The sequence below is a fragment of the Engraulis encrasicolus genome, chromosome 17 (genome assembly GCF_034702125.1).
Source record: "Engraulis encrasicolus isolate BLACKSEA-1 chromosome 17, IST_EnEncr_1.0, whole genome shotgun sequence".
NCBI lineage: Eukaryota > Metazoa > Chordata > Actinopteri > Clupeiformes > Engraulidae > Engraulis > Engraulis encrasicolus.
In genome coordinates this window covers 34,346,653-34,490,831 of record NC_085873.1, presented here as the reverse complement: position 1 = coordinate 34,490,831, position 144,179 = coordinate 34,346,653, and the positions used below count along the sequence as shown (strand labels likewise).

The 144,179-nt window shown below is 43.4% G+C and overlaps 7 protein-coding genes, 2 long non-coding RNA genes and 3 pseudogenes across 11 annotated transcripts in view; 6 read left to right on the top strand and 6 right to left on the bottom strand.

Moving 5' to 3' along the window:
* zgc:112285 (uncharacterized protein LOC561476 homolog) overlaps positions 1–2,572 on the top strand; it is an 8,601-nt gene extending 6,029 nt beyond the window's left edge. Inside the window, exons 5-6 of the mRNA XM_063220942.1 lie at positions 135–298; positions 2,393–2,572. Of these exons, the coding sequence (XP_063077012.1) occupies positions 135–298; positions 2,393–2,572 (344 nt within the window). The remainder of the gene's footprint in view (positions 1–134; positions 299–2,392) is intronic.
* A 3,545-nt stretch (positions 2,573–6,117) lies between these two features.
* On the bottom strand, positions 6,118–16,511 carry timm23a (translocase of inner mitochondrial membrane 23 homolog a (yeast)). Its single transcript, XM_063221329.1, has 7 exons — positions 16,153–16,511; positions 15,924–15,982; positions 15,708–15,801; positions 15,503–15,587; positions 14,828–14,886; positions 13,208–13,318; positions 6,118–6,755 (listed from the first exon to the last, which is right to left on the bottom strand). Exons 1-7 carry the CDS (start codon positions 16,256–16,258, stop codon positions 6,643–6,645), a joined length of 627 nt encoding a protein of 208 aa, XP_063077399.1. The 5' UTR covers positions 16,259–16,511; the 3' UTR covers positions 6,118–6,642.
* A 10,586-nt stretch (positions 16,512–27,097) lies between these two features.
* Positions 27,098–36,642, bottom strand: slbp2 (stem-loop binding protein 2). Its single transcript, XM_063220671.1, has 8 exons — positions 36,528–36,642; positions 35,873–35,953; positions 35,169–35,252; positions 34,367–34,444; positions 33,559–33,705; positions 29,938–30,016; positions 28,108–28,199; positions 27,098–27,812 (listed from the first exon to the last, which is right to left on the bottom strand). The coding sequence occupies exons 1-8, from the start codon at positions 36,557–36,559 to the stop codon at positions 27,806–27,808; spliced, it is 600 nt and encodes a 199-aa protein (XP_063076741.1). The 5' UTR covers positions 36,560–36,642; the 3' UTR covers positions 27,098–27,805.
* Positions 36,643–54,095: 17,453 nt separating this feature from the next.
* Positions 54,096–71,383, top strand: LOC134466793 (interferon-induced protein with tetratricopeptide repeats 5-like). The gene is made up of 5 exons (XM_063220670.1): positions 54,096–54,141; positions 54,874–55,234; positions 69,668–70,035; positions 70,260–70,437; positions 70,654–71,383. Exons 1-5 carry the CDS (start codon positions 54,137–54,139, stop codon positions 71,137–71,139), a joined length of 1,398 nt encoding a protein of 465 aa, XP_063076740.1. The 5' UTR covers positions 54,096–54,136; the 3' UTR covers positions 71,140–71,383.
* On the bottom strand, positions 59,926–61,023 carry LOC134466795 (uncharacterized). Of its 2 annotated transcripts, none has more exons than XR_010038414.1 (3): positions 60,924–61,023; positions 60,572–60,843; positions 59,926–60,486 (listed from the first exon to the last, which is right to left on the bottom strand). It is a non-coding gene; the product is annotated as an uncharacterized LOC134466795 (long non-coding RNA). The 2 variants fall into 2 exon arrangements; XR_010038413.1 differs by lacking the exon at positions 60,924–61,023 and having other exon boundaries at positions 60,572–60,645; positions 60,729–60,897.
* LOC134466794 (uncharacterized) lies at positions 67,636–68,320 on the bottom strand. 2 transcript variants are annotated; one of them, XR_010038412.1, is made up of 3 exons: positions 68,221–68,320; positions 67,870–68,141; positions 67,636–67,784 (listed from the first exon to the last, which is right to left on the bottom strand). It is a non-coding gene; the product is annotated as an uncharacterized LOC134466794 (long non-coding RNA). The 2 variants fall into 2 exon arrangements; XR_010038411.1 differs by lacking the exon at positions 68,221–68,320 and having other exon boundaries at positions 67,870–67,943; positions 68,027–68,195.
* Positions 71,384–71,772: 389 nt separating the features above from the next.
* LOC134467018 (interferon-induced protein with tetratricopeptide repeats 5-like) lies at positions 71,773–76,916 on the top strand (annotated as a pseudogene).
* Positions 76,917–89,234: 12,318 nt separating this feature from the next.
* LOC134467448 (interferon-induced protein with tetratricopeptide repeats 5-like) lies at positions 89,235–92,818 on the top strand. Its single transcript, XM_063221328.1, has 2 exons — positions 89,235–89,299; positions 91,001–92,818. Exons 1-2 carry the CDS (start codon positions 89,295–89,297, stop codon positions 92,436–92,438), a joined length of 1,443 nt encoding a protein of 480 aa, XP_063077398.1. The 5' UTR covers positions 89,235–89,294; the 3' UTR covers positions 92,439–92,818.
* A 3,456-nt stretch (positions 92,819–96,274) lies between these two features.
* On the top strand, positions 96,275–97,823 carry LOC134467017 (interferon-induced protein with tetratricopeptide repeats 5-like). Its single transcript, XM_063220941.1, has 2 exons — positions 96,275–96,288; positions 96,386–97,823. The coding sequence occupies exons 1-2, from the start codon at positions 96,275–96,277 to the stop codon at positions 97,821–97,823; spliced, it is 1,452 nt and encodes a 483-aa protein (XP_063077011.1).
* An 8,479-nt stretch (positions 97,824–106,302) lies between these two features.
* Positions 106,303–112,548, top strand: LOC134467015 (interferon-induced protein with tetratricopeptide repeats 5-like; annotated as a pseudogene).
* A 3,921-nt stretch (positions 112,549–116,469) lies between these two features.
* Positions 116,470–117,623, bottom strand: LOC134467014 (interferon-inducible GTPase 5-like; annotated as a pseudogene).
* An 18,068-nt stretch (positions 117,624–135,691) lies between these two features.
* LOC134466792 (rho GTPase-activating protein 44-like) overlaps positions 135,692–144,179 on the bottom strand; it is a 136,593-nt gene continuing 128,105 nt past the window's right edge. The window contains exons 18-20 of the mRNA XM_063220668.1: positions 143,538–143,677; positions 142,488–142,782; positions 135,692–136,352 (exon numbers count right to left, since the gene is read on the bottom strand). Coding sequence (XP_063076738.1) covers positions 136,180–136,352; positions 142,488–142,782; positions 143,538–143,677 — 608 coding nt within the window. The 3' untranslated portion in view covers positions 135,692–136,179. The remainder of the gene's footprint in view (positions 136,353–142,487; positions 142,783–143,537; positions 143,678–144,179) is intronic.

The following is a 144,179-nucleotide window of genomic DNA, read 5'->3' as shown; positions in this document are numbered from 1 at the left end:
CCCTGTTGTTCCACTGATGTTGATCCGTATTCTTTGTTCATTGTATGCCATTCAAGAAGAAGGATACATTGTTCCGCCATTGTTTCATAAATTAATGCTATTGTTTGGCCCTCTTCTGTTCCATTCACATTCAGGTGGGAAGGAGAACGTGTCACTGGCTGAGTCGCTGAACCAGGCGCGACTGCCCATCATAGACTACAAGACGTGTCGTCAGAAGAAGTTCTGGGGTGACCGCGTGAGGGACTCCATGATCTGCGCTGGGTTCAGGGACACAGAGGGGCCCCCTGCTGCCTGCCAGGTGAACTGCAGGCTGGGTGGATGGATAGACAGACAGATAGGCAGACAGACACATACTGTACACTGTACACGCTGGGGGTTGATAAGGTGGTCAGACAGGCAGACAGACAGACACACACAGACAAACACACACAGACAGACAGGCAGGCGTGTAAAAACAGACAGGCAAACAGCAGGCTGGGTGGATCACAGACAGGCAGACAGACACACACACAGACAGACAGACAAGCAGGCATGTAAATCAGACAGGCAAAAAGCGAGCTGGGTTGACAGACAGGCAGACAGACACACATAGACAGACAGGCAGGCATGTAAAAACAGACTGCCAGACAGCAGGCTGGGATGATGATAAGGTAGTCAGACAGAGACAGACAGGCAGACAGACAGTCAGACAAACAGAAAGACAGAGACACGTAGGCAGACAGATATACAGGTATACTGTACTGTACAAACAGATAGACACATAGACACGCTGGGTGGATGTAAGACAGACAGAAAGGCCGGCAGGCAGGCAGACTGACAAGTAGACGGACAGGCAGACAGGAGGACAGACTCAAACAGACAGACTAACCTACACATAGACAGAGAGGCAGGCTTGGTGGATAGTTAGATAGGCAGACATAGCCAGGCAGACAGTAAAACAGAAACAAACAGACAGGAGGACACTCTGACGGACAGACAAACACAATCAGACAGGCAGACAAACATAAACAGACAAGCAGACAGACAGACACACATAAACAGACAAGCAGGCAGACAGCCAAACATAAACAGACAAGCAGGCAGGCTGGTTGGATGGATGGGCACAGACAGAGATACAGACAGACAGACAGACAGACAGACAGACAGACAGACAGACAGACAGACAGACAGACAGACAGATAGATAGATAGATAGATAGATAGATAGATAGATAGATAGATAGATAGATAGATAGATATGTAACGGAGGCTAACTAGCACAGAGTTGGCGTGGAACGTTGGTAAACCTCCCTCCGATAGCTTCATACAGTCTCGTGCCGTTGGGCCGAGAGACTAGTCTCTTGGCCCAGCGGTATCGTACTGTGTCTCCCATTGCCGAACCGATGTAGTTGACGAGGTCGCACGTTCGATCCCCGAGGGGGGTGAACAGGTGCAAGCAGAAATATTCTAGTAAGGGGAGATAGGACAGGTACATAGAAATTAACGGTGAAGATTCGTAACGCAAATATGGCGTCTACCCGCACATCTCCCGCCTTTCTGGTAACAAGAGCCAATGTGCCTGCTGAGCTGCGTTGCCAGTGATCCAATCATCTGGCTGCATCGGCGCACGCGAAATTATGCACATGCTCAGTTGTGAAAAGCCGTTGCTCTCGTGCCGTTATGGAACTACTGCGCCTGCGCTCTGTCAAAAAAAACGTGAGAAAAGTGGCTTAAAAAGCTTTATTTTGACTCGTATGACACAACCAAGTAGTCTAGATTGGTCAGTTTTTCACGGCCGTTTCAACAATATGGGTTTCACAACCGCTGGGTTCCCCTCCGTCCTATACTCAGTTTCCCCATTCATTTTTCCCATTGACTCTCAGATCTGGTCTACTTAATCGCGAAATAGCACTCCGAAGGCGTCACCAAGATGGCAGCCATATGTCCCCTCTCAATCTAAACTCTCTCTGGTGCAAGAAGACCTCCGTCACAGTGGTGCCGATGACCCGGAATGGGAGTGAGGCTTAAGGGGGAGAGTGTAACGGAGGCTAACTAGCACAGAGTTGGCGTGGAACGTTGGTAAACCTCCCTCCGATAGCTTCATACAGTCTCGTGCCGTTGGGCCGAGAGACTAGTCTCTTGGCCCAGCGGTATCGTACTGTGTCTCCCATTGCCGAACCGATGTAGTTGACGAGGTCGCACGTTCGATCCCCGAGGGGGGTGAACAGGTGCAAGATGACCTCCGTCGATAGATAGATAGATAGATAGATAGATAGATAGATAGATAGATAGATAGATAGATAGATAGATAGATAGATAGGGCAACTCTGGTGATCCGCTGCTGTAGACAGACAGGTTATTCCTGACTTGTAAATTAATCTGATCATGTATGCGTCTCTCTTGTTTTTTGGCAGGGTGACTCTGGGGGTCCTCTGCTGTGCCAGCAGGACCGCGACCGCTGGGAGGTGCACGGCGTGGTCAGCTTCGGCCCCATCGGCTGCACCGTGGAGAACAAGCCCAGCGTCTTCACCCGCACCGCCGCCTACATCCCCTGGATCGAGGCCACGCGCATCAGGGACTTCTTCCTGCATTGATGAAATCTACTTAGCGCTATTTATTGGATAGGCCTACTGCATTTGTGTACCCATTTCCCCATCCTCTATCTATAGTATAGTATAATATTGTATAAAATATACTTGCTATCACCAGCGTCTTCACCTGCACCAATGCCTGCCCCACCATCCCCTGGATCGAGGCCACGCGCATCAGGGACTTCTTCCTGCATTGATGAAATCTCCTTACCGCTATTTATTGGATAGGCCTACTGCATTTGTGTACCCATTTCCCCACCCTTTAGTATACTCAGTAGAGAGTGTTCAAAGATCTGAAGCTCCTATGCACAGCCAGGTTTCATGTGCTGGTGATGTGCAGTCATCAGTAATCCACAGTAAACAAGAAGGATCACAGCACACTGGAGGACTTGATTTTGCTGCTTTTTTTAAATTACTGTAGGTACACTAAATAAAAAAACAGCAAAATTCAGTCCACCAATGTGCAGAGATCCTTCCTGTTTACTCAGTATATAGTGCTTAGTGTACTATCGTATTGTATAAAAAATAATCACGTTCACCAATGTCTTCACCTACACCACTGACTCCACTGGATCGAGGCCACCTGCATCAAGGACTTTTTCCTGCATTGATGAAACTTCTATACCGCTATCTACTGGACACATCTGTAACCATCCTCTAGTGTACTCTGTAAAGAATGCTTAGTATACTGTAATATTGTATAAAATATACTTGCTTTCACAATGGAGAACAACAGAACTACTTGCTATGTAGCTAGTGTATTGTATATAATACAATAGTAAATTACTATAGCATTTTACACAATATACTAGTTACATAACAACTGCTGTTCTGGGCTCTCTCAACACTTTGCCGCCAACTACGTCCTCTGGATTATTCCTGGATTGACATGTCATTGTCCTTACATCCAACCAATCGTGTCATACATCATAGTATGTTACTCATCTGTTAGATACAATCAGTCAGCCTTGTTTAACTACCTTGTCATATCATTTTTCACTCATTAAATATCTACTTTGCAGAATGAAAGTCATCTTTTCTGTTAGAGGTGTTTTCTTTCCTGAATGATGTGCCACACCTGCAGTTGTTTACAGAAATCTACGCGTAAATTACATGCTATACACTGACACGGCAACCTGTTATTCCAAGAGCCTGACCTAGTAGTAAACCAGGGGTGCATTTCTCCAAACCAAAGTTGCTTTCTACATGAGCTACTTCGTTGTTTTCAATGCATTTTCCTCATTGGCAACTACCGAAGTTGCTAACAGGCTAATAACTTCTCTTTTGAGAAATGCACCCCAGGCAGTGTTGCTAGATTGGGCGGTTACCCGCCCAATTGGACTGCTTCGGATGGCCGTCTGCGGGTAAAAACGGGAAAAATCGGCCATTTGGCAGGTTTTTTACTGCAATTTTATGCCCATAGAAAATCAATGCAATTTGTTGAAATTGGGGATTTTTTTTGAGCTTCCTGATGGTTTTTGAGCACCTTTTGGGTGGGATTTGATCAAACACATCTGACAACACTGAAACCAGGTTAAGTTAAAGGGACAGTTTGGTCAATTTCAACATGCAGTTGTAATGCTCACACTACCCTGGACTTGTCAGTGCCTGAGATTTTTTTTCCTTCTTCTTCAGCCGTTTCCGAGATCCTGGTCATTGTAATGGGGGCAGCTCTTTGTTTACATTTCAAAAAAACATTTTTATTTATTCCCAAAAACATCCAAAAGGTTATAAAACATCAGCAGACAACTAGCAACAGCAGTACCTTTTGGGAAAATATTTGGAGTTGGCCTATGTTTCATTTTTTAAAAATTTAAACAAACGCTGCCCCCATTAGAATTGCTTATATCTCGGAAAGGGCTGAGCCGAAAAATGTGGCATCACCAGGTACTGACAAGTCAAGGGTAGCGTGAGCAATACAACTGCATGTTGGAATTGACCAAACTGTCCCTTTAACCTTGAGGTGGTGGTAAATCATCAATGACGTCCTCAACTAAAATGACCTTGACTTGTGGCCCATCAATTAACTGGTTTTCTACTTCATGTACAGCAGGTCACCATAGCCAAGTTTATCACTTCACTATGGTCTTGGAATAGCCGCCTGGATTCAAAAAGGCATTGGAGTATTCTGCAACATGTCACTGACAATAGGTGCGATTGACTTGTCGTCAACGCATGCATGCGCATTTAAACAGCAATGCACCCTGGGTGAAAATGCTGCATGACGGTTAGATTTCCTGTCAACTTCGGTGATGTTGCGTTGACGAGGTGACATGTCACATGGTGTCAAACTATCGCGGGATGAACGCGACTGCAGTCAGATCTTGCAACCTCTGCAGTTGCGTATCCCCTTCAACGCTCGTCTGCGGACTGCCTCCGAGGTCACGCGCCCATGAACTGGTTGGCCAACAACTCACTCACGTGTGTATATGGGTCTTGTCTCACACCTCTACACAAGTTTGCGCAGGTCCCCACTTCAGCTCCTCCTCACTGCCTGTCCCCCCACTCCTCACACGTGGTGTGTTAGTAGAGCAAACCGGTACGAGCTCATCGTCTCGTTCATATTTGTGGCCGACTTTAAATGCGCTGTATTTAATAACACCCACATCGTGACAAATTCTCGCTCACGTGCTTCGTCAATGTTGATCGACAGAAACAGAAGTCGTATGGGGCTAATAACAGAATGGCTGCATGAGTGTGACCAATAAACCTTCACATGACCAACACGTTAAGCATTTAAATTGCTATTATTGTGAGTGTAAAAACAAGCTATTATGACTTTGGATTTATCCTTGGCAGCTCCGTGTCATTACATTACATTTTATTACATTTCACTTAGCTGACGCTTTCATTTTATTCAAAGCGACTTAGTTATTATTTGTCAGGATATTGGTTACAGTCCCTGGAGCAATGTGGGGTTAGGTGCCTTGCTCAAGGGCACTTCAGCCATGGATGTGGGAGAGGTCAGGGGGGATTTGAACCTGCAACCCCCAGATTGAAAGACAAACTCTCTAACCACTAGGCCACGGCTGCCCCTGTCATCAACAGTGTATGTAATTCTCTTCCTTTTCCCATATTCAGCATTTAAACAGAGCTGCCCAATTTGTGTTTTCTTGGTCCTCTCTTGTGTCAGCTGTGTCCCACGTTTAACTACCTTTACACTTTGGAATACAGTGACAATATTAACCAGCTGAGAATATGTCACAATAACTGAAATATATATCTTTAAATATTTTTATTTAAGGATTGAGCCTTTGATGCCCAATGACAGCATATTGTAACTTCCCATGGCGGCTTTTTTTTCTTCTTCGTGTTTTGTTTACATTTAGAGATTCACATATTTGCATTTCAAGTCACAGACATCGAACTGTACAACGACAGTAGTCCCCATCAATCAGTAAGGCCCTCCGAGACTCCAGACTGAGCAGTGTTCCAAAATTCATTCGTGAACGCAGTCACACAGTCCTGGCTGAAACACTGGCACAACTCCTGACAAAACGCGACGCGACGCGACATGGGAGATGTGAAAAAAAATATGAAACACGAGGTGTGACAACCAGATTTATTTGCGCACATATGTGCACATCTGTCGATGGAAAAGATGGTTGTACTCGGTTGTCTTCGAGGCGTTTTACACGTGTGTAAACGTTCTATTTTGGCCACAGAAATGGGGAGTATTGAACATGAATAAAACAAAAAAACAAAACAAAAAACACCAGTCGCACATACCATGTTTCACATTAGGCATGATTTGCCTGATTACTATTATTATTATTCATAAATATAAGTTGAGTAAAACCTAAACGGAGAGATCTTCTGGTCCCAAATGGACGAACTTATCCACTCCACCACCTGACTGGGGTGACATGGTTAAAAAGTAGAAGAGGGAAGGAAGGTGGAGAATGGGTATACGGATCTGGTTGAGAAGCTTTGGAGGAGATTGTGTGGTGTTGTGATGTGATGGAGGTCTGGGTTTTATATAAAAAGTCAGTGGCTTTGAGCCAGTTATTCCTCCAATATCCCAGTGTCCTCTGCTGCTGTGAGGAGGTGGGGTAAGGGTAGAGGTGGGGGGGTCAGTAGCGGGTTGGCGCCGAGCCTTTCAGGTGATCCCAGTTGTTATAGAGAGCGTAGGCACCAGTCAAAGCCAGGCCTGCCAGGCCGCCTCGTGCAATTCCTCGAAGACCACCTGCAAACAAGCGCACAAAAGGGAGACACATGTATTCATTAGTAGGCTGTAACGATATTGTATCGAACAGAGAAATTGCGATACACAGTCACAATACTGTATTGTGATACAAAGAGGCAATATCGTGATCTTTTTTATTTAATTTTTTTATTTCCCCTTTATTTTACTAGGGTAAAAACACATTGAGGCAGTTCCCTCTTTTTCAAGCAGGCCCTAGCCAAATGAGCAGCAAAAACGCAAAACACACTCCATAGGACTCACAGCACAGACAGAAACAAACAATTCACAAAGACAACATATCCACAGACAGCAAACCATAAAATATTGAGACATAACCATATAGAAATACGCAGGACATAACAAAAACATGCAAGCAAGACAAACAGAGCTCATCAATAAAATTCACAACAAGGACATAACAAGAAGCATAGACCAATGCAGACAGTAATACACCCTTTAAAAGTTTTGTTACCCATCAGGCCAGAAAACAACCATATGATGTATGACATGATCGTGCTTCCAAGCTTCAAATCATTATATTTAAACTTTTCAAAATTATTAGTAGCCTCTTGTAACATATTCTACTTATAAAGTACCATAGTTTTTATTGATAATTTTATTTCATAACGTTGGCAATTGTGAAATCGTGGGGTGTATCGAACTGTAGGTCAAAAAACCTCATACAAACCGAATCCTGAGTTGAGTGTATCGTTACAGCCCTATTCATTAGTGTCATAATTAAACATTCTGAAGTATATTTTGTGAGTAGAGGTGCTCCGATTGCTCGGCTGCCGATCATGACCGGCCGATAATGGCCAAAAATAGCCTGATCGGTGATCGGAAAAACATGCCGATCAAAAAACCGATCGAGAGATATTAAATTCCTCACGCAACCATTTGCCTTTACACCTGGCGCTGCATGTAGGCGCTGGCTCTGCACAGCTGCAACTGCACCAAAAGAAGGCATCTTTGCTTGTCTATAACTTTTCGCCATTCCCCCCTTCATTTCCACCATTCATAACCATATCTGCATCAACAATGATCTGATTTTCCGATCCATGCGCCGTTTACCTGAGTGACAATGTAATTTGCGATTGAGTACTCGCCAGTGAGCCATGTTACGTTATAACCTGTGTAGTTGCCTTGGTCAGCACGCGACAACTTCACGTTGTCAGCACAAACATGTCAATTATTGTTTTCAAAGTTGTAATTGGCAGTCAGTCGATTAGTTTGATAGTCGCTGAAACACCAAACGGCGACAGATGTGGTTAAAACTTGAGAGAGAGATTCAGAACGGTAGTGGAGCACTGCAACTGTGGACGGTGACAGAGAGGGGAGGGGCTCTCCTCACGAGGCTGCTCATTTAAAGCGACAGGTTGTTTTTTTCTCGTATGTGGAAGACTATTTGATGTAATGTTTCAGTTTCAATTCAATCTTAAATAGTTTAGTTATTCTATGCAATAACTTATACATTGATTAATACTGTAGACTGTATTACCAACACTAGTCTGAAAGATAATAATAATAATAATAATAATAATAATAATAATAGCCTAATAATAGACATGTGCAAATTAAGATTGATTGGTTTATGGGCAGAAATAGTATTCAATAAGGATAATTAATAGGCTATTAAAAAAATAGGAAATCATTTTTGTGATCGGCAATGATCGGTAATCGGCAGATAAAGATTTTTGGTGATCGGTATCGGTGATCGGACCCAAAAAATGGTGATCGGAGCACCTCTATTTGTGAGCTTTTACAGGATGGCTTCCTACGCTTCAAGTGGAAATATTAGTTTGAGTTTAAATGTAGCGTTTAAAGTTGAGACTCAGTAGTTCAATATAGACCAGACAACTTAATGACTCGTCCTTGCATCCTATCACATCAGCTTTGGGAAAACATTACCGTAGTTTAAGATTGAACACTGCTGCAGTTGAGTACACTGTAACAGTGAAAACACCTTCAGCTGTGGCTTTAGCCATTTTGGAGCCTTTAGCTTCATTCACGCACGTCGCTGCTAGTTGCTCAATTAACCAATTGGAAGGCAGAGTTCGGTACTTCTCGCTTTTGCATTGGCAGTTAAAGCCACGGGAACGGTTGGCAACAGTTCCATAATAGTAGGGGCTCTAAGCCGAGGAATCGTTACGCGCTGGATAGAAGCATATAATTCAGTACACATGTCCCTTGCGTGATTTGAAGACATCCTAGAAGGGGTGCCCCTTGAAAAAAAAATGTCTACCATGTCATATACAATATGTCATGTTGGTAACGCATTACATTGTTATTACATGACATTATACTTAGCTGACAATGTTAATATAGTCCTCAGAAGAGATGAAGCAAGGGTAGCCTGCTAGACTAGATGGATAAAACTATAAAATGTACATAGTGTGAAAGTATGGGTGAGTCTGTGCTTACGTGCTTGACAGCATGTAACACATTGTGAACTATTTGAGAAGATTCTTGGTCTGAATTAAATGAGCATTGCCAACACTAATCTATGGTGAGAATAGACTGCTGCTAATGCTCGATTTGAATGGGATAGTGTCAGTGCAAGATGCCCTAGGTAGCAGGTTCTCCATCCTCTAATTTCCATAACAGATATACGTATTTTATTTGTATGAGAGAGGGTAAAGGACAGGACCGTTCCATATGCATGAAGAAACCCCCATAAGATCACCTAATTCTATATTTTTTACAAGTGCATAATTGTGAGAGCATTTCAGTCATCTTTAGAATGGCATTACAGATTACTCAATATAGGCCTACATTTAGGCCACAATATGGCTTCAGTTCAAATTAAATGGGAATGATTTCTTAGTGTATGTTGAGTAAGAAGACAGAGATAAAAAAAATGTTTATTTTAAGTCCTCACCTAGTACTTGTTCAAAAGTTGTATTAGTTGGCCTCAGTAGTCATTGAGTACTTAAACTGCTATCAAACTGACAGCTGATGGACAACATGTACTGTAGGTCTTTTGCCACCCTTACCCATAGGAGAAATATCTATAGGCTATAGAACAACACTTCTCATATGGTATATACTATGAAAGTAAATCATTACCTGGACTCATTTTCTTGATATGCAAGGCACATAAATAGTCTGGGCGGAAGAATAGTCGATCATACCCCGCCCCCCCCAAACAAAATGCCACAAGACTTTTTTTAACCTTCAAGATTTTGAGTGGTAACAGTAACATAACTCATTCCCACTACACCTTTTTGCATAATATTGTACATGTCCTCAGAATGCTCTACATCAGTGGTTCTCAAACCTTTTGTGTGAAGTACCCCTTGAGAAATATTGAAGCTCTCCGAGTACCACCTTGACAACCAACATTAGAATATCGCAGTAAAGGCCTTCCATTTTCACTTTTGCCAGTCAGTACAGGAGAGGTTCATAATGGCATTCCAAGTACCACCAGAGATGTCTCAAGTACCACCAGTGGTACGCGTACCACAGTTTGAGCACCACCGCTCTACATGTTTCAGTTCTATAGTTGTACTGTACAGTACAGTGCAGTGCAGTGCAGTGGAGTGCAGTACAGTACAGTAGCATACAGAATGGTGCAGTATAATAAAGTACAGTAGAGTATAGTACAGTACAGTACAGTAGCATACAGTATGGTGCAGTACAGTACAGTAGCATACAGTACGGTGCAGTATAGTACAGTACAGTACAGTACAGTACAGTAGCATACAGTACGGTGCAGTACAGTACAGTAGCATACAGTACGGTGCAGTACAGTAAAGTACAGTACAGTCGCATAAAGTACGGTGGAGTCTAGTTAAGTACAGTACAGTAGCTTACAGTACGGTGCAGTCTAGTACAGTACAGTACAGTACAGTAGCATAGCCTACTGCACGGTGCAGTAGAGTACAGTACGGTATATCACACTACAGAACAGTACGGTACAGTACAGTAGAGTACAGTACAGTGCAATACAGTAGAGTACAGTATAGTCTTATAGACGTTAGCCCTCCAAAGCCAATAGGATTTCCACATGCTGTTGTTTTAAGTTTTTGAAAGACTATTTTAGTAGCCTATGTGAGAGAGGGAAGGCAGGCAGACATGTTTTAAACAAAGGACCACACCCACAAATAAAAAATAACGAGCAAACAATAAATAAGTGGTTAGGTAGCTAACATGTCATCTAGATTAAAGCCAAAAGTAGATGGAAAAACAGACATGTTACCATTTTGCTCTTTTAAAACAAAGTATCTGTCAATATACTGTATGGATGGTGTATTGCATATTGATTATTCATAATTTCCTAAGCATAAATGCCCTTATCACTCCATTGTACACTTAGGACTGCGATATACATATCTGAACATTAATCAGCATATTTGTCATTTGACAGCTGTCACTGACACTTGATATGTACATGTATTATTGACTTGATTGATATGAATATATTTCAGTTGGACTCCTAGGGTTAAATCATTGAGGGGGTCCTAAGGAAGTAGTAGTAGTTTGTGTGTGTGCGCGCATGTGTAAGTGGGATTAAAATTATTGTTTGCTATCTTTATCTGAACAGCAGACTGAGTGTCTGAATCTGCTAATGCTAGCATGCTAACATTGGGACAGTTATGCCCAGTTCAAGGGTTTATCTCTTCTCCCCTAAATTTTCTAACCACAATTTTCTTTTTGGATGTTATAGATATGACCCACTGCAAATTTTTAAAACTCTTAACGAATGTTGTTCAATAGCTAAATGCTCAGAAATGAGCTCTCAATTGTAGTGATCTCATTCTGACCATGGTTTTTATGATTCTCCTGTTTTTAAATCTAAATAAGACATATATAACATTGTTTTTATGGTAATTTTTGCACATATTTTCAAAATTTAGCTTGTATACATCACACACAAATAGGTGGATTGGCCCATAACACCATTATGTCCAAGCAGTACAGCATTTTACTACTATTGGCTGGTTTTGGGCAGCCATCTTGGATTTACCCCATAAAAATGACCTTAATGACATTGAAATTTGGGGCACCCCTTCTGAAATGATGGAGAACACCCTAAGGAAGGTCTACACCGATTTTGGTGCTTCTATCCAGCGCGTAACGATTAGGCCCTTTTTGGACGCTAAGAGACCCAGCTATAAGCAAGTGGCGAGTAGGCGAGTGGGCGAGATGGGAGTTTTGTATGTGAACGTAGCTTTAGGCAAAATATATGGACACGGAGTCCCATTCGAATGAATTTTACTGACATTTGCCACGGCAGGGCCGACTATTGCTGGCCTTACAGAGAGCAGATTTTGGTGGGGACCCTCAGCAACTAGCCTGGCGACGCCTTCCATGTACTCCACCCAAAGATTTTGGCTCCGCTCATCGTCTGGCAAAAGCCTCGAGCTCGGGGCTCTCAGTTTTAGCCAATCAGCAAACAGTTGAGAGTGGTGACGTAGAACTCACCCGCGAGCTCCGTTACTGATTGGTTAAGGTAACTATATTCACACTTTCGTTTTGTTATTTGTATGCTTTTGCGACGCTATAACGTAACAGGCATGCTAATAAAGCACAATATGGGTTCTAATTTGAGTTTGGAACCTCAATTAATTTAAATGATAGAGTAAGATCAGACCATCTCCCATCGTCCACGGAGAAGGATTCCTCATGGCTTTTGCCAGACTGATTGACGGAGTCAACAGTCGGCTATTCACCCAGGCTACTCGGCAACTGCCTAGTCTGCCCTTTTCAGGGAGAGATTATTGTAGCCAAATAAAAAGTACAACAAATTGTAACCTTGAGTGCCTTGGATTTTCTGTACGTGACAAAGATTCAGAGCACCTGCCTACACTGTGGGGCAATCGTGGGTGAGCGGTTAGGGCATCAGACTTGTAGCCCAAAGGTTGCCGGTTCGACTGGAGAGTAATTAACAAGTGCTCTCCCCCAATCCTCCCTCCTCTATGACTGAGGTACCCTGAGCATAGTACCGTCCCGCCGCAGTGCTCCCTTGCACGGGCGAGGCATCATTGCAATTTCATTGGGTGCAGTGTGCACTTGTCTGCTGTGGAGTGCTGTGTCACAATGACAATGGGAGTTGGAGTTTCCCAGGTGGGCTTTCACTTTACTTTCACTACACTGACGAGCACTAGGGGTGTAAATCACAGCCTCCATGACGATACGATTCAATATCAATATCTTATTATTCGATGCGATATGATTTGATTATTTTCGATTATTAAGAATGCCCCACGATATGATTCAATTCGATTTTTTTCCCCAATTACTTTCCCACTTCTATTAAGTTATTGGGCAGGGGCCAGCGATTCAATTATTTTCGATACTTAAGAATGCCCCACGATACGATGCGATGCGATTCGATTCAATCATTAGAATACATCGCGAAATATCGATACATTTCGATATTATTTACACCCCTAACGAGCACCAAGGAAAAACTGTGCAAGCCGGCACTGAACACATCAACAGCAACTCACTTGTGGATTTGTACAGCATTCCAGCGACTGTGCCGGCTGTTATGGTGTTGATGTCGTCCTCAGCTCCACGCGCCTTCTCGATAGCTACGCCCACAACACTGTACAGCAGGGCTGTGGAGAGGGGGAGGGGGGAGGCGGACAGGGAAGCAAACAGACAGACAGCTTCATTATTATGGCATCACTACACACACACACAGGGAAATATATAATTCATATTTAACTCATTTTAGCCTGATGAGGACTTGTGTTGTTTGACCTTTGGTGCCTGGAGCGATGATGCATTCAGGCTCTTGACATTTTAGCTTTTTAAATAAAAATGTGGGTATGTTACAGCTGAATGAACACTAATGCAAGATAAGGGTCTTAGGGTTTGCATGTAATCATGTTCCATGTTTTTATGTGCATCAGAGGCTGAGATATGCAGGTTTTTATAGGCTGAGGGCAACTCTCCCATTGGGCTTAGGCAATCACCAGGCATTTTTTGCAGGTGCTTTAGGCATCAATGGGTTAACCCGCTAAAGGGCCGTACACACACGTCGCTGCAAGTTACTCGCTCAGCGAATGAACTCAATAGAATGTCAATGTGTCCCAGCGAGACTCGCAGGTGAGTAGGCGAGTACTGTACAAGCGATGCGATGTGGGCGGATCCCGAGTTGAAAATATTTTATCTCCGAGCGAGGCGAGTAAGCGAGTAACCAATTGGAGTGCAGAGTTCGGTACTTCTCGGCTGTCCATTGGCAGTTAAAGCCACGGGAACTATCAGCGAACGTTCCATGAAAGAGTGGCGAGTAGACGAGCAAGCGAAATGCTAGCTTTGTGTGTGTACGCCGCTAAGACATAGCTGCGGTTATAAACTGGCTGTTACATGACATGGACCAAGTCGTACTGCATTACTAAAGACACTGTCCATTTCCCATTGTCAAGTGCTCTAGCCTTGGTAGTGCGTCAAACACCTAGTGATTGGATACTCTGTGGAGTTCACCAAAGAGTATCCAATCACTTGGCGTTTCACGCACAAGCAAGGCTAGAACACTTGACATTGGGAAATGGTGATTGTGTAATGTCATAGTAGTGTAGTAGTAAAAAATACTCAACGCCTGTTATAGCATTACACTATGGGACGACATGCACTATGGGGCTACTGTTGTTTGTCTCTTCATCTAGAAGCTTTTTTTCATAGTTTTCACAATTTATGGGTTTAGGGTGAAATTCAACCACTTTCAACCAATTAGGGTGAAATTCAACCAATCAGGCTATCGCTGTAATCCATCTGCAAATTATGTACAGTGCACAAGGAATCAATTCAGTGTTAACATGCGTTACTGAAGTACACAGCCATTTCACACCACATCCAGGTCTTCAGCCTGGTGCAGTTTGATTAGACACAATCCTCTGATCCCAGGACCATAAACGCTTAGGAAACCCTTCAGACTTATGGTACATGCTGCATGGTTGAAGTGTATGCCATATTTTTGAGTCACCTCCTTGAGGAGTAAGGATTTTCCCCCAGTTCTTCTAGAATTTTACTACCACCTTCTATTGTCACCTCAAGCAATGGTATTCTACAAGTTGTCTCAACCGCAAGAAAATCATAGGCGAGGATTCAAAGGTTGTTCTTACCCACAGAGCCTAGTGTGTTCGCCCAAGAAGCACCTTGCCTTGAGATCATGTTTAGGATCCTGTGGAAGTGGGGGAGATGTTGGTCAAGATATATGGCTTAATGAAAACCCAACAGGGAAACTCCAACTCCCATTGACACAGCACTCCAAAAGCACACAAGTGAACACTGCTCACAATTAAATTGCATTTACGCCTCACATGTGAAAGGGGGCAGCCACCAATGGCGCCAAAAAGGGAGCAGTGCGGTGGGACGGTACCATGCTCAGGGTACCTCAGTCATGGAGGAGGATGGGGGAGAGCACTGATTAATTACTCCCCCCACCAACCTGGCGGGTCAGGAGTCGAACCGGCAACCTTTGGGCTACAAGTCTGACGCCCTAACCACTTACCCATGACTGCCCTTGCCCTTAATGGTCAAGACATTCTATCATTTGCCAATCTTAGATAGTAATGTTGCTGTGAAATGACACTATTGGTTACTAGGATCACCAAGTGTTGCCTGGTGTCTGATAAACTACCTTTGCATACTTGTCCGCTAAGTGTCCAATGGCATATTTGAGTACCATAGACCAGCAGCAACATTCAAAACACTGCCTGAAACTTGAAAACAGAAATCTGCAAGGTACACCACTTCGAAATCAACAAAATATTAACGGGGAACAGCACAATACTTACTGCACATTCCGTGGTTTGGAAAAGCCCATGTCTTTCGTCTCCTTCAGACCCATACGCAGTCCATTTAGAGATCCGAATGCAGCGCCTGTCAAAAAATAAAATACAGAGCCCGGCGAGTGAGGTTAGATGGGAACCTTGACAACTAGGCAGCATGTCGTCAACAAAACCAACACTACTAAAGGCAGATGGCAGTGCGACAACTTACCGGTCATGCAGCATCCGCCGATGGTAAAGAAAGCCAGCTCGAAACGACCACGGGTTTTACTTGCCCCCATAGGAAGAATGAATTCGTCATTGTCCTGAAAATATTGAGTAAAAAAATTGGGTTTAGCGTATGATCTTCTAAACAGGACTACACGTAACAGCTCGTAGAACATTATCTGTGTGTTACATAGGCTACAACGAGTTTGAGTGGGCTTACCTGCACAAGGTACCGGGGGTCGACGTTGAGGTAAGGCGAGAGAGGGCTCATTCCGGTCACTATGACAAAGAGATATAAACACATCACCGTGAAGCAGCTATATGCCAATCGTTATCAAAATGTGGGCTAATGGCATTCGTCTCAGGACACTGTACCACTTAGCGCCAGTTGTCCAAGGGAAACGTCATCTAACCTACAAAGATGTTTACTCGGCGACATTTGTACTTACATGGCACGCCAGCCAACTCTGTGTTTGAATATTCCGGAGCTCCTCCACCAAAAATGCCACCCAATCCACCTTTAAATCCACCCGAACCAGACGTGTTGTTATCCATGTTTGGTGGTGGGGCAGCTAGCTAACCTTGCAATCTGGTTCTTACGGCGTGGTAACAGGTTGTTGTACTTATCTGGCCTTCCCCCTTGAGTCAGAACAAGTGTGGTCAAGAGCCAGAATGTAGTAAAGTCATACGATACAATGAAATATTAAAGCAAACGTTAAAAGTTTAACTGTTTTCTAATGTCAAGCGCAACATACATCCATCCCTGACCTCCACCACGTTCTGCCGTAAATGCGGAAGACGTCTATTGCGCAATACTATCGTAAACCAATAGCATTACATTATGTTTCACGACAGTGATGTCATAATCGCCAAAATGTTAGAAACGCTGTAGTATTGGGAGGGAAAGTGGAAAACAGCGATCCTAGCGGTTACGTTCCAAACACCAGGGTGATCCTATTGAAACTCCCATAGACAAATTTAAAAAAAAATCCCACAAAGATATGACTTGGAACTATAACACCAGACACATTTTTCAGCGTACACAATAGCATGAACTACTACCTGTGAAAATCTCAAGTCATTTTTTGCCCTTTTAAGAAAAATAGAAATTGTGCCAATCTGGTCGGAAACGGACTACAGCTCCCAGCATGCTGTGCTTCGCGCCTCGTTGACAACACAGAGAAACAAATGAACGCGAACGAACGCAAGTTCTTCGCATATCTTCACATTCTTGTAATCCTATGAGTTCCACATTGTCTTCTTATTACACATATATACACGCGATCATTTTGGTATGGTTTTAAATTCTCTAGTAGATATGATGGCTTCTGTGGTGACGAGTAACCACCTCTCTGGCTCATGTTTGGCTATGCTAATTTGGCTATGCTAATTACATGGAGTAAACAAGCCACACATGCCAGTCAGTGTAGTTCTGTATTAGCTTTTTAAAGAATATTAAAATCAGCTCAGATCAGTGAAAAACCGAACATTTTACCACCTGGTTCGATAAAACGGGCCAACATGCCCATAATATGACTGCCACTACTTCTACTTCGTCGTCAGGGCCGAGATGTAATTTTTCAAAGAAAAAAAACATTCATTTGTTGCAGGGGGTTGGAACGTTGCCAGCAGGGGGCGATGAGATTACTTTCCCTCCCTATGGCTACCAATGGGGCTACGTTAAAATGTCATGACTACAGTAGGCCCGCCCAATACATAAAATATGGATACAAGATTTTTAAAAATGAATAATAGATTAAACACAACACATATCAAGAAAATTAAAGTTAAGAAGTCATCTCTGTAGGACAAGGGTGGGGAAGGCCTAGGCCTAGGCCCTTCTCAAAACCTAGTGCAGTCAGAGAGGATTTATAGAGGAGAGGCCAAACTGGCAGCTTCTTCCGGGTGGTACTGTCCACGGGGCGGCGATGTTCAAGCAGAGGAGAGCCGTCAGAATGAATGGGGGTCCTATGAAGCTCCACAATAGACGCAACTGATGTGTCGGATATGGAAGGTCACCGGTTTTCATTTTATTTTTCCTAAAGGAAGTGTAAATTGCCCTTCCAAATGGCATTTGGTTTGATTTTTTAAACTCATTGCATTTTTTAAAAAACACGCATTTTGTGCATGAATAACGTGAAACTCAATTACCCAGAATGCTGCACGTGAGCTCTCTACCCGGGTGATTCTGAAAAACAAACATGGCGGCAACTCGCTTTACTACCTTAAAAATGTGTTAATCCGACGCTAGATTTCTTAACTGATGAAAATCGAAGGCAGAAATCAACATTGTAGTGTCTAAATATGAGGTCGATTGGTCTATTTGTGGCGTACATCACGATCGGCTGAGTTGTTGGCCTCACGTTTGTCAGTTAGCTTGTGGCTAGGCTACGTCTCGCCGACGTTGGCATCCGGTTTAGTTCCCCATTCACCAATTGGATGTCGTCATTTCCTTAGCTAGAAGCTAGTGAAGACTGACTCACAAATGTCGAAGCTGTAAGAAACTAGACGGATATAACTCCTAGGTTACTGTGTTTTTAATTTTAATTTTTAATTTGCAGTCATAGACGACCGTAATATGTTCAGGTTTCAGCTGCTAGGGAGGACTTATTGTGGGCGATTAGCCCCAGCCCAATAGGGGAACCCCAATCTGCTCTGTCTGAACAGCGCCCCTAATGCAAATCCATTGAACTGCGGCCAAATTTTGTATAATGGGGCGAATAGCATGTGGGACGGCTATAGGTAGAAAGGCTATGGTGCAGTGCACTTCCAAGTGTATCAGCTTAGTCACGCCCAGTGATTGGATACTCTTTGGTGAACTCAGAGAGTGTTTATGGGTAGTACGAGAGAGGAATCTCGCGACTTTTTCCGGGTGGTACTGTCCACTAAGTGGCGCCATCCAGACAGCGCAGAGGAGCGCAGAGGAGCGCCAAGGAGCGCAGAGGCTGTTAGAATGAATGGGGTCCCATGGAGCTCAACCACGATGCTGCCATTGCTTTCGGAGAGAATTGGTATCATCGTTTCATTTTATTTTTCCAAAGGGCAGGATAGTTTAACCTTTCAAACAGCACTTAGTTTGAATGTTTAAACTCGCTGGATCTTTGTAAAATACGTCTTTATTGTCAATATGACGTCACGAGTGGCTTCACACACTGCGTTTGGATTGGTCGGCCGGCTGCATTGCTGTGATCACGACGGCCGTAAAGCAATTTTGTTAGCAAGATGCTAGCGGAGCCTGACTCATAAATGCCAAAGCTGTAGGAAATCAGAAGGACATAACTCCCAGGTTATTGTACATTTCATTGAAATCCACATTGGTTTCTCAGAACTTACAGTAATATTGTCAAGTTTCAGCCGACAGCGAGCACAATTGTCAGTTATTAGCGACATCCTTATGAGCTCTGCTGTCTCGACAGCGCTCCCTAGGTGAACTGCAGGCACGGGTTGGAGGGCGAGATTCAACACTGTATGTAAACCCACTGTGGTGAACTCTACAGAATATCCAATCACTGGGTGTGACCATTGAGAGTAAATAGAACTGTCAATGGGTGTGACTAATAAAGAGTATCCAATCACTGGGCGTGACTAATTATGCCGTGTCCAGACCAAGAGCGAACTATGCTGCCTGGTAGCGTGGGTAGCAGAAGAAGTTTCGCCTTGAATTTGGTGTATTCGCTGGAGACGCAGCATTGACATGTTTGATTCAGCTAATCACATAACGGCTCTGGCTTGACAGCCTGGGACATTCGGAGATGTGAACGTTCCGATTGGTTTTCGCCGAATAGCGTCAGAGCGAATTCGCCTGCGATTAGATTTAGTTTAATCGTCAAAATTTGCGCAGGTCGCGTGCCCTCCATAGAGAAATAATGACTTCCGTCGCTTCATTCGCTCCGTTCACTCTTGGTCTGTACACGGCATTAGGCTGATAGGCTACACTTGGAAGTGCACTGCACTGGGTTTTGAGAAGGGCCCTATGTCTCCGATAGCCTATCATATAATGTAGGCCTAGGCCTAATGCAGCTTCATGTAAAGACACATTTTGTGAAGGAATCTTAGAAATTACATTTGCCATACAATACGTTCTATTCAGGGGACGAAGAGAAGGTTGGTCGATCTCTTTTAAAGGCTGCTTTCAATAGCCTATCGGCTCCAAGTGTAGGCCTATCACACACTATATCGGCTCTCAATATAGGCCTAATCGAAGGCACATCGAAGCCAGATTTGCTGACACCACAAATACCAGGCAGGTGTGGGAAGGCATCAGGGCCATAACAGGCAACAAAAGCAATACTCATCCCCCCTCTGCTAATTCTCCTATGGCTGAGGAATTAAATGTTTTTTTTATGTCCGTTTTGACAGGGAGAACACAGACCCTGTCCTGCCCCCCCTACCTAGTACAGATCCAGCTCCTGTCCTGACCACACATGAGGTGAGATGTGCACTTAGCAGCATTAACACCAGGAAGGCACCTGGACCAGATGGAGTGCTGGGCCGGGTTCTCAAAGAGTGTGCTGCAGAACTCACAGACATTTTTACCTCCATTTTTAACACCTCACTGTCCACTGGTTGGGTCCCAGCCTGTTTCAAAGCCGCCACAGTAGTTCCCCTTCCCAAACAGTCCCACATCACAGGTCTCAATGACTACAGGCCTGTTGCTCTCACCCCTATTCCTGCTAAATGCATGGAGTGACTGGTCATGAAACATATTAAAGCGGCCACTACACCATCACAAGACCCCTTTCAGTTCGCATACAGGGAAAACCGCTCCACAGAGGACGCCATCGCCATTGTGCTTCACACACTCCTGGAACATCTGGAGCAAAAGAACACCTATGCACGTCTCCTCTTTGTGGACTACAGCTCGGCCTTCAATACCATCCGGCCTTACAGTCTTCGTTCCAAAATACACCAGCTAGGACTAAACACCACCTTGTACAACTGGATTGTGGATTTTCTGACTGATCGCACACAGAGGGTCAGAGTAGGTGATCACATGTCATCCACTATTACCATCAACACCGGCGCGCCCCAAGGATGTGTTCTAAGCCCTCTGCTCTACACCCTGTTCACCCATGACTGCTCTGCCTCTTTCCCCTCCAACCTCATAGTCAAGTTCGCTGACGACACCACCGTTCTTGGACTGATAACAAACAACGATGAGACGGACTACAGGAAGGAGGTACAACATCTGGCATCATGGTGTGACAACAATAACCTGGCCCTAAACACCAAAAAGACCAAGGAAATTATTGTAGACTTTCGGAGGAACAAGACCCCTCACAGACCCCTCTCCATCGGCTCAGAGGTGGTGGAGAGGGTCAACAGCTTTAAATTCCTGGGGGTGACTGTGGCTGATGATCTGTCCTGGGGTACACAGATAGCCTCAGCCGTGGGTAAGGCCCAGCAAAGACTTTACTTCTTGAGGAAGTTAAGAGGCTATCACATCCCCAGACCTGCTGCTGGTGAACTTTTATAACTGTGCGATCAGCAGCGTTCTGATGTATGGGTCTTTGGTGTGGTACTCTGGCTCCACAAAAGCAGACAAGCAGGCACTCCAGCGTGTGGTAAAAACAGCACAGAGAATCACTGGGACACCTCTCCCAGAGATAGGTACAATCTACACCACACGCTGTCTACGAAGAGTGCAAAACATCTTGCAAGACTGTCACCACCCTGCTTACCACCTGTTCCAACTGCTTCCCTCAGGCAGAAGATACAGGTCATTACAGGCACGAACTACAAGACTTTCTAATAGCCTGTACCCTGAAGCCATTAGACTGCTTAACCCTCTGAGGTCTAAGGCTTTTCAGAGGCTTTTTGGCTGCTTGCACCACCCTGACATTTTCAAGTATTTTCATTTCATATATATATATTTGGAACCTGGAAGGTCTGAGGTTTCTAATGGTGTGACTTATATGTTTCAATGACAAAAACTCACAGAGTTAAAGACTTGTTTTTGGAGACCAATTGCCCTCTGAAGGGCACTCGGACCTCAGAGGGTTAATTCTAGTGCTCTTACATAGGTCTCTGGACTGGTGTTCTGTGTTTTTTTTTTCCTTTTAAGGGATGGCACTTAGGCCTACTGTAACATCCTATTGATTTTGTGTATTCATACATGTGTGCATACGTGTGTGTGTGTGTGTGTGTGTGTGTGTGTGTGTGTGTGTGTGTGTGTGTGTGTGTGTGTGTGTGTGTGTGTGTGTGTGTGTGTTGTGTGCACCTTAAAAATATCAACAGCACTGGGTTATTAACTTTGAATTGAAGGGAGAGGATCACATTTTTTTTTTTTTTTTTTTACTGTTTTTGATCTACTTGATTAATTTGTTAATACTCATATTATTACTATTATTTACTTTAATTTATTATACTTCATGATATACTTCATGAATTTAGACTTTATTTGACTACTTCTTTTTGGTTACTTCTATAGGCCTACTTCAAACTACGCAGTGTTGTTGCTCCACAATTTTGTTGACTTCATTGACAATGGCAATAGACTCCTTGAATCTTGAATCTTGAATCTAATGTGCAGTGGGAAATCCTTGCTTGTGTTCATAGTAGCATATGACCCTTGGAGGACTTTTACGGCCCTTGGAGGAATTTGAAGTGGCCCCTCGAATGAAAAAGGTTCCCCACCCCGCTGTAAAACAACTCAACCGACTCCAAGGGGAGGGCATGAGGGCCCAACATTTATATTTCCAACACTGGAGTAGGCTATTGCATGTGGCAGAAAACATCAAAATTGGCATATTCACCATTTGTGCGCTACGTTCTTCAAAAATTATGTTGCAGGCACAGGCAGCACAACTTTCTCTATCTATGGCATCGCCACATCACATCTGCCCTCATCTGTGACAGTGGATGGCCATTTCACAATCGCCCATAAGGGAAGTTGCAGGGAAGCACTATCTAACTCAGTGGTTCTTAACCTGGGGTGCGGGCACCCCCTGGGGGTGCGCCAGAGATTCCAGGGGGTGCGCAGAATTTTGTTTGTGTTGAGGTTGTGACTAAAATTATGCTTGCAAACATTATACTTAAGTCAAATTATGAACAAATTATAACATGTTATGGCCCCCATTTTAAGTCATTAAGGTATTGATTAATGTCTCAAGCAAGAATCATTGCGATTAATCCCTGAAAACATTTTTAGTGCATATACACGTGCAGAACTTTGTGCTGGGGGTGCGCGGCTGGTCTTCGGCACAGGAAAGGGGGTGCGTTAAGTAAAAAAGGTTAAGAACCACTGATTCTAACTCCTCCAAATGTAGGCAATTACTTTTCTTTCAAGAACAGAATAAAACTATAGTAACACATTCAAGAAAGCCGCTTCAGAGGAACTGCAGATATCCATTTTGCCTGGCTTGATATGCCACCAGTCACATTCACTAAGGCATTCCCAAACTGTACCATCCACCCCAACCACCCACCCACACACACACACCCCCCTACACACACACACTTTTTTTCTGTACATGCCATTGACAACACAGTCAAGGGCTGTGAGTCAGTGATTCACTGGGATTTATAAAATAGCAATGCTCAGACGCGTTAGATTAGTAGAATACAATCATATCTTAGCTTTTTTATTTCGTTATTTTTGGTGTATATATTAATTCAATCATTTTGTTCTTCCTGCCAATCGGCTGCAGGCTCCCTAGCACCCTCTCGCGGCCCCCCAGGGGGGCCTGGTCCCCACTTTGAAAACCGCTGCACTAGGCCATTTATGAGAAAGTTGGTAATATTTATGGCAATCACTGCATGGGGTTTTATCACAGTTATGCACAGAAAGGATTAACCAAAGAGGGTAACATTTTAATAGGCTAAAGAGGATTCAAACCCTGCCCACCCAATGCAAAAGAGTGCTCAACCTCGAGGACTCCGAATAGCTGGGTCTCTTAGCGTCCAAAAAGGGCCTAATCGTTACGCGCTGGATAGAAGCACCAAAATCGGTGTAGACCTTCCTTAGGGTGTTCTCCATCATTTCAGAAGGGGTGCCCCAAATTTCAATGTCATTAAGGTCATTTTTATGGGGTAAATCCAAGATGGCTGCCCAAAACCAGCCAATAGTAGTAAAATGCTGTACTGCCTGGACATAATGGTGTTATGGGCCAATCCACCTATTTGTGTGTGATGTATACAAACTGAACTTTGAAAATATGTGCAAAACTTACCATAAAAACAGTACTATATATGTCTTATTTAGATTCAAAAACAGGAAAATCATAAAAACCATGGTCAGAATGAGATCACTCTACAATTGAGAGCTCATTTCTGGGCATTTAGCTATTGAACCAACATTCATTAAGAGTTTTAAAAATTTGCAGTGGGTCATATCTATAACATCCAAAAAGAAAATTGTGGTTAGAAAATTTAGGGGAGAAGAGATAAACCCTTGAACTGGGCCACACATAACTGTCCCAATGTTAGCATGCTAGCATTAGCAGGTTCAGACACTCAGTCTGCTCTTCAGATAAAGATGGCAAACAATAATTGTAATCCCACTTACACATGCGCGCACACACACAAACTACTACTACTTCCTTAGGACCCCCTCAATGATTTAACCCTAGGAGTCCAACTGAAATATATTCATATCAATCAAGTCAATAATACATGTAGCCTACATATCAAGTGTCAGTGACAGCTGTCAAATGACAAATGTATGCTGATTAATGTTCAGATATGTATATCGCAGTCCTAAGTGTACAATGGAGTGATAAGGGCATTTATGCTTAGGAAATTATGAATAATCAACATGCAATACACCATACAAACAGTATATTGACAGATACTTTGTTTTAAAAGAGCAAAATGGTAACATGTCTGTTTTTCCATCTACTTTTGGCTTTAATCTAGATGACATGTTGGCTACCTAACCACTTAATTTATTGTTTGCTCGTTATTTTTTATTTGTGGGTGTGGTCCTTTGTTTAAAACATGTCTGCCTGCCTTCCCTCTCTCACATAGGCTACTAAAATAGTCTTTCAAAAACTTAAAACAACAGCATGTGGAAATCCTATTGGCTTTGGAGGGCTAACGTCTATAAGACTATACTGTACTCTACTGTATTGCACTGTACTGTACTCTACTATACTGTACTGTACTGTACTGTACTGTAATGTGATATACCGTACTGTACTCTACTGCACCGTGCAGTATGCTACTGTACTGTACTGTACTGTACTAGACTGCACCGTACTGTATGCTACTGTACTGTACTTAACTAGACTCCACCGTACTTTATGCTACTGTACTGTACTGTACTGTACTTTACTGTACTGCACCGTACTGTATGCTACTGTACTGTACTGCACCGTACTGTATGCTACTGTACTGTACTGTACTGTACTATACCGCACCGTACTGTATGATACTGTACTGTACTGCACCGTACTGTATGCTACTGTACTGTACTGTACTATACTCTACTGTACTTTATTATACTGCACCATTCTGTATGCTACTGTACTGTACTGCACTCCACTGCACTGCACTGTACTGTACAGTACAACTATAGAACTGAAACATGTAGAGCGGTGGTGCTCAAACTGTGGTACGCGTACCACTGGTGGTACTTGATCCATCTCTGGTGGTACTTGGAATGCCATTATGAACCTCTCCTGTACTGACTGGCAAAAGTGAATATGGAAGGCCTTTACTGCGATATTCTAATGTTGGTTGTCAAGGTGGTACTGTACTCGGAGAGCTCAATATTTTCTCAGGGGGTACTTCACACAAAAGGTTTGAGAACCACTGATGTAGAGCATTCTGAGGACATGTACAATATTATGCAAAAAGGTGTAGTGGGAATGAGTTATGTTACTGTTACCACTCAAAATCTTGAAGGTTAAAAAAAAGTCTTGTGGCATTTTGTTTGGGGGGGGCGGGGTATGATCGACTATTCTTCCGCCCAGACTATTTATGTGCCTTGCATATCAAGAAAATGAGTCCAGGTAATGATTTACTTTCATATGAGAAGTGTTGTTCTATATAGATATTTCTCCTATGGGTAAGGGTGGCAAAAGACCTACAGTACATGTTGTCCATCAGCTGTCAGTTTTGATAGCAGTTTAAGTACTCAATGATTACTGAGCTAACTAATACAACTTTTGACACAAGTACTAGGTGAGGACTTGTCTGCAAATAAACATTTTTTTAATCTCTGTCTTCTTACTCAACATACACTAAGAAATCATTCCCATTTAATTTGAACTGAATCCATACTGTGGCCTTCATGTAGGCCTATATTGAGTAATCTGTAATGCCATTCTAAAGATGACTGAAATGCTCTCACAATATGCACTTGTGAAAATATAGAATTAGGTGATCTTATGGGGTTCTTCATACATATGGAAAGGTCCTGTCCTTTACCCTCTCTCATACAAATAAAATATGTATATCTGTTATGGAAATTAGGGGATGGAGAACCTGCTACCTAGGGCATCTTGCACTGACACTATCCCATTCAAATCGAGCATTAGCAGCAGTCTATTCTCACCATAGTTTTAGTGTTGGCAATGCTCATTTTAATTCAAACCAAGAATCTTCTCAAATCGTTCACAATGTTACATGCTGTCAAGCACGTAAGCACAGACTCACCCATACTTTCACACTATGTACATTTTGTAGTTTTATCAATCTGGTCTAGCAGGCTACCCTTGCTTCATCTCTTCTGAGGACTATATTAACATTGTCAGCTAAGTATAATGTCATGTAATAACAATGTAATGCGTTACCAACATGACATATTGTATATGACATGGTAGACATTTTTTTTTCAAGGGGCACCCCTTCTAGGATGTCTTCAAATCAGTCAAGGAACACGTGTACCGAATGATATGCTTCTATCCAGCGCGTAACGATTTCTCGGCTTAGAGCCCCTACTAGAAGGTCTCCTAATCGAAGGTCTCCTAAAGGGGGCGTTCACCCGACAAAGTGGATACCGGAAAAGAACTGGAATGACACATCTGTCTATAAGATCCGTCTTAACCCTGCCAGTGTTTTTAAATGCAATCAAAACTCATTAGCTTGCCATCGCTGGACCGTTCCACACTGCACCACAAAGGGACTGAAGACAGTTTATGTCCACGTTGTCTCTTAACTCAGTGGTGTAGTCTACGTAGAACGCAGGTATATGCAGTTTACCCACTTCAAAAATGTCCGGGATTTCAGTATGCCCACTTAAAATTGATTGATCCATTATTTAGAATAGCATCAATATATACAGTATACCCACCTCAAAATGTTCAAATATACAGTAAGGCATACCCACCATAAAGTTAACTACACCACTGTTTTAACTTAAAATGACATTTCACAGCTAACACAAACAAAAACAAACCCTGACAATTTGTGGCATGAATAGCAATGACTGCAAACAGATAAAATTAACAGTTTTTGAAGTTTCATGATGTGTTTTTATTAGCATTAGACTACAGTAATGATCATAAAGAACTGTGAGGTGGTGATTTCACCTTGCGGCAACACTGATCAATAACATTGTGTTTTTAAATATTAACCATTTCTAAAGGAAATAACCTAACAAGTAATTGACAAAACAGTGACAATAATAGCAATAAACACTGAAAACAACTGCACGTCACAGTTCATAAACAACGTAAACTGCAGAGAACGACTCTTTCCACAGCTTACACATACAAAGAGGTGAAAATAAAACAGAAACGACAGAAGCTTAGAATGTCAGTTACACATGAAAGGGTGAGGCAGGCCACAATCCCAGATAGTCCACAAACACCAAAAGGCAAAACTGCCCGCACATCCAAACAGCACAATAACAGTCCCCATTAAAAATGACTACACAGGAACTGCCTCAACATGAAGGTGATGGGTCCCTCTAGTGGGGAGACATGGTAATGGCACAGTCAGAAGCAGGCAAGGGTTGTGCTAACTGTCTACAAAGATATGGATCTACTAAACTGTTGTTGGAATTGAATGGATAGCTCAGTTGAGAGCCGGTTTAAAAAAAAAAAAGCGGAAGAGAGATAGAAAGAAATCGGATTGAGTGAGGACTGAAGTGCTAGGCAGCAGGGATTTCCCTCTTCGCCCAGTTCCTGAAATGGAGGCATGGACTGCGAAGTAGGATCAGCACCTGCATCAGACCACAAAAACCACAAGTGATTTACAGAGGCTTAATTACTTAATTGCACAAGTAGCTACATTACGAATCCTTCAAAGGATGGTAGTGTCAGATATGGGGTGGAGGCAGAGAGACAGGTGAACAGAGAAGTAAGACGAGATGCGAGGCGATACAGGAGATAAGCTCATACAGAAAAAGAAAAGATATAAGTCAGATAAATGGAAAATTGAATATAGAAAAAAAAGGGGGGGGGAGATGATGGCTCTGTAGAGGATTGAGGTGAAGCAAACAAGTTTGTTTGTCTTACATCTGCTGAGGGTCTTGCAGGACATCCTCATCCTCGTCCTGAGGTCCTTCGTTGAGGTCCCAGGCATGCAGAGCCTTCCTCCACAGCCGCACCTGCAGACAGGGATGAGGGGATGGGTGGAGGGATGGATGAATGGAGGAAGGGAGAGGTGGACATATGAAAGACATGCACACAATGCTGAAATATGGCAAGCATGCGTGGTGGAATGTATTGACAGAAACTCATCAGATATGCACACTTCCCTGATACAGTGAGTAGCAAATGTCACATTGGGATGACTGGAGATATGGACATATTGACTGTTTACATAAGTGTTTAATTGGTGGGATGGGACGGGGAAAGTGGGTCGCGGAAAGGTTCAGGATTGGTCGCGCAGCTGTGGTGTAAAACTATATTAATTCTCATTACATAGCTCTTGACTGTACCCAAACAGTAGGCTCCTTGTTGAAGGTGGTAAGCTAGATTTATGCTTAGGACGCATAGAATCTGCGTCCGTCCGTTTTCTGTCTATGCGAGTCCACGCCCCCCTCTCAGAGGCTCTGCGCCCGTCGTCGAGCGCCTCGAAAAAATTCTAACTATCCGTCGGACGGACGCGGAGTACGCAGACAAAAAGGCACTATGATTGGTCGTCTCTCGCTACTTCCTTGTTCTGTTCTTGTGGCAGCGCAATGCCAGTAGTTTGGACAGAAGAGCTGTATTCTGCTAAAAAACGTTATTAATGCATTGTGTGTAAATACACAAAGCTAGCTAAGTAACAAACAATGCATCAGTTGAACACTCGTGGCACAATGCCTGCGGTTTTACTACCGTTCCTCCACGGAATGTAAACACACATCGGCAGAATCAACTGTCTTTACATGCTTGCATTTTCTGCTCGTGAAAACAGACTGGGCATGTCAAATAATGATACCAGTGCATTGCCTTTGCAATTTGTGTGAAAATACCTAGCTAACCGCGATAGAAAGCAACATTGCTTAATAATGACCGCAGTGCTTACAATGTAGTGAAAGTAGCCTAATCGCGCAATTTCAAATGTGGCTCGCGACGAGACCTCGGACCTCGCAGAACTCGCAGATGCATGAATACAATGTTGGTTCGTGGCCACTCCCACGCGAGTTTTGACGAGCGCAGTTGCAGAAGTCTAATCTGAGTCGTAAGGATTTGAGGCATGCCGATTTTGGTGATTTTTTTTTTTTTGCGTTATCCTTTATTTTAAAGGATAAAGCATACATGTTGCGATTGCAAACCAATCTTCAACAGGGCACACACCTAGTTTATCAATATGTTGAAAGTCTGCATGAAATGCAAATCCTGATAGAAAGCATACAGTACACTACTTAATGTATGGCTATATTTTTGATAATTAAATTAATTTTGGAATACAATTCCTGGCAGCGAAACAAAAAATTGGGTCACAACGTAATGTCCGTGGAAAATTGTGGGCCCCAAGACTTTTCCAGTTCTGAATCACTGCAACCACTACAATAAGTAGCCTACATAGCATGCATGGATAAATGGATAGGGAGAGATAGAAAAAAGACATTAAAGATGGACAGAAGTCATACTCACAATACTGTCCACTGATTGTACTCTTTGCTGTTAGGTGCGTGTGCATTTTTATTGTCTATCAGTATGTTAAGTCTTCTTACTGTGTATGTAATTATTGTACATGTCTATCAGCATGTTACTGGTTTTTACTGCACGTGTGTGTAGTGAGAGAATGCGTCAGAAAAACAATGTAAATTCATGCATCAGAATGTTAGTTTAACTACAGTGTGTGTGTGTGTGTGTGTGTGTGTGTGTGTAGGCTAGAAGAATAAGAAATGTAACCTGAGCATCCCAGGAGCGGCGGCTGTACTTGTGGTATTTGTTTGGAGTTGAGGGGTGCAGGCCAGGAACCCGATGAGGTCTACAGTCACACATACAGTACATGGGTCAAAGAGTTCCAAAAAGGAATAGTCATTCAGTGTAACTGATACCTTCTGCTGACTGTAACTGTAAGAAACATGACTATTTTATTTTTTCCAGTGAATTCATGAAAGCCTCGGCTGTCATCCATTCACTTGAAACAATTTAAAAATCATGTTTTTTTTACAGTTACAGTCAGCAGAAGGTATCCGTTACACTGTTAACAGGAACCTAATGAGGTCTACAGTCACATACAGTATGTACACACTGTTAACTAGGGCTGCACGATTACGGAAAAAAAATCATAATCACGATTATTTTGGGCAAAATTAATCACGATTATTAATCACAATTATTGTTTTTTTCCAGATTTTTTTGAAAATCATCAGATGAAATATAACCAAGAATGAATTATATAAAATAAAATGAATTGTAATAATTATGTAAAGGGAATAGTATGAAACTTGGGTGGACAGATTTCTGACCAGAAACACCAGCCTGTCAGTATGTTCTGGCTTCAAAGACGCTCTCAAAGGTAGGTCACTATTGCCACGATTAAAATTTTGACTTCGATTTCAATAATTTATCACGATTTTCGATTATTTTCGAGTAATTGTGCAGCCCTACTGTTAACCCATTGATGCCTAAAGCACCTGCAAAAAAGGCTGATAAGGGCCCAAGCCTTTTTAAGGAAAAACTGCCTTCAGCCTATAAAAACCTAAATATCTCCGCCTCTGAAGCACATGAAAACATACCGTACAGCAAGTTGCAATTAAATGCCAAGACCCTCATCTTGCATTAGAATGTGTTCATTCAGCTCTAATTACCAAGAGTCTTTATCAAATTGTCACAAATCTCATGAGCCTGAATGTTGTGTCATGCAGCTCCAGGCGCCAGGGCCAATGTTGCGCAACGCAACATCCAGCATCAATAGGTTAACAGCTGAGAAACAAAGATTATATTTCATTGCATTAGACTTGGCTGACAGTTTTATTCAAAATTACAGTACTTTACTTGAATTCATTTGTTACGGTGGCAGTCCCTGGAGGAATGTGAGGTTACGTGCCTTGCTCAAGAGCTCTAGAGCAGTGTTTCTCAACAGGGGTGCCGGGATGGAAACATGGCTGATAAATAAATTATGTAATATAATACATATTCGTCTAAATTGATAAGTTAATGCTAGTCAGTGGAATCTTTCATCTGCCATCTATGCACAATAAAGTAAATATAGGACGCCCCAGTCAGCTGCAACTTCGAACATAGGTCACGTTACGTCTCCAAATGAGTACTTTTATTACTTTTCTAAGTTTTTGTGGTATCGGATGCAATGCCATGTTACGGCTTGTTGGTTTGGGGTGCCTTGAAATTTTTCATGAATTGAAAGGGTGCCTTGCCTAAAAAAAAGGTTGAGAAACACTGTTCTAGAGCCATGGATGAGGTGGGAGTGGAAGCTCCAACCGTTTGATTCCAATTATGATACCAACTCCATAAGGATAACTTCTGCCAATTTCGACATGCAGTTGCAATGCTCACACTACCCTGGACTTGTCAGTACCTGATTTTTTTTTTTTTTCAATCTCTTTTCCGAGATCCTGGTCATTGTAATGGGGCAGAGTTTGTTTACATTTAAAAAATACATCTTGATTCATTCCCAATAACATCCAAAAGGTTATGCAACATCAGCAGACAAGTTGCAAACAGCGATACAACAGTGATATAGTATTAGGAGTAGGAGATAAGAGATAAGTCTGCCCCCACTAGAAAAGCTCAGATCTCAGAAAGGGCAGAGCCAAAAAATGCATCACCACCAGGTACTGACAAGTCAAGGGTAGCTTGAGCAATACAAAAACATATTGGCAGAAGTTCCCCTTTAACCATCAGGCCAGGGGTGGGGAACCTTTTTCATTCGAGCCACTTCAAATTCCTCCAAGGGTCGTACTATGAACACAAACTAGGACTTCTCCCTGCACTTTACAGATGGTGTAACTTCAATCTGCTCACAACATTACCGTGCCGTGGCAGCGTACCGTGATTGTAGGCCTATATTGAGGGCAGCCACCTTTAAAAAAAGACCCCAACTTCTCTAGGTGCCCTGAACATAACTTCATGTATTGCAAATGTAATTTCTAAGTTTCCTTTACAAATACAGTATGTAATTTTCAGTGAAACTGCACAACAGTAAAGTTATATCGGGGGCTGGATAAAACGGCCTCAAAGTACGGCTCTCAAGACATAGGTTCCCCACCACTACATTAGGCAATGCCTGGCCTGCCCCAGGTTCACTGTTCACCAATAAGATCACAATGCTGATCTGCTGATGCTAACCAACACTTGACATCACCACTGCTGTAAAAAATGGCGTTTTCAATCCCCTCACTGTGTGCAACTGTCCACTGTCCATGTGTTTTCAACGCAACTGATTTATCGTCCAATACAAAAGCACTGACATCCATTGGAGCATTTAAAGGGACACTGTGCAGGAAATGGTCAAAAATGGTATTGCAACTATGCTGCTCATTGAAACTCGGCTCCCTATTGCCAACTTTGATCTTCACATGAAAGTTTACTAAGTAATGAACAAATGTTGTCTAGTATGGTCCAATTAGTCATTTTTGCAGCTAAAAATGGCTATTTATGGAAATTCAAAATGGCGGACCATGGAGAAGATCCCCCTTTTCATGTATGAAAAGTGCAATTTTTCCAGTCATAATGAATACTTAGAATTTGATGGTGGTGGTAAGAATTCATGAAAAAGGTAACATTAGTGAGTGGGCAGCATGAATTCTGGAAATAAGCAACTAAAAATCTCACAGTTGGTGTGTTCCATTATTTGCACTCTGTGCTGTGTACCTTGTTTGAGTGCAGTGAAGTACCCTTTCCACCCTCCGCGATTCACGAGGCGAGTACATTCCGTTTCCCGTTCTGTCTGATACACTTAACGGAAAGGACGGTTGGTCGCGTGTCATCCGAGTTTACCAACCGCCAATATGCAATTCATCACGGAAGGCACTGTTCGTTATGCTGACACTTTTTGAAGTTACCCCTGCCTCTAATACACATGGCGATTGTCTTTGGAATCAAAACTATGCTGTTATCACGGAGATTCAGCCGTTTGACAGATCTGACACTCAACTACGTCACAAACATGGCGGCCGTTGAGTGCGAAAAGTGTACAGTAACTCCACACTTCAAAAAATGGCCGTTTTGGGGGCGTTATCCGGGTAATTTACAGTACACTTTACCGTCGCGATTAGAAATGGAACACCCTGCGTACCCAAACACAGTGCGGAAAGGGCGGACAGTACGAGTATTGGAACACACCAAGTGTCTCCATAGTCCGCCATTTTGAATTTCCAAAAATAGCCATTTTCAGCAGCAAAAATGACTTGGACCATACCAGAAAATATTTGTTTATTACTTAGTAAACTTTCATGTAAAAATCTAATTTGGCAATAGGCAGCCCAGTTTCAATGAGCAGCATAGTTGCAGTACCTTTTTTGACCACTTCCTGCACAGTGTCCCTTTAAGTGAGTGGGGACATACTTGGGCACTTGCTGCTGGTAGTTCTGGTAGCCCTCCGTGTTCTTCCCGTACTGAATCTGCTTCTGCCGTCTCTTCAGAACGTTTTCGTTCGTCTCGTAACGAGACATGTCCAGGTGACGGGAGCTCCAGGAGGACTTGGCGGGAGACCTGAACAAGACGCAATAAAAACGTCTGTTTTAGGAGCAATAATTTGTTTTAAGATACTCTTCCAATGGGAAAATGTATAGGGTATGGAGCTACTACCTGACATGTATATGATGTCTATGCTAGGAGGGGCGGTTGGGGGGTGTATGCAATGATATGCATTCTGTTTTTATACAGTGAGACGAAAGCCATTTTTCATACTGGTATGACAATTAAGTATATTCATTCTATTCTGCTCCATTCTATTCCATACCTAGATGAAAGAAAAAGTGGCCAGTGCAAGGCACTCTCCATTATCGACATTAAGGCTTCATTGAAGGAGCTTGCTCATATCAATACTTTACTTCTCTCTATATATATTCTATATGGTTGTATATTCCATATATCTAGCAGGGCTCTTCAAAGTTGAGCAGACCTTAAAATAAAAGTGATGGATACATCTAGCCATTTTTAAATGTTGTAGTGAAGGCTTGGTGACAAAATGATGAAAGCGTATTGCCAAAATGTCAGCACACCAGAAAATAAAGTGTTGTCTGTACAGCAGTGTCAAGCTCTTCCTTTACAAGCTTGGGAACATAAAATGGTCTGCACCTCCAAAAAAGGATGAATACCAAGGAGTGCAGGCCCTCACTAAACGTTGAGCAACATTATTCTTTGACATAACCTGGGAACTTCATCCCTCTCGTCCGTCTGAACACCAGCAGAAGATATCCGCAAGATGCAGCGCTCAAGGATTGATGATCTGAAAGTGGAAAAGATAGTAACTTACTGTTATGCAAGTTCTTCATACACACAGGGGCAAAAGACCAAACTACAGACACCATGTACATGAACACTTGATATTCCCCCTAAATTGAACCCAAAGTGTGGCATACAAAAAAGAATGCAAAATATAGTAACAATGCATCACATTTTTGGGGATTGCTTAGGCTAGCCTATATGCCTGAAAAGGTGCCAGACAAACACTTAAAAGTGCACTGTGCGATGTTTTAGTGCTTTCCTTACACAACTCATGCTGTCCATTCCCAAATGTTACCTTTTCAGGAATACTTACCACCACCATCAAATTCTAAACATTCATTATGAGTGGGACAATTGAAGAGTTCAAAACCCCCTAACTCCATTTCTGAAGACCTGCAGCTCTATATTTTTAGAGAACCCCATTGTTGGTTTGGTATAGATTCATGTACTTGATAATACATATAAATAGTTATATTACATAAATAAAATTTTAAAATATGCAATTTTGATAGCTTTGTATTAAATAAAAATGAAAAGATCATTTTCTGAAATGGCACTTAGGGGGTTTTGCATCGGAACTCTTCAAATTAACTTTTCATTCATGGCCACCATCCTACACAGTGTACCTTTAAATATACAGTCAGTAGCTGCTCATTTATTTGAACATAATGTCTTGGGATATCAGGTGCCAAAATGCAGGTGTTGTTATAGCCTACAAATCTGACCTCCGAGGCTTCTGTGAGAAGAGGGCAGCGGTGGATCCATTGTAATCACCCGAGTGGAAGGACAGAGGAGTCGCCCCAACATCCCTGCGTAACACATGCGCCCCAATGAACACCAGAGCATAAAGATAGCAGTTACAGACACAGATGACAGTGTACCAGCATCACTCCTTTTAATTTGCCCCACACAGATCCCATACCAAAGTTCTATTTTTCTTTAGTGAGCATGCGGGTGCGCGCGCACTGCTGTAGCACATGTTTTAGAGCGTGCGCAAAAGTGGGAAACAAAATGATGACTTACTCACAAAATACAGACAGTTAATTGAGAACAATGGAATACATTTCCCTTGTGCGCACCATTATGTGGACCTTCTTTTCTTACATAGAGGCAGAGGTGCATCTTGCACCAGGCAAGGCAGGCAGCCAGCCGCTTGGGGCAGCCAGTCGCTTGGGGCCCCCAAGCCCCTAGATAGTGAATAACAGCACAGACTGTAATACAGTAGTGGTGATTTTGGTGCAAATGTTCATTCTTTTGCATTTTCGCTTGGGGCCCCACCTGAACTTAGAATCACCTCTACATAGAGGTTTGTAGGCCCTATGCCATAGCCAATAGGTTTGACCTGTCTTGTAATGCGTACGGCTATAGGCACAATCATCATACCCTTCTCTGACAGTAACTTTACTTAGGCCAATGTTACTTAGCCTACCTGACCAGGCAGTCGTAGACAGAGCTGCATCCTGGCAGGAGCCAGGGCTCCATCGTCAGGTCCAGCGGGGTGTAGCATCCTCTGGGTGGACAAAACAATTAGGCCTACTTAGATAGTAAATCGGCCTACTTTCACTGTTTCCCAATTATTAATGGCATTGAATCAGGCCTGTAGGCTACATGCATATTGCTATGAATCCGATAGGCCTAAGCTATTAGGCCTAGTCCTCAATCAAACAGTTTAACACTAGGGGAATTTTTTTTGAAGCATCATACCAAAACCATGTCGCTCCTGACACAGGCTCAGCAGCTAATTAATGTTTCACTGCCTCATTAGCGCGATCATGCTGCGGTAGACACTCTTGATTCCCAACCTGACCCGTTGCATTAGACAACATGTGGCAGAGGAGTTTCATGTTTCATGCTTTGCGGATAAAGTCGACGACGAATAACTGCTCAGTGTTTGATTTGGAAAGAAATTAATGCAAATCAATCCATCAGTTTCAAAATAAATAGAGCCTAGGCCTATTATAGGCAAATGTGGCTACGCACGCACACAGCTAGTTCAGGCATTATAGGCCATTGTGGCTTTCCCACAACCACACCACATTTGAAACACTTTACGCACTGAGTTGGTTTGATTTTAAATTACTCACCTGAACTCCGGAAAGTCGAGAAAAGTAGACATAGCGGCTGGGACCGCAGCTAAAATTCGCCATTTTGTAAAGTTCCAATCACCTACTTCGCAATCATCTGCAATTGCATCATCATCTGCAATCATCAGCAGGTGTGTTCGGAGGAGGGGCGGTGGCCGAGCACGGATGATTCCAAATGCCCAAATCAGACAATCGTAATTATACAAGTTCAACACACGTATAAAAACGCCAATTTTGTTGACCCCCAAGCCCTACGTTTCAAAACGGTGTCAAAAGTTTTAATAGCCTGACACAGGCAGAAGTAGGCCCATATTGTGCCCAATATAGGTAGCCTATGATGAATTATGAATGACCTAACGCGGATGCAGGAACAGTCAGCCATAGCTATCCTTAAAACTTAAATCCATCAGACAAAGCACTGGAATGAGGTCTAGGCCTACACCAGTCTCGCAAGACCACTTTGACTTTAGGGACAATTGATCATATTCATATTCACATTGATCTAGAATTCTCTGAATAGGTCTGCTCATATTTCTGCCGTTATAAACTCTCACATTGTCCTTGGGCTCGCCTTGATTTATTCGGTGCAATGGAGGAAAGGGTGAAGATTTATGAGTAAAGAGGCCTACTACATTAATACTGAAGAATACATCAAACAATGGGACATTCCGTGGGACATTTGAGATACTGGTATTTGGTGTTGGTGCTCCCTCTTGTGGCTGATATGACAATAACCTTAGTTTGATATTTTAGAGCAGGGGTGCTCAACTGGCGGACCCAGGTCCGGATGCGGACCCAAACGCAATGTCATCCGGACCAAGACAAAATCCATCTGTATTTAATATGTATAAATTATACATGAGATTTCGCTGCCATGCGATCTATAGGTGTATTTCTGCGAAGCCAGTCTTACGACAAATAAAGGTATCATCACTATGACAAGAGGAGAGGCCAGTGCGGCCAGCGAGTGAGGCTATGTTCTGCATCGGTCCGTAGCGACTTTTTTGGACCCTGGAAACATACGAAATTTGGCGAGTGGACCTTTTCAGTTTCTAGTTGAGCACCCCTGTGTTAGAGTTACCCTCACCATTTATTTCACGTTTGCTGCAGTCTCTGTTATTTGGCTAATTTGGATTTTATATCAACCAGCTTTAAAATGACTGTCTATGGGCATGTGCAACTCCGTTCTTAAAATCACCTTCAACATTTGTTTTCAAGAATATGCAACTCACCAAGTGTTCAGCAGTACTCACTGGTGTTCCTTAACAATTTTTGTAGTGAAACATGGCTTCTGTTGTGTTTTATGTAGCATTTTGTAAATTAAGTTTCACTTTGACTTTCTTTCACAAAATGGCAAATAAAAAAATGACAGAAGCCATATTTCGCCTTCAAACTTGTTAGGGACTGCTAGTGAACCCCCTAACCACTTTGTGAGCTGTAGACTTTCGAAAACAAATGTTAAAGGTGATTTCTAAGCATGGACTTGTTCTTGTTTTCTCTGGTTATGTTTCATGTTTGTCTTTCACTACGTTTCCCAGAATGCTTCACTGAGTGCTGCACCACAGGTGCCAATAATGATGTACAGTACAGGCCAAAAGTACGGACTCACCTTGTCATGTAGGCTATGCATTTTCTTTATCTTCTTAGATTTTCAGTGTGTTTTTTCATGGAGGGCATCAAAACTGTGCATGAACACCTGTAGAACTATGTGCTCACCAAAAAGTATAATTCTAACGGTTGTCCAACAGCTATGTCAGCTGTCTTTCCACCTGATGTCGACATGGCACAACTGATGGCCCCACACATGTCAATAAGCTTTTTTTGGTCTATTTTCAAGTAAGAATGCCCAGTCAATCTTCATTGAACGTTAAAGTCCTCCAATAACTCGAATTGTAAAACTAGAGTTTTGAGACCTAGAAGTTAGTTTTAAACACTTGCCAATACAATCATTTTACAGACATTTTCTTGATCTGATATCTGAGTCACAGCCAGTTAGGCCTACTTGGAGAGGTCAAACCTGTGTTGGAGGGAATCTGTGGCACGGTTTTTCACTTTTAGTTTTAGTTTTTGTACCACCATTTCACCTAGATAACCATCTATGTTTGACCAAGTGATCCATTATCAGATCAAGAAAATATGTCTTGTATTGCCTGGAGTAACGCTTCCGGACGCGGCGCACACAGTTTGCAGCGGCTCCTTGCTCTCCCAACTTGCAGTGTTTATTTGTGTTAAAATGTGTCTTTCGAAATGTCTATCGTCGGAAACTATGTCGGAACGCACGTACAGTCGGCAACAGCTGTTGCAGATAAGAATGGACAACTTAAGCGATGTATTGGATATACCAACAGAGACGCTGGAAGAACTGGGGATACTTCGGCGGCATACATCGGACCCGTCTGCCTCACCTACACGGAGACGCCAAAAGCGATGCTCCAGAACTAGGAAGAGGGGCAAACGAGGTGGCGTCGAAACACGGCTTGCAGCCAACCCAACTCGTCCAGCAATCCTCTTAATGTATGTTCTCTACAAGTCTTCTGTTGTCCAGTCTTGCACTTTAAATGTCTGTATGAGCACTGTCTATGTCCATACTGTCTTATGTCCATGTATGAGTACTGTCTATGTCTATACTGTCTATGTCCTTACCTAGATTAGTCTATGTCTGCATGGGAAAGCAAGAAATTTCAAATTCTTTGTATGACCAGTGCATGTAAAGAAATTGACAATAAAACCAACTTGACTTGAAAAAAAATCAATTAAGATTGACTTAACTGACTGGGTGTTTTTACTTGAAAACAGACAGAAAAATAAGCTTGTTGAAACGTGTGAGGCTCTAAGGTTTGTTGCGTTGACATCACTGTTTGGCATTTGTTGATATTTTTTAAATATTTGTTTATTTTTTCAATATTTTCATTTGTTTGCTCAGCACATAATTATACATGTGTTCATGCACACTTTTGATGCCCTCCCTGAAAATATTAACCACAAGCACTGTTTGTATGCACTCTGCCTGATGAAGGTCTAAGGACCGAAAGCTTGCAAGTCTAGACTTAGACTTAGACTTCTTTATTGTCCATTAAACTTACATAAAATGGAAAATTTGCTTTGGTGGTGGCATAAGGACGCACAGGGACACACAAGACAAACACACATCACAGTCAACACAATAAAGAATATCTGTGTGTGTGTGTGTGTGTATGTGTGTGTGTGTGTGTGTGTGTGTGTGTGTGTGTGTGTGTGTGTGTGTGTGTGTGTGTGTGTGTGTGTGTGTGTGTGTGTGTGTGTGTGTGTGTAGATAAAAGATAGATAAAACCTGTGGAATAAAATTAAATCTCATTACTCAATTAAAAATTAAGAGACTATTCAAATTTACCATATTACTTACTGCTAGAGCAGCACACAGAGCTTCCTATGCTGTATTACTAAGGACTGTGTTACTGTATACATTTTTTTTAAAAGTTAACAAAATACTACTGCTAAAATAGTAAAGCTTCTTTACAAAAATAGGGATTGTCTCCTTTTTATACAGAAATTTCTACTGAACCCTGCACCTTCTAAACAGATGAGCGGTGGCTTATCACAACTAAAGGTGATTTTAAGAACAGAGTTGCACATGCCCATAGACGGCCATTCTAAAGCTGGTTGAGATAAAATCCAAATTGGCCAAATAACAGAGACAGCAGCAAACATACAAAAAATGATGAGGGTGACTCTAAAATATTGCAGACAACTCGGAAAATGGGCTTAATGTTCAAAAAAGTGAAGTTCCCCTTTAAGCTTAAAGTTTAAACTAAGGTGCTGATTCGGCCATACACATGCACATATGTCTAAACATAGAATTTAAAAAATCTCTTTACATATAATCAGAGTATGTGGCTAAAAATTAAAACACCATTATGCCAGGTGACCCTAAATAGGATAGCCTATTTTTAGGCAATAACTAGATTTTTGAAAGGAAATGTTTCAAACTCTGTTCATGTACATTAGGCCTACAAACATAACAGAGGCCAAAACCTATGGGTGCCGCTAGGGGGGGAAAGATGTTACAAATTCTAAGGGCCCAAGCACTGACAAGGGCCCTTAAGAGGGCCCAAAAGCACTAACAGGGGCCCTTAAGGGGCCCAAAATTTGAATCTTTCATAGGGCCCAAAATTTCTGGTGGCGCCCCTGCCAAAACCTATGTGTTTTCAAAAATATCTGCATGTGTAAACAGCCTCCAATTCTAGGCCTACAGGTAGTCCTACATATGATAGCTGGATGAAAAACACGACTGGCTTTTGTGAAACTCTGAAAATACACCGTCAATGAAGTCACCTATGTCAGTGGTGTTCAGTCAGGCCAACCGACAGGGGGGACAAAGGGGTATGTTGTCCCAGAATTTGGTCCCCATTACATTGTATATATTGGGTAGGGGGCCCTTTAAGATTACTTTGTCCTGGGCCCAGCAAAAGTTGTCAGCCGCATCTGTGTTCAGTAGGTTTGTTTTCCATATGGTTTTACGGTACATTCTAAACTAGACATACTAAAGTGTTATACAAGACATTTTGTCAAACGTAATTACAACAGCATCAGCCTTCTTCCTGGTAAACAAAACTGAAACTCACATAACACCACATACGTAATTGCACAGTAGACTAGCTGACAGTTTTAGACACTGTTACCAAAACTATTTGCTCAACCATCCAAACGATTGGAATCAGGTCTCCTAATCACTTGGCCTATACAAAGGTGTATATAAGGACTAGAGATGCACCGGATCCTGATTTATCTCTCTTTATTACGTTGGCTCAAACTATTTTTTAGACTCATTGGCTTATTGCCACACTGCCTGCAACGGCCGCTTCCAAAGGGCTTTCACTCCATGCAGTGATTGGGGTTGTGAAAGACTGACTGAAAATCCTAGGCTAGAGACACACCAGACCCTGATTTTTAGGTAACATGCCGGATACCGGATCCACTGCTTAAGATCCTGCCGGACCCGGATCCTGTAAAAAACCCTATTATCCTGCCGGATCCAGAACCGGATCCGAATCAGTTGCATCTCTAATAATAAAGCACCTAGGCATGCAGGCTGTTTTTACAAACATTTGTGAAAGAATGGTAGCCTGGTGAACCAGCGCCACCCGCTGGACGGCAAAATGTTTTGTCTACGGGTGGGTCTGGCCTCGCATAATGATTCAATGAAGCCAGAATGCCATGAATCTAGCAAACCAATTACAACGCAAAGATGTGTTTTGAATCAAAGCGGGCAGGGTTTTGAGGGAAGGTTGTTCTCATCAACAATCTTTGGATGTATTATGCATCTAGGCCAGACTAAATTAGACATCCACATTTAGTCTGGTTTATCAGGCTGAAAGAATGGGCCACTCTCAGGAGCTCAGTGAACTCCAGGGTGGAGCTGTAATAGGATGCCACCTGTGCAACAAATCCAGTTATGAAATTCCCTCACTGCTAAGTATTCCACAATCAACTGTCAGCTTTATTATAAGAAAATGGAAGTGTGTGGTGACAACAGCAACTCAGCCACAAAGTGGTACACCGCATGAACTGACAGAGAAGGGTCAGAGAGGTTGCTGAGGTGCATGCATATTGCAAAGAGGTGATCAACATTCTGCAGTCCATTGCCACAGAGCTCCTAACTTCATGACCATCAGATTAGCCCAAATACAGAGCTTCATGGAATGGGTTTCCATGGCTGAGCTTCGGAGAAATGCAGAGGTTGAGAATAAATGGAGCTGGCAGTAATGCTCATCTTCAAGCCGCCTTCTAAAACGGGAAAAAAGGTCGAAGAACTTGCAGTGTATAATAAAATATATATATATATATAAATATATGCCATATAGGATTTACTGGAGTGGCCCCTTTTGGTGTTTTCTCATACATAATTATTAGGTGAAACTAGTATGAAGAACAAATTGTACAGAGCATTTACAGATAATGTGTGTAAGATACAAGTCGAGTCAAGTCAAGTATATTTATTGTCAATTTCTTTACATGCACTGGTCATACAAAGAACTTGAAATTACATTTCTTGCTTTCCCATTCAGACATAGACTAATCTAGGTAAGGACATAGACAGTATAGACATAGACAGTACTTATACATGGACATAAGACAGTATGGACATAGACAGTGCTCATACAGACATTTAAAGTGCAAGACTGGACAACAGAAGACTTGTAGAGAACATACATTAGGATGAGGTAATTGTTGTGCTTTTCCTATAAGTCCTTTATGGCGTTCTGACATAGTAATAGTAGCATTTTGAAGAAAAATAAATATTAAAATAGGTCTGTCAAGTACACCAGCAGCAGTGTGTGTGTGTGTGTGTGTTTAGTGCAGGTAGAAGGTGCGGTGTGTGTGTGTGTGTGTGTGTGTGTGTGTGTGTGTGTGAGTTGTGTGTCAGTGTGTGTATGTTTTTGGGTTTAGTGCAGAAAGTGCAGTGTGCTTGTGTGTGTGTGTGTGTGTGTGTGTGTGCGTGTGTGTGTGTGTGTGTGTGTGTGTGTGTGTGTGTGTGTGTGTGTGTGTGTGTTTGTGTGTGTGTGTGTATGTGTGTGTGTGTGTGTGTGTGTGTGTGTGCGCATGTTTTGAGTTAGTGCAGGTTGAAAGTTCAGTCACAAATATAGTAGTGCAGGTGGAATGTTCAGTCGCAGATATGGTGGTGGTGGGGATGAGGGGGGGTTGTCAGTGGCCTTGCTGGCTAGAGGCTGACAGTGGAGGGAGAGTGGGTTGAGTGTTCAGTATCTTGATTGCTTGGTGCATTGAGCTGCTTGCCAGCCTGGTGGTACGGGAACGGAGGCGCCTGTACCTCTTTCCAGATGGCAGGAGGCTGAACAGTTTGTGTGCAGGGTGGCTTGTGTCTTTGATGATCATCAGTGCTTTCCGGGTTAGGCGTGTGGTGTAAATGTCCTGCAGGGAGGGGAGTGGTACTCCAATGATCTTCTTCGCTATGTTCACAACACGCTGGAGTGTCTTCTTGTTTTTCTCCGTGCAGCTTCCTCCCCACACTGTGATGCAGTTGGACACGACGCTCTCTATGGTTCCTCTGTAGAATGTTGTCATGATGGAGGGTGTAGCACTTGCCTTCTTTAGTTTGCGCAAGAAGTAGAGACGCTGCTGGGCCTTCTTCGCCAGTGATGTAGTGTTGGTGGTCCAAGAGAGGTCGTCGCTGATGTGCACTCCAAGGAACTTGGTGCTGCTCACTCTCTCCACAGCATCGCCGTCGATGGTCAGTGGTGGCAGTTGTTTTTGGACCCTCTGAAAGTTGACAACAATCTCCTTGGTCTTGTTGACATTCAGCAGGAGGTTGTTTTCTTTGCACCATCTGGCCAGCAGGTCTACTTCTTCTCTGTAGTGAGTCTCATCGCCCTTGGTGATGAGGCCCACCAGTGTTGTATCATCCGCAAACTTCACTAGATGGTTAGTGCTGTGGGTCGTTGTGCAGTCATGTGTCAGCAGCGTGAACAGCAGGGGGCTGAGAACACAACCTTGCGGAGCCCCAGTGCTCAGGGTCAGGGTGCTTGAGGTGTTATTCCCTACCCGTACTGCTTGTGGTCTCTGCATCAGGAAGTCCAGCAGCCAGTTGCAGAGGGAGGTGCTGAAACCTAGTTTGTCCAGTTTTCTGATGAGTTGTTGTGGTATTATGGTATTGAATGCTGAACTGAAGTCAATGAACAGCATTCTCACATATGAGTCTTTATTGTCCAAGTGGGTGAGGGCTGGATGGAGGGCAGAGCAAATTGCATCCTCCGTGGATCGCTTGGCTCGGTATGCGAACTGGTAGGGGTCCAGGGTGGGGGGTAGGGTGGCTTTGATGTGTGACAGGACTAGCCGTTCGAAGCACTTCATGATTATGGGCGTCAGTGCTACAGGACGGTAGTCATTGAAGCATGATGGTGATGATTTCTTTGGCACGGGTATGATGGTAGCAGCTTTGAAAAGTGATGGGATGACTGCTTGCTCCAGAGAGATGTTAAAGATGTCTGTGAAGACATCCTTCAGCTCTTCTGCACAATCCTTCAACACTCGGCCAGGTACAGTATGTTGTCTGGGCCAGCTGCTTTGCGTGGGTTGATGGTGGCCAGTGTCCTCTTCACGCTGGCAGAGGACAGGTACAGGGGTTGGTCATGGGGGGGAGGGGGAGTTTTCTGTGGATGAGTGTCATTTTGTGCTTCAAAACGGGCAAAGAAACTGTTCAGGGCCTCGTTTCCCAAAGCTCCTTAAGTAGTACTTAACGCTACGTGCTACTTAAATTCACACGTAACTTCATCGTAGAGCTCACAGAGCGATTCCCAAAACCATCTTAGCAAAGAACCATCGCAGGATGACACGTAACTCTAAGATTGATCTGGAGTAGTCGTAACGCGCTAATATTGATCGTAGCGACATGGCACAGTGGAGACACCCAGAGGACTTGGACCAAAACTACTCCTTATCTCCAAGATTATGTCGGAGGCGGCCGCAAGTAGCCTATTATGTCACGGCAAAAATAGCACACCATATTCACTGTTACTTCTGTGAAGCACTTTTATGCAGCCCAGCTGGTTGCAAGTGATTTGATTGAGCAAGTCATTGTACCTTTTCTGACACCATATCAATGAACTAGGCAGAAAAAAAATGCAAGTACTTCAATACTGACAAAGGACAAACTTAGAAGTGGTGAAATAAATGGGAAGTTTATTCGGAACGGAAAATGGCACTCATACCCCCCCCCCCAAAAAAAAAGAACAAACGGAAAATGGCATTCATAAACACAAACGACGGGAAAATAGCTCCATGCTCCAAAAAGTGAAACAAAACAAATGCTGGCATGCTGGCATCAGTGCATCAAAATAAATCCCTGATGATCTTGCGACGCACCTCAATCCCTGCCAAACGGCCGTTGGCGCCACCGTCACCGTCGTCAGCATCATCATCTTCTTCCTCCTCCTCCTCGTCATCCTCCTCCTTCTCCTCATCATCATCCTCCTCCACATGGGCAGCCCCCGCGCGCAGTGCTATGTTGTGCAGCATCGCCGTCACTGCTATCACGGCGCAAGCTTTTTCAGGGCTGAAGGGCAGGCCACCACACGATTTGTGTACGCACCGGAACCTCAGCTTCCACCGCCCAATGGTGCGCTCCACGATGCCTCGTGCAAGGCAGTGGGCCTCGTTGTACGCCTCCTCGTGGGGATCCTGGGGGTTGGCAACAGGTGTGAGGAGGTGTTTGCGCATGGGATAGCCGCTGTCCCCAAGGAGTCGCCACTCACCCCTGGCTGCAGCGGCTTCCCGGCCAATGGCGGACTCTGCAAACACGAAGGAGTCGTGGGTACTCCCCGGCCACTTAGCCACGACGTCGAGGAAGAGGCCCTGGTGGTCTGTTATCACCTGCGTGTTGATGGCTGCAGACCCCTTCCTCGAGACAAAGAGGTGGCCGTCTTCTTTAGGCGTCAGGATCGTGACGAGGGTCCCATCAACAGCCCCCACCACCTTCGGGATCCTGTGGTGTGTGAAGAAGTGTTGCTGTATGGCTGTGCGCTCCTGTCGGGTGTCGGGGAAAGCGATGTGACGCCCAACTCCCCTCAGCAACAATGTTGACACGGCCTGCACCGAACGACTGACCAATGCCTTTATTAGGCCATGCCCATCCCCAAGCACCTGTAAAAACCTGCCCGTGGCATAATACCGGAGGGCCGCCAGCAGTTGCACCTCCGGAGTCAGTGCACCTTTTCTTCTTGTCGGCCGCCTCAGGTCCTGCTGGATTGTGGCCGGGAGAGTCAAGATTACCTGGCGCAGCAGGCGGTAACGCTCCTGGATGGCGGCGTCGTTATATAGCTGCAGCGGTGATTGCGTTACCCTCAGGGCCGCATTAATTGCTGCAAGTCAGCTCCTGGGACGCTGTTGCCTCTCTGCCCTGTCCTGCGATCGCAGAGCTAAAATGTGCTGTATTATGGCCATTGTGTACTGTGCAAAGTGTCTTACATGTTTAAATACCAAATCAGAGACAGTTCTCATAGGTTAGACCATAACAATCCACTTGACATCAACGGCGCAGACAATTACGCAGCAGTGATTAGCAACAGACAATTACGCAGCAATTATGAACGAGCCACCGTTGTGTCCCATCAATAGGCCTTTAATAGCCATCTCAACACCTGTGGTGCCCCCGTGTGATGTATTGCACTCACCTATATATCTCCATATCAATGGTGATAGCCGAGTATCATGAACCATGAACACAAACCACACGCAAACTTTATTAGTCAGGACATGATGTTGTTTAATTCTGAATTAATAATTTCGAATTAAATAGTTCCATCGACTCCACTTTCATATCCTTTATTCACAATTACCGAAGTGTTATCATGAATTTCCGAGCCTCGCAGAATATGTCCGTTTATTCTATACAGACTTCAAGTAGGCCTATGCCTAAGTGAATTCTGAATCAACGGTGTCGTGTAAACGTAGCAAGTCAATCACCTTTCAAATGGTTCAGTCGTTATACTCGGTAGTCTGACCTTTTAGCTACCTGCTTTTTTTTTGGAGATGTGCGCACGGCCTCCCTACTTAACCAACATGTATTACGCACAGCAAAGACGTTGAAATAGTGTGAAATAACGCACACGGACAGGGATGAAAGGTTTGACGGGAGGGGGCTCTTTATTTTTTAGAAGAGGATTGCGTTGAATCGTTGTTTTGTCCATCCCCGGGAACATCTGAGAAGAGAGAAACACAATTAGACACATGCCGCAATGTCCTGTACCAATGAAACACATTGTCACACACGAAGCCATGTCATATTAATGCAACGCCTTTTCAAGAAGTCTGTTTCGGACACTTTGCACATTACCTTCCTCTGGCCACACCACGGGCACGGTCAAGGCTGGCCGAACAAATTTCTGCTCGGCCAGGAGTAGGCGCCTGGCCTCCAGCTCCACCTTCGCTTTCTCCAGCTCCAGCTTCGCCTTCTTTAGCTCCAGCACCTGCTCCTGGAACCGCGCGTCCCTCTCCGACGCGTCCTTCACCATTCCCCGGATGTCTTTTAGCACCTGCAGCTTGCTGCAGGTGCATTTTGCCGTCTGTTGCGGTGACTTGGTGGACCAAGGCTGTGTGGTCGAGGCTGGATGAGGTCTCCGTGAGGACTGCTGGCGCGTGGTCGAACACGGCAGCTGGCGGGCGGTCGGGAGTGCTCGACTGGCACACGCCTGCGGTCGAGCGGTGGAGAGTGGTGGTCTGGTGGATGGGTGCTGATGCGAGGAGTGAGGTGGTGTGCTGGTGCGATGGACTCAGTGGTGAGCTGTTGCTTGGGTGCGGTGGTTCCAAGGGGCATGCTGGATAGCGTCTGGGGTGGTGTGGCTTTGACATGGCGAACCCTCCTGGGGCGAGGCAGGCGAGGGAGAGGTTTCCTCCGGGGACCGGTGGTGGTCATCGACTCCCTTTCCGCTCGTACAGCCTTCACGGACGTCGATGCCACCACGTGCGCCAGTGCATGCCGTGCTCCCCATGATGGATAGGGCCCTCTCCTCCTCGGCAGTGAGGGGAGCCAACGTTTGTGGTCCACCACCCGTGCTTGCGATGTCCCTTTGGATGCCAGCCGCCTTGCGCTTGGCCAGGCTGGAGAAGTCCTGCCACTTTTTTCGGACTTCTTCTCCAGACCTAGCCACGCCGGTGACGGCTGCCATCTTCTCGGAAATGGCCTCCCAGGCCTGCTTCTTTTTTCTGCTGTCCAGCGTCCCCTTGAACCTGTTGAAGAGCGTCTTCTTCTGGTTCTCTACCTCGTCCAACAGAATTTGGACCTCTTCTACCACGAAACTCTGCTTTCTCTGCCTTTTTTCGCCATGATGAAACATAACAGGAACATCTTCTGTGTTTTCCGAGGTTTTTATAGGGCCGTCAGTACGCGTCATACGTGTGGCATCATGGTCACCTGAGTTGTCTTACAACCTGTGGTAACTGTTGTGAAATTAGTTTAGTTGCTGTTATTTAGGCTTTTTTTTGGCATGGGCGCCGAAATTGAGAAGTCCATGCCGGTTGTCATATATCGCTATGGGACTGTGTATTTTGTTGCTGAATGACACAATTGGCAAATACGCTGTTGTTCTGTGGATGGATGGGTGTTTGCGCAGCTTTGGCAGTGACGCACTTGTAACATTCAGTACCAAGGACAGCGACCCTTAAGAGCAATCTTGCGAATGTTCGTAGAGAGTGTCGCGCGCGTTCATGTACGATTGTCTTTGGGAAACAGTCGTAGGAAATCTAAGAACATTCGTAGGATCACTGGTTAACAACACACGTAAGGTTAAGAACCATCGTTATCGGGAAACGAGGCCCAGGTCGTTTAGCAGAGAGGTGTTGTTGTCACAGCTTCGTGGTGCAGGCTTATAGTCCGTGATGGCCTGTATGCCCTGCCACAGGCTATGTGCATCTCTGCTGTCTTTGAAGTATGTTGTTATTTTGTCCGAGTATTCATTTTTTGCTTTCCTGATGCCCTGGGACAGGTTTGCCCTTGCTGTTTTTAGGCCAGCTACGTCTCCTGCTCTGAAGGCTTTGTCCCTGGCCCTCAGCAGTCGGTGAACGTCTCCTGTGAACCATGGCTTCTGGTTAGCCCTGGTGGTGATGTGTTTTATTTCTGTAACATCATCGATGCATTTTGTGATGTAGGAGGTCACGGTGTCTGTGTATTCCTCAATGTCAATGTGGTTGCTGTGGGTGGCAGCTGTTTTGAAAATGTCCCAATCTGTGGTTTCAAAGCAGTCCTGTAGTCGTGAGACGGCCCCCTCTGGCCATTTTCTCACCTCCCTCAGAACTGGTTTGGTGAGCTTTGCCCTTTGTCTGTAGGCTGGCAGTAGCAAAATCGTTATGTGGTCTGATAGTCCAATGTGGGGGATGGGCTTTGCCTTTTATGCTCTCTTCTGATCGGTGTAAACAAGGTTCAGGGTGTTTTGTCCTCTTGTTGGGAAGTTGACATGTTGGTGAAATTTTGGAAGTACTGTTTTGAGATTTTCGTGGTTAAAATCTCCCAAAACCACTGTGAAGGCATCTGGGTGTGCATCTTGTTGTTCACTGATGCCCCGATGCAGCTCGTTCAGTGCCTCGCTTCTGACGCTGTTGTTGTTGCTGGGAGCGAGATACACTGCGACTAGTAGGATAGCGGATATTTCTCTGGGTAAATAGAAGGGTCGGCACTTGATGATCATGAACTCCACTAGTGGAGAGCAGTGCCTCTGTACCACCGTAGCATTATTGCACCAACCATCATGTGTGTAAACACATATTCCTCCCCCTCGTTTTTTCTCTGCAAGGGCTCTGTCCGCTCGGTGGCACGTTAGTTGTTCCAGTTGTAAAGCCGAGTCGGGTATGCCGTCGTTCAGCCATGATTCTGTGAACACCGTCACACAGCAGTTCCTCACGGTTTTGTTCGCTGATCTTAGTAGCCGTATGTCATCCATCTTATTGTCCAGAGATCTTACGTTTGCCAAGAGAATTGATGGTATTGCTGGACGAGTTGGGTTGGCTGCAAGCCGTGTTTCGACGCCACCTCGTTTGCCCCTTTTCCTAGCTCTGGAGCATTGCTTTCGGCGTCTCCATGTAGGCGAGGCAGACGGGTCCGATGTAGTCCTATGCCGCCGAAGAATTCCTAGTTCTTCCAGCGTCTCTGTTGGTATATCCAATACATCGCTTAAGTTGTGCCTTTTTATCTGCAACAGCTGTTGCCGACTGTACGTGCGTTCCGATATAGTTTCCGACGATAGACATTTCGAAAGACACATTTTAACACAAATAAACACTGAAAGTTGGGAGAGCAAGGGGCTGCTGCAACTGCGTGCGCCGCGTCCGGAAGTAATACAATTACTTTCTTTGTATGCTTCATATAATGTTTGTAGTTTTAAACTATATTTTTATAATTATAAAAACTATAAAAAATATTTTAGAATTGTGTATGATTTTACAATATCCTTTCCATATGGGTTCAAACGCACGTTAACCCATAACCCCTTAGGAGATTGAGCTTAAGCACACTCCTTTGCATTGGGTATGCATGGTTTGACTTATCTTAGTATACTTGTACCACTAGACTATCTTTGATATGTGAGTCAAGGCACATGAGCGAATAGGCCCTACTTTTGGTCTGTCTGTCTGTCGCATGGGCTTAGTTAAGTAGAAACTTTTTTTTGTTTTCCGGCAAAGCAACAGATAGCGTGGTAACGGATAGCAACATCTACCATTTCAGTAGATAACTTCCTATAGCCTTTAGTACAAATTCACATCCTTCAGGTTTTAGTCCTCTGTCCCAAAAATGTTTAACACCATAAGAGACCGAAGGCTTCATAATCACAGTTGAGTAAAGCTAATTCTTCTTTGACCAAGCTATGTAACATATTTGAAATTCTGAATTGTTAGGCCATCACAACCTGTAAAGCCTTTTTTTTTCGTAAGTGTAGGCCATCAAGGCAAACACACAGAATAGAAGGTTTTATTGTTTTTATTGAAGTGTTAAAAAAATCCTAGAGATGATGTGGTTACAAGACGTTTGCTATAAAAAAATAAGCAAAAAGAATGAATAAAAAAGGGTGATCTTTGTATTGCTTGTCCACTAAACAAATGTAACAAATATGACAAGACCAAATGTAACAGACTGTTGGCTAAACTGAGGCCTCTTATCTGAGTAATTGAGAAAGAAAAATTCATTAGTTGGAAAATACACAAGATAACAATTTCAGTACAAATATACAATTTGAGAAAAGGAAATAAAAACAAACATGGCAGATCGGCAAAATACTGTGTAAAAAGTTAAGAAGCAAATACATAAACATAGTGGGTTTTCAAACCTGGTCCCTTTCAGCCGCCTAAGCGAACTCAGAGTAGTGATTCAGCATTTTTGCCGCATATGTGAGCGCTCCAAAGCGTACCCAGACACCTTGGAAGCGAACCGTACAGAGACCTAGGTTGACGTGGTCTCAGTTCGGTTTGCTTATGAGTTCTGGCAAGTTACACTTGTGACTAGGTTTAATCACTTAAGGAGGGCTCTAGAGCAGTGGTTCTTAACCTGGGGTGCGGGCACCCCCTGGGGGTGCGCCAGAGATTTCAGGGGGTGCACAGAATTTTGTTTGTGTTGAGGTTGTGACCAAAATTCTGCTTCCAAACATTATAATTAGGCCAAATTTAAACATTTTTTCGTCCCCATGTTAGAGTATTGATTAATGTCTAAAGTAAGAGTCATTGTAATTAATCACTTGAATCATTTTTTGGTGCGTATACACATGTAGACATTTGGGATGGGGGTGCGTGGCTTTTCTTGGGAACAGCTAAGGGGGTGCGTTCAGAAAAAAAGGTTAAGAACCACTGCTCTAGAGGACCGAGTGTGATAAAAAAAAGAAGAGTGGCACACCATAACAGCCTGACAGGACCAGAAAGATCAGTGATCACACTCACAATATGAACAAACACAGAACTGAGTCCTTTTGCTGTCGGTTCGCTTTTTTTGCTGTATAAGTATATAACTTTTCCCTCCACTTTATTCCTAACCAACGACGGCCAGGAGTGGGCATTTGAAACAGAAGCAGTGTTAACTTAAGACACAGGAAAGGCAAATGGCATGATACAGATGAGGAGATGCAAATTAATGAAAGTTATATGACAATTTAATTATCAACTGCAAGGTAACATTACATTTAACTCAAGGCTAGGTTACATAGGATACAGTGAAATCAAATACAGTTTACCCAAGATAGATAGACAGAGAGAGAGAAAGAGAGAGGGAGAAAGGGAGAGAAAGACAGAGTTTTGGAGCCCTTCAGAGGTAGGAAGTGACTCCAAGATGGATCTCTGAGGTGAGATTATATACTGCAACCCCCCACCCCAAAAGTCCTTTTGTCTTTCTAGGGGCATTGGCACCACGGGGGATGCCACATCTTCAGTGGGGGGAGAGCTAGCACAAACAGGCCCCAGCTCTACTTGAGATAGCATCAACAGTGTAATCTGAGTCATTCAATAATCTCCATATTTACAGTTGACCCTTTCATACAATGGGATATGTCAAAATCGCATTGAAACACAAAAAAATGGATGACTACAGATGATAATGTTGATGGTGTAACCCGGTACTGTTTCACACAGGGCGCTGATGAATGTAAACTGACATCAGTGTCTCTGTGTGGCTACAAGGGACTAAAAGTTCTCTCTTGAGGGGTCCGTCACAGCAGGCATCCTTTAGCATGGAGGGGTGTCGAATTCTGGCAGTCTTCTTATCATATCAGTCTTTTCAGAGTTTAGGCATTTGCATACAGAATTATTGACTGACTGACACGGCATATGGCTTGAAAGATAACCAGCTGCATCAGAGGTTTTAATTGAAACAGTTAAAATGCATTAGGCCTACATTTGTAATTTCACGTTGATGTGTTTTCCCAACGGTGTTGCGAGGTTCTTCGTCACTCCCTCAAAACCCCTCCCGCTTTAATTCAAAACAAATCGCTGCGTTGTGATTGGTTTTGCCAGACTCAGGGCACAGCATTCAAAACATTCTCAGATCCGAGGCCAGACCTACTTGCTAGTTGAAAAATGTCGGCGTCCAGCGGGTGGCGCTGGTTTACCAGCCTAGTATTGAGCTTGTTTGTGACAGAAAAGTGAATGTAGCCTTAATTGTTCCTTATCTGCCTACGCAACTGAGTCCTCTTTTCTGATTGGCTGATGGGGTTGTCACTAATTCCCTATAACCTGTCAGGCCAACACAGCCTCACCCCTTTTTTGTCAGAAAGGGAGGTCTGGCTAGACACCCCCTGCTGCCTGTTCTTGACGTGGTTGGACACCCATCCACGTCGACATATAAACGAAGTTGGGCATCTGATAGAAGTGAATGCAAATCCCTCGTGGTAGACTGTAGACGAAGTAGGAGTCAGCAGTTCAGCCGCGGGGCGAGGGTAGCAACCTACGTTGCTAGGTAAACACGGCAAGTCTGGTTGACCGTGGATATAGCCTTCACACACTTCTTTTATAGACTTTTTTTTTGTAAATAACGAAATGTTGAATCTACAATTAGAGATAATCTAGCACTGGTGTCACTTTTACCTCTTATTGCACTTTACTTGAAAACGTGCTGCTACTACTGTAAGTATTGTACCCCAAACACAATTTTGTTGCCTTTCTGACAATGACAATAAATTCTTGAATCTTGAATCCGTTCTCCGTCTGCCATGTATAATGCATTGGTTGCTACATCTCTAGCATTTCATTTGTCATACCTGGACATGTTACTGTGGGCACAGTGAGGTTGTGTGAGTCGGAGGAGGTGGGGGGTTGGAGGCAGGAAGCTGTGTGGGGTCACCACTTGCTCTACTGGCTGTCAAACGCACACGCACACACACACACACACACACACACACACGCTCACATGCACACACACACACACGCACACACGCACACACACACACACACACACGCAGACTTGCTTACCCACCCCTGTGCGAATAGTTGCACAAAAACGGCAGGAAATAAGTCTAGTCTAGTTTCAGTTATGATTTCCGGTAAGGCTGGCTCTCTAGATCGGACAGAGTTTCACATACTGCACTGCCCTATTATCACTTCGGAGAAGCTTTCAAACTGATCACACCGCCCAGAAGAAGACCAGAAGGAAAATGAGGTAATTGTGACAACAGCCCCTCTAAATACAGACACACTCATAAATATGTAGACAAATATTATAATTACAGACACCCATAAACACACATTTACTGAATGGCATTATTGAAGCTCTTAGTGCTGTGATAGAACTTGTGCAACTCTGTGTTTGATGATTGTATATTCTTATGGACAGGCCCACAATTTAGAGGGCGTCAAACAAAAATATCCAGGCAAAATTGGGCGAGTTTCCCTGCAAAATGCCATTTTTACCTGTAGACAGCCATCCCAAGCAGCCCAATTGAGCGGGAAACAGCCCAATCTGGCAACACTGTTCTCATTGTGGCTGCCAAATGTGTCTCGAAATGTGTCTTCATCGCTACCGAACTGAAGCAAGTCTTTACTTACTTTACTGATGATAAATTAGTTATTATATTGTTTCTTTTGATTATGCATGCAGAGTGTTACAGTCGCTTTGGACTGTAAGTGGCTTCTGCTGAGTGAAGTGTAGTGTATTGTAACATGAATGTAACATGAATGCCCTGTTAGCAAAAAGCAAGCACGAGTGACAGTGACCTAAAGGACCTGGAGTGCATGTTTAATTATTAATTTAATTATTATTTTATTATTAATTATTATTAATAATATATTATTAATTATTAGTTATTATATTGTTTTGATTATGCATGCAGAGCCTTATAATAATTGTGTAATACCAGCTCCAATGACATAAATGTAAAATTTGCCCTGTTAGCAAAAAACAGGCGACAGGTGACGATGACCTAAAGGCCCTGGAGTGTCTCTTCACGTGGGACGTAGACAAAGATGACATCAACGACCTGAAGGGCGTCCCCGTGAAGCTGGAGGACCGCGTCAAGTACTGTCCTCGCCGCTACCACGCCACATACTTCAACATCCTGGCATTTGTCAGCCACCTGCAGGGCAAGGACAAAGCTGCCATTGCGTACCTGGAGAAGTCTCTGGCCGTGCTGGAGGAGGAGCAGAGGGATGAGGTGGACTTCCTGGTCACCTACTCCAGCTTCGCATGGCTGCACCATCACCACGGCAACCTGGAAGCCATGGAGACTTACCTGGGGAAAATCAGAAACATACAGGTGAGGACAGGGAGGTTGTAAAGTCATATGTTCCTCACACAATATCAATGTGGTTCATCCTTCTTGGTGGTATGCAGACATTACCTCGGATACCGGCTCTTGATACATCACAAAGACTTGCTGTCTCGGTCAAAGGTGTTACAGTTACACATGCACCAAGAATTTCTCCTTTTTGAACTCTGACATGTCACCCATAAGGTTGTGTGCATTGCATTTACTTACCCTGCTAATTGAACCATCACACTTCACCTTACTGGTGCAATGTGCAATGAACAAAGATTGGGTAACAGGCTAGTCCACTTGAGCCATGAAACATCCCACACTAAAATAACAGGTTTTTCCATTATTTTGTCCATTATTATGTATGTCTGCTGTTGCCCAGTCTTGCACTTTATATGTCTGTATGGGTATTGTATAGGTATTCTAGGTGTAATGTATGTGTACTGTCTATGTCTAATTTTCTATGTCCACACCTAGAGACTAGAGTCTATGTCTGCATGGGAAAGTAAGAAACGTAATTTCAATTCTTTGTCAGTGGTGTAGTCTACGTAGAACGCAGGTATACGGATTATACCCACTTCTAAATTTTAGGGGCTTCAGTATACCCACTTAAAATCGATTGATCCATTATTTAGAATAGCATAAATATATACAGTATACCCACTTCAGAAAATGCTAGGATGTACAGTATACCCACTTCAAAAAAGTAGACTACACCGCTGTTCTTTGTATGACCAGCACATGTAAAGAAATTGACAATAAAACCGACTTGACTTGACTTGATATTCTGGTAACACTTTACTTTACGGATCGCTAATAAGGTGGTCATTTCATAGTTATTCACAGTAATTTCAGTGTAATATTATGGTAATAACTTAGGGTGACCAGACGTCCCGGTTTAACCGGGACAGTCCCGGTTTGGAGTTGTGTGTCCCAGGTCCCGAGCAAACTCTGTCGGGACACAAATATGTCCCCGTTTTGGCCACCCGCTACATTGCGCTACATGTCTATCAGGGTAAATATAGAGAAATGATTACATGTTTACCTGCCACAATTAATGGCAGCCAGCTCTTGTATAGAAAGTCTGAAATAGTCATTTGCGATTTGTCATTCCGCCCCCTAAAATTGATTAGAATGCAGGAAATTGCATCTAAAAAAAAAAAAAAAATCCTGGGGGAGGGGCCCCAGACCCGCCTGCCAAATACTCCTTTCTAATTTACGCGCAAAGTGTCTCGGTTTCAAACTACAAAAATTTGGTCACCCTATAATAACTGTTTGTTTTTAGTAACAACAGCAAAATAACCATACGGTTTCCAGTGCAATTACGCCATAATTTCTCAATAATAATGATGGCCCTGAAAATATGTAATTTCCATAAAATTGAGTGGAATAGGTGATAATGCATTTTACAGCACTGATCCTATCTTATTTCCATAAAACTATCAAGTTGTTTCCCAGGTAATTAGGCAGAAACAATACAAGGATGTTTGGGTGGCCGTTTCTCTGCAATAAGATAGGAAGAGGAAATATTGCACTTTACGGCCCTGATGTAAGCTAATTGCTATGAAACTACTTCGGCTGTTGCCATTTAGTTACTGGTATACCTACCACCTAACTACTACTGTACGATGACACAGTAGCTGATTCCATTACTATTAAATAGAAACTACAGCGTAATTGCACTGGAAACGGCATAGCTATTAAGCAGGCTTGCAGGGCCGATTCTAGAAATCTCTAAGTACAGTTTATTAAGCGGGCTTGCAAAGCAAGGCCCGATTCTAGTAATCTCTAAGTCCTGTTTAGATTTATCATTAAGCGGGCTTGCAGAGCAAGGTCCGATTCTAGTAATCTCTAAGTACGTTTATTAAGCGGGCTTGCAGAGAAAGGCCCAATTCTAGAAATCCCTAAGTACAGTTTATTACTATTATTAGGCGGGCTTGCAGAGCAAGGTCCGATTCTAGTAATTTCTAAGCTTGCTTGCTTGCTTGCTTTGTTGCTTTCTTGTGGAGGGCAGTACAAATAGAAAATCGATCTCCTCCTAGGCCTTTCGAGATAGAGACACCATTCAAACACTAAAACTACCGGCTCAGCTTGGAGATCATTCGTACTGATATAGCGTGTCCGTGTCTCTTGTCGTTTTTCCATTTTTGGCGATTTTATGCAAATTTGGGTCCCCATAGAAAACAATGGTAGAACCTTCAGGAGACAGTGTTCCGTCACTCTACAGATCAGAGTGTAGGAGGCTTTTTCGGTCATAAAACATCAAGACTTTCACCTAGAAGTTTAGTTGACGCGTAAGTGAAAGTATCATGTCCCAACTCCCATTACTTTTTTAAATGGCAGGTGTGTAAAAACGGCAGGGCTGGCCCAATGGCTTTTCCCATTGACTCTTGAAGTGCCTTTCTGAAGAGGTCAGCACATCTTCCACAAGAGGTCCATTTGTGACTGAGCCGTTTAACCTATAAACTTCATTCAAAGACTGTTAGAAAGATCACATTTATGACTTCAATCTGTGAACAGGACATGTGCCAATTCCCTTTAGTTTTTTAACAACAGCAAGCTAAAGACCTAGAAACTGTTTTTGATTCTGCCCTGCCTTAGAGCACCATACTAACTGCCATACAGTCAATCAGAACAGGTGCAGCCAATATAGGGTTCCATCTCAACTGTCACTTTCTCTCAACATTCTATTCTTAACGAGCACCTACAACTACAGTTCTAGAAGGCTATTGTTCAGCTCTTCAATGCAATCTGATATTGTCTTGCTGGAATATTTATGACAGCCAGTTGCTTGGCTCAATGGTGAAGGTGCTGGATTAGAGATTTGGAGGTTGGGAGTTCGAATCCCACTTGGACCCATGTTGATTTTCAAAATTATATCATATGCAGTGTTCCTTAGCCAACTTAAAATACCATGTATGTCATTTAGTATCAATGGCAAAGCTGCTGGATTACAGATATGGAGGTTGTGAGTTCGAATCCCACTCGGACCCATGTTGATTTTCAAAATTATATCATATGCAGTGTTCCTTAGCCAAATTAAAATACCATGTATGTCATTTAGTATCAATGGCAAAGGTGCTGTATTACAGATATGGAGGTTGTGAGTTCGAATCCCACTCGGACCCATGTTGATTTTCAAAATTATATCATATACAGTGTTCCTTAGCCAACTTAAAATACCATGTATGTCATTTAGTATATCCCCAAAACGCAGAGCTGCAACACTTTCAAGATGGCTGATTTCAAGATGGCTGAATTGTTTGGCCCATAACTTCTGACTGGGTGGATGGATTATTTCCAAACTTTCTTTTAGCTTTGTTTTCTCAATAGTACTTAGTATTTAATTTGGGTAATTTCACGTGAAATCAGACACTTTGGGACCCCACCGACACAGATTTCAATACTTGCTGTGCCTGTTTAGTGGCAAGGTAGCACCCCAGAACTGCATTTGTGTAAATCTGACACCAATATTAAGGGAGAAACAGACTAGCGAAGGTTTACATATGAGGGTAGGACACTATGCATTCAGCCTTGATTATATCAGTCAGTGTAAGTCACAAAAATAAAATGTGTTAAATGTGTGGTGTTATTTGAAAGCTCTTTTCTGGCTCTACAAATTACACAAACAGCATGGAACACAACAACCCTGAGAATATGAATTATCATACATTGAAAAATTAAAAATTGAATATCAAAAAAAACTTGTATTCCTCGTCTAAACATAGCCTTCAATGTCATGAACAACACCTGAAATGCTGGTGTTTGGTTCTTTATCCATTTCAGAGACAATGGGAGTGCAAAATATGGCATCATACAAATTACCTAGTAATAATATGGTGATACCATAGTAATATCACATGACATGTAGCAGGCCTACTTTGACAATTTGGGCTGAAGCCCACACCCGACTACGCCAGCCCTGAGGGCTATTTCCCCCAGAGCAAAAGTTAAATTAACTAAGATAATAATGAAGATAGACTTCAAGTAAGGCACACTGGTTCACAGATACTCAGAGGCAAGAGAAGTATGCTTCCCCAACAAAATGAATATTTATTTTACAGAGGTCCACAGTACATCACAATAATATCCCCACAACACAGATGACCCCTTTCCCCCACTCACACACACACATACACACCCACACACATACACACTCCCAATACACGGGCAGCACTGCCCTAATGCCCACGGGCCCTAGGGCCTGCTCCACGACTGTGGAGTAATAAAGAGAGCTAAGCAGTAAGGGGGAGTAGCGGAGCGGGCCCCGCCCAAACGGTACACGTTGGCAAAAAGAAATAGAAAGAAACTCAAAATACACACAATAAAAAGAAAGTAAATCACACCAAAGTAAGAAATCAAAAGAAATTAAATAAATGGAATCACACAATTACTACACTAAGATAGATAATCAAACTCAAATCACCCATGTGCTCACAGCAAAGGAAAAGTGCAGAATTCCACCACCTGGCACGCCAACAGCACACGCTGGGATGAGGGGTCGGTCTCCTGTCCCAAAAGAGAGAGAAAGAGGAGCGAGAGAGAAGAGGAGAGAGAGAGAGGGACAATGGTACAATTATTCACAGTAAGTAAGGCACACAAACTCCTGCCACTAGTATTGTGGCAATGCTTAAATGTTAATACTGCCCGATAGGAAAGAGAGAGAGGTGAGAGAGAGAAGAGGAGACAGTGATACAATTATTCACAGTAAGTAATGCGCACAAACTCCTGCCACTAGTATTGTGGCAATGCTTAAATGTTAATACTGTCCGATAGGAAAGAGAGAGAGGTGAGAGAGAGAAGAAGAGACAGTGATACAATTATTCACAGTAAGTAATGCGCACAAACTCCTGCCACTAGTATTGTGGCAATGCTTAAATGTAAATACTAAATGTGGGGGGACGATGCAGACTGGACCCCACCAAGTACCATGCGATAGCCCAACCCACAAAGGGGAACAAATAGTACACTCCAAATCACGCTCCCCTATGTTACAATAAGATTGGCAGAAGGCACGTTCTGGGAGACGGACTTATCAGTGCTTTCGAGTATTTGATATACACATGGACCACAGAAATAAACAACATGGACAAGAGGCACTCAGAAACACAGTCACAGATGTGCGTTCCCTTATCAAAGGTAGCGAGAGCCCGCCGGGTTGACGAATCCCGAGCGTGAGCCGGACCGAAACAAAACAGCAGCCACCGACGCCGTGGGAAGTCGAGGGACAGAATCTCCAAGTAGCCGCAGATCTGTTAAGTTAATAACAAAACCACACTAAGTTATCAGGTTCACTAATGCCCCATGCTAGCAGCAAGGCGAGGAAGAGATACATACCGTTAGGCTGGAGATGGTTCTACAAGGCCACTATCCATTGTGAGCTCCGAACACAAACGCGCCACATTCCGCTGCTGTTCCAAAACCAATGGAGAGGAATTAGACAAGGGCTACACCATGCAATCTAAGCAACCCACCGAGTCCTACGGTAACTTACCTAGCATCCAGAGACACTGCCACAAAGCTAGCCACCCCACGAGTCAGCTGGCAGCTTCCCACAGGGCAACGCAACCCCTCTGGCAACCGAGGCACCAAAGCACCGTTTGGATACACTGCAGAGCAAGCGAATTACGCAGTCAGAAAAAGGTCATCAAAGCAGCCAAAACTACCAGATCGGCACAAAAGCACTCACCACGCGATAGTCTTCGGCCTTCCACGCCAAATCCCACGACGAAACAAGGACTGTTCTCCCCGAAGGAAACCAGGCATGTGCCAACCTCCAGGCCAAGCCCCTTAAATACCGGCCATAATAATCAGTGCGCACCTATTCCCCAGCTCCGGTATCCATGCGATTGCGCATCCCATCACAATCTACCCCCCCCTTTTCAATCGTCGCCCCGACGATTATCACTTAACTGGAGGACCCAGAGGACATCCCGGCCGCCCCCAGCCTGGGGTCCGAGGACTCCTCCTCTAGTACCACCGAACGAGGGAGACGATGGGGGTTGGAATGGAGTCCAGCGGTAGAACGCTCCGAGCGACGCAGTGCAGGAGGGCTCACGCTGGCCTCTCTACTTGGCGGGGGAGAACCCACTTCCTCCACTTCCAGTCCTACGAGTGGGACCACCTCATCCGGTTCCGGGGGTAATGGTGGTGTACAGGCCGCGGATGGTCCTTCAGCTGACCCAACCACGGGAGTCCCTGGGGCTGGGGCTGCGGCTGGGGCAACCGGAACTATCAGACACAGTTCCTGTTCCTCCTGGGAATCATCCTGAGCTACAGGGGTCGGTGCGCAGGCTACCAAGGGGGTTTGGGGGACTACATGTGGCCCCACTTGGGGTTTGAGCATGTCTCGATGTACATTCCGGACCCTCTGTAGGTCATTGGTGGGTGCGATGGTATACACCACTCCACCAGCCTCGGGTGCCTTAATGACCTGGTAGAGGACAGAGCACCATACATCCTGAATCTTGTGACGCCCCCGGAACCCCTGATCCCGAAGATACACCACTTGGCCAACTTGCAGGGGCATCTCCCGCACTCGTCCATCATGCCTCTCTTTACGTCTGGCTGCTGCTGCCTGCAGCCGCGCCCTGGCGCCGTCGAAGGCCACTTCGAGTCTGGCCTGGTGCTCGACCATCCAATCTTGCACCCTCCCTGGTTCGGGCTCCCGGACCCGACCCAAGAGGAAATCAACGGGGAGTCTGGGCTCCTGCCCAAACATGAGAAGAAAGGGGGATTCCCCCGTGCTCTGGTGCGGGGTGGAATTATAACAAAAGAGCACCTGCGGCAGGCAGGAGGCCCAGTCTCGCTTCCTGGATGGGGGTAGTGTGCGGAGGAGGTCATGAAGGGTTCGATTAAACCTCTCACACTGCCCATTCCCGGCAGGGTGATAAGGAGTGGTGCGAGATTTCGAGACGCCGTACAGGCCACATAGCTGTTGGATCAGTAAGCCCTCAAAGCTCTTCCCCTGATCCGAGTGGATGCGACTCGGTACCCCAAATCTGTAGAACCACTCGTTTAGGAGCACCTGGGCCACCGTAGTGGCTCGCTGGTCCCGAGTGGGAACTGCCTGCGTGAACTTACTGAAGACGTCCGTCATCACGAGCACATTCTCCACTCCATTGCGAGAAGGCTCGAGCACGGTAAAATCTATGGCCAGGATCTCATTTGGCCTGGACGCCAACAAGTGGCCCATGTAACCATGGGGGCCTGATCCGGAGCCCTTGGCTTCCTGACACCGTTTGCAGTTCTTACACCACTCCTTGATGTCTGCAGTCATCCCTGGCCAGTAGCAACGCAGCCTAACCAGTTCAGCCGTCCTTTCCATGCCCTGGTGGCCATGGTCCTGGTGCAAGTTGGTAAGAACATCATCTTTAAGGACTATGGGTAAGAGGACTTGGAGGATTTCTTCACCCCCTGCTGGACGCCAGGCCCGACGATGTAAAACTCCCCCATTCTCCTGTAGGCGGTCCCATTCCCGCAGTAGTTGTCGCGCCTTTTGAGACAGCTGACGCCTTTTGTCCGGTGGCGGTGGGGCCCGCTTCCTCCAGCACTCCAGCACTTCCTTCAACACCGGGTCGGCCTCCTGCATCACTTGCATATCAACAGAAGGCAGGGCAGGCAAAGCAGAGATCATGGATTGAGTCCCCGCTACCATAGGTTGGGGTTGCGGAGCCTCTTGCAGGGCAGCTGGTAAGGCACTACCTGGGAGGATTCGATCGGCCAACTCCTGGCTGCTCATGAACTGCCTCGACAATGCATCCGCATTCCGGTTGCTGCGACCAGAGCGATATTTTATCTCAAAATTGAACACCGCCAGTTGGGCGGCCCACCGATGTTCTGTTGCCCCCAACTTGGCCGACTGCAGATAACTCAGCGGATTATTGTCAGTATAGACCATGCACCGCTGACCCAACAGATATTCCCGAAACTTTTCCGTCATCGCCCACTTTAACGCCAGAAATTCCAATTTCATGGAGCTATAATTCTCCATGTTGCGCTCCGTGGGACGGAGACCTCTGCTAGCATAGGCTATGGGTCTCACACAGCCGTCCTGTTCCTGAGAGAGGACGGCTCCCAATCCCCCATAGCTAGCATCGGTCTCCAAGATGAACGGACGAGAAAAGTCGGCGTAGGCCAGCACCGGAGAGGAGATCAATCTGGCTTTTAACTGTTCAAAGCTGTCCTCGCACTCGGCAGTCCACGCAGTCTCCATGTCGCTCCCGGACCCTCGTTTGGATTTGGTGCCGGCCAGACTAGCTACCAGCTTATGCAGAGGGCTAGCCAATGTGGCAAAGCCCTCTACGAAGCGCCGGTAGTAGCTGGCGAAACCCAAGAAAGAGCGCAGTTCGGACACACCCTTTGGTCGTGGCCACTTAGCCACCGCCTCCACCTTGGCCGGGTCAGTGGACACTCCCTTGTCGGAGATGATATGCCCCAAGTATCCCACTTCCCGGCGGAAGAAGGCGCACTTTTCCAACTTCGCCTTCAGCCCTTCGCGCTGAAGGCGGCTTAGGACGACTTCAAGGCGTTGCAGATGTTGCGAGGTGGAGGCCGAAAAGACCACAATGTCATCCAAGTACAAGAGCAACGACTGACCCTGCTGATCGCCGAACATTCGCTGCATCAGCCGTTGAAAAGTACTTGGAGCATTGCATAATCCAAAGGGCATACGATTCCATTCAAACAAGCCAAATGGAGTGCAAAAGGCTGTCTTTGGTTTGTCTTGCTCCGACACCGGGACCTGGTTATACCCACTAGCCAGGTCTAGTGTGGAAAACCAGCAGGCTCCAGACAGGGTGTCGAGGCTCTCCTCAATCCTTGGAAGGGGAAAGGCGTCCTTCCTGGTCTTACTATTCAGGAGCCGGTAATCCACGCACATGCGTAATGTCCCGTCCTTCTTCTTTGCCAAGACGATAGGGGAGGCATAAGGACTGCAACTCTCCCTAATTACCTGGTCCTGCAACAATTGGTTGATATGAGCCTTGACAGTCTCATACTCTGACGGCGGGATGCGACGGTAACGTTGTCGAACCGGCACATCATCGAGCAACGGGATATCGTGGGCCAGCAGGTTGGTACAACCCAAGTCGCTATCATTAGCAGCAAAGACAGAGCTATACCGCTGGAGCAACGCCCGAGCCTGGGGCTGCTCTTCCTCCGGCAAAGCGCCCAAGTCCAGAGTCTGGAGTTTATCCTGTGGAGAGCTGGATGCCGACTGGGCAGAGACCGTAGCTACATGGGGCCGGACTTCTGTAATGCCAGCCGGAAAACTGACAACTTGGGTGGTCATGACCGATCCCAAGCTGGTACGGGGATGGAGAAGGATGGTAGTAGTCCCTACGTTAACCACTGGAACCACAGTGGTGCCCCGAGTAACTGGAACAAGACAGGGGGAGGCTAACAGTCCAGCCGGGAGCCCAGACGAAATGGGCTCAAAAAGGGTGGCAGAATTAGCAGCCGAGACGGGGCAAGTGCAAGTAATAAGTTTCATGACACCGCCAGGGATGCGGACTACTTGGGACCCGTGAACCCGGGCCGTCCCCATCACTGATTCCAAAGGTTGAACCGCCGCTTGATGACAACGTTGCAGGGCCTCGAATATGGGACCAGGGGCCCGAACGACAGGAGGAGAAGCGAACAAATCTGGCCCATGGACCCCAAAGAGCTCCTGGTAACAGCGGCTGATAACATTCATGCCCAACACTCCGGGTACGGTAGGGGGCGGACCTGGGGGGTCTCGTACTACCAGGATGCCACAACGAGGGATGGTCTTGCCACACAGAATGACATCCAGCTCCAAGTAGCCAACATATGGTATGGCAAGACCATTAGCCGCACGCAGCTGTAACCAGTGGCAGGACTGCAGTCGATCCTGGCCCCAAGGTTCGAATTGCTGGCGAAAGAAGTTCTCGGTCACGGTAGATACCATAGACCCTGTGTCCAAGAGACAGGGGACGGTGACTCCCCCAATCAAAACATCAATGTTGGGGCAAGAGGACATCAATTGGGATATGGGTGCAGGGGTAGAGCCAGTAGGAAACCCACCTGAGCTGTGACTCAGCAACCCAGTGGGCTCCCGTTTCCCGGCGCCGCACGATGAGATGATCCAGATCCCGAAGCAGTGGGTCCCGAGGATGAGTGTGGTCGCGAGCGAGCTGGAACCCGCTCATTATCACAATCCTGTGCAAAATGACCTGTCCGCTGGCAACGGCGGCAAACGATAGGCCCACTAAGAGGGGTTCGGCGTGGTCCACGGGAAGGTTGCAACGCAGCCACAGTTTGAGTGAGTTGATTCAGCTGTTCCTGCTGGCGTTTCATCATGGTCTTCAATTCTGCCAACTCTGTGCTTTGTGCCGCCACTGGAGAAGGTGGCTGGGGACTACCTCTGACCGCATATTGGAGGCCGTAGGCCGAGGGAAGAGAGAAACTACGGGCCCTGGCCCCCCCAGGTAAACCCTCCCGTTCCCACCGTAAGGCCTCCTCCCGCACCCTCAGCAAAGTAGCCGTAGGCTGCTGACGAACAAATTGTTTCAGTTCCCTGCGGAGGGCGCCATCCGACACATGCTCCACGAATTGGTCACGAAGCAGAACTTCTGAATTAAGCAATCCTTCCCCAGGAGCACTTTGCTTCACTTCCTCCATCAGTGCAAGCAGGGCCAAGGAATATTCATGTAATGTCTCTCCCTCCTGTTGTTGTCTGGAAAAGAACTGTTGCTGCAAAGTTACATAGGACTGGGTGGGGCCATAAATTTCATCCAAAATCTTAAAGATTGCCTCTGCATCTCCCCGTTCTGCACTGGGGCGATACTTAATTTCCTCTTTTGCTTTTCCCTCCAAATGATCATAAATAAAGAAGGCTTGGTCAGCAGTAGATAAGCGGCGCGCTCGCATACAGGCTTTAACCTCCTCTTTCCATTCACGTATCTCTAACCCCGCCCTACCGCTAAACATGGGGCACTTCCGTTCGCGTGGGACAACTACCAACCGTTCTCTTGCACTGGGCTCATTCCCTGTTGCTGAACTACCTGCCACTGCGGCAGGAAGAGCTGCTGTGTTTGGCTGAACCTGAGGATTCGCCTGCTCCTGGCGCAACCGTTCGTTATCAGCTCTAAGCTGAGCGACCATTTCTTGCAGTTGCCTCATTTCCTCCTCCATTTTGACCAAAGTTTTTTTTTTTTTTTTTTTTTTTAAAGAAACAAAAAGACAAGTCCTACCTGAAGGGGAGGTACCGAACAGTCCTTGGTAACAGTGGCTGCTGTTTTGTTTCCGCGCTACAAATGCCTCAACCAACACATAAGCACACACAGAGTTAATGAAAATGACAATCAAACAAAACAAAAAAATACAGAGAGCACACTCCTCAAGCCTCACTGAGTAATCGTCCTGCCGCCTACGTCAAGATGTAGCAGGCCTACTTTGACAATTTGGGCTGAAGCCCACACCCGACTACGCCAGCCCTGAGGGCTATTTCCCCCAGAGCAAAAGTTAAATTAACTAAGATAATAATGAAGATAGACTTCAAGTAAGGCACACTGGTTCACAGATACTCAGAGGCAAGAGAAGTATGCTTCCCCAACAAAATGAATATTTATTTTACAGAGGTCCACAGTACATCACAATAATATCCCCACAACACAGATGACCCCTTTCCCCCACTCACACACACACATACACACCCACACACATACACACTCCCAATACACGGGCAGCACTGCCCTAATGCCCACGGGCCCTAGGGCCTGCTCCACGACTGTGGAGTAATAAAGAGAGCTAAGCAGTAAGGGGGAGTAGCGGAGCGGGCCCCGCCCAAACGGTACACGTTGGCAAAAAGAAATAGAAAGAAACTCAAAATACACACAATAAAAAGAAAGTAAATCACACCAAAGTAAGAAATCAAAAGAAATTAAATAAATGGAATCACACAATTACTACACTAAGATAGATAATCAAACTCAAATCACCCATGTGCTCACAGCAAAGGAAAAGTGCAGAATTCCACCACCTGGGACGCCAACAGCACACGCTGGGATGAGTCGGTCGGTCGGTCTCCTGTCCCAAAAGAGAGAGAAAGAGGAGCGAGAGAGAAGAGGAGAGAGAGAGAGGGACAATGGTACAATTATTCACAGTAAGTAAGGCACACAAACTCCTGCCACTAGTATTGTGGCAATGCTTAAATGTAAATACTAAATGTGGGGGGACGATGCAGACTGGACCCCACCAAGTACCATGCGATAGCCCAACCCACAAAGGGGAACAAATAGTACACTCCAAATCACGCTCCCCTATGTTACAATAAGATTGGCAGAAGGCACGTTCTGGGAGACGGACTTATCAGTGCTTTCAAGTATTTGATATACACATGGACCACAGAAATAAACAACATGGACAAGAGGCACTCAGAAACACAGTCACAGATGTGCGTTCCCTTATCAAAGGTAGCGAGAGCCCGCCGGGTTGACGAATCCCGAGCGTGAGCCGGACCGAAACAAAACAGCAGCCACCGACGCCGTGGGAAGTCGAGGGACAGAATCTCCAAGTAGCCGCAGATCTGTTAAGTTAATAACAAAACCACACTAAGTTATCAGGTTCACTAATGCCCCATGCTAGCAGCAAGGCGAGGAAGAGATACATACCGTTAGGCTGGAGATGGTTCTACAAGGCCACTATCCATTGTGAGCTCCGAACACAAACGCGCCACATTCCGCTGCTGTTCCAAAACCAATGGAGAGGAATTAGACAAGGGCTACACCATGCAATCTAAGCAACCCACCGAGTCCTACGGTAACTTACCTAGCATCCAGAGACACTGCCACAAAGCTAGCCACCCCACGAGTCAGCTGGCAGCTTCCCACAGGGCAACGCAACCCCTCTGGCAACCGAGGCACCAAAGCACCGTTTGGATACACTGCAGAGCAAGCGAATTACGCAGTCAGAAAAAGGTCATCAAAGCAGCCAAAACTACCAGATAGGCACAACGCACTTACCACGCGATAGTCTTCGGCCTTCCACGCCAAATCCCACGACGAAACAAGGACTGTTCTCCCCGAAGGAAACCAGGCATGTGCCAACCTCCAGGCCAAGCCCCTTAAATACCGGCCATAATAATCAGTGCGCACCTATTCCCCAGCTCCGGTATCCATGCGATTGCGCATCCCATCACAGACAGCATGTCTATCGGAATATGTGAAGGATGGAGATGGTCCATGAGGATGCAGGAAGTTCAGTTTCACCTCTCCAGTGCTCGGCATACATTCCTCAACACATGCTAGCCACTAATTGCCATCATATACAGCTACAACATACCCTTTCATGCTTGAACATTTTAAAAATCCTTTACTGAGCTTATTCTTTCAACCCTGCCTACCCTGAATGCTTAAAACGGTCAAGCTTCCACTGTGTCCATTGGCAATGGGCAGAAGCTGTGTAGTTTTTGAGCACCTGGAATAGGGACCGACGAGGGTGCAGGGCCCACCGGGAAAATGCCAGTTACAGTATATCACAAAAGTGAATACACCCCTCTCAGTTTTGCAGATTTGTGAGTATATCTTTTAATAGGAAAGCATTACAGAAATGTCACTTTGACACAATGATTAGTGACCTTTTAACAACTTATTTAGCCACTTACATTTCTTGTTCACTCAGAAAAAAACATAATACAGCCATTAATGTTTGAACATGTACTCACAAAAGTGAGTACACCCCAGATTAAAATCCGGTAGAGAAGGGGCTGTGTTGGCTCGAATCGTCTCGAAATGAAACAAAATGAAAAGGGATGAAAAGGGAGGTCATCAGTGTGCGTTTCAACCTTTCTTTGCATTGAACTTTTACATTTTGAGTCTGCATCTGACTTAAATAGATTGGTGTGAGATTTGAATGCAATCTTATGGAGAATATCATGATCTGCTTCAGTAGTCACAGTGCATGTTGACATGCATGTTTCTTTTAGGTGTATTTCAGATTACCAATGTTGACAGCATCCATGCATCCCCAAACCATGTCAGTCCCACTACCATGCTTGGTTATTGAGAGGATACACTTTTTTTGTAAAACTCACTTGTTTACCACCACACATGCTTGACACCATCTAAAGCAAATTTGTTTATCTTGTTCTCAAGAGAGATGAACAGACCAAGGATATGGATCACTGGAACCATGTTGTGTGATCTGAAGAGACCAAGATAAACAAATATACTTTAGATGGTGTCAAGCATGTGTGGTGGTAAACAAGTTTTTGCAAAGTTTTTGCTATTACTATTGAGAAATTATGGCGTAATTGCACTGGAAACCGTATGGTTATTTTGCTGTTGTTACAGTTATTACTATAATATTACACTGAAATTTCTGTGGAATAACTATGAAATTACCACCTTATTAGCGATCTTTAAAGTAAAGTGTTACGGATATTCCAAACTAAAAATAAACTGCATTTAGGCTCCTACAGAGGTCATCGTGGAGGAAGAGAAAGGCTGGAGCCTTCTACGACTGGGCGGCAAGTTCTATCCGAGGTCGAGGGAGAGCTTCGAGAAGGTTTTAAAAGCCAAGCCCGACAGTCTGTCCTGCAATGTGGGCTACGCGGTGGTTCTTTACCGACAGGAAGAGATGGTAAGGACGGATGACCCCATCAAGCCAGAGGAGAGCGCTGCCGCCCAGCAACTCAAGAAAGCCTTGGAACTCGACCCCACCGATGCTGAAGTGATGGTCCTCTTAGCTCTCAAACTGCAACGCTCCCAACCTGGTAAATCCAGAGAGCTCATACGCAAGGCTGTCATCCAGTCACCAGACATTCCCCACGTTACCAGGTACTATTATTATTATTATAATTATAATTATTATTATTATTTTTATTGGGCCTTTATCATAAGTTCTTAAATGAGAAAAACAAGACATTCTTCAGAAATAGCATTGTTCTAAAGAAAATGCTTGAGAATTCCACTTAAGATGATTCTTAGGAACTTCTTCGTTTTTTTTTTAGGAATCCTCTTAAGTTTTATCATTCACAGAGTTTTTGTAAATCCGCCTCCAGGTACGCTGCCACCTACTTCAGGAGAGATGGATCCACCAAAGACTCTCTGGAGATTCTGGAGGAGGCCTCCAAGAGAGCTCCCAACTCCAGCTTCCTCTACCACCAGATGGGCCTGTGCCACTGGCAGAACATGATCAACATGAAGAAACTCGGCGGCCAGAGGGCCGGCCATGCGCAGGTCTGGTTATGTTGGTTGTTTCCATGCTTTTGTTATTTGTTTTTTTTATTGCAGAGATGTCGCAAGATGACACGCAAGATGTCAAAGAACTTTTGTTTTTAGTGTAATTTTACTTGAGAGTTTTATACCTAAAATGTTTTCTACAGTCAGGGCTTGTTTTATTCCAAATATATATTTCACATTATAGATGCCCTTTATGCATTATGCATGCCGCAGGTCAATGCAGCCGTTGCCGAAAGCCTGCGCCTCTTCCACAAGACGGTGGCGCTGAAGCCATCGAATACCTACGCCTGGGTGCACCTGGCCGAGGCCTACGCAGAGAGGCAACAGCTGGAGGAGGCAGAGCCTATTTTCAAGACGCTGCTGTCGGACAACGCCCTGTCCGACGCCGAGCGGCAACACTGCCACACCAAGTACGGAGAGTTCCTGATGTTCAAGAAGAAGGATGACGACAAGGCCATCGAGCAGCTGAAGGAGGCGTATGCGATCAGGATCGACAGCAAAGGCAGAACCCAGGCGCGAGCAAGACTGCAGCAGCTAGCAAGCCGTAGATCCGGATGGAGGAACCGCGAGGAAGACATCTTGGATTTCATCTCCTCAGTAGACAGGCGGGATAGGCAGCCCACCAGGCCCCCAGCAGATGTAAACATCAACAGACTGGCTGACAGTTTTAAAACAGGCTTAACTGTAAAACAGGCTTGATAATTATTTCATAGAGATATCTCTAAGCCTCTTAGCCTATATGAGTGTAGGCTACTTTATCTCTCAAAAACTGCTGACTGGTGTAGGGATGATCAACTATGCTGCAATAAACAGCATTGTTACAAGGAATGGTATTAGATTTTCATTTTGAACTTGAATGTATTTCACTTTTATGAAGATTAGGCTATCCAAATAATTAAAATACAGAGCAAACAAAGCTGTTACAAGTTGATAACAATGAAAACCTATATCTTGCCTATATCTTGCCATGGCGCCGCGTCGTTCGGCTGCCTATCTGGTAACTCCTGCTCCCGTGCAACTCTTTTAACTTATTTTTTATGGAATTTGACCATATTTATTTTGTAATTTTGTTACATTCATGACCGCATGTATGGAAAGCACTTTTAAGTGCTGTCTACAGCGTCAATGTAAAGGTGCGTCAATGTAAAAGTTTGATTAATTTCATCGTGGTGTCCAGTTCAATTGATAGCGGTAATGAAATTACTATGGAGACGAAATGCGCATTCCGGCCGGGAGTCGTTGGAGGAAAAAATGGATCCGACGGCACTTCTTTCCCATGTCAGCGGATATTTACGGGACTTTTGTACATCTTGGTGAACGGCAAGTGCGAGGATGCAGTTTTTGTCACCCTGCGAGCGCAATTCATCCAACCCGGAAGAGCGCTTCCCCCCTCCAGGAGACTGCGGCTGTCTACGGTCGTTAGACTACTGTCTGCGTTGATCTACGCCTCCACACAGGAGTCCACCTTCTCAGCTATGGACTGGACAATTACCCTACTCTATTTGTTTGTTTGTTAGTCTTTCTGCACTGTGGAGTTAACCAGAACTGTCATTTCACTGCAAGCTAGACCACAAGGTTAGGGTTGTATGTGACAAATAAATTACTCTTACTCTTCTCTTATATCTATATCCTAATGGTAGAGTGAGTTCATTTCATCCTGCATAAAAAACCTCAACGCGAATGTATCAAAAAACCTTTGAGAGAGAGAGAGAGAGAGAGAGAGAGAGAGAGAGAGAGAGAGAGAGAGAGAGAGAGAGAGAGAGAGAGAGAACCAGTCATTGCTTGATACTTTTCTGATAGCCTGCCAACTAAGTGTATTTAATGTGTCTGAGGCTTTAGCTTAGGCCTATCTTTGTTTTCCTGGGGGAGTATTAGCAAGAGGTTAGGTTTGTTACTGTATGTGTGAATTACGGCAGGCCTATGTCCATGCTATTTTCAGGGGAGAATGACTTGAATTTGATGATGTGTTTCTCACTTGCAAAAATAAAATAAAGTTATTCAAAATAAAATCAATGAAAGAGATTGTGTGATTGCTTTTGTACAATTAGACAGGCTAAATAAGTAACATTTTACCTTTAAACATCAACAGGCTGGCTGACAGTTTTTTCTTAATTTAAAAATGTAAATAATAAGAAAAATGCGAAAATAAAAAGGCTGAAATTGATTGATAGTTATTTCTAAGAGATATTTCTAAGCCACCTGTACCCTATAGACTTATGAGTTTACTTGATCTCAAAAACTGCTGACTGGTGTAGGAATGATCACAACTATATTACTTTCAGGCTGCTGTAGGCCTAATAACGGTGTAGTAGACTATTGTTATAAGGAATTAGAGAGAGAGAGAGAGAGAGAGAGAGAGAGAGAGAGAGAGAGAGAGAGAGAGAGAGAGAGAGAGAGAGAGAGAGAGAGATTAATTGCTTGATACTTTTCTGTTAACCTACCTACAAAGTGGGTAGTGATGTGTCTGAGACTATATTTGTTATGTCTTCTGTGACGTTATATTATGTCCATGCTGTATTTCTGAGGAGAATGACTTATCCTAATTGAAATCATTTTCTGACTTGCAAAAATTAACTCAATGAATGAAATTGTGTGTCTGCATGATTTTGTAAAATTGGGCAGACTAAATAAGTAGCATCTTGCACTTAAGTTAATATGTAGGCTGCCTTAGAGCCCTTTGTAACCTTGACACGCCTCGGTTTCGGTTTCGTTTCATCAAACACTACTCCTAGACTGGGACAGGGAAGGTCTGGATTACCTGTTGTAGATTCTGCCAGCCAGTCACGGATTAAAGCCTGAGACGGATTGCTTTAACATTATGAAGTGAGTTACGACATTCGACCTGTTATACAGCACGTTTTATTTACTACCATAATGTGGGGTTACCTACCTGCTTGAATATAGGAAATAACTTTGTTGTTAATTTGCTGACGTCATATGACACCTAATCCAGCCGTCGACGTCCTCTGAAATATTCAATAATTTGGTCTTATCGTCAGGCAAATAACCAGAAAGCTATTTTAAAGCCGCCATGTTGACGGATGCTTCACCTTTGTTGCATTAGCCTACCTGAGGTATCTAGTGAATAGCCTAAGCTTTCTGATACCATGTAGACTTAGCACTACAGCCAACTCAGAGGTCTTCGGGGAAAGTAATAGCCTATATCAATGCTATTGAAGTAGGGTTTGGTGATTGTAATAAATATTCAAGAAGAAAATATGAAGCTTGTGAATGGGCAGCATGCATTCTGGAAATAACCTACTAAAAAGATTAAAAAAAAAAAAGACAGACAGAGATGCCACTATAGGCAAGGGTTTTCAATTTCCATAAGACAGCCATGACCATATAGCATTCTTGAACATTTCATGCATTCATTTTGATGATGTGTGTATGCTGTATCCCAATGAAAATTAATATTTAATGAATGTCATTTTCTTTTCTCTTTTTTCAGTCCTTCTTGCGACAGACTTTTGACCAAGCTTCTAAGGCTGCAGTGTCATTTCACCTGGGCTCAGAGCAAAGAAAATGTAGACCTGTTAGATCTTCAGACAAGGCTGGAGGATCAAATTGAGCCGAAGCTTTCCGATACCATGTAAGCACTACAGCCAACTCAGAGGTCTTTGGGAAAAGTAATAGCCTATATCAATGCTATTGTTATGCAATCTAAGCTACTGAATGCACAAGCTGGCTGAGTTGAGCAAGTTTTTGTCATTGACATAATGAATACATTGGCAAGTCAGTCCTATTTTACAGGCTAGGCTATTGGCTGTTTCTCACAAGGTATGCATGTGTTCATTTGTTAATACAAAACAATGTCAAGAGAAATGCAACAGTAAATACTGTTGTTTTATAGCCCTAGGTTTGAAAATGCCTACATAACTTTTTAGGGAATGGGTATTATGTATTATCCTGGGAGTCTATGGAATTGTTTTTATGAAACTGCAATTAAATTACAATGCCACTTGGGGCGCAGGTTTTCAATGTCCAAGAGAGGCTGGTAATTTGAGATTTAAATTGAGATTCACATATGGATTTACATAAAGGCCATCTATTCATTTAAGGTGCACCGTGTAATATTTTTTTTGTAGCTTAATTCCAGGATTCATGCTGCACATTCACAAATCTGACCTTTTTTATGAATACTTACCACCACCATCAAATTCTAAGTATTTATTATGACTGGGAAAATTGCACTTTTCATGCATGAAAAGGGGGATCTTCTCCATGGTCCGCCATTTTGGATTTCAAGAAATAGACATTTTTAGCTGCAAAAATGACTGTACTTGGGCAATACTAGAAAATATTAGTTTATTTCTTAGTAAACTTTCATGTAAATATCAAATTTGGCAAAAGGCAGCCCAGTTTCAATGAGCAGCGTAGTTGCACTTTTTTGACCATTTCCTGCACAGTGTACCTTTAATGAAAAATGTATATTTCCAATCGATTATGAATAGCCTAAGTAGGGTTTGGTGATTGTAATAAATATTCATGAAGAAAATATGAAGTTTGTGAATGGGCAGCATGCATTTTGGAAATAACCTACTAAAAAGATTTTTTTTAAAATAATAATTAAAAAAAAAATAGATGCCACTTTGGGCAAGGGTTTTCAATTTCCATAAGACAGCCATGACCATATGGCATTCTTGAACATTGGCAGGTATTTTCATGCATTCATTTTGATGCTGTGTGTATGCTGCATCCCTATGAAAATTAATATTTAATGAATGTCATTTTGTTTTCTCTTTTTTCAGTCCTTCTCACGACAGAGTTTTGACCAAGCTTCGAAAGCTTGAGTGTCACCTGGACTCTGACCAAAGACAATGTAGACCTGTCAGATCTTCAGACAAGGCTGGAGGATCAAATTGAGCTGGACCTGGGCAAGAAAGAAGGAGCAGCTCGATCCTACTGTTTTTTGGTCTATGTTAGATACCTGCAGGAGTCTTCAGATGATGCCATTGCAAACCTAGTCCAGTCGAAGAAGTTTGTGAGAGAACATCATGGAGAGGACTGTGAGCAATTTCTCATTGTCACGTACGGCAACTATGCTTGGCTCCATTACCATCGTGGAGAATACCCTCAGTGTGAGAGCTACTTGGAAAAGCTTACTGATATTATGCAGAAGTTCCCTACAGGGTCTCCAACTGGCCTTCACCCACAGGTCTATGGTGAGAAAGGATGGACCTTTCTCAAGTCTGGCCACAATTATTATGACAAAGCAAAGGTGTGCTTCAAAAGAGCCGTGGAGTTGGAGCCAGACAGCAGCGAATGGAATGCTGGTTATTCCATTGCTCTTTATCACACAGAATTTGAGATGGCAGGAGCTGAAGACGTAGAGACAGTTAAGCAACTACGAAGAGCTATACACATAAACCCACAGGATGCAGTGCTAAGGGTTTTGTTAGGCCTGAAGCTGAACGTTTTGAAGCAGTACAAGGAGAGCGAGGAGTTGGTTGCAGATGCTCTGGAGATGGATCCAAGCAACCCACACGTGATCCGTTACGTGGGCAAATATTTCCGACAGAGTGGTTCTGTGGATCGGGTCATCACCTTGCTCAAAAGGGCCGTGGAGCGCACCCAGAACTCTGCCTTTCTTCACCATCAGCTTGCACTGTGCTACAAGAGGAAGAAGTTAGACTTGTTTCGCATTGCAGGGGGCAAGGGCAAAGGTCGTGAGATCTCACAGCTCAACCGCCAGGTCATCCATCATCTGGAGCAGGCCACAACCTTTAAGGCAAACTTCATTTTGGCTATGACCGACCTTGCCCTGCACTACGGGGAGAGCGGTGACATCGCCCGGGCTGAGGAGATGTTTCAGGGCACTTTCGACGGTGCCAGGGAAAACCATGAGCTCTTGCAAGTCATCCACCTCTACTACGCTCGGTTTCAGCAGCACACTTATCAAGAGTGAAACACTGGCCATCAAGCACTACAGAGACTGTTTGACACTAAGAGTGTAATCTAAAAACATTATTCATTTTTAAAAGAAGAGAGAACTCCTCAATTTCGGCAGGCTGTTCACCATCAGGCGTAATACTGCCTTCCACTGGTCTAATCCAGAACTATGTAGCTATATTATACTGCCATCAATTTTTTAAATCGTGTTAATTATCATGTGATTAATTGATCAAAATGAATGCATTAATGTCCCAGCCCTAATTAATACTATATGTAATATTAATTACTTAATATTAATCCACCTGCAGGACACTGTGGATGTATCAGATTTCCTCAAGAGGAACAGAGGAGATCTTATCCAGAGGGTGACAGGTGTGATGCAGCTAGCAGATGAGATACTGTCAAAAGACTTGATCACAGCAGAGCAGTACAGAGAGATCATAGCAGAGACCACTGACCAGAACAAGATGAGATGCATCTTTGGTGCCCTGCGTTCTTGTGGACCTCCAGAGATGAAGAAGGTCTTCGATATCCTCCAGGATTTGCACCCTTCACTCCTGCAAGAGTTGGGCTGGCATTGAGGAGGGGTGAGAAGACATCACTTCACTACACTGATCTGCTGTGGGAAATCCAAAATGGACTTCTATTTACTTACAGTTCTGAGTCAGTCATGAGAATGGGTTCGGTTTGTAGATACTGTGTGTGTGTGGGGCTACATTTCAAATGTCAAAAAAAGCTTTGAAGAATTGTTGGTTATCTTAATTTGGTTACATGTACCTGCATTAAGATTTTCTACGTAACTTGAGGTAACATACTATGCATACTTATATTTAATGTCCATTCGTTCATTGTATGTTTTAGTTTTTTACCCATTAGTAGTTTTACCCATTGCTATGATGCACAGTACAGTGAAGTGTGTACGTGTATTTTGTTTCTTTTATGGATTTGACCTTGGCATGGGTGGACAACGAACGTGAAATAAATCCATTTACATGTTGTGGTTATTCATTTGTACTGTCAATGTTAAATAAACCATGTCAACGTCTGAGGCAGTGTAACAGGTGTGTTAGACGGGTCATTTTAAATCTGATGGCATACACTTATCAGACAAAAGTAAATGAGCATGTTGCATGGGATGGGGCGTCCTCATAGAACCTACTGTATGTATGGATTTTGTGATTTTTAAAATAAATTTAAAGCCTCTAAAGATTATTTACTTATTTTTTATTAGGGTGTTTGGTAACAAAGTATCTTTAAGCATCATTGATTTACAAACAAACAGACTTATTAATTGTTTAAATAAATCTTTTCAGCATGTGTTACAACTAACCCTCCCCCTGTTACAACTTACCCGACCTGTATGGTAAATTGTAACATTTTACATCCTCCACAAACGGTGAAAATGTAAAGCAATGGTTTTTAAAACGAACCACCAGTAATATGTAACAGAGATGTGTATGTTACTTGTGTCAACAAATAAATAATGTAACTGCATTATATGTATGTACATTCAGTATATAGCACTGTCATTTCAGCTCTACTTGTTTGTTATATTCATGAAGATGAAATTTGTGAATGGGCAGCATAAAGTCTGAAAATGGCAACCTCTAGCTTCCCTTTCCAGTGTTGCCAGATGTGTCTGACCAAATCCCGCCCAAAAGGTTCTCAAAAACCGCCAAAATGCGCTAAATTCCGCCCAAATTCAACAAATTACATTGACTTCTATGGGCCCAAAACGGCTTAAAAAAACGCCAAATGGCCAATTTTTCCCGTTTTTGCCCGCCGACGCTCATCCCAAGTAGCCCAATTGGGCGGGCGTAACGGCAAAAAAAAAAAAGTTTTTCCAATTCCTGAAAAAATTGATTGAAAAAATTGGAAAAAAAATAGAAAAAAATAAAGCACTTAGTGGTCTGTGGAATTTCGCCTAATTTTTGCCATTTTTGAGAAAAATTTTCCTGCATCAACACATAGGCATGTCACACCGCAGGAAAATGAAGTCGCACCACAGGAAATTCACTGCATTATGGCCATTTTAATCCTTTTGTATACATGACTGACATCTGAGCTCATGCTAACTTGATAATGATATTGTGTTTAATCTTAATATGTGTTTTCATTTATAAAATACTTTTTTCCCCTTCTACAAGAGCAGTCACACCACAGGACACCATAAAATGAACCTAAGCATTGCATGACAGAAATATTGCAATAAGGTTAGGTTAGGTTAGGTTAGGTTTCTTTATTAGTCTCCACGAAGGAGAAATTTGCTTTGGAGACAGGGAGGTTGCAGCATCATAAGGAACACATAGAACACATAGGACACATGACACCAACACAGAAAAACAAACAACAGTAAAACAATAGAAGAAAAACAGTGTAGGCCTACATGCTCAGAAGCACTGGATGTCCTAACCCACTGCCCCTGACCCATCCAGTCCATACCCCCACACACACACACTCAGTGCACCGCCCCCCCCATACACACACACACACAGCTCCGTACCCCCCCCTCACACACACACACACACACACACACACACACACACCGTCCTACAACAGAGGTCCATTTTGTCCCACTCAATCTCTCTTATTCCCTGTTTATTCAGTAGCTTGATTGAATGGGGTATAAAGGAATTTTTAAAACGATTATATTTGCACCAAGGGAGTCTGAACCTCCTCCCAGAGTTCAGAAAGATGTATTCTCCATTTAGTGCATGATCACCAACCGCTACAATGGCATTCGCCTGACTGATAGTGGCCTGCTCAAAGAGCTCCTGCGGGTTAAGGGGGGGCATTACCCCCATAATCTTACCTGCATTTTTAATAAGTCTTGAGATTTCTGCCCTGTGTTTAACTGTGAGATTGCCAAACCAGCTGGTAATCCCATAACGGAGAACAGACTCTATTGTGGCTCTATAGAAGATTAACATTATGTTTTTACACACTCCAAAGACTCTGAGTCTGCGCAAAAAATGGAGACGCTGGTGTATCCTGGCACAGACATTGGTGACCTGGGTGCGCCAGCTAAGGTCGCTATCTATATGTACACCCAGGTACTTAAAAGTTTTAACCTGTTCAATGGCCTGGCCATGCACAGCCACTGCACCCTGGCCACAGAGGGATTTGGGGTCTACCACCATCTCTACTGTTTTTTTAGTATTGATGTGTAGTAAGTGTGAATCACACCAATCAACAAATGTATCTAGCCTATAGCTGTTTGGTGGCTGTTTACCTTATCATTATCATTTTTAGAGAGCAGGCTAAGAATAACAGTATCGTCCGAGAATTTAATAATATACTGATTTGGCCCTGAACTGACACAATCATTCGTATACAAAGTGAACAAAAATGGTGAGCTGACGCAACCTTGGGGCGCGCCAATACTGCAACACATTGTATCCGACAAAGTAGTATTGAACTTGACCCGTTGTGGCCTATTTGATAAAAAAGAATAATAGGCCTACCACTTAATTAAAAACAGATTTACATTCAGCTGAATTAATTTTTCAAGGAGAATGTGTGGCTGGATTAAATTAAAAGCAGAGCTGAAATCAATAATAGAAGTCTGGCGTAACCTGCCGGATTCTCTAGGTGTTTAAGCACTAGATGCATTATGGTTGCAATGGCATCTCCTGTGCTGCGGTTCTCAGTGTAAGCGAACTGGTACTTATCAAGAGCAGGTTGAACACTCGTGCGCAGTTTCCCAACCATTATCTTCTCGAAACATTTAAAAACATTAGAGGTTATGGCCACGGGCCGATAGTCATTATCCTCTTGAGGGCTAGGTTTTTTTGGGATCGGTAAAATGATTGAAGTCTTCCATAGCTTTGGAATGCTGTGGGAGTCGATGGATAGTTGAAACAATTTAAGCCAAATTGGAGATAATTCATCCGCAAACGACTTCAGGGTAAAGGCTGTCAGACCATCCGGACCTGTTGCCTTCTTGGAGTTTATACCTCTAAAAGTTTTGACCACAGTATCCAACTTGATTTCTACCCTATGCGCATCCATATCACATTTTCCAAAACTCCCGCACATTCAGCATTATTATACGCATTAAAACGCATGTAAAAATTATTCAGCTCGTTTGCACGAACACTTTCATTGGGAGCAGACAAGGGCTTCCTTCTAGCAGTCATATTCGTCATTTGCCTAATCGAGTCCCAAAGCTTCTTTCCATTGCATTCCGCCAGGTCTTGTTCCGCGCACTCCCTGTGTTGCCGACGCGCGGATCTTATGTGAAAGTTCAAGTCCTTTTGGGCCGCCCTCATTGCCACCTTGTCCCCCACCCTAAAATCCGCTCTCTTCCTTTTAAGACAGTCATTGATATCATTGTTAAAATACGGCTTGTTGTTGGGATAGCGTTTTACAGTTTTGCACGGAATGACAGTATCAATACAAAAATGTACATAATCAGTGATGGATTCCGTCGCAATGTCTATGTCCGCGTCCTCAAGAAAAACATCCCAGTCAGTACTGAGGAAACAGCCCTTTAATTCCTCAGACTTTTCATTTGTCCAAAGCTTAACTGTGTGTGTTTCGGGTTTGGTTGACTTGAAGACAGAACGGTATGTGGGGAGCAGGTGAATAACGTTGTGATCGGAGTCTTTAATTGGCGGCCTGGCTCTGGCAGTGTACGCTTGCTTAACATTGCCATAGCATTTGTCCAGAAGTCTGTCATTCCTGGTGTTGCACTTCACGTATTGGTCGAATCCCGGAAGTGTTTTATTTAGGCTGCAATGATTGAAATCGCCTAGTATAAAAAAGGGAGCATCAGGCTTACTCTCTAAGTGGCGATGGACACAGTCCGCAATTAAATTTGCAGCTCTGCTGGCATTCCCACTGGGGGGAACGTACGCAACACAAATAAACAAATTGCTGAATTCTCGGGGGAGATAATGTGGTCGTAGGGTCACGCACAAAAGTTCCACATCGGGCGTGCATATTTTGTCTCTCACAGCGAAGTTTTGGCACCAACTGTCCTTGATATACATACACACACCCCCGCCTCGGAGTTTACCGGAGTTTGTGTTCCTGTCCAAGCGCAGATGCGAGAAACCCTCAATTTGAACGAAATTATCCGGAACGTCATTTGTAAACCAAGTCTCTGTGAAAGCCATGGCCCAATTCGAAACGAGGCAGTGACTCGATGACTCTCCTCCTACATAAACATGTCACTGATCAGATAGGTCAAGTTAGCTGATGAGGCAGCCGTTACGAACGGCACTAACGAGTGCGCCGCCTTGCGCATTTGATGTTACGGCGATTCTATGGCGGGAGTTACGTTCATCACGTTAGCGCTTAGCTTACGCATGCTATTTCAATGGTGAATGATCGTCAGACGGCGGAATCGTAAAATAGGCTATAAATAGATCTAGCGACAGCATATTTAGATACTACAATGTTGATTTATCCATTCGATTTTCAATATCTACATACATAAGTGTCAGAATAAAGAGTATGATAAGGTAGTAGCTTGGGTAGTATGGGCCATGTTTGTTTTTCAGGTTTCCGGTTGAGAGGGAGGTGGCGCACAGCATGTTGTGTACCAAGGCAGCGAAGTCAGCATCTGATGTATCCTCGAAATATCCTCGTTACGCCCATAAATGCAGTCAACTGCCGAGAGAGGAAATAAAGCAATTTTTCGTTTCGATCCACTCTTCATGACTCGATGTCCAGTTAGCTCACTGGAAGGACAGCTGCCTTCCCTGTTTCGAATTGGGCCACTGACTGGTTAGGAGCCAGTCTTTAAGACCCTTGTAGTTGGCCTTGCAGCTGCCTGTTCACAAACATTGACATACATGTCACCCCACAGGACACAATTTGTGTTATGAAATTGAACTTGTAGTTCATATTACTGTCTTGAGTTTTTTTCACATTCACATATCTTAATATAAAGTTAATATTTATGCAATCATGCCAAATGCTTCATACATTATTCAAACTGTTAAAAATGGTTAATTTATATATATATTATAGTCCAGGTTTCATTAATGTTACAGTCACACCGCAGGATATTTGACATATAAACCTTTACATAAATCTTAAGAAAAATGTTTCTTCTCATCTAAGACTAATATGAAACATAATGTAGGCCTATCACATCTTCTTTCATTGACATTTGTTTTTTTAAAGGAAAAATAACCGTTTTGTAGGTTTTTAACCAATGTTACGAAAAAACAAGGCGTAATGTCTCCCACCCATGTACCTCCTGAGGCATCCTGAGGCATTCGTCATTTGTGGATAAATGTTAATAAAAAAATTGTAAAGATGAGGGCAGGGAGGTTGTCGTGGAGGAAGAGAGAGGCTGGAGTTTCTGCCGATATTCCTCAAGTTAACAGGTTATATTAATGTTATTAGGCGATCTGGACTGGTGATTTTGGTTGTTTCGATGCTTTTGTTATTTGTTTTTTTTGCAGCGGCCCACGCAAGATGTCAAAGAACTTTATTTTTTTAGTGTAATTTTACTTGAGAGGTTTACACCTAATACATTTTCTGCAGTCAGGGCTTGTTTTATTCCAAATTTATATTTCACATTGTAAATGCCCTGTATGCATGATGCATGCTGCAGGTCAACGCAGCCGTTGCCGAAAGCGTGCGCCTCTTCCGCAAGACCGTGGAGCTGAAGCCATCGAACACCTACGCCTGGGTGCACCTGGCCGAGGCCTACTCGGAGAGCCAACAGCTGAGGCAGGCGGAGCCTATTTTCACCAGGCTGCTGTCGGACAACGCCCTGTCCGACGCCGAGCGGCAACACTGCCACACCAAGTACGGTCTGTTCCTAATGTTCAAGAAGAAGAATGACTACAAGGCCATCGAGCAGCTGAAGAAGGCATATGCGATCAGGATCGACAGCAAAGGCAGAACCCAAGCGCGAGAAAGACTGCAGCAGCTAGCAAGCCGTAGATCCGGATGGAGGAACCGCGAGGAAGACATCTTGGATTTCATCTCCTCAGTAGACAGGTAGGATAGGCAGCCCACCAGGCCCCTACCAGATGAAAACATCAACAGACTGGCTGACATTTTAAGTTAATTTAATTTTATTAGTAATAATAATAATAATCATAACATAAAAAGGCGGAAATTTTAAAACAGGTTTGAACATTATGTCTAAGAGATATTTCTAAACCACCTGTAGCCTATGTTGAGTACTTGTTACTCTATAAAATAAAACGGTGAGGCTTATTTACCTGGTGAGACACTTTGTATGTGACATTTATGGCCGCTCACATACTACAGACTGCCGTAGGCAAAACATATCGAACACTGAGTCAATGCGCTCCTCATAGGGTAAACCAATCGATCACAGAACATTCGAACAATATACTACATCCTCCCTTTTTAAGCATGAGAATCATATTTAACTTTACTGTAGTTCTGCATCTTTAAATGATCATATTAAGAATTACCACAAGATATAACATTTGCACTAAGCATTTTAAATTACATTCTTATACTGTAAAAACAACCTGTGGATCACATAGCATACAATTAAAAACATTTTATCATTCATAGTCTTTCATTCACGTTTGTCTTTCTGTTCTTTTTTTTGTGTGTGTGTCTGTTGTGTGTTTTTTCAAAGACACAGATGATTCTTTTTTTTTTCACGTGTCTGTCTTTTTTTTTTTTTTTTTTTTTCAAAGACAGTTGATAAATATATATTTTTTCAGTCTCTCTGTGGAAGAAAAATTGGGTAAGTATTCACTTCATTAAACAAGAACAAGTATACATAAACAAAGTCAGAACTTGACTTATCTGTAGGCAGGACTCAAGTGTTATTTCAACTCATAGTCCTTGAACCTTGCAGGAATCTTCACGATTCTCCCACTTCTGGTGCTGTAGGTGGGCGCAGCTGGAGTGGGACTGGATGGCTCACAGGCTGGTGTGCGTTGGTCTCGCTGGGCCTGTGATGCGCTGTCCTCTCTCTGTGAAGCGATGGGCTGCTCTGGAAGATCATCGTCGTCCTCTCGATGAAGACTGGGGTGGATTCTCCGCAGATGACGTCGATTTCTCCGGAACGTGACACCACTGGGTGTCTGGACGTTGTATGCACGTGGTTCCTCTCGCTTGTGCAGGACTGTAGCTGGTTCTCAGCCAAGACGTGTTGACATGTGCACTGTAGTGCCTGGAGCAAACTCTGGCAGTGTCTTTGTGTTGTGGTTGTAGTAGTGCACTTGCCTGGCTTGTAGGTGTTTCAGCCGTGAGTGGAATCCGTGTGGCACAGCTGGTTGCAGAACAGCTGTGGAGGTCGGCAGGGTGCTTCGCAGTACTCTTCCCATCAGGACTTGTGCTGGTGAGAACTCTGTTCCAGTCACTGGAGTGTTGCGTAGTGACAGGAGAGCTAAGTGCGGGTCTGTGCCGGCCTGTGTTGCTTTTTTAAGTGCATGTTTCACAGTCTTTACCATTCTCTCTGCTAGGCCGTTTGACTGTGGATATCCAGGGCTGGAGTGGATGAGTTTTATGCCCCACGACGATGCAAACTGTCGCATTTCAGAGCTGGCGAAAGGGACGTGATCGCTTACCAGCTCCTTTGGGACTCCATGTCTGGCAAAGATGGTCTTCATTTTGCGTATGACTGTGTGGGCGGTTTTGTCAGGTAAGTTGAGCACTTCTGGATACTTTGACATGTAGTCCACCATCAGGAGATATGACTGTCCGTGTAGCTCAAAGATGTCTGCACCAATCTTCAGCCATGGCAGCTCAGGTATCTCGTGTGGAATCAGGGGTTCTTTCTGATTTTGTGGCTGGTGTTGTTGGCATGGGCGGCATTTCTCCACCTGGTTTTCGATGTCGTGCTTCATACCTGGCCAGTACATCACCTTTCTTGCGTGCGCTTTCGACCGCAGTATCCCCTGGTGTGCGAGGTGCAGTCTGTCAAGCATCAGCTGCTTCACACTCTGTGGGATCACGATCTTGTCACCAGTCATCAGGATGCCATCCCGGATGCTGATGTTGTGTCGCATCGACCAGTACCGGTGTAAGTTGGTGGGAACACTGCGCTGTCGTCTTGGCCAGCCTTTCTTGTGTAGCTCAATCACCTGTTGCAGTGTGCTGTCTGTCGCCGTGGCCCCCTTGAGCTTTGAGAGTGTGTCTTCGTCGAGTGCGGCTGTGGCCTCCATTGCATGCACTACTCTCTCCTCGAACAGGTCTTCCTTCACGTCATCCTTGCAGTCACTGACAACAGCGCGGGACAGGGTATCTGCGACGTGCATCTCCTTGCCTGCTGTGTAGACGATTCTCAGGTCATAGCGTTGGAGCTTCAATAGCATGCGCTGGAGTCGTGCTGGTGCCTTGCTCAGGTGTTATTTGAAGATGACTTCTAGGGGCTTATGGTCCGATTGTACAGTCACTGTGTTGCCATAGACATACTGGTGAAAGCGTTTGGTGGAAAAGACTATTGCCAGCAGCTCTTTCTCTATCTGAGCATAATTCTTCTCAGAGTCTGTGAGTGCTCGTGATGCATAAGACAGTGGCCTACCTTCCTGCAGCAGACAGGCGCCGAGTCCGTCTTTCGATGCGTCGCACTGTATGGTGAGTGGCTTGCTCTGGTCGTAGAACTGGAGTACTGGCGCTTGCATGAGGGCGGTCTTGAGCTTCTCCAATGCAGCGGTGTGTTGGTGGCTCCAGTGCCAGGCAGCGTCCTTTCGTAGCAGCTCTCTGAGTGGGCTTGTGATGCTGGCTTCATTTGGGATGTATTGGCAGAGGTACCTTGTCATTCCCAGCAGTCTCTGTAGTGCTTTCTTGTCGTCTGGTTGCGGCATGTCTCTGATGGCGAACACCTTGGACTCGTCCGGCTTCACTCCCTTCGCGGTGACTACATGGCCCATGTATTTGACTGAGTCCACTTTGTACTGTATTTTGTCTTTGTTGAACTTGATGTTGTTTTTCTGTGCAGTGTCCATTACTTTTTGTAGAATGGCATCATGCTCTTCTTCAGACGCAGCGGCGATGATCATGTCGTCTGCAATGATGTGCACTCCTTCAATGTTGCCGAATGTCTCACAGTTCTTTTGTTGGAAAACCTCGCTGGCGGACTTGATGCCAAAAGGAAGTCTCTTAAAGCGGAACCTGCCCCACGGTGTGCTGAATGTGCAGAGCATCGATGAGGGCTGGTCCAGACTCACTTGCCAGTATCCGTCCTTTTCGTCTAGGATGGAGAAGATGGTTTTCCCTGACAGCCGGTGTAGTACTTCTTCTGGAGTTGGTATTGAGAAGTGCTGTCTCTTGATCGCCTCATTCAGGTCTCGAGGGTCCAAGCACACCCTGAGTGTCCCGTTTTTCTTCTCTGTGATGACAAGGCTATTTACCCATTCTGTAGGCTCCGTCACTGGTGCGATGACATCTCTTTCGACGAGGTCTTGTAGCGTCGTTTTCAGCCGGTCCATGACAGCGATGGGTATTTTTACTGCAGACGTGCACAACTGGGGCCACATGTGGGTCTGTGTGGATGTGGTGCACCCCAGGAAACTGTCCCAGCCCACTGAAGACGGAGGGGTAGGCGTCCACTAGCTCCTCTTTCGTGGCTGGCGCTTTGAGTGCGATGGTCTGCATTCTTTTCACCAGCTGCAGCTGTTCACATGCGTCTCGGGCCAGGATCGGAGTGGAGGAGTGCTTGGTGATGAAGAACAGAAGATCTGTCGTCGTTCTGGCCACATCGCAGGTAAGTCTCACGGTGCCCTCCGGCTTCAGACGTGTTCCTCCATAGGCGACGAGTGTGATGTGTGTGGGTTGCAGTTGATGAGGACCCGGAATCTTCTGCAAAATGCTCAGAGGAAGCACATTTGCATCTGCCCCAGTGTCCAATTTAAACTTGACCTCTGTGTCTTTTATGTTGGCTGTTGTATACCACGAATTATCTTGCTGAGTGCGTTTGGGTTCAGCACAGGACATTGTAGATATGAACAGTGACTCTACCTCAAGATTGTGCACGCCCCGGGCAGTGGCTCCTCTGTCTTGTGTTGACGCACACATCTTCGCGTAGTGGTTCTTCTTATTGCAGTTGTGACAGGTGACACCGAATGCTGGACACTGACGAGGTTTGTGCGCCCCGCTGCACTTTCTGCATTTGTTTACACTGCTCGCTGCCTGTGCCTTCCTCTCAGGTGGTCGTGACATTTTTTTCATGGTGACTCTCCCCTTGTCGTAGCTGGCAGACACCTTGTGAAGAGCCTCTACGGATGCCTCTGGCTGCGCCGATCTCATGGCTCTCATCTGTGATCTGGTAACCTCGGCTGCTCTACAGATATCAACTGCTTTATCCAGAGTTAAGTCCGTTTCACGCAGTAATCGCTCCTTCACGCGAACGTCTGGCACAGAAAACACTAGCTTGTCTCGTATCATGTCATTCTCAGTTTGTCCAAATTCACAGTTCTTACATTTCTGGCGAAGTTCAGTCACGAACTGGTCTACGTTGACTCCCTCAGACATCGGTAGTGACCAGAACTGATGGCGCTCGAATACAATGTTCTTTTTCGGAATGCAATACTTTCTGAAGGCATCCAATATGTGTTTCACCGTTAGCTCACCGGGCCGTCCATCCTCACGCGCTTCGACAAACACGTCCATTGTGTTGTAGATCTCGAGCGCTTCCTCGCCGACCGTATGCAGCATTATGGCTATCTTCACTGGTTCAGCTTTTGTGTCCGCTCCCGTAGCCGTCATATACAGCTGAAACCGTTGCTCCCATCGGCGCCAATTCTCGCTGATGTTGCCGGTTAGCACTAGCGGTGCTGGAGGTTTAAACTGGTCCATCGTAGCTAGCTAACGTTAACGTACGTTCGATCACTTGAAGACGTTAAAACTAAACTTTTCTTCCCACAGCGGAGGATCAAACGAAAACTATTGTAGTCTCGCGTCTCATATGGAGTAAGAAAAGACCACTTCTGACACCATGTTGAGTACTTGTTACTCTATAAAATAAAACGGTGAGGCTTATTTACCTGGTGAGACACTTTGTATGTGACATTTATTACCGCTCACATACTACAGACTGCCGTAGGCAAAACATATCGAACACTGAGTCAATGCGCTCCTCATAGGGTAAACCAATCGATCACAGAACATTCGAACAATATACTACAGCCTATAGGCCTATGAGTTTACTTCATCTCAAAAACAGCTGACTGGTGTAGGGATGATCAACTACTTTCAGGCTGCTGTAATAACTGTGTAGTAGGCTATTGTTACAAGGAACTGTACATTATCATTGTGAACCTGAATGCATTTCACTTTTATTTAATGTTATTCAAATAAAAAAGTAAACAAAACTGTTACAAGAGTTGATAACAATGACAATATGTCTGAGAAGGCATAGTGGTAAGCCTAGACTAGAGTGTGATGATTTCATCCCGCATATAGGCATCTGTATAGGGCATATACTGTATATATAGGCCTACATACAGTATATATAGGCATAAACAAAAAAAACTTGAAATAGGCGTAGCGAGTACTGTATAAAAAACATTAAAGAGAGAGAGAGAGACAGAGAGAGAGAGACCATTCATTGCTTGATACTTTTCTGATAACCTACCTACTAAATGGGTAGTAATGTGTCTGAGGCTACAGTTAGGCTATCTTTGTTTTCCTGGGGGAGTATTCGCCAGAATCCACATATTAGGTTTGTAAAGTCTTATGTGATTTATGTTATGTCCATGCTGTATTTCTGAGGAGAATGACTTATAGGCCTATTTGAAATCATTTTCAGACTTGCAAAACATAACTCAATGAAAGAGATTGTGTGTCTGCATTCTTTTGTAAAATTGGGCAGGCTAAACAAGTAGCATCTTGCGCTTAAGTTAATATGTAGGCTGCCTCAGGGCCCTTTGTAGCCTTGACACGCCTCGGTTTCGTTTCATCAAACACTGCTCTGACGATCCTAGCCTGGGACAGGGAAGGATTACCTGTTGTAGACTCTGCCAGCCAGCCACGGATTAAAGCCCGAGACGGATTGCTTTAACATTATGAAGTGAGTAACAACATTCTATGTTAGATAGCACGTTTTACTAGCATGATGTGGGGTTACCTACCTGCTTGATAATAGGCTACAGGAAGTAACTTTGTTGATACTCTGCATAATGTGGGGTTACCTACCTGCTTGAATATAGGAATAGCCACAAAGCTAGTTTACAGTTGTCACGTTGACGGATGCTTCACCTTTGTTGCATTACCTGAGGCATTTGGTGAATAAGCTTTCGGATACCATGTAAGCACTACAGCCAACTCAGAGGTCTTTGGGAAAAGTATATATCCTATATATATCCTGTATATATCCTATATCAATGCTATTGTTATGCAATCTAGGCCAGTGTTTCTCAACCTTTTTTTTTTTTTTTTTAGGCGAGGCACCCTTTCAATTCATGAAAAATCTCTAGGCACCCCAAACCAATAAGCCGTAACATGGCATTGCATCCTATAGGCCTACACAAGCTTTGAAAAGTAACACATTTGGAGACGTCGAAGCTGCAGCTGTAGCCTATCTCAGATGTGTAGGCCAGTGGTTCTTAACCTGGGGTGCAGGCACCCCCTAGGGGTGCACCAGAGATTTCAGGGGGTGCACGGAATTTTGTTTGTGTTGAGGTTGTGACCAAAATTTGCTAGCGAACATTATAATAATGTTCTGGTTCCTATGAAAAGTAAGTAAGGTATTGATTAATGTCTCAAGCAAGAATCATTGTAATTAATCACTTAAATCCTTTTTTAATGTGTAGATACGTGTAGAAGTTTGGATTGGGGGTGCGCGGCTTGTCTTGGGCACAGATAAGGGGGTGCGTTAAGGAAAACAGTTTAAGAACCCCTGGTGTAGGCCATACTGGGGTGACCTAAATTTACTTTATTGTGTGTAAATAGTAGATGAAAGATTCCACTGTCTAAGCATTAATGTATTAGTTTAGACAAATATGTAATACTTAATTTATTTATTTAGGTCAATTTCACATTATGTCAGCCATGTTTCCATGGCACCCCTGAGGGGGTGGGGGTGTGGGGGGGGGGGGGTTGCGGCACCCGAGGGTACCCCAGTTGAAAAACACTGATCTAGTTGGCTACTGAATGCACAAGCTGGCTGAGTTGGGCAAGTTTGAAATAATGAATACGGTATGTCTTGGATATTTGAAAACCTGCACCCCAAGTGGCATTTAATCGCAATTTCATAAAAACAATCCCATAGACTGCCAGGATAATAGATGCCTATTTCCTAAAACGCTGTGTAGGCCTTCACAACACATTCATACCCTGTCAGAAAAAGACTTAGGCTATAGTCTATGAAATAGGACTGACTTGCCAATGTTAAATTGAGATTTACATAGTGATTCACATACAGTGTATGGGATTTACATACAGAAAGGCCATCTATTCATTAATGACATTTACAATCGATTATGAATACTTAGGGTTTGGTGATTGTAATGAATATTCATGAAGAAAACATGAAATTTGTGAATGGGCAGCATGCATTCTTTAAATAATCTACTAAAAAGTTTTTTTTTTTTTTTTTAATGAGATGCCACTATAGGCAAGGGTTTTTCATTTCCATAAGACAGCCATGACCATATGGCATTCTTGAATATTGGCAGGTATTTTCATGCATTCATTTTGATGCTGTGTGTATGCTGCATCCCTAAGAAAATTAATATTTAAATGAATGCCATTTTGTTTTCTCTTTTTTCAGTCCTTCTCATGACAGAGTTTTGACGACGCTTCGAAAGCTGGAGTGTCATTTCACGTGGACTCTGAGCAAAGAAAATGTAGACCTGTCAGATCTTCAGACAAGGCTGGAGGATGAAATTGAGCTGGACCTGGGCAAGAAAGAAGGAGCAGCTCGATCCCACTGTTTTTTGGCCTATGTTAGATACCTGCAGGGGTCTTCAGATGATGCCATTGCAAACCTGGTCCAATCAGAGGAGCTTGCAAGAGAACATCATGGCGAGGACTGTGAGCCGTTTCTCATTGTCACGTACAACAACTATGCTTGGCTCCATTACCATCGTGGAGAATACCCTCAGTGTGAGAGCTACTTGGAGAAGCTTGCTGATATTATGAAGAAGTTCCCTACAGGGGCTCCAACTGTCCTTCACCCACAGGTCTATGGTGAGAAAGGCTGGACCTTTCTCAAGTTTGCCCGCAGGTACAATGACAAAGCAAAGGAGTGCTTCAAAAGAGCCTTGGAGCTGGAGCCAGACAGCAGTGAATGGAATGCTGGCTATGCCATTGCTCTTTATCGCACAGAAAAGGAGACTGCAGGAGCTGAAGACTCAGAAACAGTTAAGCAACTACGAAGAGCCATAGAGATAAACCCACAGGACGCAGTGCTAAAGGTTTTGTTAGGCCTGAGGCTGAACGTTTTGAAGGACGAGTGTGAGGAGGGTGAGGAGTTGGTAGAGGATGCTCTCGAGATGGAACCAAGCAACCCACACGTGATTCGTTACGTGGGAAAATACTACCGCCAGCTTGGTTCTGTTGATCGGGCCATCACCTTGTTCAAAAGGGCCGTGGAGCGCACCCAGGACGCTGCCTTTCTTCACCATCAGCTGGCGCTGTGCTACAAGAGGAAGAAGTTAGACTTGTTTCGCATCACATGGGGCAAGGGCAAAAGTTGTGAGATATCGCAGCTCAACCGCCAGATCATCTATCACCTGGAGCTGGCCACAACCCTTAAGGCGAACTTCATATTCGCTAAGACCGACCTAGCAGTGCACTACGGGGAGAGCAACGACATGGTCCGAGCTGAAGAGATGTTTCAGGCCACATTTGACGCTGCCAGGGCAAACCATGAGCCATTGCAAGTCATCCACCTCTACTACGCTCAGTTTCAGCAGTACCGCAACAAGTGTGAAACACTGGCCATCAAGCACTACAAAGACTGTTTGACACTTGGACCGGAAACTTATCAAGGGGAGAAGAGTGCTTCAAACTTGAAGAAAATTGCAGAGAAACGTCTGGCCAGAGACCACCAAGATGCAGAGGCCTTTGGGATTTTGGGTTTTGTTCATAAGGCGAAAGGAGAGAGGCGCCAGGCTTTGGAGTGCTTTGAGAAAGCGATGGAGATCGACTGCAGCAATGACGAGTATCTCAGTGCGCACTGCGAGCTCAGCTTGTCTTTGCAGTAAGATTTATTGAGCAGATCATCTTCTACATGTCTTCATAAGTAGTCGCATGGTACCATTGCTCCAATGGATTGCTTTGTTACTTGCTGAAAAACATGTTACAGGCATTCATTACTAACATGTTATAACTGTCATTGGCATTTTAGCTGTAGCTAGACATAGACATGCAGTATCTTCAGTCTGTGTGCATATGACTACACTGTATACGCAGGGCTGGATTAAAATGGCCTGGGGTCCCTAGGCTACAGATTGCTGTGGGGCCCCCTTGAAAGGCAAACTTTGTGACAAATTTACATAAATAGTGTCATAATTACATGGTAGGAATTAAGGATGATATACTGTATGTTGTGTCTACCAATTGTAATTAACACGACAGATTCCTTTTCCAGTAATGCATCTTGTCACAACATTGGGGGGCCCTAGCCTGCAGCCATATCTAGCCTGTAGGGCTGTACCGATATTGGATCGAACCGAGAAGTCGCAATACTCAGAGTCACAATACTGTATCGTCCTGTAAGGAGGAGATATCGTGATACGCCATTTCAAAATGTTGTTATCCTTCAGTCCAGAAAACAATCATATGATACAATGTGATAGTGCTCCCAAGCTTCAAATGAGATGCTTTTCAGAAATCGTGGGGTGTATCGAACCGTAGGTCAGAAATCGTGTTACGAACCGAATCGTGAGTTGAGTGTATCGTTACAGCCCTACTAGCCTGTGTGTTCATCCGGCCCTGTGTATACATCATGCTCAACAGAGATACAAGATACAAGATATTTTATTTGTCATGTGTATATATATGAAACATATATATACAATGAAAAGCTTCCCTGCTCTGGGAGTCCCAAAAAAGGTTAAGAAGAATGTTAAAAAGGCAAAAACAAAAACAAAAAATAGGAAAAAATATATATTTAAATGTTGAAAGCTGCATTGTTTGTTAAAAAATGGCAGGTTGGAGAAAGGGGAGATGTGATGAGTGGATTCCTTCCTATGTTGGTGTTTTTGAATTCAACAGTCTGATACATTGAGGGAAGAAGCTGTCCCTGAGTCGGCTGGTGTGAGCATGTAAGCACCTGTATCTCCGGGCAGATGGTAGAAGGGTGAAGTGTGTGTAGCTGGGGTGGTGCGGATCAGCTATAATTCGTTTGGCCCTCCTCAGACACCGCTGATTGTAAAGATCCTGGATGTCGGGTAGATCTGATTTGATTGTCCGTTGAGCAGATTTGATGACTCGCTGGAGGTCTCTCCTGTCTTGGGCAGTGGTGTTACCATACCAGGCTGTGAAATTACCAGTTAAAATGCTTTCTATTGTACAGCGATAGAAGTTGGCCAGTATCCTACTCTCCATTCCATATCTGTGCAGCCGTCTCAGAAAAAACAGTCGCTGTCTAGCCGTCTTAGTTCAGATAGGTAGTCTAATCGAATGTACAGAACAAAATGACACACCTGATGTTCTTGTCCATTCCATATTTTTTAGAATATGTGCATTCCAATTTGTTCTGTTCTATTGATTTCTATGTTCATAAATCTACTGAAAATCACACCCAATATGTTTTTAACCCACATGGTAATCCTAAACAACCCAATTGGGTGGGAAACCAATCTTTTAACCCTGAGAACAACTCACCTCTTGCACTGAGCACTCTACTCTTGCTCTACATAAAATCTATTACACTAGGATGAACATTTAATTAGCAGGTGTGGAGGTGATCCTGAACATCATAATATCACTTTATATTCAACCAAACTGTTTACGTTGTTAAAGCGTTATGCGGTATTGTTGTCATAGGGATAGTCCATATGTCTCCTTTCTGTTATTGATGAGTCACTCTGTACTTCTTGGGCATTAAAGGTGCGCTGTGTAATATACAATATTATCAGTTTCTTTCCAGAATTCATGTTGCCTTAGCAAACAAATGTTAAGTAATGTATAGGCTACTATATGTTGGTAATTGTGCTGCTGTAATAACTGTGTAGGCCAGGGGTGTCAAACCCAAATTGACTGAGGGCCAAAAATCAAAATCTGGAACGAAGTCGCGGGCCGAACTCAACAATGATTTAAAAAAAAAAAATGGACTACAATTATGCATGCACATGCATGCACTTCATACTCATAGTTAAATTTCACATACACTCTTTCCCATCATATTTGTCTGTTCAAATGTGTCTGCACATCCTGTGACACAGCAAATTTCATGTTCAAGTTGTGTTACGCTGTGCATTAATGGTGTATGTGGGCCAACTGTAATACACATTTGAAATGATCTCGCGGGCCGAATAAAATGGAGTTTGATATCCCTGGTGTAGGCTATTGTTACAAGGAACTGTATTAGATTCTCATTGTGAACTTGAATGCATTTCTCTTTTATTTAATGTTACTAAATTAAAAAAATACAGAGTAAACAAAACTGTTACAAAAGTTGATAACAATGAAAACATATCTGAGAAGACATATTAGGTAAGCCTAGATAGAGTGTAATCATTTCATCTTGCATATAGACATCTGTATAGGGCCTATATAGGCTATAGCCCTATGTCTTATGTGATTTATGCTATGTCCATGCTGTATTTCTGAAGAGAATGACTTAAAGGCCTGAAATAATTTTCTGACTTGTCAAAATAAAATAAACTTACTCAAAATAAACTCAATGAAAGAGATTGTGTGTCTGCATGCTTTTGTAAAAGTGAGAAGGCTAAACAAGTAGCATCTTGCGCTTAAGTTAATAAGTAGCCCAGGCTACCTGCCCTTTGTAGCCTTGACTCGCCTTGGTTCCGTTTCATCAAACACTGCTCTGACGATCCTAGACTGGGACAGGGAAGGATTACCTGTTGTAGACTCTGCCAGCCAGTCACGGATTAAAGTCCGAGACGGACTACTTTAAAAACATTATGAAGTGAGTAACGACATTCAACCTGTTACATAGCACGTTTTACTGGCATAATGTGGGGTTACCTTACCTACCTGCTTGAATACAGGAAGGAACGTTGTTGATATTCTGCTGACGCCATGTGACACCTAATCCAGTCGTCGACGTCCTCTGAAATATTCAATAATTGGTGTTATCATTGGGCAAATAACCAGAAAGCTATTTTAAAGTTGTCATGTTGACGGATGCTTCACCTTTGTTGCATTACCTGAGGCATCTAGTGAATACACTTTCTGATACCATGTAGGCTAAGAACTACAGCCAACTCAGAGGTCTTTGGGAAAAGTATTGTTATGCAATCTAAGCTACTGAATGCACAAGCTGGCTGAGTTGGGCTAGTTTTTGTCATTGAATTAATGAATACATTGGCAAGTCAGTCCTATTTTATAGGCTATAGCCTAAGTCTGTTTCTGACAGGGTATGCATGTGTTCATTTGTTAAGACAAAAAAAATGTCAAGGGAAATGCAACAGTATACTGTTGTTTTATAGGCCTAGGCTTTAAAATGCAATAGGCCTACACAACGTTTTAGGGAATAGGCATTATGTATTATCATCCTGGAAGTATATGGGAATGTTTTATGAAGCTGCAATTAAATTATGATGCCACTAGGGGGTGCAGGTTTTCAATGTCCAAGACAGGTCATTTTAGATTTACATAGAGATTCACAAATGGGATTTACATGAGAAATGCCACCTATTCCTTTATGAAAACTGCACATGTCTAATCCATTATGAATACTTGGGATTTGGTGATGGCAATAAATACTCATGAAGAAAAGATGACATTTGTGAATGGGCAGAATGCATTCTGGACTAAAGAATAATACTACTTATTATTTCAAAAAAATACATGCCACTATGGGCAAGGGTTTTCAATTTCCATAAGACTCTGACAACCATCAACATAAGCCATGTTAGAACATTGGTAAGTATTTTCATGAATTCATTTTGATCCCGTGTGTATGCTGCATCCCTATGGAAATGAATTCAATGAATGCCATTGTGTTTTCTCTTTTTTTCAGTCCTTCTCACGACAGAGCTTTGAAAACCAATCTTCTAAAGCTGCAGTGTCATTTTACTTGGGCTCTGAGCAAAGAAAACGCAGACCTGTCAGATCTTCAGACAAGGCTGGAGGATCAAATTGAGCTTGACCTGGGCAAGAAAGAAGGAGCAGCTCGATCCCACTGTTTTTTGGCCTTTGTTAGATACCTGCAGGGGTCTTCAGATGATGCCATTGCAAACCTAGTCCAATCAGAGGAGCTTGTGAGAGAACATCATGGGGAGGACTATGAGCAATTTCTCATTGTAACGTATGGCAACTATGCCTGGCTCCATTACCATCGTGGAGAATACCCTCAGTGTGAGAGCTACTTGGAGAAGCTTGCTGATATCATGCAGAAGTTCCCTACAGGGTCTCCAACTGTCCTTCACCCACAGGTCTACGGTGAGAAAGGCTGGACCTTTCTCAAGTTTTCCCATAAGTATTATGACAGAGCGAAGGAGTACTTCAAAAGAGCCTTGGAGCTGGAGCCAGACAGCAGTGAATGGAATGCTGGCTATGCCTTCGCTCTTTATCGCACAGAATTTGAGATGCCAGGAGTTAAAGACTCAGAGACAGTTAAGCAACTACGAAGAGCCATAGAGATAAACCCACAGGATGCAGTGCTAAGGGTTTTGTTAGGCCTGAGGCTGAACATTTTGAAGCAGTACGAGGAGAGCGAGGAGTTGGTTGCGGATGCTCTCGAAATGGATCCAAGCAACCCACACGTGATCCGTTATGTGGGCAAATATTTCCGCCACAATGGTTCTGTGGATCGGTCCATTGTCTTGCTCAAAAGAGCCATGGAGCGCACCCAGAACTCTGCCTTTCTTCACCATCAACTGGCGCTGTGCTACAAGAGGAAAAAGTTAGCCTTGTTTCGCACCGCAGGGGGCAAGGGCAAAGGTCGTGAGATCTCGCAGCTCATCTGCCAGGTCATCTATCATCTGGAGCAGGCCACGACTCTTAAGGCAAACTTCATTCTCGCCATGGCTGACCTAGCACTACACTATGGGGAGAGCAAGGCCATGGCCCGGGCTGAGGAGATGTTTAAGTCTACATTCGACGCTGCCAGGGAGAAACGGGAGGCGTTACAGGTCGTCCACCTTTACTACGCTCAGTATCAGCAGCACTGCAAAAAGCGTGAAACACTGGCCATCAAGCACTACAGAGACTGTTTGACACTTGAACCGACAACATACGAGGGGAAGCAGAGTGCCTCAAGCTTGAAGGAAATTGCAGAGAAACGTCTGGCCAGAGATCGCCATGATGCAGAGGCCTTTGGGATTCTGGGCTTTGTCCATAAGGCGAAAGGAGAGAGACGCCGGGCTTTGGAGTGCTTTGAGAAAGCGATGGAGATCGACTGCAGCAATGACGAGTATCTCAGTGCGCACTGCGAGCTCAGCTTGTCTTTGCAGTAAAATTTACCGAGTACATCGTCTTCTACATGTGTCTCTATAAGTAGTCTCATTGTACCATTGCTCCAATGGATTGCTTTGTTATTTGCAGAAAAACAACATTACTATAACATCACAGGCAGTAACTACTATGTCATAACTGCCATTGGCATTTTAGCTGTCGCTAGACATAGATGTGCAGCAGTGTCTCCACTCTATGTGCATATGACTACACTGTATACCCCCCATACTCAATTAGAGGCCAGCGGGGCATTTGTGGCCAGCGTGGCATCTATTTTTGGCCCTCGAATAATTTTGAATTTAAAAAAAAGAAATATATATATATATATTTTTTTTTTTGGTCCGATCCAGTGCCGGCTCTTATTTTGAAATCGCGCCACAGACGCTAGGAAGATGCGTGCCGTGTCTCCGCCCCCTCAATCAGTTTCTCCCTGCAGGCTCCAAACAGAAGTGACTATGAGGGTGGCAGAGGCTGTTGTGAGGTAGACTACAGAAGGGAAGGACGGTAGAACTTGTAAATAAATTATTTACAAAGTTCTCTTTGCCTCGTTTTTGAAAGTAATGGTCCACATTTCATTGCTTACAGTGTGTTAGGACTTCGAATTGGTTTAGCACTAGCTGTAGCTAGTTGCTAACACAAATTAAGGCAAATTGTGTTTGAGCTCTGCTGGCAGCTAACTAGGGGTACTTAAAAACGAATTGCTTGATAAACTTTTCACACTTTTAAACAGTCTCCAAATAATTCGTTTGGAAAGTTAAGCCCCTCATAAGATTTCAAACAAAGTTATGAGCAACTTGATTATTTATTATTGGCTGTTGCATTTAATCAACATTGCATCAATTTGCCATTTTCTTGTTGGCAAAACCTGGTGTCCTCCTATCTATGTGTCCTCTTTGTTGGGTCCATTATTGCATCTGATTCTCATTATGCATGTGAGAGCTGCATAAACAAAGTCATAATAAGCAACATTTGTTTGAAAAGTGTTATCTTCAGGCTTATTGGTTTTCTCACTAAGAAATAAATGTTTATGAATGTAGTCTGCAAATATAGGCTAATCTTATGTCATTTAAAAAAAATACTGAAGGGTGGGTGGCAATGACAGCAAGGCAGGCACCTCACCCCACAGTGCTCCAGAAAAATGCAGGCCCTTTATGAGAGAAATGTTCTCCCATCCTGTCACTGGAAACTAAATATCTGCTGTGGGTGTGAGTGCGTGTGTTTTGTGATTACAAAGGCCTTATCATTTATTTATTTTTTAAATAATTCTTTTGGTGGGGGTCGTGTCGTGTCAGCCCGGCCCGGCCCTTTATAGGGAGGAATTTTGAAAAACTGGCCCTCGGGGACTTTTAATTGAGTACCCCTGCTGTATACGCATGGCCGGGGCCCAGGGTCCCTAGGCTACATGTTGTTGTGGGGGCCCCCGGAAGGCTAATTTTGTGACAAATTTACCTAGTGTCATAATTACAAGGTAGGAATTAAGGATAATACTGTATAATAATACATAATAATAATAATAATAATAATAATAATAATAATTTATTGTTTAAAGTCACCATACAACATGGTCTCAAAACACTGTAAAACAAAAATAAAAAATAAAATATAAATAAAATGAAATAAAATATAGTAGGTAGGTACAGTAGGTATTTAAATGCACGTATAGAAGCATGTGGCCACCCACTACTTGTCTCCAATATTATGAATGCACCCTCTTTGGTATTTGCACTTATTGTATGTCTCTGTATGTATATTGTGTTATCTGTATGTTTCCTGTGCACTTTGCATCTGCAAGTATTGTATACTATGATTACGTCCTGGTTTGTAAGTTGCTTTGGATAGAAGCCTCTGTCAAACGAGATGGAATGATCAGAATCTCCGTTCTATGGAACCTTTGCTTTGATATCCATGTAAGAGCAGCTGTAGCATAGTGGTTAGGGCGGTGGACTTAAGATCAGAGGGTTGCAGGTTCAAATCCCACCCTTACCTCTCCCTACACCTCCATCCATGGCTGAAGTGCCCTTGAGCGAGGCACCTAATCCCACACTGCTTTAGTTGACTGTAAACAATACCATGTATCTAAATATCTCTAAGTGGCTTTGGATAAAAAGTGTCAGCTAAATGTAATGTAGGCCTTATGTGCTGTAATGTCATGTAAGAGCTAGGTGTGACAGCCTGGCAAGAGCAGGAAATCCCTATAAGCTGCAAAATGCAATGGAAAGAAATAATACTTGTCACCTGTTGCGTGATGAGAACCCAAGCCTGAAATAAACCTAATATTGGATGATCCTATTTGTTGTCTTTTTTGGGTGTGAGCCCAGTTCCTCTTATTTGTGACAAATAGCGCTGATTAAAACCCGGATGATCCGTTTGGACAACCGGATCAAGACCTCCTCCGGACAGACCGGATGGCTGTCATGCATTGATCCGCCAAAGGCGGGTCAGACGGCATTTCATGATATGTCAACCAAATGGCAGTTACAGCGCGAGAAATTGTGAAACCGGAATATATCCTCTTTAGTTGACTACAACAGCCATTCTCTAATATCTCAGTTTGCTGTTCAGTCACGAACACTCACTGAGTAAAACGGAATCAACTCCCGCCTCGTCATTCATCGAGCCTGTTTGATCTGTCCTGCCTGTTGTGGCCAATGGAGTCGCGGATCCCCACTCCCTATGTGTGTGCTTCTGACTCTGTTGAGGTCTAGCCTACATTTCTAAATGTTAACAGTGCTCTGCCAACGCTTTTACATCTCAGTCTGTAGGCTAGTGACTCTACTATCACCCACTGCGTTACAGCGTACAGACTTTAAAGCCACTGCTGTCACTCCCCTCGTCCGAGTCAGCACTCAGCAGCAGCGCCCTCGGCGACTTTGTTTGTTTAAATACAAACACACACATTATTTATTGCAAAATCAGGAACATGCCGTTTCACTGCTGCCAAAGGCTCTTCGAGTCGTGGTCGCATGTTCAGTGAGGAGAGCCAGGGTCGGATCGCAGCATGAGTTTAGGAACTGTGACGATTCATAAAGTGAGTCAAGTTTTGTTGATCAAACTGTCTTACTCTTTTATTTATCGATGTGAGTTGATAAATGGGACAACAAAGGCGAGGCGCATAGCCACTTGGCAGAAATGTTTTAAAAAATACATTATTATTATTTATTTTTATTTATTTTAAATAAGTGATCCGAATGATCCGAGTGATCCGTCTAATCCGGATAGCCTCCTTGGAATGATCCAATCCATCCGGACGCCTCAAAGATTCGAGTTAAGCACCTCTAGTGACAAATTGCCACTATGGTCCTCTTCTGCTCTATATACAAAATGCACCCACACAAAACAAAAAACAAACACTCCCCCTTTGTAATAATAGAGAGAACCTCTTAGTGCAGATGGGGTCACCGGCAGACCTATTCACTATTTGGTGAGAATACTCAACTACACCATAACACCAAAATAGGGTGTCCAGACGGGAAGTAGTGGGATGCTGGCCCCTTTAAGGCTCGGAGCCATTCAGCGTCATGGGGGTGTCACTTCCTCCATCTCTTGGCAGGCAATTTTCCATAAATATGAGCGGTCTGTTCAGAGGCAGACAAGCACGCTTGGCCTATACTTTGGCGTCTTCCGGCTTCTTGGCTGCAGCTGTTGTGGTCCCTCTTGCTCGACTCTCTTTCACTTGGGCACTCACTTTGTCCGAACTCCGGTACGTAACTGCACTGTGTATTTACCTAGCTTGTGTGGCTATCTTCTTGCTCTGCTTGCTCGTTCAGGAGTGCTAACCCTGGCTCTTGCACGGCTTTTCAGGTTGCCTACGGTGCTCAACCTTTACCTGTTTCTACTGGTGGCTTCCTGGTAGGCTGCCACAGTTCTACTTGCGTTATTCACTCCGGTACGTATCGTATTGTTTAGCAAATGTGTGCTCATTTAGCTTTGGCTAGCGCTTTGTTTGGCTTGCCCGTTCATGGTTGCTAACCCTGGTTTTGCATGGCTTTCAGACTGCCCACGGCGCTCAACCTTTACCTGCTCCTACTAGTGACCTCGTAGTAGGTGGCCTTGGTCCTACTTGCGTTATTCATCATCCATACTCGGGTATGTAACCGCATTGTGCATTTGCCTAGCTTTGGCGGCTAGCGCCTTGTTCTTCTGCTCTTTCGTGATTGCTAATTTTGGCTTCTGCATGGCTTCTAGACCCCCCCATACTCAAATAGCGGCCCGCGGGCCACTTGTGGCCCGCGGGGCATCTATTTGTGGCCCTCGAATAATTTTGAAAAATTTTTAAAAAAAAAATTTTTTTTTTTTTGGTCCGATCGCGCTGCCGGCTCTTATTTTGAAATCGCGCCACAGACGCTAGGAAGATGCGTGCCGTGTCTCCGCCCCCTCAATCAGTTTCTCCCTGCAGGCTCCAAACAGAAGTGACTATGAGGGTGGCAGAGGCTGTTGTGAGGTAGACTACAGAAGGGAAGGACGGTAGAACTTGTAAATAAATTATTTACAAAGTTCTCTTTGCCTCGTTTTTGAAAGTAATGGTCCACATTTCATTGCTTACAGTGTGTTAGGACTTCGAATTGGTTTAGCACTAGCTGTAGCTAGTTGCTAACACAAATTAAGGCAAATTGTGTTTGAGCTCTGCTGGCAGCTAACTAGGGGTACTTAAAAACGAATTGCTTGATAAACTTTTCACACTTTTAAACAGTCTCCAAATAATTCGTTTGGAAAGTTAAGCCCCTCATAAGATTTCAAACAAAGTTATGAGCAACTTGATTATTTATTATTGGCTGTTGCATTTAATCAACATTGCATCAATTTGCCATTTTCTTGTTGGCAAAACCTGGTGTCCTCCTATCTATGTGTCCTCTTTGTTGGGTCCATTATTGCATCTGATTCTCATTATGCATGTGAGAGCTGCATAAACAAAGTCATAATAAGCAACATTTGTTTGAAAAGTGTTATCTTCAGGCTTATTGGTTTTCTCACTAAGAAATAAATGTTTATGAATGTAGTCTGCAAATATAGGCTAATCTTATGTCATTTAAAAAAATACTGAAGGGTGGGTGGCAATGACAGCAAGGCAGGCACCTCACCCCACAGTGCTCCAGAAAAATGCAGGCCCTTTATGAGAGAAATGTTCTCCCATCCTGTCACTGGAAACTAAATATCTGCTGTGGGTGTGAGTGCGTGTGTTTTGTGATTACAAAGGCCTTATCATTTATTTATTTTTTAAATAATTCTTTTGGTGGGGGTCGTGTCGTGTCAGCCCGGCCCGGCCCTTTATAGGGAGGAATTTTGAAAAACTGGCCCTCGGGGACTTTTAATTGAGTACCCCTGTTCTAGACTGTTCAGCCTTACTTGTTGCTTGGTGGCTTCATAGTACGCTGCCCATCTCGACCAGTGTCCTCGTTGTACTCACGGGCTCCACGCTCGCCAACCTCGAACTGATGGTAAGTCCCTCTCGGCTCCAATACTTTTACTGCTGCCCCCGGCACCACTACTGGGGCCTAGCTAATGTTGGCCTGTTGTTTGGCTTTAGGTTGCTGCTGTGACAGCCATCCGTGTCAAGACCCCGGCTGCTGCTTAGAGTGGGAACGATTGCTGTATTGCAGAAACTGGTGCCTGTGGGCATTAAGTGTCTCATTGTGTGCTCGGTGTTGTGTTGGTGTGGGTGACTCCACTGTGTGTGTGTGTGTGTGTGTGTGTGTGTGTGTGTGTGTGTGTGTGTGTGTTTGTGTGTGTTTTCAGTGTGGGTGTGCTAGTGTGTGGGCCGCTCCGCTGTGTGTGTGTGTGTGTGTGTGTGTGTGTGTGTGTGTGTGCTCCGATCAGTGTGCGTGTGTGTACGGTGTGGGTGTGCTAGTGTGTGGGCCGCTCCGCTGTGTGTGTGTGTGCGCGTGTGCGCTGGTGTGTGGGTGCTCCGCATGGTGTGTGTGTGTGTGTGTGTGTGTGTGTGTGTATGAACGGTGTGTGTGTTCAGTGGATGAGTGAGGGGATCCATGGGGGGGAGGTTGACTGGAAAAACCCCTGCAGGGTCTCCGCGGATCCTTAAAAAGTCTTATAAAGTCTTACTTTTAATATTTGTTTTTTAAGGTCTTATAAAGCATTATATTTCGCCAATTTTTGGAAGTGTGGTATTATATTTACGTGGGAGGTCTTATATTTCATCTGGGTAGCTTGAGTGTAAGAAAAAAAGGTCTATTTTTTGACGCTATAAACCTTATTTAACCGGCATACGTCCCTTATCAAGATGCAGAAAAGTAGAAGAAACGGATCTGTGTGGTGTAGCGCAGCCCGCCGGCCACACGGCGGGGGGCAACCGCAGACCTGTGGGCGCAGCGTCTAGCCTACTTGCATGTTCTAGTAGAAACAGTCAAAAAAGTGGTCGAAAAAATATGAACGTGAATCGAGATGGGTAGATAGATGCACGTTCAGTGTAATGTGGCTTGAGGACAAGAAATAAAACGGTTAGCTGCTATCCAAAGCAACGTCGGAATATGAAGCTTGATGTTAACTGTGTCAGGAGGACGCATAGCCTAATCAGTCGTTGAGTGTAAGTTTTGAATGTTGTCTATCGTAAGCATGTTAGCCATGCCCTCGCGTTTGGGTAGAAGCGTTTGCTAAATGTAAAGGGTTCATTTCATAAAGTCCATTATGACCGTAGGCCTATTCGAAAATAATTGTTCCTTCATACAATAGCCTACACTTTCAAAATGGAGGTGTGCAGCTGTCCCTCCGCGTCTTTATATATCGTCAAATCCAGAAAGTTAATATTAGTTAATGAATATTCCAAGGACCATTTAATGTGCGGTTTAAGAGTGTTTAGGTAACGGTGGAATTCCAGTAGCTGTGATTCAGAACCATTTAACACCAGGCAAATATCATCAATATAACGAGAGTACCAGGTTATGCAATGAAGAAAAGGGTTACACGTATTAAATACATATTCACTTTCCCATTGGCCTAAAAACAAGCAAGCATAATTGGGAGAGAAACAAGATCCCATTGGCACCCCAATTTTTGAAGATAAATCTCATCCATGAAGAGAAACACATTATGATGAATAACCCAGTCTGTTAATTTCATCAAAAACTCATAGGGCGCAGAGTCGCGTATGGTAGAGAGTAAGTGACTCAATGCTCTCAAGCCCTGCTGATGGTCAATGTCAGTGTACAAACAAAGTGATTTGGGACTCTCGGTAACTCAGCCAGTTTGTTTAAAACATCTGTGGTGTCCTCCACAAAAGAAGGAAGCTGTCTTACTAAGGGTTTAATGTAAGAGTCAATGTATTTCGACGCTGGTTCCGTGAGTGTACCGTTTCCAGATATAATGGGGCGCCCTGGTGGATTGTCTTTGGGTTCTGTCGAAGTTTTTAGACAACATTTCTTCATTAATATTTACAATTATTTATTGGAAATTAACAGATAATATCTTGTATGTAAACTAGCTTCATTTTACTCTTAACTGTGGTTCTGTGACTGTGTTAGGGTTGCTGTTTAATTCTGGGGCCTAGCTGAGTCCAGAAGACAGCTGCCCTGTCGTAAAACCTAGCTATAGAGGTGTCGATTGTCACACAGCCACTTGGGCTGAAATTAGTGAGTTGGGTAGACCCATGGAGTGACCATCACCATATTTGACAAAGAGCCAGTTAGGGGCTGAGCTAACCATGTCTGAATGTATTCTGGTATATTCTTGCTGCACTGATGCAATACACTTGTGGGGTTTAAATACTGTTCTCAAATGTGAGCTAGAGAGAGAGCTGGGGATAGAGCCTTGGGAAAAGGGTGCTTGCGGGCACACTGGGGCCTTTTGCCCTGGTGCTAGCAGGTCACTATGCTATGCTATTGGGACACATGGGGCACTTGGCCACCATGGTTAGGAACTTGGGTTATGCTATGGGTAACTGTAAAAACGTAGTTACTATGCTCTCTCACTTGCAATGTACAATAAATTGGTAATCTCTTGGCAAATGGACTTCTTCTCCTGAGTGACTTTATGGCTGCTTCCTTCACTGTTCTCCTGCACAAAGATGGGTAATGTATGCTTATGGCTGATTGAGCCCAATGAACTAAATAATAACTAAGTATGTAATAGTGATAACAATAATATAAATACTTGGGTATTAATTGGTAAATGGTAAACATACACGAGTCAGATAGCAGAAGATGGTTATCCTTGTGCAACAGGCATTATAGCCCAGATTAAGTCTTATTAATTAAATTGGGTTATGGACTATTTTATTGGCCCAGCTAATAATCTTAATTAGCAATTTGGGTTAATAAAAAAGTTACCACAGTTCTTTGTGCACTTTGGGCAGTAAATAAAAGGTTGTCATTACAGGGTGTTCAACACTAAGAAAACCAAGTTCATTGCACGTTATGTCACCATCGTTAAGTGCGCCTTGTAATAATGCATCAAATTCATTTTTTTAAAGTTTGCAATGGGTTGGTATAAAGTCTCTCATAGTATTTAGTATTTAGCTGGCGGTGTGCTTCCGTGATGTACTTCGTCGTAGAAAGCACGACCACCGCGCCCCCTTTGCCCGCAGGCCGTATAACAATTTCATCATTCTTCGAGAGTTCATCAAGTCAGAGTGGGCAATTTTGACTATCCCATGGCGAAACATTTCAATGAATACCATGGTAAAAATGATTCTCTGCTGCGCATACAGGGCGTCGAACATATCAAACCTCTTCCGAGGGGTGGGGATAGGCTAAAGAGACTTAATCAGAGGGAGACTTTTTGGATACACCAACTGGATGCCATGCGCTATCCTGGTCTAAATGAGGATATTGATTTTACTTGTTTTTTGTGATGCTTATTTGTACTTCTGGTCATTTTTTTCTGTGGCATCACTTATTACCCCAGGCTATTTTTTAATCTTTGTTTTCTATGGTGTGCGCAAATGTTGTGTAGTGCGTAATGGGTCACAGGTGGTGATGTCACTATTTAAGGGAGGCCTTTCTTTTCAATGGTGAACCTAGCCCTGATGAAGACCTGGTGAGGTCGAAACATGTCGGCTTTTTAATGTAACCCCAGCCCAGTACCATTAAAGGCTTTTTAATGTAACTTCCCGTTTGGACACCTTATTTTGGAGTGCCTGGATGAACTCTTCTCTCTACATGAACTGATCCCCGATATCCAAGAGCACCCAACAAACTTAAATGAACAGACTGAAGACTGCTTGAGCTTCCAGCCACCTGTGTGCCTTACATCATAACACCATTGCTAGGACATTACCAAGAGCCTTAGCAAGTAACAGTATTAAGAAACAGCAGAAGACATAGCCATTGCTATTTTGGTGACAGTAGGTTCTGCGGTAAGGTGTTAAAGAAATAAATGGTGTTGCTTGCTGCCCATTAGAGTACAATATTGGAATGATTTGACATGTGTGTCTGGTTCATTTCTCATGTCTTGACAAGCAAGATTGCAAGCACAACTGCAGAACAGAGCAGTGCCCAGCAGGTGGCGCCAGAGGCCATGTTGTGGTGTAATTGAGGACAATAAACTTGGGCACAGTCCCAGCTCTCCTCACTAATTCAACCTCATTTTGGAAAAAAGTTGTGTAACATGTCATACTTCAGGTGAGATCATGGACTCACCAAAGAGTCCCTGGAAGTTCTGGAGGAGGCCTCCCAGAGAGCTCCCAACTCCAGCTTCCTCTACCACCAGATGGGCCTTTGCCACTGGCAGAACATGATCAACACTAGAATGGGCACTCGGTAGAGCGCAAACCTTCGCCTACGCCACTTATTTTTTTTTGGCCATCTTCAGAGTGTGGGGCATAACATTCTTCAAATGTTGGTGTTAGTTTCATTGAAATCGGACCGGAATATCGTAATATTACATTTTTGGCCCAGTCTTGACCTCTTATTCAATTCTGCATGCACACGTTGTTCTGGCATATAGTGCTTGGCAAAGAAAAATGTTTTTGACCTTTTCGTGACCTTGACCTTGACCTTTGACCCAATCACTCCCAAAAAGTAATCGATTGTTCCTTGGGTCATGACCAATCATCCCAGTAAATTTCATAAAAATCGGCTCAATTTACGTTTTTGACCTTTTCGTGACCTTGACCTTGACCTTTGACCCAATCACTCCCAAAAAGTAATCGATTGTTCCTTGGGTCATGACCAATCATCCCACAAAATTTCATAAAAATCGGCTCAATTTACATTTTTGACCTTTTCGTGACCTTGACCTTGACCTTTGACCCAATCACTCCCAAAAAGTAATCGATTGTTCCTTGGGTCATGACCAATCATCCCACTAAATTTCATAAAAATCGGCTGAATTTACGTTTTTGACCTTTTCGTGACCTTGACCTTTGACCCTTGACCCAATCACTCCCAAAAACTAATCGATTGTTCCTTGGGTCATGACCAATCATCCCACTAAATGTCATAAAAATCGGCTCAGTTCTGTCTGAGTTATACGAAGTACAAACAAACATTTTGACCTTGACCTTTGACCTTTGACCCAATCACTCCCAAAAACTAATCGATTGTTCCTTGGGTCATGACCAATCATCCCATCAAATTCCATAAAAATCGGCTCAGTTCTGACTGAGTTATACGAAGTACAAACAAACATATTCACAAATAAATAAATAAATAAATAAATAAAAATACACAGCGGTCAAAACATAACCTTCTGGCGAAGGTAATCAAAACATAACCTTCTGGCGAAGGTAATGAGGAAACTTGGTGGCCAGAGGGCCGGCATGCCACAGGTCAATGCAGCCGTCGGCGAAAGTGTGCGCTGAGGAAGACATCTTGGATTTCTTCTCCTCAGTAGACAGGCGGGATAGGCAGCTCACAAGGCCCCCAGCAGATGTAAACAGCTACGGACTGGCTGACAGTTTTTTTTTTTTTAAATAATGATAACAATGAAATAAAAACAGGCTGAAATTGTAAAACAGGCTTGATGGTTATTTCAGAGATATTTCTTAGCCACTAGGCCTATATGAACCTACAAGTTTACTTTACCTGTCAAAAACTGATTGACTGGTGTATGATCAACTATATTACTTTCATATACGTACACTGCTGCAATAAACAGTATTGTTACAAGGAACTGTATTAGATTCTCATTGTGAACTTGAATGCATTTCACTTGTATGATGCTTATCCAAATATTTAAAATACAGAGCAAACAAAACTGTTACAAGAGTTGATAACAATGAAAACCTATATCTGAGAAATCATAGTGGTAGAGAGTGATGATTTCAACCTGCACTAAAAAAAAAAAAACTTGAAGTAGGCCTATGTCCAGCAAATATTGTACATAAAAAGATTAAGAGAGAGAGAGAGAGAGAGAGAGAGAGAGAGAGGCTACACAAAACACTAGGTCATTTCTGATAGCCTTCCTACTAAGTGGTTAACTAATGCGTCTGAGGCCAGATTAGGTTAGCCCATCTTTGTTTTCCTGGGGGAGTGTATTAGCCAGAATCAACATTTTAGGTTTGTTATGTGTGATTATTTACGGTAGGTCTTTTTTCCATGCTGTTTTCTAGGTAGAATGACTTGAATTTTAAATCATTTTCTGATAAACCCAATGAAAGTGTTTCTGCTTTTGTAAGATTAGCCAGCCTAATATCTAGGTTAATATCTAGGTTACCTTAGGGACCTTTCCAAGTAGGCATGTTTCAATTCTCCAGAATCACTACTTGAGAGAGAGAGAGAGAGAGAGAGAGAGAGAGAGAGAGAGAGAGAGAGAGAGAGAGAGAGAGAGAGAGAGAGAGAATGACTCTGCACTGCTCGGTTTCGTTTCATCACTGATCTGATGATTCTATAAGAGGGACAGGGAGGAAGGATGCTGTGTTGTGTGTAGACTTTGCCAGCCACGGATAAAAGCACGGAAGGATTGCTTTAACATTATGAAGTGAGTAACGGTTTACTTTTTACTAGCATAATGTGGGGTTACTATAGTAATATAGGCCTACTGTATGTATACCTTATATGTTGACACAACCAAGCTTTCGACATCCTCTGAAATATTCAATAATTGGTGTTGTCATTGGGCAAATAACCAGAAAGCTAGCTTAAAGTCGTCATGTTGACGGATGCTTCACCTTTGTTGCATTACCTGAGGCATCTAGTGAATAAGCCTTCTGATAACATTGTAAATGAACTCAAGAGGTCTACGGGGAAAATAAAGCTAATAATATCACTAGGCTACTGAACGCACAAACTAAGTTTGACTAATTGGAATAAATAGTAGATATTGAAATAATTAACAAATTGGGAAGTCAGTGCCACATTTCTTGTGTTTTTGGACTTTATTTGATAGGACAGTGTGAGAGGTGGACAAGAAGCGAATTGGGAGAGAGACGGGGAGGGGTCGGCAAAGGACCCGGGCCGGGAATCGAATCCGGGTCAGCTGTATGGCAGGCGAGTGCCCCACCGGCTGGCCACGGCAGGGCCCAGTGCCGCACATTTGATATCTTAAGTCTGCTTCTGAGGGTGTGCATATTTGCATTTGTTAGGAAAATAAGGGAAATAGAATAGTAAATACTGTTGTTTTATAAGCCTAGGTTTTATAATGCAATAGGCCTACAAAACTGTTTTATGGAACGTGTACTCAAAGAGGTGGGGTTAAGAGGATTCAAAACCTGCCCATCCTGTGTAAAAAAGAGTGCTCAAGTTGGGTCTCCTAAGGGGGCGTTGTCCCCTCCTTCTTCTATTTTTGAGATGTTTGCACAAGAAGTGCACTACTGCCATCTACAGCGCTAAGGTGACTCCATTTATTCTCAACCTCAGGACTCTGAAGGTCTCCTAACCGAAGGTCTCCTAAAGGGGCGTTCACCCGACATAAAGTGGATTCCGGAAAAGAACTAGAATGACGTATCTCTGTCTATAAGATCTCTGGTGTATTACCCTGCAAGTCTGGGACTGTTATTATTAAACTGCGATTAGGAGGCCACTAGGGGCGCATGTTTTCACTGTCCAAGACATCAGACGTCATTTGAGATTTACATAGAGATTCACATAGAATTTACATAGAGAAAGGCCATTATGAAAAGTGTATATTTCCAATCCATTATGAATACTTTCGATTTAGTGATGGTAATACATATTCATGAAGAAAAGCTGAAATTTGTGAATGGGCAGCACGCATTCTGGAAATAACCTATTAAAAATATATAATAATAAAAATCAGATGCCACTATGGGGAAGGGTTTTCAATTTCCATAAGACAGCAATGACCATGAGTCATGCTTTAACGTTGGCAGATATTTCCATGCATTAATTTTGATGCTGTGTGTATAATATTTAATGAATGCCATATTGTTGTTTTTCTCTTTTTTTCAGTCCTTCTCACGACACAGTTTTGACCAAGCTTCTAAAGCTGGAGTGTCATTTCACTTGGGCTCTGAGCAAAGAAAATGTAGACCTGTCAGATCTTCAGACAAGGCTGGAGGATCAAATTGAGCTGGACCTGGGCAAAAAAGAAGGAGCAGCTCGATCCTACTGTTTTTTGGCCTATGTTAGATACCTGCAGGGGTCTTCAGATGATGCCATTGAAAACCTAGTCCAGTCGAAGAAGCTTGCGAGAGAACATCATGGCGAGGACTGTGAGCAATTTCTCATTGTCACATACGGCAACTATGCCTGGCTCCATTACCATCGTGGAGAATACCCTCAGTGTGAGAGCTACTTGGAGAGGCTTGCTGATATTATGCAGAAGTTCCCTACAGGGTCTCCAACTGTCCTTCACTCACAGGTCTATGGTGAGAAAGGATGGACCTTTCTCAAGATTTCCCGCAATTATTATGACAGAGCAAAGGAGTGCTTCAAAAGAGCCGTGGAGCTGGAGCCAGACAGCAGTGAATGGAATGCTGGCTATGCCATCGCTCTTTATCGCACAGATTATGAGACGCGAGGAGTTAAAGACTCAGAGACGGTTAAGCAACTACGAAGAGCCATAGAGATAAACCCACAGGATGCAGTGCTAAGGGTTTTGTTAGGCCTGAGGCTGAACGATTTGAAGCAGTACAAGGAGAGCGAGGAGTTGGTTGAGGATGCTCTCGAGATGGAACCGAGCAACCCACACGTGATCCGTTATGTGAGCAAATACTTCCGTCAGAGTGGTTCTGTGGATAGGTCCATCGCCTTGCTCGAAAGGGTCGTGGAGCACACCCAGAACTCTGCCTTTATTCACCATCAGCTTGCATTGTGCTACAAGACTAAGAAGACAAACTTGTTTCTCATTGAAGGGGGCAAAGGCAAAGATCGTGAGATCTCGCAACTCATCCGCCAGATCATCGATCACCTGGAGCAGGCCACCACCCTTAAGGCGAACTTCATTTTCGCCATGGCTGACCTAGCACTGCACTACGGGGAGAGCAACGACATCACCCGGGCTGAGGAGATCTTTCAGGCTACGTTCGACGCTGCCCGGGCAAACCGTGAGCCCTTGGAGGTCATCCACCTCTACTACGCTCAGTTTCAGCAGTACTGTATCAAGTGCGAAACACTGGCCATCAAGCACTACAGAGACTGTTTGACCCTTGCACCGGCAACAAATGTAGGGAAGCAGAGTGCCTCAAGATTGACAAAAATAGCAGAGAAACGTCTGGCCAGAGACCGCCAAGATGCAAAGGCCCTTGGGATTCTGGGTTTCGTCCTTGAGGCAACAGGAGAGAGGCGCCAGGCTTTGTAGTACTTTGAGAAAGCGATGGAGATAGACTGCAACAATGACGAGTATCGCAGTGCGCTCCGCGAGCTCAGCTTGTCTTTGTAGTAAAATTTTACTGAGTAGATCATCTTCTGCATGTGTCCTCATAACTCATAACAAACCTCTCGAACTGAACACTCTACTATTGCACAGGGTTGCCAGATGAGGCTGATGATTTCCAGCCCAAAAACTGCTCAAAACCCGCCTAGAAGCACAAAATCCCGCCCAATTCTATTGATTTCTATGGCAAAAAATGGGCGGGCTAAATGCCATTTTTACCCGCACACGACCATCCTAAGCAGCCCAATTGGGCGGAAAACAGCCCAATCTGGCAACACTGCTATTGCACTACATGAAATCTATTAAACCAGGCTGAACAGTGTTTAGCAGCTTTCAGGTGTGGAGGTGATGTAGCAAAATGATGAGTTCCTGAACATCATAATATCACTTTACATTCAACCCAACAGTCTACATTGTTAAAGCATTATACTGTACGTATCATACCACTTCTCTTTTCTGTGACTGACGAGTCACTCTGCACTTAATTAACCCGTTAAGACACGCCGTTATACATTTGCTGTTACCAGAATGGCAATGACCAAGTTGTAGTGCATTATTATGTTATGTCATAGTATTGTAGTATGGTCGTTAACTTACATGACGATTGTTACAACGTGCCACTGGAGGTGCCGCATGAATGATGGGGCTACAATGTACTTCCACGCCTAAGTGAAAATGAAAAGAATTTGAAAGTTTTCGTTAGCGCACAAATTTCACAATATTTATACTATAGTGTATGTTGCTAATTTGACTGTTAAGAGTATGCCACTATTTTGTGGCTTAATACAGTTAAAATCGTTGGCTGGGGTTTATACAGGTGGTAAAGTGTCTTATTTTTCATGTTAGCCGTTGTCTTGCTTTAAGACAAGTTAAAAGAGGGAGTATGTCGCTAAGCTAGTGAAAGTCAATGGATCCATGTAGCATTGCTACATGCTACACGGATCCATTGACTTTCACTAGCTTAGCAACATCCTTACCTCTTTTAACTTGTCTTAAAGCAAGGCAACGGCTTATATGAAAAATAAGACACTTTACCACCTGTATAAACCCTGGCCAACGATTTTAACTGTATTAAGCCCCAAAATAGTGGCATACCCCTTTAAGAGTGATACACCATTGTCCAACACTTCAGAAGATATAAATGTAACTGTAGCTTCTATGTTTATGACCAGGAGAATTATTGTGCCCAGTAGGTAGGCCTATTTACATGCATGTCTAGCAGCCTGTGGCCACCCACTGCTTGTCTCTTTTCTTCTTGGTGTAGAAAAATCACTTGAAAACCACTTGAAAACAAATATTATGAATGTACCTTACTTGGCATAATACCCTTATTGTACTGTATGTGTCTTAATGTATATCATGTTATCTGTATGTTTCCTGTGCCCTTTCTATCTGAAACTGCAGTAGGCCTATATACTATGATGATGTACATTGTAAGTCGCTTTGGATGCAACCGTCTGACAAATAACGAGATGATCAGAATGTCCAGTCTATAGAATTTTTGGCGCCGTTTTTTTATGGCGCAGTGCTGTTTGTGCTCTGCAGCGCTAACCAGAATGCATTAAAATGGCAAAGTGCGCATGAGCACTGGCAAACGAGCCTTTTGCCTTGCTATCCAAGTCAAGTCAACTAAAATTGGTTTTATCATCAATTTCTGTACATGCACTGGTCATACAAAGAATTTGAAATCACGTTTCTTGCTTTCCCATGCAGACATAGACTAATCTAGGTAAGGACATAGACAGTATAGACATAGACAGTACTCATACATGGACATAAGACAGTATGGACATAGACAGTGCTCATACAGACATTTAAAGTGCAAGACTGGACAACAGAAGACTTGTAGAGAACATACATTAAGAGGAGGTATTTATGTATCTATCCATGAGCTAGGTGGGACAGCCTGGCAAGAGCAGAAGTAGGAAGTATCTAACTAAGGCAAATGCTTTCTGATGTGTCTACCTGTGATTACATTTCTCTATATCCCTCAGAATGTAATGAAAAGAAATAATACTTGTTTCCTGTTGCGTGATGAAAACCCAAGTCTCTAATAAACCTAATATTGAATGATCCTACTTTTTGTCTTTTTATTTTGGATGTAGAACGTGAGAGAACAATTCCTCTTAGCCAAGGTGACAAATTGCCAATTACCCACAGAACCCCCCCCCCCCCCCCCCACCCACACACACACAAATTATAGCACTCCCCCTATGTAATACCCGAGAGAATATGATTTAAAGAAACAAATGCTGTTGCTGCCAATTAGAGTGCATTGGAATTAATAATTAATAAATGAAATTTATTTAATAAATGAAATGAAAAAAATGAATTGGAATGTCTTGTTCATTTCACATGTCTTGACGAGCAAGGAAATGCAAACACAACTGTAGAGCAGAGCAGTGCCCAGCAGGTGGCGCCAGAGGCCATGTTGTGGGGTAATTGAGGACCTTTTGGACAGTCTCACAGTGAGCTCTCCTCACTTCATATTTGACTGTTTCGAATTGAATGTCAAAGCGAGACACCTTTTGCAGATAAAGTCAAATGTTTTGAAGCATTTCTTTATTTTTTCTGGTTCTACCTACTGTACAGATGCACGAGTGTCATGAAAACAGTTGGTGAATATTGTGACTCATACAGTACAGTATGTACAGTATTACAAGACATATTCCATGAGAATTGGTGCCTAAGTGCCAATAAAATACACACAGAGAGAGACAAGATGTCATTATAGGTTATATCATTCTCATTTTTCTCCACGAAGTCAGACAGCAGCAGCTATTGTACACCCTTGACTTTTGCTATTCTTATAATGAATTACCAAAGTGTCGTCGCATGATAAGTATCCCTCAAATATCCTCTATGAGGTTAAAAGTCACCACCACTCCACTGCACACATTGTAACTATTATAACTATTATTGCAGTTATATCAGCATTGTGGAAAGACAGTTAGAGTAAAATAAGAATAGGGGATCGCTGACAAATGATAGACTACAGAGATGCAGGGAGATTAATACATAAAAACATCAATGCTTTTGGTTAACACATTACATCCATGGTTGTCACCATTAAATTACATTGCACTTGCGAGATACTTTCATCCAGGAATCAATTATCAAATTTCAGACTGAAGTTCACAGGTTTTCTTCAGATTATATAATTATTTTACCTTCAGTCTTTCTTTCATTCTTTCACAATGTCTTACATTCAGTAGCTGAGACAATGTCTTGTGGTGCTTTCTAGTTTAGAGAATGAGAGTGCAAATTTGCTGTTAAACCAGCAGTGAAGTGAAAACCCACCTGCGATGTCTATATCTGGAAATTCAAAATGGCGCACCATGGAGAAGATCCCCCTTTTCATGTATGAAAAGTGCAATTTTCCCAGTCATAATGAATACTTAGAATTTGGTGGTGGTGTTAAGTATTCATGAAAAACGTAACATCTGTGAATGGGCAGGATGAATTCTGGAAATAAACAATAACAAATATTAAACAGTGCACCTTTAATGCTAGTTAGTCACATATGCATATTACGTTGACATACAGAACAATCTAAATCACATTGATTTAATTTTCATGTTTTATAAGTCATGTGCAGTTTCAGTGTAAATTATACAATGTAGGCCTAAATGTATACATAAAAATGAGCAAGGAGTGAACTCAACTCAACATAAGATATGTGATTGTAGATAGATTTGTCAACTTTAAAGACAGTTCACATCGGTTTAAGGGTAGGCTACATGGACGATCACCAGGCACTATCCATTACATGCTGAAAAACACATTATAAACAACATTCCAAACTTTAACACAAAACCAATGTTTTTAAAAAAAAAAAAAAAAAAAAACTATTTTAAGTAGGCTATATAATGATGAAAACACAGCATGGCAATACAATTAAGCTTAATTAGCATACATCCCCACCTATTACAGTTCTGTCATTTGAAGCACCTTCCTTTTGGCAACACCATACAGCTCATCCAGACCCTCTTGCAGTACAGCCCTTGTGGTAAAGAAGGACACTCCGGCAGCTACAATATTTCCAGCAATCGGTACCAAACAAGACACAGCCTCAACACCACCTGCGACAGCTAGTTTTGTCAGCATGCTGGATGTGAGCATGGACTTACCAATTCCTTTGATCAGTTCAGATTTTTTCACCTCATCAAGTATGGGCTTGTTCACACGGTCAGACATCTTTTTCAGGGTTTTGTCATCCAGGCCGAATGAGTGGTAGACCCCGGTGAGAAAGGACAGCACCATGGCAGTGTCAAGAGCAAATGAGAGGCCTGGAACGGGGGCTGCACCTATGCCCCCAGACACAACAGCCAGTGCCCAGACACTTTTCTTGAATGCGCTGTACTTCTCATCAAGGGACTGCATCGAGTACACAGGCAAACTCTTCACTAGCGCATCCCTCTTTTCCCTGGGAAGATCTCTTTTCAGAGTCTCCACCAGAGCTGGGAAGTCATACTTCTCTAGGGCACCGGATGTGATGAGAAAGACAGGGGGATCTCCCAGCTTGCTAAGGTTGCCCTCACATTTCTTTCGTATATTGTGGAGTACCTCTTCCTCCTTCCTCCCTTCATTCTCAGCCTCATTTTTCACATCAATATCAACCCTCGAGCGTACAAAGTAGAAGTTTTTTTTCTGCTTCTTAATATTGTTTGCAAGCTTGAGGTCAGTCTCTGTGAATCTGTTGCTGCTCACTAACATAAAGAAGTCATACATTTTAAAATTCACAGCTTTCAGATAGGTCTTTTCTGGGAAATTTAGGCTCCCTATTCCTGGCAAGTCCCAGAACCTTACATTAGGCATTGTTGGGTGTGGGTACATATTGACTTCCATCGTAGTTTCTGTTGACCCGGTTGGAGCCCTTTCAAAATCATCTTTCTCATCAGGGTTTTTCTTCTTGTAAGTCCTCTAATGGCATTCACCAAAGATGACTTTCCTGCGCCAGACTCTCCTGTCACAGCGATGTTGAGCACTACTTTCTTTGAGCCATCAACTATTCCTTTAGCTTTGGCAATGGCCCGTTCTTCAGTACATTCACCGGAATCTTCCAGTAAAACGCTGTCCATGATCTAAAAAGACAAAATTAATGTTCAATAATGATATAAAGCCCGGATGTTGACACAAAAATCCACCTTTTACTCAATTGACGGCAGTATCCTTTATCATCGACTACAGCTACAGTAATGCCAAAAAAAGAATTAATGTAAATAAGGAAATAGATTTAGACTTAGAATATAATAAACACGCAAAGTAGTAGCCTATTTACACAATGACCTTGGACTTCTTTGTAGTTTTTGTTACCCCAGTGGGAGCCCAGTCTAGGTCTCGTCTTTTAAAACCTCTGATGACATTCACAAAGAAAGACTTTCCTGCACCTGTCTTCCCGGTCACAGCCATCTTCAGCACTACTTTATCTAATTTATTAGCCTAACGTTTTCTTTAGTATTGGCTCAGTTGTCTGTTCACCAGAATCTTCCAGTAAAGCAGTGATGTCATCCATGATCTAAAAAGACAATGTCCAGTTCCAGTAATTATATTACTGATGATGATAGTAAAATCTTTTATATAGGGGCCTAGTTGACCAATGATCATCAATTAAATGCTGATTAATTTAAACAACATCTGATCCTCAGTAAGTGGCTTTTTAGCATTATTGTTAACTTAATATCTACATTTTAACAACGAGCTACTGCTACGTGCAATAACACAATTATGTGTGTTGCATAAGTCTATTGAATAGATGTTACATTGTGACATCAGTCTTTTTACACAGTGTAAAAACAGTATTTATACACAAAACTCCAGTCAGATTCCATGGAAAGTAAGGCTAAAAATGCATATTTATGTTCACTTCGAACTACTAACTTGAAGGAAAATGAATGTGTAGTGAAACTTACTCAGGCAGTGTTCCACTGTAGCCTATATAAAAATGGAAATCTTACGCGGTAAACTTCAGCTAATTCTAAAGGTCTGTGGCTAAGCAGCACAAATTGAAGCATTGGACTGAGATGGTGCATCTTTTATAGATTTCCAACCAGTTTCAAAATGAAGGAAGTCATTTTATTGGTGACCTGTTACATATTCATTGGTGCTCCGCACTGCAGCCAAATCCACTGCAGTGCCCCTCCTCCACCCCCACTGACTCATGTTGATTGCAAATTGCTTAGCATTAAGCTACAATCATATTGTTTTGTAACTGAATCCAGATAACTTTTCAAAATATGCAATATTAATATTTAATGCATTAGCAACACAAGAAAAAAACGATATGATTCTTCTGATATAAGTGTCACTTAACTTGACAGCACTGCATCAACCAGGTGCTGTTCACAAAAAAATCCTCAAAGTTTGGGCTGTTTAAAAAGTCATCCATCAAATAATTGAAGTAAAGTCAAATCAAGTCAAGTGTACTCTATTGTCAAAAATCTATGTAACAGGGTTAGTACAGATGTTTGAAATTGTGTTCGACCAGCTCCAATGTGCAGTGAAACTGACAAAATGTAATTTCACACAATGTAGTAAAAACATACATGCACACACTTTCTCTGACACATTCACTCACAAACACAACCACACAACCACACACAGACACACGCGCACATGCACACGCACACGCACACGCACACACACACAGTAGAAAAAAACTAACAAACTGATTAAATACATGTAGGCTACAATAAATAAAATAAGTGAAGCTTGAACATATTAGAATGTCTACCTTAGGTTCTCTTTGTTGCTAATACATTGGAACTGACGAGTGGGAATGTGTACAAAATTTGACCATGATGCATAAACACAAATTTGACTAAGCTGCAACAATCTCTGTTTTGTTGGATGTATAAACAGTGCAGTGCAATTTAACCCCCCACAAGACAAGACTTCAGATATGTTTCAGCTGTTGTTGATATCAGCATCTCTCTCTCTCTCTCTCTCTCTCTCTCTCTCTCTCTCTCTCTCTCTCTCTCTCTCTCTCTCTCTCTCTCTCTCTCTCTCTCTCTCTCTCTCTCTCTGTACACTGAAACCAGCAGTTTACAAGAAGTTTACATACATACATACATAGCTCATTCTCTGACAAAACCTGTCCAGACCTGTCCTTGTCAATAGGATACATGGTGTATTGCACATGTTTCATTGATAATTTCTGAATCATAAAAGCCCCTATCACTCCATATTACACTCAGGACTTGACAGATATACATATCAAAAAACGTGCCGAACTATGCTGAAAAAAAACAACAAAAAACCTTGATTTACCATTGTTGATTTTCGTAAGGGTTATATATTCTAAGGAAGCATCATACAAAATGTCATTGTTTTGTCAGGTCCGTAATGGTAATGCCCTTTTTCTCCAGGAACAGACCCCGCTACTAAATAACTGAGGTAAATGTGAAAAAACAGCAAAATTGCACCCCACCAGGGCACCAAATGGACCCCGCTTCTCCCAATACTGGCCTCTGGGTGTTACACTCACACGCACACTTGCATAACATGGGTTAAATACAGTCAACATTGCTGTACCCTTTGCCTGGGTAATGTCTAATCATAAATGGTAGTACATTTGAATGAGCTGAGTCATTGCTCAGTATCCATAATCATAAATGATGATTAATTTGAATAATAGTCATAGCCCATATTATCCAAAGTCATAAACTGATCTGATTGTGACAACTAGTTGTACTTCATTGGGTCTCAAGGTAGGAGACTATGCTGAGAGAGATGATTATGCAGTCCCCTCCCTTGTTCAAAGTCTGTTGTCCCAAATGGATAATGGACATAGATGTTTGCAGCAGCTGATTTTGACTGGTGCTACCTGATATAGAGAACACAGGACCTTCCAGGAACACCAACAGCAGCCGCAATAATAATAATCTATTTAATAATTCAAGAAACCTCTGTTTGTACCACACACAGCTGTCGCAGCACTGCACCAAATGATCTCAAATTTGGACAGTGACTTTGAAGTGATATGGTGGGTCGCAGCACGTTTCACGCATTTGGAGCCATTTTAGGTTTTTGTTTACTTAGTGGAAGGTGAAATGATGCTTATGATTGTTATTGTTTTGAAATGCTGATTTTGGCTAACAAAGTGTTAAGTTTAGGTTAAGAAATGGCATGCCTGCCTTATTTCTTTTGATCTTGTACAGAAGTTCCTAATTACCTTACTATCTGTCATGTGACGGAACACACCCCCTTTGACGTGCCGCTGGCACTTTAATTAGGCCAATCAATGTGTGTTCGACAGGTAGGATGGTAAGGAGGAACAGTGTTGGACCACAAAATACTTTAGACCAGGGGTTCCCAACCTTTTTCAACTTGGGGCCCACTTGAAATTTTCACAAATGTTCGGGGCCCACCTCTGACCCAATACAAAATAAAACTGAAATGTAGTAAACAGCAATACAGTCACAAATATTATTTTCATTTTTAGAAAATAGTTTCAAGGCCCACTTGGAATACCCCGGCCCACATGTTGAAAATCACTGCTTTAGACAAATCACTGTATGCCTTGGTTACTTTGAACAGTGTTTTGATTAGACAAGTCAACCGGACCGTTTGAATAAAAGCATCAACATCTCTTTTAATTCAACTCTCTGTGCGTGCTTGAAACCTTGGATTGTGCGTCGGAACAATTTGCCACCTGCCTCACTTGGCGTTTTGGAAAATGGCCATTACACACTATAGGAATATAGGCTAAGGTGGTATATAGAACAGGCCTAGTGTCAGTAGCTACCAGGTGGGTTTGGCTTTTGGTTAAGTATTGGTGTGGCAGGTAATGACTGCGGTGGGACAAGTAGGCTAAGGTGGTATATAGAATAGGCCTAGTATCAGTAGCTACCAGGTGGGTTTGGCTTTTGGTTAAGTATTGGTGTGGCAGGTAATGACTACGTTTGGACAAGTAGGCTAAGGTGGTATATAGAATAGGCCTAGTATCAGTAGCTACCAGGTGGGTTTGGCTTTTGGTTAAGTATTGGTGTGGCAGGTAATGACTGCGGTGGGACAAGTAGGCTAAGGTGGTACATGGAATGGGCCTGCTGTCAGTGGCTACCAAGAAGGGTTGGCGGCTGACCAAAACTGTGTGGAGGGCAGGCTGCGGTGGGACAGTAAGGTGGGAGAGCAGGAATGAGTGGGACTGTGATTATTGTGTGTCCATTGATATGGCTGACTATGTGTTCTGTATGAATGACTGATTGTGAGAATGGATGTACTTGCGAACTGAAATATGTATGATGATAATTTTCCCTTCGGATAAGTTTTCACGGACCAGTATTGATGATATTCTAATATAATATAATGTAATGATATAATGATATAATATAATTAATTATACAATAATATTGTAGTAATATAATAGTACTAATATGTGTATAAGCAGTAGCACTAATAAGAAGCAGTTTGTTTTGTGTGAAGTTTGTGTGAAGTACGTACAATTTTAAATTATAGTGAAATTGGTGTGACTAATTTATTGATAGTAACAGAATGTGTGCATTGATTAAGGTGGAGCTTGTGCGTCGAGGTGTTAAAAGGCTGATATCAAGTGACATCAAGTGACAAGTGCAGTGTGCGTTTTATCTATGGAAGTATGGAAGTGGTGTCAGAAGTGGAAGTATGGAAAAGTATGTGAACAGTGGGAAAAGTATGTGAAAAGATGTGTCGTGGATCAAAACTGGATGAGTTTGTACCACATAAGGATGAGAAGCAGAAAAAAAGTATGTGAACAGGGGGAGAGGTGTGTGAAAGGATATGGTGTGGATCAAAACTGGATGAGTAGGCCTACCATAGGCGAAACAAAATTTAAATTATGTCTATTCTGATTGATCAATGAACAGGCAATGAGCTTAAATATTAACCAAGACAACTTTATGTCTCTTAACAATTTTTGGACTATTTCATCTGTCTTTGTGTTAGGTTAATGTGGGAAAACTGTTTGTAAGATGTGTGAATGCTGGCCAGATGTGAGTATGTGTATGTGTGCATGTTGTTCTAGGTGGAACCATTTCAATCCAGATACTGATTGGACAAACATTCATTCTGTTTGGGCATATCTTCAGTGCCGCAGAATACGGTAAAATACAGAAAACTTCTCTGTCCCTTATAATACCCTCATATTTTCTCTAGGTATCTTTGGACCCGATGTAAAAGACTTGTGAATGTATGTGCCAGTGTCCTGGGGAGTAATGTCCATTCCCAAAGTGGTCTCTGTGTGGGAGTGGGAGAATGAGAGGAGTGGTGACTTGATAAAGCCCTGATTTGAACATGAGTGAGGTTGTGTCCCAGCTGGTGTTTTTGTGCATGTTGTGTCATTGCTCTGGAGTACGCAAGCGAAACCTAACCAAACTAACAACAACAACAAAACCCTTTCCAGGCTCTTGTCATGATTTTTCCCTTATCTCTTTTTCTTTTGCCCTTGTTTTACTGTGAGATTCAAAGATCTCTCTGAATAAGTACTGAAATATTGATATTAAGTTAGGTGGTATTTTCACGAGATGGTTTTCAGTAGGTATCTGGTGAGTAGTCTATATCTTTTTCTTATATCTCTCTGGTTTTCTGTGTCCGCTCTGTGGGTCTTTGACTAAACTTGTATTACTTGAGTGAATCAAAACTTTAGCATACCATTGTTTTAGGTGAGATGGTTACATTAATATTGACACTGTTCATAACATACCTCCAAGATAACTTCCATTGCCTCGTTTGGCTCATTTAACTATTAATTTCTCTGTTGTGGTTTGGGAAGAGTTTGGTTCCGAGTTAATTTTGTTTGTTCATTGATGTTTGTACTTGAATCTTAATCATTTTCTTTCAGAATGCAAAGACCTAGTAATAACATGGAGAGGTCACAATAATGTATTCATATAATGTTGCGATTTGGTGACCAACAGGAGCTGTAAGTAGAATCGAATTGGACGTGATCTGACAGTTAGAACACATTTCAATGTGTTCTGTGTGATGCCATCATTTATATTGTCATTCAATTACTTGTTTATTTTGCTTAATTCATTTGTTTTGATTAACATCTGGTTATATGATGAATTTTGTTTGAAAAATGTGTTTGATGGCCTTGAAATAGCAAAAAAAGCAAAACTGTGCATATTAGGTGGTGGGCCCAGTCTCATATCTTGTCAGTTCGTTGGTGTTAACGAGTGGCAACTTTATTTTTGCTCATATAACCCCCTGACAACCCATTAATCAATATTTTGGCTGTTGCCATCCTCAAAACTTGCACATTGATTTATAAAAATGACAACAAAAACTAGCCGACCGAGTGACGTCACGTCAATGCAAAGTCAACGAGGCAGAATACAGCTAGCGCATGCATGCTACCCGGAACCGTCAGATTTCATGGCAAAAAGTTACAAGTTGGGGGGTAAGTGGGCTCACTTGTTGTGTACATGCAAAAAAAATATTTTTCTCAAACTTTCAGAAGTGCTCTTTTTCGCTGTTAGTGTTCGACTGTCTGACCATCATTGGGCAACGAGAGATAAATGTCAAAAAGAGGACAGGTCTGTTCCCTCAAAGCAATAGAGCAATGAGGTGAAGGGGGTAGATCAATTCTCCAAAAAACTACGAGTCAGTAAAGAAATGCACGTGGTGTTATTTTTTCCAGTAACAGGAAAATGGTCAGGAATGAAATGCCTACGTTGTTTCAATGATTAGGTGAATTATCTGCCTATGAAAAAAGGCCGATATGCGGATAAATATTCCCTTTTCAACTTTGAGGGGCGGAGACTTCCCATTGACTGTGCATTATGTGACGTCACCCCCAGTCTTTTTTATTTTTTAAGATCAACGTGCAACTTTTCAGCGTGGCAACAGCCAGAATATTGCTTTACATATTGTCAGGAGGTCATATTAGAAAAATCAAGTTGCCACTCGAGAGTGAGAACGAAACTCGTTTTCTAAAGGAGCTACGAAATCTAGCCCACCGTCTATATGGGAAAAAAACGAATAAAAACTGACTTGACTTGACTTGACTATAGTGCAATCAGTTGTTCCATGAAGTTCCATGAGTTCCATGAACATCTTTCATCATTCTATACAGTTACACTGGTATCATTTTTAATGTATGCCGCTAGTCTATCCCTGAATTTGGTGTAATCAGGGGTTTCTTTTATCTTGATCAGGAGCAGCTGTGTGCCATGGCTTAGAGGCAGGCTGATAGGTCTCAAGGCAAGAGTGTCACCGATGGGGTATGATCAAACAGTGGCTTTAATTTGTCTGAACAAATTGCATGCTCATTATTATTATTATTATTATTATTATTATTATTATTATTATTATTCAAATCCACTGATTCTGTGAACCTTCCTTACCAGGAGGGTCCACTATTTGGAAGCAGGTCGGTGAACTCTGTGTCTGTGTGTGTGAGACAGATAATAAAGCCCTGGCACACACCTGTGGTTAGCATACACACACACCAAACTAATAACGTACAGAGTGGACAGGTGGTGGCTCTTTTGGCCACAGTGGAGTATTTTAGAGTCTGAAATGTTGAGTGTGGTCTAATGTCGCATTAGACCAAGAAGGGAAGTGTTCCTTTGAATGATCTTCACTAGTTATCATGTTATTAATAACCAAATAATTGCATGTCTTTTGTCCTTCAAATCAGGAGTGCACAGGCAGTTGAACAACGAACATGTTACTAACGAGATAATCATACTTGCTATCCTTTTGAATTATGACCACACCTGCTGCTGATGGAAAATGCACATAGTTAAATGGACAAGAATGTACTGTGTTGTGTGTTCTGACTTATGTTTCTCAACAGGCAATAATAGATTAAATGCTACATTGACACAAAGATCACCTACGCAAACCAGGAGTTGGAAGACACACACACACACACACACACACACACACACACACACTCCCAATGGCCCCGCACACAGACACACACGCACACACACACACGCACAGAGCCCTTGGCACACACTCCCATGGCCCTAACACACACATACAGACACACACAGACACAGACACAGACACAGACACACACACACACACACACACACACACACACACACACACACACACACACACACACACACACACACACACACACACACACACACACACACACACACACACACACACACACACACACACACACATTTCTCTCAGCAGGCATGCGATGGACTGGGATCTGGCCCAGAGAAGAAAATGCTACATTGACACCAAGTCCACCAGTGCAAACCAGAATCTGGATGACACACACATACACATACCTGCGCAAAGACTTTTTGTATGGACTGACTGAAAAAGAAAAAGAAGCATATTTAATTTTTGTTTGGCGATTTGTAACCATGAATGTAACCAATGACGTGTGACCAATCGAGCAAAATTTGTAGGTTGTAGAATGTGTAGGGACAGGCTCATGGCTGCTTTGCTGTGTTTTTATTTTTCATTTAGATTACAATTTCACTCTCTCTCTTTCTACCTATCTCTCTCTCACTCTCTGGCCTATTGTCTCTCCATCTCTGTCTGTCTATCTCTCTGCATACACAGACACACTGATGATCGATATGGACTGGTTAATTACGTACACATAGTCTTCCAAACTGATATAGGTTTGTGGGTGCGATGGATTGTTATCTGGGTGACCCTTGCCTATGGTATTTTTGCCTCCGAGCTGGCTGGCATTGTGATCCGGAGGGGGGCCGGCCACCCATGGGGGGTCACGGTTCATGGTGCCCTGCTCATTGGCTGTGCTTTGCTAGCATTAATTAACCCGCTTCATGGGTTAAACAGGGGGAGATGTAGAAATATAGAATATATACTAGCAAGACCATTAGCTTGTGTGCCCTTATCGGGAGACCTACAGTAAGTACATTCCTCTTTTGATACAAACAGAACACGGAGGCTGCAGAGTACGTTCAGACACACTAAGCCATTGTTAAGGTATGTTACAAATGTATCATACAAATGTATCGTAGGCTCAGCACTGCCGCTAACAAAGTTTCAGCACTTATCCTCCTCGACCTCAGTGCCGGCTTTGACACGATAGACCACAACATACTAATTGACCGCCTTGAATCTTGGGTAGGATTGTCCGGTCACGTCTTAGAGTGGTTCAAAACATATATTACAGGAAGGCAGTTTTTTGTCAACATCGGAGAATACGTCTCCAACAAGTATGATGTGCCTTTTGGAGTTGCTCAGGGTAGTTGCTTGGGCCCTCTCCTCTTCTCTCTCTATATGTTGCCCCTGGGCTCCATCATCAGAGAGCACAATGTTGATTTTCATAGCTATGCCGATGACACTCAACTATATATCTCTGTCGAGCCTAGCCAAACCACTGCTATTCATGCCTTGACTAAATGCATGTCTGCCATCACAGATTGGATGAACAGTAACTTCCTAAAATTAAATGAGGATAAAACTGAAGTGTTGCTCATTGGGCCTAAGAAAAAACGTGCAAAACTCCACTCAAGCCTAGGTGACCTAAGCATGCACATTAAAGATAAGGTTACTAGCCTAGGTGTGGTCATAGACTCGGATTTGAGCTTTGAGCCTCACATCAACAAGATAACAAAATCTGCTTTTTTCCATCTTAGAAATGTCAACAAAGTGCGCGGCTTGGCCCCCGACAAGACGCTGAGAAACTTATTCATGCCTTTGTCACCAGTAGGATAGACTACTGCAATGCTCTCTTCTCTGGTCTCCCAAAAAATTAATTGACAAATTGCAACTCATTCAAAATTCTGCGGCAAGAATCCTAACAAGAACCAGAATGAGAGAGCACATCTCTCCTGTCTTAGCAGACCTGCACTGGTTACCTGTCTCATACAGAATCGACTTTAAGATTCTGCTCACAGTATTTAAAGCATTAAATGGACTTGCCCCTAGTTATATCTCAGACATGCTCTCTTTTTATGCCCCTGCTCGAGCTCTCAGGTCCACTGATGCCAAGCTGCTAAGGACCCCCAACCCCCCGCAAAAGAAGATCGGCGACGCCGCGTTTGCCTGCTATGCGCCCAAGAGATGGAACGCCCTCCCCATCGAGATCCGATCAGCCACCTCCGTCGACTCCTTCAAGAAGCAGCTGAAGATCCACCTCTTCATCCTTGCCAACTCCTAGCTGCCCAGGCGTCATAGTGTCCCAGCTGCCGCAGCGCCCTTACTACTCGCAACCAGCCCTGGCAGGGGGCTCCCCTTGGTGGCCGCTGGTCTCTGCCTGAGGTTTCTTCCTGATGATGATCCGTCTGCAGAGCCGGATCAAGACCTCATCCGGACAGACCGGATGGCTGGCATGCATTGATCCACCAAAGGTGTTTTCATACCAGTGTTGTTCATTAACCAACCCTTAGATTGCTACAAAACTGTATGTCCAACTGTATTACAAAACATATTTCCATGGCATTATGCTGCAGCTGTGGAGAACATAAACACTCATCACACGCAAGAGAAGCTCCTTGAATCGGATGGCTGGCATGCATTGATCCACCAAAGGCGGGTCAGACGGCATTTCATTAATATGTCAACAAAATGGCAGTTACAGCGCGAGAAATTATGAATCCGTCTTTAGTTGACTACAATAGCCATTCTCTAATCTCTCTAGCATGTTGTTCAGTCACTAACAGTCACTGAGTGAAATGGAACCAAGTCCCGCCTTGTCATTGAGCCCGTTTGATCCGTCATGACTCTTGTGGCCAATCGAGTCACGGATCCCGACTCCCAGATAGGAGTTTGCGTATCCGACTCTGTTGAGGTGTACCACATTTCTAAATGTTAACAGTGCTCTGCCAACGCTTTTACATCTCAGTCTGTAGTCTTGGGGAAACTATAGCCTACAGACGTGACTCTACTACTATAACTGTGTTACATTGTAACAGGCTTTAAAGCCACTGCTGTCATTCTCCTCTCCCGAGTCGACAGGTCACTCACAACAGCTGCGGCGTCGGCAACTCGATGAGAGACGACTACTGACTGAGATGTGGTAGCAGCGAATCCCCTATGGATCGGATCACGCTTAAGTTTCGCTTTTGCCATGAGTGTGCGAGTCGCAAGGCAACTCGGCAGCAGAAGCGAGTGGTCATCTGCTACTCGCCTCTTGTCTGTCCCTGCTCAACTTCTGCTCTCAAACATTTGAGTTGTAGTCTTCTTAAATACAAACATACATTAGTTAGGCTATTGCAAAATCAGGAGCATGCCGTTTTAATGCTGCCAAAGGTGTCTTCGAGTCGTGGTCGCATGTGAAAAAGTGAATTGATAAATGGGACAAAAAAGGCGAGATGCATAGCCACTTAATGGCAGAAACGTTTTTAAAAATATGTTATTCTTTTTAATTTATTTTTTAAAAATAAGTGACTCAAGTGATCCGTCTAATCCGGATACCCTCCTCGGAATGATCCAATCAACCCGGACGCCCCAAAGACTCGAGTTAAGCACCTCTAGTCCCAAATGGACATAGATGCTTGCAGCAGCTGATTTCGACTGGTGCTGATATAGAGAAGGCAGGATCTTCCAGGAACACCAACAGCAGCAATAATAATAGAATCAGCCACGGGCAGAGCTGCCACAGCGACACCCTTTTGAGTGTTTTTTTTTTTTTTTAAATATCATATCTACTGCCTGCGACATTTAGACCAAGCATGCACGTGCCACTGCACACATAACAGAGAGAGCCTTCATTTGACACCATGATACATATGGAGAGGAGATCTCTCCAAAATGTGGAAATACAAATCTCAATTCCCCTTGGATTTCACTGGAACGTATTTGTGTCTAATGATAAGCCTATACAAATCACAAGATTTACAACAGTGATTTTAAGTATCTCTATATGCAAATCCTCCAATATCGGCAGGGGCCTTTATTTCACTCAAGTACATCTTGGTCCAGGCCATTATTGGATGGAGGCCAGGGGTGCGTATCTGGAACACAAACAAAATTAGCCGACGCAACTTAACCCTTGTAAGGTGTTCGTGTTACATAGAAGGTGTTAGGATCATTTTGACCAGTTGAGAAACACTGCTCTAGTGTGTCTTAAAGGAGAACAAGTAGAGGCTTTAACATTTATCGGCCAGGTACAGTAGGTGCTGAATCTAGATTCCCAGTACAGTGTTTTTTGGTACATAAATTGAGATTGTTTTCATACCAGCGTTGTTCATTAACCAACCCTTAGATTGCTGCAAAACTGTATGTCCAAATGTATTACAAAACATATTTCCATGGCATTATGCTGCAGCTGTGGAGAACATAAACACTCATCACAAACAAGAGAAGCTCCTTGAATCGGATTCATTACAAATGCAGTTTTTAATAGTTTACCACAGTCTGATGGAGACTGCCTTTAAGCACAGCACACAGAGAGGGTAGATGTTTGGAGGAGAGGACCAAAGGAGAAACACTCCTCCCACATAGTGTGCCAGACAAAAGCCATTCTGTAGAAAACAACAAACAAACAAACAAACAAGAATGAGATAAAACATATAAACAGCTTAGCTTTCATTTTGGCCCCATTCACTGATTCCATGAAGATAACAAAGATGAGACATAACAACAGAACCAAATTATGGAGTTATCTCCTTTTGTGATATGTCTGAAGCCTTGTTTTCTGCTCGTGTGAAAAAAAAAGAAACAACCGCATGCACCACTGTTTGACTGTACAGATATGTCCATACCTCAGATGGCTTGTGTGTTTTATATATATTGTAACCTACAGTGTTGACCTGTTAACTGCACTGTAATGAATTGCAAATAGTGTAAGTCATTAGCGGATGAGAAGCCAAAACATGCTTTCAAATGGATGAAGGCTTCGCAAAGAACATAACAATGTCCCAGCTATGAGGGAAAACAATTGGAGTTACATTTGTACAGCGACCAAACTAATAAACATTGGAAAGTTGAGAGACAAAAGAGAGCTCATTTAATGACAACTTTTAAGTGACGCACCATGGTGCTGTGTATTTATAAATGCAATATGAAGGGCAAAGCAAAAGTTGCCATGTGGGCATAGGTATGGGGATGACTATGTCACAGTGAGTTACCAGCATCCAAAAATCAGACAAAATATTATCCATCAATATTTACTTTCATTCTTAAGTCATCGCAGCGACAGACAAACAGATTTCCCATCAATCAAATGAAATTGCACCACGCCATAGACAGCTACATTCCATCACAGTCATATATTTATATTTATATGAATATTTATATTCATTTGTTCATCATCTTTCCAAAGGGCATGCTTCAATTACAAAAATGTTGTTCTTGGACATGGTTTGAGGGACCCCTAGTGGCCAACATATGTACAGTACAGTACAAAGCACTGACACATAAAATAAGACGAGATCCCAAGAATCCATGTAGAGAGTACTAGAGACTGACACCAGACTCACACTGTGGACTGCTTCATTGGCTTCGAACATATATTTATATTTTTCTTATAAGAATTTATAAGTTATTTTAAAGATTTGAGCAGTTTTGAGTCAACGCAAACCAGAGAGATAATGAAATACGAACGAGAGTCACCTCCTGTTAAAGGGACACTGTGCAGGAAATGGTCAAAAAAGGTACTGCAACTATGCTGCTCATTGAAACTGGGCTGCCTATTGCCAAATTTGATCTATACATGAACGTTTATTAAGTAATTAACAAATATTTTCTAGTATGGCCCATGTACAGTCATTTTTGCAGCTAAAAATGGCTATTTCTGGAAATTCAAAATTACACACCATGGAGAAGGTCCCCCTTTTCATGTATGAAAAGGGCAATTTTTCCAGTCATAATGAATACTTAGAATTTCATGGTGGTGGTAAGTATTCGTGAAAAAGGTAACATTAGTGAATGGGTAGCATGAATTCTGGAAATAAACAACTAAAAATCTCACACAGTGTCCCTTTAATCTTATTTCAAAATCTGCCTACATGTTTTGTTTTTGTTTTTCAGAAATCCATCTTGTGACTTTTCTGACTACTCCTGTGATCTTAAAACAAACAACATCAAATGCTTCATAACTTAAGGAGAGGTTAGCCAGATTTGAAGACACAGTAGCCCATAGTTTACAGTAGGTCATTGACATAACAGTATTGGTGTCATCGGCCATTACATGGTTTCTGGACAGACAAAAATGGTCTGAACACGGACTCCACAATGTCCCAAGAATATACAAATATGATGAAAGAACATCCTAAGAAATCCATATTTCCCCAAATTCCCAATTTATCTCCCAATTTCATTTACAGCCTCTTGAAAGTAAGATGCATCAAGACAAGACTTGGCTTTACCACCAGAGGGACTTACAAGTCATAGCTCGGCAAATAGTAAAATGTATCAAATTACATAAAGAATGGAAATTTCAACAATTGTTACACATGACATACAACAACGTTCAACATTGATCAAAACCAGACTCCCTACATCGTCTGTTTATTCACATCAAACCTGGGGTGCATGTCTCGAAACCAGAGTTGTTTACAACCGTACATGTACGCAAGCTACTTTGCTAGTTTCAGTGCAGTTTCATTACCCACTGGCAACCACCAAAGTTGCTAACTGGCTAGCCACACCCCTGTTCTCTTATTGCTAATGGCTAACAGAATAGCCAGGTTCAGCCCATTTAGATGCCACTGTAGGGCCTACTGACTGTTGTGGATGACATTGTCAGCCATCATATTAACTCTACATTTTTTAATTTGTTTTTTTAATTATTGGGCTATTGTGGGGGAAAAAAATATATTCACAACTTCTAGAAGTTCATTGCGTGCTCTTCCATCATATTCAAATCCACTTCTCTCCTGGGCTGTCTGGTACGTCATTTTAGCTAAGCTAGCAGAGGGCTGTTGTACCCTGTGCTAGTTTGATGGTGATGCTTCCTCGGTTGTTAGCTGCTAGCTTGCTAGGCAAGAATATGATTTCCCACTGTTTCTTTTCATTTTAACTCTGCTATTCTGCTGGGAGACAGTAAGAAGTAGTTTGTGACAAGCTAAGGTTTCTCACTGGGTGCTACTCAATGTATTAAGTTTTCAGTTAAGATGTGAAACAGCCTTAATGCATTCTCTCTCACATACGCACACGCGCGCACACACACATGCTCACGCACACACACACACACACACTGAAACACAAACGCTTGTGCAGAAATCACGCGCACACTCGCGCAATTGTGATGCAGCCCACCAAGTTGTGCCATAAAACTTTTCCTATAAATATTATTTTGTTTTATCTCAATAGTCATTGAGGGATCATTGCATGGTAGGGCCTAGCTGTGGACAAAAGGTGCAAAAGCTCTCCATGCTTACATATGATGATCAGTGACACTGAAAACATTGTGCTCAGGACGGTAGCCTAAGTGAGGCAGTAGAAACACACACCACCATATCAATATATAGACCCATATAATATACATCGTTTTTTTCTCTTTATAAATAATATGTCTTTCCCCCCTTCACTTGTTTTATATACACATACAGTTTCTATGTACATGGTATCATCTTCATATTTCATATTTATGTACAGTGAGACTGATGTCGTGAATGACATATGAGCCACATCAGTGAGCATAATAATCGAAGACGCAGCTCTTTCTCGATCATTATTTTCTGGATATGGGGGAGTAATCATAAATGTTTTGAAAAATATGGAAAATGTTGTAGATAGAATTCAGTATTGAATGTAATTGACAATAATCTACTATATAGTTGGCAACATGGTCACATAGGTGAGCCAGCGGGTTCCATGTCCTACTTCGTTCATGTTTGCCCCCCCCTTCAGGCTCAGGGGGTCAGAGATGTTCCCACAGCCCAGTGGTCCCACAGCCCAATGGTCCCATATCACAAAAACGTTTAAAATTAGGTTCAGGAAGACAGATGCTGAGGCACTCAAGGTTACAATTTTTTTTTTAAACTTTTTTATTTGGCTACAATGCCTACGCGTTTCGGCCCTTATGGCCTTCTTCAGGGTTGTATCAACCTTGTAAATTATAACCTTGAGTGCCTCAGCATCTGTTTTCCTGAACCAAGTTTGAGAGCCCCTACACTGATGAGCACCAAGGAAAAAAGGTGAAGACCCAGAAGCACTCCAATTACCTGCTTGTGTTTGAAACTTTTTAAATTAGTTTTTAGGTCAGATACTCCCACAGAGGTCAGTATCTTGTTGGAGCTAACTGACTTAGGCACGTTTAGGCATAATTCCTTTGCGATTATGGTTAGGGGGAGGTTTTGGTAAGTCCATCTCTACTATTATGGGAAGAGCGTGGTTATTATAGATCATTCCATTGTGGTTTAGAGCTATTATCCGGATATTGTTGTTGTTTACTGACTTAGGTTTAGGCATGATTTTGGGGGAAGGTTTTGGGTGGAACCAATTGGGCTGCGGGTCCATTGAGCCTAAAAAAAAAAATGTCTTATAGGGCTTTCGGGCCGACCAGAACGGAGCCGGTGCTGGTGCCCGCACCAGTTACGTTCGGCACTAAAGTGCTCATCTGCGAACCGCCCGTGTTCATACCGGGGTCTGAACTTTTTCCGCACGTGACTGTGTTACCCGGATGGACCTGCTGACGGCCCCGCTGTCGTCACGGTTCGCCTGAGGAAAAACCTAGTTTTTTGGAGTTCGCATTGCGAACCAGCTCTCCGGTTCGCGAGCGCTAAAATCTGTGGCGTGAACACGACGGCCGGTTCGCGATTAGGTGCGGGAACGGGCACCACACGGTTCACAGTTGGCCTGAACGCGCTGTGATGTTGGACCAGTAGCCTATCACAGTACTCAGTTTTACCAGTACTCGCCAGTACACACTGTGGCAATTCTAGAGTCTATTGGGGGCCCTGAATACAGTCAGACACAATAGTCTTTCTAGACTACTTTCAACGCTTCCCTACACCTGTGTAGCCGCGAAAGGCGCCATACTGTACATAGTAGTCAAAATAACAGGATTTGTAATAATGAGCCTGTGGGATATTTCTGGCCAAACTTTCGTCGTAACCATCACCCCATGACAGGTCAGACATGGAATTTCACTTGGAATGAATGAGTCAGATAATGTCACACAAGCCTACTTGATGGCCTGTCCTGCATTGACTACCGTTTGATTTGTCAAAATTGCATGATGAATTCCTGTCACAACCAATAAATTGGGAAAAAAAATACAGTGACACCACATTGTCTGATTTTGTGGACCAAGATGTACAGCATTTGTGGTTCTTGGAACGTAATGAAATACCCAATGTGACCCTGATAATGCTGTCTAACCATACAATATGTATTATTATGAGTGCAGGGTACAGAATTTCTTTGGGAACGGTCATCTATTCATCTCTGCTCTACACCATGGCCCTTATTTGTTCATACCTGGTTCACTTCCAAGCAAAGTTGAACCTCTCCTTCTCTCGAATTACAAGTTGTATCATCCACTGTACACACACACACACACACACACACACACACACACACACACACACACACACACACACACACACACACACACACACACACACACACACACACACACACACACACTCGCACTCGCACACGCACACGCACACGCATACGGACACGCACACAGCACTAGTGGCCTGCAGTCACGAGTGTGGTCCTTGGTATTCTACCTAAGAGTACTGTATGTTCGACAGATATAGCAATACAACGCACACATGCATGCACACACATGCATGTATACAGTACACACACATACATACACACATGATGTTGTTTGACATCCAATGTCCAACAGCAGGAAAACTTGTTTTCTCTCACAGTACATTCTCGGCCTCCCCTTTCTGTCAGTGTCATTCACTCTTACATGTGATACTGAGCTCGTAAAATAGTTCATTTGTTCCTACTTTGCTATTTAAATATATCAAACAGAGTGTTTGACTATTTGTACCATACGCTATTTATTTTGTGGATATTCTTTACATAATGTATACATAACCTGACAATACCTTACCCACTTCCTCATTGGCCAACAACTGAGAAGGAAATCGATTCGATTGGCCAATTCCTGAGCAGAACCCAGATTATAACTCAAGTGACACATGGGAGTAACCAGGGACAGGTTTAACAGCACAATACGCATGTCCTGATGGAACATTAATTTACAGTAGGCAAGATTGATTTTTTTCCCGTGCTCAAGAAGTTATGTAATGATCAATGATGTGAATTTTAAAAAATGCATCTTCAAACACACTGTGACTGACTGGCTAATAATACCTAGTGCCTTGATTTAATCTCTTCCCACATTTGTTCTGTGAATATGGTTCAGTAAAAGGCAAAATGGGTAAGGCAAAACAATTAGTCACACACACACAAAAAAAACAATATTAAAATAAAAAACACTGAGATGATTTCAAAAAGTCATAATGGTGTCCTTTGATAACATTTAACTGCTGTTTTCTACTGTGGGACTTTTGTATTCCTTGTCAATACTTATCTTTTATACTGTTTACGGATAATGTCATTTGATAGTCTTCAGGGAATCCTGATATGGAGTTATTTTGGGCACTATGGGCCTCCGTAGATGCAGTGTATGGTGCAGTCTGGCACAGGGAAAGGTGTCGAAGATCATCATCGGGGCTCATTATTATTGTAGTCTCTGGGGAGTGAAGGAGGGAGGCGGTGTGTTGGTGCTTGGGTTCACAAGGGATAGTTCTAGACCGTGGGGCTTTGGGATTGGGTAAGGGTGTCGTGATGTCATAATGCCGTGCTCTCGGAATCCTCCTCCGACTCCGCCTTGGTAGAGGCCGAGGCCTCCAGTGCCACAGCTGCCATGACCACAGACTGCCTGGTGAGGGCGCCATAGGCCACGTCCAGAATGCCGTCCAGCTCCACGTTGATGGCAGGAATGTCCAGGTTGCAGAAAGAGTCTGATGTCGGTCGGTCGGCAAAAAGAAGTGAGAGATTGATGCAGCAAAACGAAGGTGGAGATGGAAGTAGTAGATGATAGATGTTTGATTGGAGTAAACAACAGAAAGAAAAGGAGATGGGAGAGAGAGGTAGAAAGGCAGTATTGATGTAGAGAAGAGAAGACAGGTAAATACGTTAATACACATATACTGTATACACTTATACATTATCAACATAAACATTGTGATATCTGGGATCAATCTATTACATAAAACTGAGGACATCACAAGGACGTGGTAATTTTGGTCATTGAAGAGGGTAGACAGATTAACTCAAATCCTAGGATTCTCTTGGCCATATGAGTTCAAATGAGTTTCATTTTTTTTAGTGATTTAAATAGTCAGAATTGCTATTACTCTAAATTCACTGTAGGCCTCTCAAATGACCAGGGCAACATGGGAACAAACTGTTGTATGCGTGTGTGTGTGTGTGTGTGTGTGTGTGTGTGTGTGTGTGTGTGTGTGTGTGTGTGTGTGTGTGTGTGTGTGTGTGTGTGTGTGTGTGTGTGTGTGTGTGTGTGTCTGTGTGTGTGTGTCTGTGTGTGTGGTATCATGTAGTATGTAAACATCTACAGGGGCACCAAGGACAACTGGCCATCAGCTGACAAAAACAGTAACACAAAGACTTACAACTTTACACATTTATCACCAACTATGAACAACCAAGTAGCCATGCAGCAAGGAGAATCACTACAGCGTCAGTTTCACCAAGAACACACAACTAGAACACGAGGAAATCTCTGGTCATAATCTACTTGACGCCGGCGTCATACGTATGACATAACAGTGTCATAACATTGTCATAATGCAGTCATGCATGTATCTTTTAAATTTCATATAATTAAAGGGGTATGCCACTATTTTGAGGCTTAATACAGTTAAAATCGTTGGCCAGGGTTTATAAAGGTGGTAAAGTGTCTTATTTTTCATTTAAGCTGTTGTCTTGCTTTAAGACAAGTTAAAAGAGGGAGCATGTCGCTAAGCTAGTGAAAGTCAATGGATCCGTGTAGCTTAGCGACATATTCCCTCTTTTAACTTGTTTTAAAGCAAGACAACACTTAACATGAAAAATAAGACATTTTACCACCTTTATAAACCCCAGCCAACGATTTTAACTGTATTAAGCCCCAAAATAGTGGCATACCCCTTTAAGTGAAATTCGGTTATGGTAAAGACAGGCCTAACAATGTCAACTTGTCATGACCATAAAAGGTTTATTGTTTATTAGTGTTGCACCGACACCATTATCGGCCCAGATACTGCACTAAATTGGTGGTATCGGTATCGGCGAGTACCAACAAATAGGGCCCCGATACCATTTACAGATGCACGTATGACACTTGAACGCAGCCTTGAACTTAGTTATTTTTATTTCAGAGGTATTTAAAAAGTACACAAATTTCTACTGGTTCACTTTGTACAGTATTAGTCTTTTACCTGTTTCACAAAGGTAGGGAGCAGCCTGACAAAGCCATGATAGCAATGATGTTACATCCAAGTAGTAGCCTATGCAGCTCTTCATATATACACAGTATATATTTCCAACAGAGTAGTATCGGTATGGTATCGGTATCGATATCGGTATCGGCCAATATTTCACAGTCGGCTATCGGGTATCGGGCCAAAAAATGGAGGCCTACCGGTGCAACACTATTGCTTATGACTCGTTCATGACTGTGTCATGACACTGTTTTGACGCTATTATGACACTTTTATGTCATACATATGACGCAGGCGACAGGTAAAGTGTAGCCAAATCTTCTAAATGTGCTGAGGTGCTTCCCCTTGCTGCATGTTAGTGGTGTTTATGGGAGCTGGGAAATACAGTTGATGGTTGTCATGGAAGGGACCCCCTAAAAGCACAGCATTTTGCCGGTGGAATGGGAGATTGTATCTAAAGTCTTTGTTACGTCCTTTGCCACTCAATTTATAAACTGTAACCGAAAACGACCTAACCCTAAGCACCAAAAAATGTAACATTTTCAAGCATGGAAGGCAGGGTTAGGGTTACGGTGACGGTTAATGCTATCAGTATGGGTATTAAGGTTGACATAAGACATCAAACAGGTTCACAAGTAAACCGTTATGGTCTGCATAGCCTACCAACATCACGGGTGACACAGGACTTCAGAAAGACCTCAAATTGTAAAATGTGATCGATTCGGTTAAAATGCTGTGTTTTGTTAGAGAGCCCCTGTTATTGTGACATCATCACAGGGATTCCTTGGTTACAGGGGTGGTAGTGGTGGTGGTGGTGGTGGTGGGGGTGTTTGACACAGGCAGGAGACACAGGAAGCTGTTCTCTCTGGGAAGGTGCAGAAGCTGAGGAGATTCAAAGCCACACTGGTCCCAGACCCAGGCAGAGAACAGGGTAAAACAGATACAGATAGATCAAGGTTTGCGTGGCTCTGGGAGAGTGAGGGGGGGCTGTGAGGAAACGTAAGGATGGGTGAGACTCGTTGGGGAGCAAAGGCGAAGCAGAAATCCATGTTGTTTCATGTGGAGTGGTTTGAAAGCCTAGTCTGTGTTGTAAAGATAATCTTCATGAAGAGTTGTTTTCGCTGAGGCACGAATGCTGGGTTCAAACTACACAACTATCAAGCAGAGTCTGAAACATATCAACCAGTCGAATGTTCCCTGTCTAGGAGTGTCACTCTGTGTGACTATCTATGACTTATGCTAGGCCCAGCCACTATGGACCTTACGCATCTAAGAATCCTGGTCCTAACTTACGTTGACCTAATGACTCTACAATCTCTATCTATCTCTTCTTCCTCTGCCTTCCTGCTATTTCTGCCTCTCCTCTATACCTCTCCTTTTAAAACCATCTCTAACAATGATGTTTTTTCCCATTTGTTAAACACTTTGAGTTACATGCCTTGTATGATACAGTGCTATACAAATACAATTATTATTATTATTATTATTATTATTATTATTATTATTATTAAGTAATTGTTGTCCTGACAAAAAAAGAGAAGGGAAGGCTTCACTGGGCCATTTATCCAAGTGTAGTAAAACAAGGATGCTCATAAAAACTGGACATCCAAACAGCCATGAAAAGATGAAAAAAAACACTTTTGAGCTACTACTTACTAAAGTTAAGAAGCCTTAATTAAATTCTGGCTACATGCCTATGTGTTAATCTGTCTTAATGTGGCCTGATGAAGGTGGTCTTTAAGATCAGAGAGCTGTAGGTTCGAATCCCACCCTTACCTCTCCCTACACCTCCAAGGCTGAAGTGCCCTTGAGCAAGGCACCTACAGTAACTCCACATTGCTCCAGGGACTGTAACCAACATCCTGTAAATATCTGTAGCCTAAGTCGCTTTAGATAAAAGCATCAGCTATAAGTGTAGTGTAATGTAATGAAATGGTGTATTTTGTATTTTGTAATGTTTTGCCTCTGCACTTGCACGTGGACTTTCTTTGCACTAAGCCATGCACTGCTTCAGCCTTTTAGTCCTCCATGCACTGGTGGGACAAAATGGTTAGTGGAGGACTGAACACGCACACACACACACACACACACACACACACACACACACACACACACACACACACACACACACACACACACACACACACACACATACACACACACACACACACACACACACACACACACACACGCATGCACGCACGCACCCGCACACAGACACCCACACACACACAACACGCACACGCACACTGAACACTCACACACACACACACACACACACAGACGCATGCACGCACGTGCACACACATACACGCAAACACACACACACACAAACACATCCACACACACGAACACACACACACGCACGCGCACACACATACACACAAACACAAACACACCCACACACACGAACACACACATGCACGCACGCACACACTCATGCATGCATGCACACATGCACGCACACACACACACACACACAAACACACACGCATGCATGCACGCACTCGCACACACACACACACACACACACACACACACACACACACACACACACACACACACACACACACACACACACACACACACACACACACACACACACACACACACACACACACACACACACACACACACACACACAAAAGGTCTCGTACCTACGGAACACACACATTTAAACTCGTACAGTATATAGATATGAAGAGATCAGATTGTCTTGCTGCTCTGCATTCTATGTAATATCCATTGAATTGTTTTGTATCTCTAACAACCACACATAAAATACTCTGATTCACCAAAACAACTCAATTGCACTTGGATATTACAGTGAATGCAAAGTTACAAAAAGTAGGCTATTTGGCTTGAAAAATGACACCATGTTTTGATTTAGAATCTGAGCCCTTCATATTATACAGATACACAGTAAATTCTGCAGTGCTCATTTAACACCTAGAGAGTTGATTTGACATCATTTGGACTGAAATTAACTCTTTAAGTGTTGAATTAACACCGCAACATTTACTGTGTATATACACATACAGTATGTGGAGCTGGGCGAACAGGTAAATATGCACATTTAATGTGGCACAGTGAGCCAGGCCAGGGGGGGTGGGGTTAGCGTGAACGCTTGATAGGACGGTGGCTGGGGAGGGTCAAGCTTTTTTGGGTGCAGTAATTGTACGGTAGAGGAACCTGCTTACCACGTCACTCACTCACTGCCTCTTAGTCAACCAGTGACAGGACTCATACCGCTGTAATACAGACAAATAAATACAATGCAAGTCGACAAGGAGGACAGAGAAGTTTTGTGGAAAAAAAGTGGAAAAATTGTCAAAAACTGTTGCATCACAGTTAGGTTACTGAGAATGAATATAAGTAGAAAGTGAAATGGAATTCCAATTAAATTCAATTCAATTGCCTTTTTTTGAGAGACACCCAAATACAAAATTGATAAAAACAGCTCGTTTTAGGATTTATAATGTGCCGACTGCAGATAGGGAAAGAGAGCACAAGGGAGAGAAAGAAAGTAGGGACAGAGAAGGGCAAAGCATATTAAAAAAGAGAGAGACTGAGAAATGTAGAGAAAGAGAAAGAGAAGAGAGGGAGAGGGAGAAAGATAAAGCGATAAAGTATCAACCGAGTGGCAGGGAATTGAGGCTCGTTTCAATGTCCCGTCTCTCCCAGTTTTGACACATACTGTTGAATTTACGGTACTGCATCTGGGACATCAATGGACATCTATTCGGCACCACTTATCTTTCTATCATTCATCATCCATCCATCCATCCATCCATCCATCCATCCATCCATCCATCCATCCATCCATCCATCCATCCATCCATCCATCCATCCATCCAGGTACCATTCCATCCATACAATTCGATCATCTAGTCACCAATCTATGTGTACATAGATCATACAATCATGCATGTATTCAATCTTTCTTCTTGGTATAATTCATTCCATTAACTTAAACACTACACATTCATCCATCCATCCATCCATCCATCCATCCATCCATCCATCCATCCATCCATCCATCCATCCATCCATCCATCCATCCATCCATCATTCTATCCATGCATTTATAATTCAACCCTCTATTAATTAATAGATGGATCATCCCTTCTACCTCGTATCATTCATTCATTCATTCATTCATCCATTTACGTCACATCCATCCATCCATCCATCCATCCATCCATCCATCCATCCATCCATCCATCCATCCATCCATCCATCCATCCGGTGCCGAATATACATACATTGCTAACTAAAAAAGGGCTATTATACTGACTTGATATGCTGACGACAATACACAATACAACATTTGGCAAACATACACATACATTGCATGTTTGCATCCCCTTATAGGACTACAGAGAGCGGTATCACAACACTGCCCTCCAAAGGCAAAGTGCAGTAACTACACCAACATTGAAACTGAGAAAAAGGTCTTCAAAGTATTGGTATTGGGTTGGATATTGTAGTTACTGCAAATTTGACATGACAAGGCAATATGTCTAAAATGGAACACATTTGGACCACAACAAGGATTCGTCAGAAGATATAGGAGGGTTTATGAAGACAGATTTCAGTCTAAACTCAATTTTCCTACTCAGAGTGGTACCTCAACCCTCTCCTAGTCATCCTCACCTGTGGACATGCTCTCTCCAGGCGACAGGCCCTCCAGCAGGCCCCCGTGCTCCAGGGGCTGTGGGCTGGACCCCGGCGGGGTGCTGGGGGGCTGCGGCGGGGGCAGGCTGGGCCTCTGGCGGGGCTTGGGCGCGGGCCTGTGCGACTTGGGCAGCGTGCCCATGCCCATGCAGAGGGACGTGGAGGAGGTGGCGGGGGGCGTGGTGGCCTGGGAGTGGCCCCCGTAGGAGGAGTGCGAGGAGTGGGACTGGGCGTAGGCGTGGCACTGGGCAGGAGAGGCGATGGTGGCGTAGCCCTGCAGGTCAAAGAGAATAGATTAGAGAACGTTCCGAAGCTCCTGTGCACAGCCAGGTTCCAGGTGCTGGTGAAGTGCAGTCATCAGTAATCCACAGTAAACAAGAAGGATCACTGCACACTGGTGGACTTGACTTTGCTGCTTTTTATTTAGTGTTTTGGTCTCACAAGGGGGCGTTGTCCCTTCCTTCTTCTTCTCTTTTTGTGATGTTTGGTGGTGGCTTGCACAAGATGTGCACTACCGCCATGTACAGGGCAAAGGGGATTTATTCTCAATCGGACTAGACTCCAAAGGCCTCCTAAAGGGGAGTATTAAATATCTTTGCTACTTTTTGCGTGGGCATTGGCAAAGGGTTCATAATTCTATGCGCATCACGGTACTTAGGCCACGATGCAATAGTATCACAATGCATTGCGATACATATTATTGCATATCATAACTTCATTCATTTTCTTTTTTTACATTTGCCAACATCATACAATAAAAAGATAAATAAAAAAATATGCTAGTATATGCATAGACTAGGTTGCAAAAGACTACTAATAATTTGCAAAACATTTGAAAATAATAATGATGATGACTTGAAGCTTGGAAGCACCATCACATCATGTCATGTGGTTGTTTTCTGGACTGAAGGCTGACAAAACTTTGAAATGACACGATATCACGATATTGTCTCCTTGCGTCGCGATCCTGTATCGCGACTCTGCGTATCACGATTATTGCGAATCGATACAATATCGTACCAGCCCTACCTGCGGGTAGCTGAAGCTGTAGGGCGAGGGCGTGCTGGGGGGCGTCGGCGACAGGCTGATGGGCGACGGTTGCCCCGGAGACGGTTCCGACGAGGCGGGGAATGGGCTCTTGGGGGGGATGGGGGCCAGCTTTTTAGACACTGGAAGAGGAGGAGGAGGAAGGGGTTTTGTTAGGATGTACAGTGCAGAAAGTTAAAATAGTACTGGGAAGTGGGCAGCCATGGCCTAGTGGTTACGAGGATGGGCTTTAGATCAGAGGGTTGCAGGTTCAAATCCCACCATTCCACTCCCTATCTCACTCTATACCTGGGATGCCCAAAAAAAGGACAAACAAGTGTCAGCTAAGTGTAATGTAATGTAATGCAAATGCAAAATAGCACTGGAACAGGCAACTGACAAGGACATATCGTGTTAAGAGACACAGAAAGAAAGACATTCTGTCTTTGCTGGTAATGTTGCACCGTACGTACAACATACAAAATGTATTTAATTATTCGACAGATAAGGAGCGGTACAGTTACTTTACAGTAATGGAGGGAAACATTTTTACACTAACCAGGGAAAATGTATTAACCATTCCTGAAACGGTGGTGTAAAATGTGTCTGCTCGTATGGTACCCAAGGCATGCAAAGGTAAGCAAT

What these genes read in the sequence shown, in the direction of transcription:
- timm23a (XM_063221329.1), bottom strand. Translation starts at nt 16,258, where the DNA reads ATGGATAACAACACGTCTGGTTCGGGTGGATTTAAAGGTGGATTGGGT. An exon ending in CGGCGGATGCTGCATGACCG is followed by an intron (nt 15,588 to 15,707) that starts GTAAGTTGTCGC and finishes ATTTTTTGACAG; the next exon opens with GCGCTGCATTCGGATCTCTA. An exon ending in TCCAAACCACGGAATGTGCA is followed by an intron (nt 14,887 to 15,502) that starts GTAAGTATTGTG and finishes CCACTTCCACAG; the next exon opens with GATCCTAAACATGATCTCAA.
- LOC134466793 (XM_063220670.1), top strand. An exon ending in GGAAAATCAGAAACATACAG is followed by an intron (nt 55,235 to 69,667) that starts GTGAGGACAGGG and finishes AACTGCATTTAG; the next exon opens with GCTCCTACAGAGGTCATCGT. An exon ending in AGAGGGCCGGCCATGCGCAG is followed by an intron (nt 70,438 to 70,653) that starts GTCTGGTTATGT and finishes TGCATGCCGCAG; the next exon opens with GTCAATGCAGCCGTTGCCGA.
- slbp2 (XM_063220671.1), bottom strand. Translation starts at nt 36,559, where the DNA reads ATGTCTACTTTTCTCGACTTTCCGGAGTTCAG. An exon ending in TACCAGCAGCAAGTGCCCAA is followed by an intron (nt 30,017 to 33,558) that starts GTATGTCCCCAC and finishes GTGTGACTGTAG; the next exon opens with ACCTCATCGGGTTCCTGGCC. An exon ending in GCCGCTCCTGGGATGCTCAG is followed by an intron (nt 28,200 to 29,937) that starts GTTACATTTCTT and finishes CCCTGTCTGCAG; the next exon opens with GTGCGGCTGTGGAGGAAGGC.